The sequence below is a fragment of the Humulus lupulus genome, chromosome 3 (genome assembly GCF_963169125.1).
Source record: "Humulus lupulus chromosome 3, drHumLupu1.1, whole genome shotgun sequence".
In the NCBI taxonomy this organism is placed as follows: Eukaryota; Viridiplantae; Streptophyta; class Magnoliopsida; order Rosales; family Cannabaceae; genus Humulus; species Humulus lupulus.
In genome coordinates, this window is record NC_084795.1 from 62,013,394 (window position 1) to 62,157,572 (window position 144,179).

Below are 144,179 nucleotides of genomic sequence, written 5' to 3' on the forward strand. Positions count from 1 at the left end.
TTAATATTGCTGATCCTAGTAATATATTTATCATAACCTAAGTTTTAGATAGAACCATTAAGAGCATGACACTTGTCATAATCATGTTTATTAAGGATTTAAGAATTTTGATGAATAGTTAAATTATAAAGAAAGATCTAGAAGCTCTAGAACCTTCCAGAAACTGTTAGGATCGTATTATGACTCAGTCAAAGCTGTTTACTCAATTCAAAATATGCTGAAAAATTGCAAATATGTGTTTGATATATAAACGTATGCCAATATCGCAGCTATAGGGGTCGATATATCACCTACGGAAGATATGGAAAACACGTTGAATTTGCATGAACTATCGAATGGGTCTCAAGAATAGTAGGGGAGGCGATATATCACCTAAGGGGGGCGATATATCGGTGCCATGTGAGTTTTTGTTGAAAAGTTTGGTTTTTCAATTTTAAAAATAGCCTTAACCACTTAGACCTGCCTTTGAACGATTTTGACTGAGTTCTGGGCATCTAGTGAATGAAAATTCAAATCTTTTTCATTTTATAATCATTTATTTATTCAAATTAAAAGAGTTAGTTTCACTCCTTGAACTCTATAAATAGGACCTAGTGCTCAGCCATTTTCTTCATTCTTCAAGCATTTGTTGAGAGCCTTCAAGGTACTAGTGTTACTATAGATAAATACACTTGGGTTTGGGATAAAAGCTTTATCATTCTAAGCTTTCTAAACACTTGGGAAGTGAGATATAGTGTGATTTCAGCATTAAGGTTTAGATCAATCCATAAGATCAACCAAGGTATTCTTATTCCTAAGTTCATTCTTTATGGTTCTTTAGTTTTCTTTTATTCAGATCCTAATTTTTGTTTATGATTCTTGATTAGGTATTTATGTTCTTGAAACTTAAGGTTCTTCTTGGTAAGTTTCTTCTCTGGTGGTTTAGTGTTGTTTTCATCTCTATATTCTTTAGAGATACTCACCATTTTATTATTGGTTTATAGGAGTGTTCTAATCCCGTTCTTGTTCCCAAATATCCTGGCTGTTGGTAAGGAAAATATGATAGATTTAATGTGCTTATATGTTATGATATGTATATGTATATGTTTATGTTATGATATGTATATGTATAGTATGTCTCATAGTCCTTGGGAAATTGACTTGTTTAAACAACAAGCCCAAGAATATGTTTTCAGTCACTTGGGCATATGACTTGCTTAGATAAGCAAGCCCCGAGAATTTATGATTGGGCATATGACTTGTTAAGATAACAAGCCCCAAGAATTTATGATTGGGCATATGACTTGCTTAGATAAGGAAGCCCCAAGAAGTTATATTGGGCATATGACTTGCTTAGCTAGCAAGCCCCACAAATTTATGGGCATATGACTTGCTTAGCTAACAAGCCCCAAGAATTTATGATGGCCCTTATTATTATTATTATTATAGTCCTATATGATATATGTTTTTTTTTAGTCATACGTTTTATAGTATATGATTATGATATAGTCTTATGCTTATGAAATATGATGTATGTTGTTAGTAGATTTTCCTTACCGAGCATTAGGCTCACTCCTTTATTTTTAGTGTGATGCAGGAAAATAAATATGGAAGGCGGAAGGATTCTTGGTAGCTTGGCTTGTGTGTTAAGGAAGAATGGAATGAATGAACTGCGTGTCGATCGAGGACGACGTTATTTTTTTTTTTTAAATTATGTTTTCTTAATGTAATTCCGCAATTAGTATTTAAAGTTATGTTTTATGTTTTGTAAATAATGGGATCCCATACCCTATCACATTTTATTTTATACTGTTATGTTATTGATACAATATAAATTTTGGGTTTTCAATAAAGTTATGATTATTTCTTATGTATGTTTTCTCAAAAATGGTAGCTATGTCTAGTAGTTTTAATGGTCCAAGGTCTTAGAAATAGTTGGGTCATTATAGTGAGAAGGAGCTTGATCTTGTCTTGCCATCTTACAAAGTTTGAGCCATTGAATCTATCTAGTCTCACTAGATCTTGAGACTTGAACTTGAGGGCTGGGATTGAAAAGCTTTCTTCCATAGCTTTGGTTAGTAGACAAAACTTAGAGATAGACAAATTTTTATACAAAACTTAGGTTTAGAGAAAAAGGTTTTTTATTGTTGGGGATTTGAAACTATAACCTTAGTTTTGTATGTTACAACTCAAAGCAATAAACAATGTAATTCTAAACTCTAATGAAAAAAAAATAGAAAGAACATAACACAAATAAACAAGTGGTAGAATTGACATTTGTTGTTGAAGAACCTTGTTACATAAAATCACAAGTCTATGATTTTATGAAACCACAAAATGTAACCAAGGCTTGGCACAAATGAATATTTGTTGTTCAAAAATCTCTATTCCCAGAATCCTCCTTGAGATTGCTTGAATCTATTATAATGAAATGAGATTGGGATTCAAAAGCCTTGAATCTTCCTGCAAGTCAAGCTTTCTTGATGAAGATCTTGGAGAAAACTAGTAATCTTGAAAGCTAGAGAGAGATAAATGGTTTTTAGAGAGAGAGAAAGCAAGAGGTGAGTGATCAATTCACCAATTAATTCAAATGACCCATTTATATAGTATAATAACCCTCATTAGACTCAACCAATGAGATTAGAGTATTTTAATTTGAATTTTGGAGAAAAAAACACGTCATTGTACGGTCCCGTAAAGACGGCACAGGCGATGCGTCGTCTGCACCCAGGCGATGCGTCGCCTGAGTAGTCTTTTCAAAGACAATTGATGCATCGCCTCCTGGAGGCGATGCAACGCCGATCCCTCTAACTTGGCCTTCCAAAACTTGTCTCGAAACATCACAAAATGTTCCCAAACTTTTTGGGTACTCTTATATACTCCAAAGAAACACTTTGGACTAAAAAAAAATGATTTATAAATGCCTATAAGAAAGTTATCTTTCACATGTTGACTTTAGTGAAACCGTTATGGTTTTTGCACCTCTTGGTGCCTAACCAATTTCACCATGTATTTAACCAATCATAACAATACATCTAGGGCATAACATCCAAAACATAACTAACAATTGTCAAGCATTCATAATATTCCTATCCATTCGTAACTGGAACTTCAATATTAACATCTCACTCAAGTGAGAACCTTATATTATCCTTACACTTGGATAACCTTAAACCTTAGTTTATATTCAATAATTAATGTAGTGGGGTAGATCTTTCAAGTCTCTCTACCAAATCCTGTATCAGAGCAAACTGTAACCTCACAATACCAAACCCATCATTGCTGTTTCTTTGTCCTCTGTGACTAATCTACCCAAGTTTACAATAGTAATCTCTTGAAAAATGTAAACTATGTACTTCCTATCAACTTATATATAATCATATGTTTATCACATTCCTCAATTTAGTATGCTTTTTCTTTCTTCTAGGGTTTGATTATATCATTTCAACCCCTTGGAAATTGCATCGTTGATATGAGCATCCAAAATTTCTTCCTAAAATTGTGTATCCTCTTCTAAGCTATATCTTACATGATCATAGGCAAACCTCCCAATGACTGCCTCATACATCTATTCTTCCTTTAAACCAATAACCTTAATATTATCCCAGGCCTTATGCGGACTAAACTTGGCTCTATAATAATGCATACTAATATAAGGGCTCACAACTGATCCTCAAAGTTCTCAGCCCAACCATTTCACTTTAAATCCCCTGTATTTCACTAATTAACTTTTATGACATGTTTGAACAATTGTACAACTCATTACCCTTATGAGAATAATCAATCCTTATTTCTGGATGTTCTTAACTTCTCTTAACATCCTATGCAATAAATCAAGGCATCTTGACTCTACTCAGTTAGACCTATCATAAAGGTTAAACTTGACCCAAAAATACCAAACATAATGAACCAACTTACAATGCGATGTGCTGAGGCCTTCTCGATCTTCATATGCATACTATGAGGGTCTACAAGAGCCTAAATAATGTAAGCTCTGGTACCAAGTTGTAAGGAACCAATTTTCCAACATGTTGACTCATTAGGGATACCACTACAATTCTAATGGTCAACAACCACTAAGAGTAAACTCTATTGAAAAATGAGCCATTCTGCTACAAAAGATACATTAAGATAAAATGACTTTAGAATTTCATAAATAGTCTTTAATGCATGTGGTTGAGATCCCAAATAGTTAAAAACATAAAATACTATGGTACTTGAAAAATGCTTAAAATGAATGTACATAAAACCAAGTCATTAAATGCTGAAAATAAGACTTAGAGTAATATTCTTAAAACAACATAAAAATGATGCGAAAGTTTTGAACCTTTTCTAACTCTACAGGTCGGGTTATTCACAATATGCATACTTCATACAAGATTCCCACCAGCTGCAAACATTGCTCCCAAACTTTGCCCTTATCTACACACACAGAGTAACAAATGAGCTATAAATCCTAGTAAGGAATCTAAGCATAAACTAAAGAATTCAACATAATTCAAACTGGTATAATAACTAATCACATAACACCATAAGCTTTAACCTTAACTAGCAATACATCATAGAAAAATTACACGGTCACAAGTATTGCAAACATATGGCATCAAACCATAGTTTGTGTCATCGGGCTTTACTGTGAGGTGATCAGCCTCGAGACCTCCATGGCCAAGAGAGTGCCATTTATTGTACCCAATAAGCAAACTTCACTTTCCACGTTGACGAACCCTATATAGTGGTTGTCCAAAGTATGACTATAAGGCCCACATCTACAAAATCCCTTAGCAAGCACAATACAAACACAAATTGCATTCACATAATTTGACTTGAATATTGAATTCAACCCCAAAAAATGGGTACTATTATGCATTCTCTTGATTGTATAATCACATATACAATCATACTAAACTGTCTAGCAGCATACAAATCATACTAAAACATATAATTCTACATAACTAAGTTACTCTTGGTGTATACTTCCTTGGACTTCCTTTTTGTGAATGGGATCACTTCTAAGTTCTAGAAATCCAATTGGACATGAAAACTCAGTTTATATCCGTCAAATTATACCAAATTCTTGTTCATGAAACCTTGTCCATACCCGAGCCTTCAGGGTATAATTACCAAAATAGTTTTCCAAGTCCAAATACCATTTTGGATCTTATGCTTAGTTTCTTAAAATATTTTTTACACAGTTGAAAATATTTCCTAAGCCTTAATTTATATTTTCAAGCCTCGGGACCCGTACCATTTTGGATCCCTTGGGCGTGCACAAGCCATATGTGCATGGCTCATGCATGGCCCATGCATCATTTGGCCACAAGGCCTTTGACCTCACTCCCCCATGGCTCACCCAAGCCTTACTCACATCATCATCATCATTATCTCATCATCATCATCATCATCAACTCGGCCAACCACCATCGCCCCGTAACCACTGCCACCGGTGGTTCTCTCTTTAGTACCCAAGCACACACAAAAACCTATAGGGGTTGGTACCTCCCTAACCCAAGCTGACACCACACACATGGCACCTAAATCCCGTTAGTACCACCTCACCGTCGACCATGTCGGCGGTGGTGAATCTTCAAAATGGTAACCACTTCTAGTTTAGTAGCTACCCCAAAGAACATCACAAATTCTTAGATCTAGTCACTATCCTCAAGGATTATCAAACTTAGACTCTAAGATTTACCAACCCAAAGTTATCTTTGAACATCAATAACTACAAAAGGTTATCAATAGGTAGAGAATTCATTATTAAACCTAATATATCATGAAGAATACTTCTTACCTTAAATGTTCGAGAATCAAGAGATATCCCTTCTCTTGGAATTAAAATATATGATCTAATTGAGCCTATAAAAGGAATGCTAAGCGAGAGTTGAAATAACATATTTTAGATAATCAGAACATCTAGTTTTGATGCTCTAAGGTTTCAGACTCTCTCTCTAGCAAAAGTCCTTATCTAAGCCTCAATATTCTCTTCTCTTTGTATCTATCTCATGTGTTGAGAATTTCCCACTCTATTCTAGGTGATTCTAAGGATAATTTGGAAGGTTGTGAAGAAAATTGAAGATCAGTTCAGTTTCTTGGTGATACCCTACAACAGAAAGGATTCAAGGGTTAGAGAAACTGAAGGAATGACTAATACATTCCCCTGCGTATAATGTAAATGTTCTTATCATTATCTCTGTTTAATTCATTTATAGAAACATGTTCTAGGTTGTCTTATATTAATTTGTTTAATATAAAATTTACATGAAAATAATTAAGATCCTGTATAAGTTTCCCAATAGCCCATACTACACTATATTCAATTCACCCCAGGACCACTAAAATGTATCATGGTCTGAAGGCATTATATTGGTGGTCTGGAATGAAGAAAGATGTACTGGATTATGTGATGACATGCCTAACTTGTCAACAAGTCAAGGTAAAACATCAAAGACCAACAATATTGCTACAACCGTTGAAACTTTCAGAGTGGAAATGGGAAGATATACCTATAGATTTTTTAACAGGGTTACCTAAGACGACAAAACAACATGATGTAATTTGGGTAATAATGGATAGGTATGCAAAGTCCACTTATTTTCAACTGGTACGCATGAACTTTTCCATGGATCAATTTGCTTAACTTTATATGAACGAGATAGAATAGTTGCATGGAACATTGTACTCCATTGTATGTGATCAAGATGCTCGGTTTACGTCATAGTTTTGGTAAAGTTTGCAGAGAGCAATGGGAACTTGGTTGAAGTTTAGTACCTCTTATCATCCAGAGATAGATGGACAAATCGAGAGAAAAAAATCAAATTTTAAAGAATATGTTGAACAACGTGTTATAGATTTTCAAGGATCATGGAGCAGATACCTGCCACTGATTGAGTTTTCCTATAACAAAAGTTATCAGTCTACCATCGAGGTAGCAACTTATGAGATGTTGTATGTGCAATGCCCCATATTTTCTCATAGATTGCTAAGAACACAGCGTTGGGTCATAATCGTAAATATTGCTCCTTTATTGAATAAAAACTTGAAAATAAATACATGGATCCATGGTTTTACAAAAATAAAATAATTGCTTTTAACATAAAAATGAGCAACATTTAAATAAAACTTTAAAAGAAAACATTCTTTGATAAGAATAAATAAATAGGCCTGCTTGATCTTCCTCGACTACATGGTCCCCACGAGTACATCGCGAAGCTCTTAGGTCCCCACTCGCCACCGGCCTTTCTATCCTTAATTGCCTAAAATAACAACATCATAAAGCGTGAGCTTCTAAGCCCAGTAAGGAAAATACAAACAAAAGTTAGTCATATAATCAAACATAACATAAATTCACAAGAGTCATTCAAACACAAAATTCTAGGTCATATCATAGCTTAAGTCATAATTCTACATCATAATCTAAGTCATAAATCATTAATCATACTCTAAGTCATAAGTCATAGGTCATAAATCATAGATGATAAATCATAGGGCACAGGTTATAAGTCATAATCATATCTATAGGTCATAAATCATAATCATAACTATAGATCATAATAATAAGTCAGATATAATAAAAAGATAAGTGCTTATATAAGGGAGTGGCAATTAAGCCCGGGACAAAAGTCCGTCATACACCAGACATCACTTAGGTCCGTCATAAAGTTTTGGCAACCGAGCCTACCGGACATAGTCCGTCATACATCATTGGACACCTTAGGTCTAGACACACTTACCCCTTTATTGTACCTGAAATGTTAGGCCATACAAACATAAACTGTATCATAAACTAAGTCATAATACTAAACTATCTAATTTTCCTTACCAAAAACTGAAATATTGGAGACAAGAACAGGATTGAAACTCCTAAAACCAAACACAAAGAAACCATAAGTTTCCTAAAGAAAATAGGATGAAGAGAAGATCTAACCATCAGGATAGAAACTTACTAGAAACTTTATGTTTCAAAGAAATTGAACACCTAATCGAAAGTCACTATCACAAGTTAGGATTTGAATGAATACCTTGGATAGCTTAGAACCTTGATCTATACCTTGAACACCGAAAATCACACAAAAACTTACTTCCCAAGTGTTTATAAAAGCTTTAAATTTGAAAGCTTTAACCCCAAAACCCTAGTGTTTCTCTATAGAACGAACTTAGCAGCTTGGAGGCTCTAAACTGTGCTTGAATGATGAATAGAATGGCTGAGTGAAGGGTCCTATTTATAGAGTTCAAGGAGTGAAACTAAATCCTTTAAAATGAATAAATAAATGATTAAAAATGAATAAATTTGAATTATCTGTTCAACAGATGCCCATAACTCGGTCAAAAACGTTCAGGAACGAGTCAAGGATGTTGAGGGCTGTTTCTAGTTTAGAATTTTACGAACAACTCAAATATGCCATTGGAGCCGATATATCGCCTAGGGTAGGCAATATATCGCCCCTACCATGATCCTGAGGGTCCGTGGTTTCATTCGTGCAAAGTCGACATGTTTTCTGTATCAATTATAGGCGATATATCGACCCTTATAGCTGTGATATATCGGCATATGCTGATATTTCAAACACATTTTTGCACAATTCAGGATAATTTGAAATTGATTAAAACTACTTTGACTGAGTAAAATGTGATCCTAATAGATAATGGAAGGTTCTAGAGCTTCTAGATCTTTCTTTTAATTAAACTATTCATAAAAAAAACACTTAAATCCTTAATAAACATGCTTGTGACAAGTGTCACGCTCTTATTTAATCTATCTAAATCTTATGTTATAATAAATAATATTCTTAGGACTATATTCATTAATAAAACCTTATGATAAAATTAATATGTCTAAACCATAGGTTAAACTTATAAAATCCATAACTATTTCTATGAGTTTCTAACTAAATCCCAGCTTTGACTGATATCCACGAAAACTAAAACTCTACAGCTACTAGTACTATTACTATTACTATCTAGCTAAGTAAAATTCCAGGACGCTACAATTCTCCCCTACTTAAAAGAATTTCGTCCTCAAAATTTACTTACCAAACATCTCGGGATACTGCTCCCTTATATATTCCTCCAATTCCCATGTGGCCTCTCTTTCTGTGTTATTGCTCCACAAGATTTTAAACATAGGGACACTTTTGGAACTTAACTCCTTAGTTCTTCGTTCTAGAACGTGTACTAGCTATTATTCATAACTGAAATCTTGTTTTAACTTCAGAGCATTGTAATCGAGCATATGGGATGGATCTAATATATATTTTCTCAACATTGATACATGAAAAAGGTTATGCATTTCAGCTAATGATGGCAGTAAAGCCAATCGATATGCTACATGCCCTACTTTGTCCGATATCTCAAAAGGACCCATAAACCTCGAGCTTAACTTTCCTTTCTTTTTAAAACGCATAATCCCCTTCATCGGAGAAACTTTGAGAACAACTTGATCACCTATTGAAAATTCAACAGTTCATCTTTTAGCGTCGGCATAGCTCTTCTGGTGACTTTGAGCGACAATCATTCGTTGTCTTATCTTTTCTACTGCCTTAGTTGCTTCTCTTATAGCCTCGGGTCCTAAATATCGTCTTTCACCAACCTCATCCCAATGAAGTTTTAACGCCCTAAACTCCAGGGATCGTTACAGTGTGCATTTTAAATAGTGCGAAACTCGCTAATCGAGTCATTTGGCCATAATCGTGTGACTAAGTATGATTAGCGGTTTAGGGTTAAATTTTTTGGTTAAGATATAACATTTCACAAAAATGTTTACTGTATACATTCGGATCCCAAAAATATAATTTAAAGGTCAATTACAAGAAAATATTTACAACTAGCCGATCTAAGCAGCAAAATAGGGTTTAACCCTAGTTCCTCTTTCAATCCTCGGCCATGGCGGTTGAGCAGCCGCATATGTACACATCGTCACCTAAGCTCTTCAACTCAAGGATGGTCCATCTTTCTTTTGCCTTTACCTGCACCACATAGCACCCGTGAGTCGAAGCCCAACAAGATAACTCAACATGCTCATGAATAGTAATAACATGTCATGAAATCATAATGTGCATGCCTAGCAATATTAGCCTTAATCACGCATGCAAACAAGTTCTGATAATGACGGGGGATTCATGATGAGGAATCCTGCCCTCGTGAATGGATGACTATCAAGTCAATCCTAATCAGATGAGTGATTTAATACTTTGTGGTTCCATTAACCATAATGAGTGACTGATGAGCAAGTCACTACGGGGCTCAGCACCCACAACCATGTGACTGATGATCATTATAATCATACAGAGCTTATAGCCCTGAACAGATGAGTGGATATCACTTCGAGGTTCTGTTTAACCATAATGAGTGACTGACGAGCAAGTCACCACGGGGATCAGCACCTATAGCCAGGTGACAACACAGTGAGTGACTGATGGGTAGTCACTACGGGCTCAGCACCCATATCCATATAATGGAAAAGTCACCTGGGCCTTCTGGCCCTGGCTCTAATCAGATGAGTGACTGATGGGTAAGTCACTACGGGCCCAGCACCCATATCCATGTGATGATGCAGTCACTTGGGCTCTCTGGCCCTGGCTCTAAGTGACTAGCCATAGGCTAGACAAGCACTTTTAGTTTTCATTGAACTTGAGGTCAGTCCGGCATTAATGCTCATTTGAGTCATTCAATGCAGATGTCGATTAGATGTAATCTTTGTCGGCTTGCGCTAAACACGCTAAGACCATTCTTGACTTATTAGTCAATACCAGGTGACCAGTGCTCAGTACTACTGCCGAACTTGACTAGTGAGTCACAACTTCACATTTAATACTAACACCATTGCCAATTCTGACTATTTAGTCAGTGCCACACACAAGTAAGTAGTGCTACCAGACATATATCATATGTCAAATATCCAAATGTAGGGCATTCAACATGCTTACTTACAGTTGCTAGCATAATTATGATCATGCACAAACACAAAGACTCAAGCTCTGATCGATCTCATATTCAACATTCATGGCATGCCCTAATCACATGTTTCTCGTGTATCACATGCATCACATACTGGGTGCAGTTTCCTTACCTCTGGTTCGAGCGAGAAATAAAAAATGAGCGACCCTTGAGAATGATCGATCCTTTGATTCTTTAACGGTCACCTCAAGCTCAAGATTAAACCCTCTTCAATGGCTGAACACAAACCTAGAACCTCAAGCCTTGATTCCCACACTTGAATCCTCAAAATTAGCTTCAAAATTCCAAAAGGAAGGAAGAGGAAGAGATGATCGAGAAGAGAGAGAGAGAGAGGATGATGATAATGCTCTGTTTCTAAGGTTACCTTCAGCTGAGGGAAAAGGTGACTAAGCCACTGATTTTGGTCCAAAATGACCGTTATGCCCCCTAGGGTCAAAACACTCTCCCAAAGCCCATTAAGAGAAAAATAGTCCTTTCACCACTTTCCCGCTAATCATAATTAACGTCCTCCAATTCTTGTTATTCTCATTATTCCCAAATGCTAATAAATCATATCCCATTACCCTTTAATTCCCGGCAATGTTCTAATCCTCAAATCACCCCGAGCCTCGAAATTGATCCCGTTATGACCAGATCGAAAACTTGCATTCAAAGATTGTCTCATGTAGAATGGATCGAACAAATCCACATATAATGTGGTATTAATCATAATTCACCCACATGCATAAAAATGCACAATTATGCCCTCTACGGGCCAAATGACCAAAATGCCTTATAATTAAAAATGGACCCATATGCATGCATTTCATCATATAATAATATAATTCACATAAACATGCATATAATCATTTAATAATATAATAAATCAATTATGGCCCTCCCGACCTCCTAATCAAGGTCCTAAACCTTATTAGGGATTTTGGGGCATTACAGAAGTGGTGATCACCATTTCCGTCCATATAGCATCTCATAAGGTGCCATGCCTATCGTTTCCTGATAACTATTGTTGTAAGAGAATTCTATCAATGGAAGATACTTTCCCCATGATCTTGAAAAGTCTAACGCACATGCCCTCAGCATATCTTCTAATATTTGTATGATGCGTTCTAACTGACCATCGGTTTGAGGGTGGAATGTCGTACTTAGTTTTAACTTAGTGCCCATTGCACGTTGTAGACCTTCCTAGAACTTTGATGTGAAAACCAATCCTCTATCAAAGACTATCATCTTTGGAACTCCATGTAGTCTCACTATCTCCGCCACGTAAAGTTCTGCGTACTGCTCAACGTTATAAATTGTTCTTACTGGAAGAAGTGAGCAGATTTTGTGAGTCTATCTACTATCACCCAAATAGAGTCATGCTGCTTAGTGGTCCTTGGTAATCTTATCATGAAGTCCATCGCTATATCTTCCCATTTCCATTTGGGAATCTCTAATTGTTGCAAAGTTCCAGTGGGTCTCTGATGTTTGGCCTTAACTTGTTGACATGTAAGGCATTTTGTTACAAATTTTGCTATGTCTTTCTTCATCCCCGACCACCAGTACACTGTCTTGACATCACTATACATCTTGGTCGATCCCGGGTGAAGTTTATATGGAGTAGTGTGCGCTTCCTTCATAATACTTTCTCATAATTTACCACTTTAGGGCACACATACTCGGTTTCTATATTGTAACATGCCTTCTTTAGTCAAGGAGAAATCAACATTTTTTGAGCTCTGTAGTGCCGCCTTAATCTTAAGAAGAAACTCATCCTCTTGTTGTTTCTCCTTTATTTCCTCCATTAGTGTTGACTTGATTGTGAGGTTAGCTAGTTGTCCAGTTATTAGCTCAATTCTGGACCTCTTAATATCATCTTGTAAGTGTTGAGCTATCCCCTTAAGTATTGATAAGCTTCCGTAACTCCGCCTACTAAGTGCGTCTACCACGACATTAGCCTTTCTCGGATGATACAAGATCTCAAAATCATAGTCCTTTGCTAACTATAGCCACCTCCGTTGCCTCATATTGAGCTCCTTCTGCGTAAAGAAGTACTTTAGACTTTTGTGGTCTGTATAGATTTTACATTTTCTACGTACAGATAGTGCCTCCAAATCTTTAAAGTGAAAACCACCGCTGCCAATTCTATGTCATGGGTCGGGTACTGCTGCTCATACTCCTTTAGATGTCTTGAGGCATAGGCGACCATTCTTTCGTCTTGCATCAAAATGCATCCAAGTCCCTGCTTCGACGCATCGCAATACACTACAAAATTGCCCTTATCGTTTGGGACGCATAGAACTGGGGCTGATATGAGATTGTTGTAACGCCTTGGTTAGCCAAGACCGTTACAATGTGTGTTTATAAAGTGCCAGACTTGCTAATCAAGTCATTTAAATAAAATCGTGTCATTAAAACTATAAGGGAACTAGGGTTAAAAGCGTTTTGGTCTCAAAAGCCACATTTTCATTAAAAAGTGTCATCTGTTACATGGGATCCCAAAAATACTATGTTTAAAGACCGTTTACAAAAGACTCAAGGTTTATTTACAACAACCGGCCATGCTAAGGCAAAACAAGTAGTTAGGTGATCCCTGTCCTGGTCCTCCCCTCGACCGTGACGGTCGAACCGCTGGCTATGTACATTCCACCTCGGAGCTCTCCACCTCAGGCTTGGTCCAGCTTGCCCTTGCCTTTACCTACACCATGTAGCACCTGTGAGCCAAGGCCCAGCAAGAAAACATAACAACAGCAGAGCATGAACAACTAACAAACAAATCAACATCTCACATAGCGTCACATAAACTCAGATATATCATCAGTCAGTACGATCAAGTATTCCATATACTAGGCATTTCAGTTCACAATATACACAATTCACAAACGATAACCAGGGCTAGCACCCTCAGGCTGCTCCCTCTGCTATCCCTTTGTTCTTGGCTCCCAGTGGTCAATCTGCGCCCTATGCGCTAAATTCATGTACGGCACTCTTAGACCGTTATGACATGTCCCATGGCGTAATACCAACGTTGACGCGATATAACCTTCGGGAGCACTTAGTCCCATCACAACCATACAACCGGGTGCAGTTTTCTTACCTTTCAATACACTAATTTCTGATTCCACGAAGCCGCGAGCACGGTCCACTACCCCGAGCCTCTCCAAAGACCTAATCACAATATAAATGAAACATCCTTTGTCATTAACCAATCCAAAACTACTTTCCGGAACCAATCCCACACTCTCGGAACCCCCAAATCCCTAAAACAATGCACCGAAGGCATTCCTCGAACCCCCGGAGCAAAGGCTCAAAATTGCAAAATCCCATGTCCTAAAATTGGCCTAGCGCCGCGGCGCCCAACAAGTCAGAAAACACACTCTGCCCAGAAACAGCCTTGCGCCGCGGCGCGCAAGAACAGTGCCGCGGCGCTCCTTCGCGAGCCCAAAATTCTGGGTTTTCTCTTACGTTTTTCCCGAACCCAAACCATTCCAAATCATTCCAAACTCATACCTAAGCCCCAAAACTAACCCAAAACCCCTAATAGACCTCACAACAACCTAGAAACGTCATACCCTAGCTCAATTACACAATCATTCCCAAAATTCACTCTTGAGTTCCATGCCTTAGTAACTAAGACCAGAAAGTTAAAAAAACTTAAACCCAAACCCAAACCACACTTCAAATTCCCTAATCCATAACAGAAATAAGCTTTACAATTACACATAATCCTTACCTTGAATGGAGAGTTCAACCTCCAGCTTCAAACCACCTTCTCTTTTGATTATTCCAACTCTGAATTCATACAAAACCAGCCACCAACTTCTTTCAATTCATGCTTATCCTCTAAAACCAGACTTGAAACTTAGACAAATCATAGATAAATCCTTACCTCTGAGTATTCTTGGCCTAGGCTTGATTACTAACTTCAAACCCCCTTGATTCTCCTTCCAAGAGCCAAATTCAGCTGCCCTCTTCTATCTTTCTTTTGCTCTATTTCTAGGTCTCCAAAATTCAACATTAACTAATTTCCCAAAGTGTTATACGTAATTGTATTTCCCTTCAGCTGAAAATCACCTATTCACTGCCAAAAGACCACTTAATCCCTCCATAAATATCCCTTTCTAACTAAACCTCAAGGGCACACTTGTCCTTTTACTAACAGTACAATTCTACCACTTTTCCAATAAAACCTGTTACTCTCTATGGTTACTAACAGTTACACAAGTTACCAAATCACCAGTTACCATTATCTAGCTTTCTAGGACCGTCTCGGCACGTGCATCACATTGATATCACCACACCCACGTGGTACAAATCACATAGCATAATTATCACATAACATAATACACATAGTCATATAACATGCTTTAAATCATAATCATGCATCTTAATCATTAAAATCACACATAATCTCCATTATGCCCTCCAGGCACACTAATCAAGGCCCTTAAGCCTAATTAGTGAATTTGGGTCATTACATTGTCCTTTAACATTTGGAAGCTTTCTTCGCATTTCTCCGTCCATAAAAATTTTTGTTGCTTCCGTGTCAAATTTTTTAAGGGTGTAGCTATTCTGGAGAACCCTTCAACAAATCGTCTATAGTATCCTGCCAATCCCAGAAAACTTCCCACCTCCGTGGCACTCTTGGGTTTGGGCCAGTCCTTCACAGCTTTGATCTTGGTTGGATCTAATTTCACGCCATTTTTAGACACAATGTTTCCTAGAAATGCCACCTTCTCTAACCAAAATTCACATTTCTTAAACTTAGCGTATAATTGATGACTTTTGAGTCGTCCCAGCATCAGTCACAGGTGCTCTTGATGCTCGGCTTTCGTCTTTGAGTAGATTAATATGTCATCTATAAACACCACAATGAACTTATCCAGGTAGTCCTTAAATACTCTGTTCATAAGATCCATGAACGCTGCTGGTGCATTCGTTAATCCAAAAGACATTACTAGAAATTTGTAATGTCCATATCTAGTCCGAAAAGCTATCTTTGGAATATCTTCTTCTCGTACTCTTAGCTGATGACACCCTGACCGTAAATCTATCTTTGAGAATACTGTAGATCCTTGTAGTTGATCAAAAAGATCGTCTATTCGAGGCAAAGGGTTTTTGTTCTTGATCGTCACTTTATTTAATTCTCGGTAGTCGATGCACATCCTCAAACTCCCGTCCTTCTTTTTTACAAAAAGCACTGGTGCTCCCCAAGGTGAATAACTCGGTCGGATGAAACCCCTTGTCTAAAAGCTCCTGCAGTTGGATCTTTAACTCCTTTAACTCGGTAGGTGCCATTCTATAGGGAGCTTTCGAGATTGGTGCCGTCTCTGGTGCCAATTTTATTTCAAACTCAATTTCCCTATTCGGAGGTAATCCCAGTAGATCTTTTAGAAACACCTCGGGAAATTCACATACAATAGCTACATCCTTTGGTTCGAGATGCGTCTCTCGTGTTTTGTCCACCACACAGGCTAGAAATGTTTGCAACCACTGTTGATTAACTGTTGAGCTTTGAGAGCTGAGACTATCGGTATGCAAGTTTGGGAAACTTCTCATTTGAAGGTGAACTGCTCTCCGCCTTCTGTTTGAAAGTTGACTGGCTTAACCTTATAGTCTATCGTTGCCCCATATTTGGCTAACCAGTCCATGCCTAAAATTACATCATAATCTTTAAGGTCTAACCCGATCAAATCTACTGGTAATTCTCTTCCTTCGATTCTAACTACAACACTATCCACCCCTCTACTAGATAGCATTCCTTCCCCCGAGGGTAACTCCATGACAAACTTATCTCTAAAAAGTTCGCATGGTTTGTCTAAGCTATCAATCATATTCATAGAGACAAAAGAATGCGTAGCTTATGAATCGAATAATACATTGTATAGTTTACTAGAGATAGTGACTTGACCTGTTATCATTGTATTACTAGTTTCTGCTTCACCTCTAGTAAGAGCAAAAACTCTGGTTGGCACAAGCTTGTCATCTTTCTTTTGATCCTTCAACTTTGGGCAATCCTTTTTAATGTGTCCTTCATCTCCACAATTGAAACAACCCCTCGTCTTATATCATCATTCCCATGAATGCTTCCTCTTGCAGATAGGGCACTGAGGATATTCCACATAGGGCTTCTTATTCCCGTTACTTTCTGATGCAGTCTTATTCTTATTGTCGGCCTTTTGATTTTGACTACCGTCATATTTTCGTTTGTGGTCATTTTGGTCATAGTTATTCCTTTTGGCGTCCCTTCTGGCCGCACCTTCCTTCCAGATTCTTTCTTCAGCTTGCTCAACTTCCAAGGCTACCTCTAATGTTTTTGCATAAGTGGATATCCCCCGAATCAACTTCACGTCACGAGCTATCATAGGTTTCAGTCCCTTCAAGAATCTTTGAATTGTTAGCATCTTGGTGGGTACCATGTTCGCCGCGAACTTAGCCAGCCTCTCAAACTTCCTAGCATACTCCGTCACAGTTGAATTCCCTCAAGTAAGCGCGATGAATTCATCCACACTTGTGGCTAGAATCACAGGACTGTAATACTTCTTGTTGAACACTTGAGTAAACTCTTCCCATGTCATAACATTCACATCTCTAGTCTGCTTTACTTTATCCCACCAGATGCGGGCGTCTTTCTTTAGCAAGCTTGAAGCGCAAGAGACTCGATCTTCGTTTCTCAATCGCATGTGTTCTAATATGGACTCCACCGATCAAAGCCATTCTTCTACTTTCATTGGGTCAGACCTGCCATCGAAGTTCAGTGGTTGCTGCTTTTGAAAGAATTCATACACTGCCTCGTAGGGAGGTTCTGCCAACTATAGTAATTGTGCTAGAGGAATGACTTGCTGCGCCACTTGTTATTGTTGCCCTGAATTTATTTGGAATTCTTCTTCCCTTCTCCTTAGCTCTGCCCTAAGACGGTCATTTTCTCTTTCCAAATTTATTCGAGCAACATCAGCTGTTGGCTCCTCCACTACATTAGGTTCCTCTAGCACTCCTGGGGCTACTGGAATTTCTTCATATGTGGAGGTGGTAGCTACTCCTCTTCCTCGCCCCCTTCCTCTTCCTCAGCCTCTGCCTTGGCCTCTACCTTGGCCATTTAGTCTTTCAGATCTTCTTGGTTCCTGCTCCATGTGTCTTTTTTGTATCCCCAAAAGAGAAAATTTGAAAAAACTAAGACAAACAAAACAAGTAGAGGTTACAACTTAGCCTATTGTACTACTATCTATTAGGTCCATCTATCTATTTAAAACTACCCTATTACAATTAAGTCTAACTTGGGTAAATGGGCCTTAACAATTGAATCTTCCATGGAGGAGGGCTAAGTTCAATATATCGTACTCACTACTAAGGCCCCCTAACTTCCACTTGGACCCAAAAGACATGAATTTGAACCCTTGCTTTATTAATTGTTATTCGTTTAAATTGGACCCAATATAATAATGCAAAGCAAATGGGCCTTCACAAATGGGCTAACCCATAAGAGATGAATTTAAACTTTACACTTTTAATTGAATCCAAAAATTCTTAACACTTACTAAACAATAAAATAATAATAAAAGCAAATAACATGTATTAAAAAAAATTATGAACAAGTGAAAATTTCAAAAACATCATAAAATAAAATTTAACGATGTGTTCTTATATGCGTCTAATCCTCCACACTGGATCCATTATCATACTCAGGGTCTGGTATTCTTCTTATAGATTTAACCTTTCTAACCACACTTGAGTCCATTGGGCTAATTTCTGAAAAAATAACACAAGAAAGACATTACAAACATATTTGAAAACAATGTGTATACTTACTTGGTAACGAGTAGGTCCTTTGTAGCTATCGTGTGTATTTCGTGGGAATGTTTAGGCCCAATATAGCCGTGGGCTCTGATACCACCTGCAACACCCCATATTTTCTCATAGATAAATATTGCTCCTTTATTGATTAAAAACTTGAAAATAAATACATGGATCCATGGTTTTACAAAAATAAAATAATTGTCTTTAACATAAAAATGAGCAACATTTAAATAAAACTTTAAAAGAAAACATTCTTTGATAAAAAAAAAAATAGGCCCGCTTGATCTTCCTCGACTATATGGTCCCCACGAGTACATCACGAAGCTCTTAGGTCCGCACCCGCCATCGGCCTTTCTATCCTTAATTGCCTAAAATAACAACATCATAAGGAGTGTGCTTCAAACCAAGTAAGGAAAATACAAACAAAAGTTAGTCATATAATCAAACATAACATAAATTCACAAGAGTCATTCAAACACAAAATTCTAGGTCATATCATAGCTTAAGTCATAATTCTACATCATAGTCTAAGTCATAAATCATAAATCATACTCTAAGTCATAAGTCATAGGTCATAAGTCATAGATGATAAATCTTAGGTCACAGGTCATAAGTCATAATCATATCTATAGGTCATAAATCATAATCATAACTATAGATCATAATAACAAGTCAGATATAATAAAAAGATAAGTGCTTATACAAGGGGGTGGCAATTAAGCCCCGGACAAAAGTCTGTCCTACACCGGACATCACTTAGGTCCGTCATAAAGTTTTGGCAACCGAGCCTACCGGACATAGTCTGTCATACATCATTGGACACCTTAGGTCCAGACACACTTACACCTTTATTGTACCTGAAATGTTAGGTCATACAAACATAAACTATATCATAAACTACATAAACTAAGTCATATATAATTTTCCTTACCAAAAACTGGAATATTGGAGACAAGAACAGGATTGAAACTCCTAAAACCAAACATAAAGAAACCATAAGTTTCCTAAAGAAAATAAGATGAAGAGAAGATCTAAACCATTGGGATAGAAACTTACCGGAAACTTTATGTTTCAAAGAAATTGAACACCTAACCAAAAGTCACTATCACAAGATATGATTTGAATGAATACCTTAGATAGCTTAGAACCTCGATCTATACCTTGAACACCAAAAATCACACAAAAACTTACTTCTCAAGTGTTTATAAAAACTTTAAATTTGAAAGCTTCAACCCCAAAACCCTAGTGTTTCTATCTAGAACGCACTTAGCAGCTTGGAGGCTCTGAACTGTGCTTGAATGATGAATAGAATGGCTGAGTGAAGGGTCCTATTTATAGAGTTCAAGGAGTGAAACTAACTCCTTTAAAATGAATAAATAAATGATTAAAAATGAATAAATTTGAATTATCTGTTCAACAGATGCCCAGAACTCGGTAAAAAATGTTAAGGAACTAGTCAAGGTTGTTGAGGGCTGTTTCTAGTTTAGAATTTTACGAACAACTCAAATATGGCCACTGGAGCCGATATATCGCCTAGGGTAGGCAATATATCGCCCCTACCATGATCCCGAGGGTCCGTAGTTTCGTTCGTGCGAAGTCGATGTGTTTTCTGTATCAATTATAGGCGATATATCGACCCTTATAGCTGTGATATATTGGCATACGCTGATATTTCAAACACATTTTTGCACAATTCAGGATAATTTGAAATTGATTAAAACTACCTTGACTGAGTAAAACATGATCCTAACAGATAATGGAAGGTTCTAGAGCTTCTAGATCTTTCATTTAATTAAACTATTCATAAAAAAATACTTAAATTCTTAATAAACATGCTTGTGACAACGCTCTTATTTAATCTATCTAAACCTTATGTTATATTAAATAATATTCTTAGAACTATATTCATTAATCAAACCTTCTGATAAAATTAATATTTCTAAACCATAGGATAAACTTATAAAATTCATAACTATTTCTACGAGTTTCTAACTAAATCTCGGCTTTGACCAATATCCACGAAAACTTAAACTCTACAACTACTACTACTATTACTTCTATTATCTAGCTATGTAAAACTCCAATACGCTACAGTATGGATGAAAGTGCAGATCCCCACTTCATTGGGATTAGCTAGGAGAAAGCAAGCTTCTTGGGCCAGATACTGTTCAGCATACCAATGAGGCTATTCAAACGATCAATGATAGAATGATCACATCTCAGAGAAGACTAAAATCTTATGCAAACCTAAAATGTAGACATGTTAAGTTTGAAGTAAGTGACCATGTATATCTTTGTGTGATACCACAGAAAGGAATCTCTGTGAAGAGGCATGGTAAGAAAGGGAAATTAAGTCCAAGATATGTTGGTCCTTTTGAGATATTGGACAGAGTAGGCAGTGTGGCTTACAAGGTAGATTTACCACCATCCTTGTTCGAGGTGCACAATGTGTTTCATGTGTCACAACTTCGATAATATGTGTCACATCCATTGCATGTTCTAAGTTATGAGAAATAGGGTTGCAGGAGGATTTATCTTTCGATGAGAGTCTGGTGAAGATTCTTGATCGAAAGGATAAGGTTCTAAGGAATAAGATTATTTCCTTGGTGAAGGTGTTGTGGAGGAACAATGCTGTTGAGGAAGCAACTTGGGAGCTTGAGTCAGATTTGCAATGGCAGTATCCTGAATTGTTTGAGTGAAATTTCGGTTACGGGGGGATAACTGTAATATCTGTTTTTCAGAATGGTAGTTTCGTAATTTTACCGCTGAGGGTATTCTTGTTTTTTTTATTATTATTTTGTAAGTTTGTTTATGAATGGGATTCCTACGACATTAAGAAATTATGATTCTTATGTTGAATTTTAATAGTTATCGAAATAAAATCCCAGCATGTGCATAATGCCTAATAAATAATTAATTATGTGGGTAAATTTAAATATTTATTTATGTTGTTGTTATTATTATTATTATTATGAGCATAATAATAATAATAATAATAATAATAATATAATTGATTTATTTTTATTATATTATATGGTTTATTACATTATTATTTAAATAGATTAAATAATGGTAAGTGCATGTAATTGTTAAATGATCATAATGTCCCTATGTTTGTATTTGATTGAGGGGTTTTTAGAGGACATTAGAACGTGATTTACAATTTAAATTAACTAAGTAAATTCGAAATTTGGTTTAGTTATGGTAAGGTCATTGTTTCTTTATTTTATTTTAAAATAAAGAAATTAATGAATTCATTCGCAATAGGCTTTGAAGAGTGAGTTTCTCAACAAAGTAATGGGTTGTTGGTTTTCTTTAGATTAAATACGTTTTATGGGCATTTTATAGGGTGATTAAATCGTGCGAAGAGAGAAAGAGTCACACACGTTGAAGAAAGAGAGTGTTCTTGAATTTTCTAGAGAGAGAAAGGGAATTTTTGGGATTGAGAACTCTAAGAAATTTTTGGGTGGTTTTGAGTGTTTGAAATATTTTTCCTATGATCTAAGGAACGTTTTTGACTTGACAAAAGGGGCTAGAAATTTTGTTTTCAAAAATCACCATTTTCACCATTAAAGTTAAGGTTCTTGGGTGGACCTTGGATTTGAGTGGGTTTGGATTAATTATGGGTTCATGGAGGCATGTGTACAAGTTTTAGGGGACCCCAACAATCAATTTTGACTTAAAGAATCAGAGCTTAAATGCCTAGAACGCAAAGTGTATTTTTTGCTCCATTTTTGGCAGCACACCAGAGTTGGAGAAGAAGACATCGTTCTGAGGGGATATAGGAAAGTTCTTGGGTTGGGGATCAATGTTTTGAGGTGCTGGACATAAGAGGGTCATTTTCCAAGCAAAAGAAGAGTCAGATGCCAGCAAAACTTAGCCCTAGAGTCGCCAGTGCTGGAGAAGATGCCAACTCTGGCGAAGTGAAGCACGATTTGGATAAGTGTGAAGGTCTTTTTCTCATTTTTTTTTTCTGTTTTGGATTCTATATGAATTTTAGGGATGAATGGTGAAGTTTCAGAATTTTTTTTAAATTTTCTTGAATTATTGTGAATTATTTGGTGTTTTTCTATGAATAATTATGTAAAATACTTAGACTAGTGTAAAATGCTTGAAATAAGTTTTGATGGGTTATTATGTGTTAGGAAACAGTTTTGGGCAGTTGGTTTGAGTTTTTGATTGTTTGTGTATTTATTTGTAATTATTTTATTCAACTCATTGCTTAATTATGAAAATTACCTAGGACATACTTGAGTCCTTGTTTACATTTTTGTGATGCTAAATACTGATTATAAAGTGATTTGGAACTGTGTTTTAAGCATAGTTACTAAATAATAATGATTTTTAAAATTTAATTGTTTATAATTATAACATAAATGAGTTTAAATTAAAATAAATGGTATAAATTATTATTTACTGTTTGGGAACTGTTCTTATGATGTTAATATGTTATTATAGTATCTGGAATCAATTTAGAAACATGGTTAGGATGTTGGATAATTACTTGATAATTTCTTGGTATTTTCATGTAATTTTAAATGGAAATTTGGTATAATAATTATGGTAATTATAATGTACGTTTACTGTAATTTTTAAAGATGTCTAATCTGATTATAAATGATCAGGAAGCATTTTGGGAACTGAATTTGGTAATTATGGTGAATTTTGGTTATTTGTTGAATTATTATGAATAAAGGGTAAATAAGCAAATAATAGTAAATAATTAATTTTATTTGGAAGTTCTAAATTAAATCTGAGTTATTAGTGATAGTTAAACTTAGGGTCTATTTTATTTGAATTAAGTGCTTGTGTGAATTTAATTGGTTATTAAAGGGGTAGCTTTGATTATATGAGTATTTTCGTAAATTTTCTATGTAAAAAGTGTTTGTATGAATTCATGCGTTACATGGAATATGTTTGTACATGTGAATGTAAGATAATGGTATGATTTGATTGGTGAAATAATTATTTTTGGTGTGTCATACTTAGTGAAACTAAATTGGTGTATGTTTTGAATTAGGGTTTCTAGATTAGAGTTTCTATGTTAGAAACCGTAGCTTTCTTGTTTGAGTATTTTCTGAGTTGTCGCTGTATTGTTGAGTGTCTAGGGTTTTGTCCTCAACAAGGAATCTCAGCAAGGCTTTCTAGAGAGAACACGACGATTCACATAAAAAAGAGGTAAGAAGAGTGGACATCTGTGCACAAGGTGTATGTTTAAGCATACAACCTAGTTGTGGTTTGTTATTTTATGCACTTATGTTCTGTGGCTGGTTATTTTATGGTAGTGTTGTTATCGAGAGAATAGTGCGAGGACAACTAGATAGTTGACATGCTTGAATGATACAATATAGGCATATCCTAGGTAACTGCTGCTTGTGTGAGCACAACACTAGCATGTATTATCATGGGTGAGTATAATTCATGGTAATGAGATGCCCCGTGGGAATGCCTTGTGTGAGTATTGCACAAGGCATGGAAAATTACATTTCATGTCTGATCAACATGGATGTGAGTTGATTATCGTATGTGAGTACAATGTGGGATATGAGACTATGTATGTGTTTGACTACAACACGCATTGGATGTTTACCATGGTATTGTGTTTATATCGCATGTGGTTAATTGTGAAATTGTTATTTATGCTTATGTTATCTGGTTGGGGGGATTATGTACTATCTCTCCATTTAACCGACCTAGTTTAAATGTCCCTTCTTGTAGGATTTCCAAGATCTGGTATGACCCTTCCCAGTTTTGTCCAATTACACCATCCTTGGGATCTTTATTTGCCAAAACACCCTTCGAAGTACTAAATCATCGAGTTTGATTCTGCGACCTTTCACCATCGAGTTGAAGTAACGAGTGATTCTCTGCTAATATTGGGTGAGTTGTAATTGTGACTTTTCTCATTTTTCCTCAATTAGATCCAGGGGTGCGCTAAGTAGCTCGTGGTTTTGATATTGAACAAAGGTTTTCTGTCTATGTGTCATCACTAGTGCCTCAATCGGGAGCATCACCTCACTTCCAAAAGTCAGAGAGAAGGGAGTGTGCCCTGTGTAGGTGCAATGTGAGGTTATATAGGCCCAAAGTACTTGTGGGAGCTACTCGTGCCATTATCCCTTGGCTTCATCTAATTATTTTCTTAAGCTCGCCTTTAGGGTTTCGCTTACAGCCTCAACCTGCCCATTATCTTGCGGGTACACTACTGACGAGAAGCTCTTGGTTATATCATGTTTCTCACAAAAGTTTATGAAGAGATCGCTATCGAACTGAGTTCCGTTATCAGACACGATCTTCTTTGGGAGGCCAAAGCAACATATGATGTTCTTTACGACAAAATCCAGGACTCTCTTTGAGGTTATGGTTGCTAGAGGCTCGGGCTCGACCAACTTCGTGAAGTAGTCGAGGGCAACAACTGCATAACGAACTCCTCCTTCACCTGTTGGTAAAGTACCAATCAAATCGATTCCCCATGCTGCAAATGGCCAGTGGATGAGATCATGGTTAACTCGATGGGTGCTACCTGAGCAATGGTGGCGAAATGTTGGCTCTTATTGCATTTCTGCATGTATAAGGCTAAATCCTTTTTCAGCGTAGGCCAAAAATAGCCCTATCTCAATATCTTTAGGACCAAGTTTTGCCCCCCAGCATGGTTTCCGCAGAAGCCTTCGTGTATCCCTTGCAAGATATTCTGCGCTTCCTAGAGCAAAACACATCGCAGGAGAGGTAGCGAATGCCCACATCGATATAGAGTCCATTCAACCATAACATACCACAGAGCTTGATATAGCAATTTTCTTGTGTCCTTTCAATTGCTTGTGTAACGCCCTAGATAACCAAGACTGTTACGCTGCGTATTTTAAAATAGTGCAAGACTTGCTAATCAATTCGTTTGATCAATAATGTGATCCAAAGGTTAACTATCAGGTCAGGGTTAAAATATTTTGGTCATAAACAGTTAATTTTCATTAAAACAGAGGTTTGATACATGGGATCCCAAAAATAGTGTATAAGTGGTAATTTACAATCCCAAAAAGTAAATACAACAAAAAGCCACTCTAATGCCAAAATACAAGTTTTAGGGCTCTGTCCCTGTACTTTCCCTCGGCCGTGGCGGACGAGCAGCTGACTATGTACACTCCACCACCAGAGCTCTCCAACTCATGGTTGGTCCAGTTTCCCTTTGCCTTTACCTGCACCACGTAGCACTCGTGAGCCAAGGCCTAGCAAGAAAACCATAAACAGCAAAAACATATAGCAACAATAGTATTTAATCAATCTTAACACAAGTCATTCAGAAATTCAACAAAATATAAGTATCAAGCTAATAATGGTAAACAGGTATTCTCAAGCATATATTTTAATCAGTAATAAAAATTCTCAGGGTCGACACCCTTAGGCCAAGCCCTCTGTTTATTAAGCTGACCTCAGCTCGCTTAGGCTGATTCCACTGTTTATTTAACTAACCCCGAATCACATTGGCCGAGCAGCGTCCAATGTGCTAATCGTCAGCCCCGACTCTCTTAGGCCGTACTTTCACATTTCGCATAATAACAATGCAGTTACACACCACATATATTTAGATACATGGAACCTTAGTCCCAAACACAAACACATGGGTGCATTTTTCTTACCTCAGTCCTGAGTGGAGGATTAAAAACGGTCCCGAGCACGATCCTCAGTCCCGAGCCTTAGCGATAAACATAGTCACAGTGCAATGGGTAACCATCAAATTCCTAATCCAAATAAATATTTAGGAAACAAAAACTAGCCTCTGAGTCCTCGAATTCTACTAAACTGGGTAGAAGAATTCATCCCAAGCCCCTAGGTTTAAATCCCCGAGCCTCCCCGGGCCTAAAGCCCCATTTCCCCTTAATTTCCCATTTAGGGCCGCGACATGCCCTAAAGGGTCGCAGCCCGCCCCTTGATGCAAGGATCCTGGAACCTTTACAATTCCTTGTATGATTGGGAATAAAAGGATTGAGTGGTGTATGATAGATTTAGGAGCATCGATTAATGTCATGTCATATTCATCATATACTTCTTTTAATCTTGGGCAACTAAACGAGACATGAGTTATTGTTCAGCTGGTAGATCACACTAATGTTTATCCTTTAGGGGTAGTTGAAGATGTGTTGGTAAAGGTTGATGGACTTGTCTTTCCAGCAGATTTCTATATACTTGAAATAGGGGATGCATCAATACCCAATCCAACACCAGTTTTATTTGGGAGGCCATTCTTGATGACAACAAATACAAAGCTGGATGTTAGAGCAGGAATGCTGACAATGGAATTTGATGGTGAAGTTATCAAATTCAATGTGTTTGATTCTCCTGGTAAGATCAAAGGGAAGGAGACTTCATTGAAATACCCAACATAAAGATCTTGAGAGTAGCATTCAGTCGAGCTAATGACGTTAAACAAAGCGTACTTGAGGGAGTTTTCTTTTCCTTATCTTTCATTTTATTGTCATTGAGGACAATGTACTATTTAAGTGTGGGGGAAGGGAACAATTTCATTTTGTTTGTTGTTGGGTTTATTTTTTTTGTTATTTTTTCTGTTTTCGTTTTTTTTTTGTTTTCTTGTGTTAGTCTTGTTGAAAGCATTGGTCGATGATGAAACTTTGAATTGTGCATAAAGTGATGTTAGACAATGAGGAATTTTGTATGATTTGTGTGCTTGACTCCTATGTGAATTGCTATTTTTGATTTATGCTGTTTTTCACTCTATGCACGATTGAATTCACCACTTAAATATATTGGAAAAGATTTATGCTTGTTTGAAAAAAAAAATATTTGAAGTCCCAACCACTCTAGAAATCATTGGTCAATTGTTTGAGGCGAAATTATAAGTACACATGATTAGGAAGATGATTAAGGCAGCTCTTTGGATCGTTTGAGCTGTTCAAGCCAACCTATTTTATGATAATCCCTAGTTTCCCACGTTTGAGCCATGACGACTGTTACTTTTCTTCTATGAACCGAAATTTTTGACCCTATACCTCATTACAAAAATTATTTTTTGTAACCCATTTCACCATGGTTATATGTATGATTTTTGATTTTGTGGGATGGTTTGTAAAAAGAATGAAATACTTATGGGTTATTTTTTTGGTTATAATTTGTGTATGTTCTCTATTTCTCTCGTTTAAATATTATTAAAAAAAAGAAGGAAAAAAAACAAAAGAAAAAAAATGATAAAAAAATGCATATATGCAAATTTTGCAAAAGTATAAGTGTGGGGGATATAGTGAAATCATTATGGAAAGAAGAGTAAGAAAAAATAGGTATTTCTTGAATTGTATGGGAAAGTTTGGGGAATGTTCAAAGAATAGAATTGATGTATGCTATGGTGTGATTTGAGCTTAAATGTATCTTTCTCAACTACGCTTAACCTTAGCCTTATATTACAAGCCTATAAAGACCTTTTGATTTTTGATCATTGTGTGTTTATATTAGTGGAGAATGATTGGTTAATGTCTATGGAGTGGATGCTTTTCATTGAAAAACATTTTGGTATATAGGGACTGATTTGGCAAGTATGGATTAAATTTGATGCATTAGAGTTGGTGTTGTGATTAAGTGCTTAGTAAATTATTTTTGAAAATCAAATGGTGAATTACATATGGAGTTAAAATTCTAAAGAGTATGAAAATCTGATTTGTTTTGGCATTACTTATTTGTGTGATTCTTAGAGACATTCAAGCTTTTGACAAGACCTTTGTTTAGTGAGTCTAGATTAGTTTGTATTATTTTTATATTTAGTTTTGTTATTTTATTGTTTTGCTAAGGGACTAGCAAAATTCAAGTGTGGGAGAATTTGATAAGGTCATTTTTGCATTAATATTTGTTAATTTTTTCTATGCTTGGATGGTGTTATGATAACATTTTTAGTAGTTTTAACATAGTTTCGTGATTCTACAACATATTTTCTACATTGGATTTTATGATAATAAATCTGACATTTTGATGGCAAGTGTTGTTTATGAATCATAGGTTGAAAAAGACTCGCTGAGATAAGGTTAAAATGAAGTTTTAGGAGCATTCTAGGCTTTTGGGATTGAAATGTTGAAGTGGCGGCAGTGTACAAGCCTTCTAAGGTCGAGAAATGAAGAAATTGAAGATAGGCCGCGACCCTTTAATTGGAATTGATGTTTCAGATTTTCTGTTCCAGACAAGCCGCTGCCTGCATGACTAATTTCTGCACATATTTTGTTTTGGGCCGCGGCACGCATTTTCCAGGCCCCGGCCTACGATGTTGTTTTCAAATTTTTAATTACATTTTAATTAGAATTTAAAGGAGACTATAAAAGATTTATTAGGGTTAATTTGGGAGAAGTTTTATTACGGTTTAGGAGAGAAAAAGACTCAGAAAGGGCTAGAGAGAAGACTACAACACTTCAACGCTATTGTTCATCAATCTAGTTTCTCTTCTTCCCTTAATCTCTTTAATCTTAATTATAATTATGTTTATGATTATGATTACTATTATGGAGTAGGTTCTTTTTAGGTTAAAGGTTAATTCAAAACCCAAGACATGAATTCTTGATTGTTGATAATGATTATTATTCTTTAATTTCTCTCAATATTAAATTGTTTCTATTTTTCCAATTGAATGTTATGAATTTTGTGATTTCTATTTAGGTGGCCAACTAATTAAGGTTTTACATTGTTCATTTGTCATCTTAGAATTACTACTCACCTAATAGTTTATGATTCTAAGTGTATGTGATAAATTGCAATTGATAGTGATGTTAAAAAAATTGTTGATTGTGATGAAAAATAGAACCTAGGTTAAATGAATTATATGCTTCATTTATTTATTGCCTAGATTAACTTGTCTCCATAGGACTTAATGCTTTATCTAAGTTAAATAGATTGTATGCTTCATAGATTTATTGCTTAGCTAAAAGAGTTAATTATTGAGCGCTTCGCCTTGATTACTTATAATAGGGAGACTGGGATAATTGTCTACTTCAGCATTATCTGCGGGGTTAATAGTTTAATTGAGAAATGAGAATAATATTTATTATTAGTGATTAGGAATGATTGTTGAGGGTGGAGATTAACCTTTAACTGTTTCTTAATATCGTAATATCAATTTTTATTTGCTTTTTAGTTTATGCTATTTAATTTTGAGTTCAAAATCTAAATCCCCTTTTAAGTTTTAGTGTTAATTATTGAATAATAAAGTGAACGATAATCCTCGTGGGTTCGACCTGTGCTTGTTGTTATTCTAAAATAATTGGAAGTATTGAAAGAAAAATCATTGTTAAAATTGTTGTGGTATACGACAGCCATCATCTAACCTACCTCGATTAGTAGATAGAGGACCTAGATGGTTTTATCACATACCATGTTAATGAGTTAATGGCTATTAATATTGTAGTCCTATATGATATATGTTTTTATAGTCATATGTTTCATATTATATGTATATGATATAATCTTATGTTTATGATTTATGTTGTTAGTAGATTTTCCTTGCTGGGCATTAGGCTCATTCCTTTATTTTTAGCTTGATGCAGGAAAATGAACATGAAAGGCGGGAAAGATTTGTGGTAGCTTTGCATGTGTGTTGAGGATGAATGGATTGCTGAATGATCAAGGATCACATTTTTTTTTAGTCTTTTTATGTTTTGATGTATTTCCGCATTTAGAATTTAAACAATCAAAGTTTATGTTTTATGTTGTATTACAATGGGATCCCATACCATATTTTATATTCCATATCACATTTTATATTTTTACCTTATTTTGTATTTGGTACAATATTTTGGGTTTTAAATAAAGTTATGTTATTTCTTATGTATGTATTCAAATTAGTAGCTATGTCATAGTAGTTTTTAATGGTCTGAGGTCTTAGAAATAGTCGGGTCATTACAGTAAAATAGTATTTTCCCGATTCTCGCTAATTCCTCAAGTGTTCCTATTATTAACCAACTAACCCCGTCACTTTCAATTAATTACCAAATACTTATTCATTATCTAATAAATCCCAAAATATTCTATAAATTCCCAAAATATCCCCAGGCTCCCCCCGAGCTGGGTATTAAACCCTCTGTGACTATTTCTCTTATCCGCTTACTAGGACTGTCTCAAACCATATATTGCAAATATATCCGCATAATATCGTGGTCTCAACCATTTATCACATATAATCACATTTATGCCCTCAAGGGGCCAAAATTACAAATATGCCCTTATGAACAATAAAGGGCTCATGTGCATATTTAATACTCATAAATATGCATATAATATACTTACATAATCATATTAATCATGCATGCCACATAGTCATAAATTTAATCAATTAAACACATATATAAACCAATTATGCCCTCTCGACATGCTAATCAAGGCACTAAGCCCTATTAGCAATTTTGGGTCGTTACAACTATCCCCTCATACTAAGAATTTTTTCCTCGAAATTTACCTGAATAACTCGGGATACTGATCCTGCATAGCTGACTCAAGCTCCTAGGTTGCTTCCTCGACCTTGCTATTCCTCCATAATACTTTGACCAGAGGAATCGTCTTGTTCCTCAGAACTTTATCTTTCCTGTCTAGGACCTGAACCAATCACTCCTCAGATGAAAAATCTTTCTGTAACTCTAAATCCTCATACCCCAACATATGAGTCGTATCTAAGAAGTACTTCCGAAGCATAGATATGTGGAATACGTCGTGAAGCCCTGATAACGATGGTGGCAGAGCCAATCTGTAGGCTACTTGCCCGATCCTCTCCAGGATCTCAAAAGGTCCTATGAATCTAGGGCTCAGCTTGCCCTTTTCCCCAAACCTCCTCACTCCTTGTAGTGGTGACACTCGTAGAAACACATGGTCCCCTACCTGGAACTCCACGTCCCTATGCTTAGGATCAGTGTAGCTTTTCTGTCTGCTCTGCAAAGCGAGCATTCAAGCTCGAATCTTTTCAATAGCTTCATTAGTCTTCTGAACCAACTACGGTCCCAAATACATCCTCTCAGCCATCTCATCCCAATGAATGGGCGATCTACATCTCCTTCCGTACAACATCTCATATGGAGCTACTCCAATCGTTGATTGATAACTGTTGTTGTATGAAAACTCAATCAACGGAAGGTTATTACAAGACCCCTCGAAGTCTAATACACATGCCCTAAGCATGTCTTCCAATACCTGAATTGTCCTCTCAGACTGTCCATCTGTCTGAGGATGAAAGGCTGTACTGAACTTCAACTGAATCCCCATGGCCTTCTACAAACCACCCCAAAACTTGGAGTTATATATGGGATCCTAGTTTGATACTATAGGTTTGGGAACCCCATGGAGACGTAAAATCTTCCTCATGTACAACTCCACCTACTGATCCACAATATAGGTCATTCTCACTGGTAGAAAGTGAGCTGACTTGGTGTATCTATCTACTATCACCCATACCAAGTCATGCCGCCCCATTGTCCTGGGTAAACCTCCCACAAAATCCATAGTAATGTCTTCCCACTTCCATTCGGGAATACCTAAGGGTTGTAGCAACCCCGCTGGTCGCTGATGCACAACCTTCACCTGCAGACAGGTTAGACACTTGGCCACGTACTCTACTACGTCCTTCTTCATCCTAAGCCCAATATAAAGTCCGTAGATCCTGGTACATCTTTGTGGTGCCTAGATGGAGTGAATATGGTGTAGTATGGGATTCATCAAGTATCTCCCATTTAATACCCACACCCATCGGAACACAAATCTGACCCTTGTATCATAGTAATCTTGTCTCTGAAATAGAATAATCCTTAGCTACCCCAACTAGGACATTCACTCTAGCCTCCTGCAACTGTGCATCATCCATCTGACCCTCTTTTATCCTCTCTAGAAGGGTCGACTATAAGGTAATATTGGCCAACTGGCCAACTAGCCCACAACTAGCTCTATCCTTGCCCTAGCCATCTCCTCTACCAACTCCTTTGATATCTATGTAGAGCTAAATAACTGTTTCGGGCCCCTTCGGCTCAACGCATCTGCCACTAAATTGGCTTTCCCTGGGTGGTAAAGGATATCACAATCATAGTCCTTCACCAACTTATGATCGATGTATATCTCACACTTTTCTCCATACAAGTAGTGTTGCCAAACTTTTAGTGCGAATACCACCGCTGCCAATTCTAGATCATGGGTAGGATACCGCTGCTCATACTTCTTTAGCTGCCGTGATGCATAAGCAATAACCTTCTCATTTTGCATCAACACACATCCTAATCCCAATCTTAATGCGTCACAATATACCACAAACTTCCCTCCCTCCAAAGGAAGACTCAACATAGGAGCAGTAATCAGCTGTCGCTTAAGTTCCTGGAAGCTATTCTCACACTTGTCTGAGCAGATGAACTTCAGATTCTTCTGTGTAAATTCTGTCATCAGTGCAACAATCTTCGAAAACCCCTCCTATGAATCATCTGTAATATCCTGCTAACCTAAGGAAGCTCCTAATTTTTGAGACATTCCTTGACCTCAACCAATCTATCACTGCCTTTACCTTAGCTGGATCTACCTTAATCCTTTCTCCACCAACAATGTGTCCAAGGAATATCAATTATGGTAGCCAGAACTCACACTTCTTAAACTTTCCATACAAACAATGCTCTCTCAATCTCTACAATACCTGTCAAAGATGCTATTCATGCTCTGCCTCTGACCTAGAGTAAACTAAGATTCTGTCGATGAAGACAATTACAAACTAGTCTAGGAAGTCCTTGAACACCCTGTTCATCAAGTCCAGGAATGCTGCTAGGGCATTGGTTAAACCAAAAAACATGACCAGAAACTCATAATTTCCATACCTCATTCGGAAGGCCGTCTTCAGAATATCCTCGTCCTTGATCCTCAGCTGGTGATAACCAGATCGAAGATCAATCTTTGAGAATACCGTCTTTTCCTGCAGCTGATTGAACAAGCCATCGATCCTTGGTAAGGGATATCTGTTCTTGATGGTCAATTTATTTAACTCCCTGTAGTCTATACACATTCTCAGAGTTCCATCCTTCTTCTTCTTCTTCTTCTTTAAAAAAAAAAAACCAGAGCACCCTATGGCGAAAAGCTAGGTCTGATAAACCCCAAATCTAGACGCTCTTGCAACTGTATCTTCAACTCTTTCAGTTCCATCCGAGCCATCCTATATGGTTCCCTCGACATTGGCTCTGTACCCGACACTAACTCGATAACGAACTGAACCTTCCTGTGCGGCGGCAGTCTTGGTAAATCATCAGGAAACACATCCAAGAACTCACATACCAATCTGGTCTCACTCGAACCTACTGGCATAAATCTGGTGGTGTCTACCATGCTTGCTAGAAAACCTATACAAACTCCCTGTAATAGGTCCTTAGCCCTCAATGCTGATATCATAGGTGCGCAGGGTCCATGCACAACACCCATAAAAATTAAGGGATCCTTACTATCTACCATCACTGGTAGTGCTCTAATCCATCTCCTAGATACTACGAGTTCCCCTGTAGGCAGTATAGTCCCAAACCCCGCAGTATAATACTCACTAGGTTTACACAATCTATCAATTACCTTACGAGAAACAAATGAATGTGTAGCACCATAGTCAATTAATACAGTATAAAAAGAGCCAGTGCTAGAAAGCTGACCTGTCACTACCGAGGGACTAGCCTCGGCCTCTGCCTGGGTCAAGGTGAACACTCGAGTTGGAGTCAAGCTGTCCACCTTCCCTGCTTCCTCTTTCTTCGCTGTTGGGCAGTCCTTCTTGAGGTGTCCCACCACCCCTCACAGATAACAAGCCTTTGCCCGACATTCGCCTGGATGGTGCTTTCTGCATCTCGTGCACTCTGGATAACTTCTCCATGTCTCACCACTTCCTTGCCGGCCACCCTAAATATCCCGCCCCTCCTATCAGGACCAACAGTGGTCGAAGTGTCAGGGGTCTTCCTCTTTAGATTATTGGGGCCTCCGCCCCTACCAGACCCTGTGTATGGAGGCACTGCCCTGCGAACATCCAGTCTCCCAGCGTTCTCCCTCCAGATCTTATTCTCTACCTCCTCAGCGGTAAGAGCCTTCCCAACAGCCTGGGCATGGGTCATTTCCCCAGGTACTGATGTGATCCTTACATCTCGGGCTATCATAGCATTAAGCCCTAGAATAAACCTGTTCCGTCTAGCTGCATCAATAGGCACTAAATCTAGTGCAACTTTGCAAGCCTGTCAAACTTCAGGGCATACTTAGTAATTGTCATGCTGCCCTGCACCAACCCAACAAACTCACTCACCTTTGCTTCCCTGATGACAACATTATAATATTTCTGGCCAAACAGGTCTCTGAACCTATCCCAAATCAAGGTAGAAATATCCCGAGTCTGTGATGCCACCTGCCACCAAACAGGCATCCTCTCTAAACATATAGGTGGTACATGCCACCCTATCATTACCTTCCACCCTCATGAAATCTAGGATGGGGGTGATTATACTCATCCACTGTTCAGCCTTTAGTTGATCTGGTCCTCCCTCAAAGGTTGGAGGATGTTGTCTCCTAAATCATTCATAAAGTGGCTCCCACCTGTTCCCAACCTCAGGTGGCTGTACAACTGATGCCACAACAAGTGACACAATAAGCGCAACACTCCCTGATGGAGCCTAAGAGACGAATCTTCTCTTCCTGGATTTGTAGCCGGGCTTGCACATAAGCAAGTATCTGCTACTAGTTCTCAGGGATTGGTGGAGGGTACTAGCCTTGCTCATCATCTCTAGCCTTGAGGCCTGTGCCAACTAGTCGTATTGATCGCATTGGACGCATAGCTATCCAAGTTTATCTGCAATCATTGAATCATCATTCAGGCAATGATGATAAGTTAACAGTCTTTCCATAGTCCACCATTGAAACTCAACCAACAATATGCAATAGAGATGCAAACAAGCATTTAACCATTCATCACATGCAGTAGCAATGCTAATAAGTACGTCTCATCGTAATCATATAGTAGTCAAGGGCTAGGCCCTATCAGTATCTCATGCTCCCTATTAATCATACAGATTAAATATTTGTATTCCATTTAAGCATGCAATCACATATATATAGTTACCAAACCCTGAGTCGAGCTTGTCTTTAGTGGCGAGTGTACATGCCCAGCTAGTCTTCAGGAACCCTTTAACCTAGACCACTTTGATACCAAGTTGTAACGCCCTGGATAACCAAGACCATTACACTATGTATTTTAAAATAGTGGAAGACTTGCTAATCAAGTCGTTTGATCAATAATGTGATCCTAAGGTCAAATATCAGGTTAGGGTTAAAATATTTTGGTCCTAAACGGTTAATTTTCATTAAAACAGAGGTTTGATACATAGGATCCCAAAATAGGGGTATAAGTGATAATTTACAATCCCAAAAAGTAAATACAACAAAAAGCCACTCTAATGGAAAAATACAAGTTTTAGGGCTCTGTCCCTATACTTTCCCTCAGCCGTGGCAGACGAGCAGCTGACTATGTACACTCCACCACCAGAGCTCTCCAACTCATGGTTGGTCCAGTTTCCCTTTGCCTCAACTTGCACCACGTAGCACCCATGAGCCAAGGCCCAGCAAGAAAACCATAAACAACAACAACATATAGCAACCGTAGTATTTAATCAATCTTAACATAAGTCATTTAGAAATTCAACAGAATATAAGTATTAAGCTAATAATGTTAAACAAGTATTCTCAAGCATATATTTTAATCAGTAATACAAATGCTCAGGATCGATGCTCTTAGGTCAAGCCCACTGTTTATTAAGCTGACCCCGACTTTCATAGGCCAAGTCCACTGTTTATTTAGCTGACCTTGGCTCACATTGGCTGAGCCGAGTCCAATGCACTAATCGTCAGCCCTGGCTCTCTTAGGCCCTCTTTCACATTTTGCATAATAACAATACAGTTACACAACACATATATCCAGATACAAGGAACCTTAGTCCCAAACACAACCACATGTGTGTAGTTTTCTTACCTTGAGTCTCAAGCGGAGGGTTAAGAATGGTCCCGAGCACGATCCTCAGTCCTGAGCCTTAACGATAAACCTAGTCATATTGTCAATGGATAACCATCAAATTGCTAATCCAAATAAATATTTAGGAAACAAAAACTAGCCTATGGGACCTCGAATTCTACTAAACCGGGTAGTATAATTCATCCCGAGCGCCTAGGTTTGAATCCCTGAGCCTCCCCGAGCCTAAAACCTCATTTCCACTTAATTTCCCATTTAGGGCCACAACCCGCCCCTTAAACAGAGGCCCATTCCTCCCTGATGGAGAACATGGGCCGCAACTTGCACCCCTCTGTGTCGTGGTGCACCAGAAAAACCAACTTCTCTCAGCGTTTCTCCATGAGCCTAACCTCAAATTTCCATCTCAAACTAGCAGCCAAACTCAAATTCAAGCTCAGAATCCCCATCCTTATATCTTAGCGATCACTACTAACCTATAATCATTTTCTTACACCATTTCATACCCAAAACCAGCTAACAAACTAAAACTCATGCAAACTCAAACCTTTAACATAGTTTCAACAGAATTTAGAGAAACTAACTTGAATTCTTACCTCAGATTGTACCATAATTCCTTAGTAATGACTTTGTATGATCCTAGCTTGATCCCCTAGGTTCCCACAGCTGAATTCCCAGCCTCACTTTTTGAGTTTTTTATTTTTTCTAGCTTCAAGGTACAAAGAGAGTGAGAGAGGGAGAGAGAATACATGTATGAGGGAGAGAGATAAGGCCGACAGTTCAGAACACTCGGGGTAGTTTTTGGCTGAGTCTAGACTTACCCCTGAGTTAATCTTTTAACTCAAAAAGACTAAACTACCCCCTCCCCCCCCCCCCCCCCCCCCCCCCCCCCCCCCCCCCCTTGAATTACTTAGCCCTTTAATTTGTTCTAAGGGTAAATGTAGTGTCTCAGAATTTTTACTTAGCTAGATAGTAGTAGTAGTTAGTAGTAGTTTATAGTATGTTAGTTTCCGTGAATTTTGGTTCAAGCCGGACTTAGTTGGAAACTCATAGCAACAATTATGGATTTTATAAGTTTAACCTATAGTTTAGAAATATTAATTATAACATAAGGTTATAATAAATAATATTTCTAGGACCAGCAATATTGGTTTAGATAGAATTTATAAGAGCATGACACTTGGCATAATCATGTTTATTAAGGATTTAAGTATTTTTGATGAATAGTTTAATTAAAAGAAAGATCTAGAAGCTCTAGAACCTTCCAGCAGCTGTTAGGATCACGATTTGACTCAGTCAAAGCTGTTTAATCAATTCAAAATATGTTGAAAAAGTGCAAATACGCGATATATCGCAGCTATAAGGGCCAATATATCGCCTACGAAAGATACGAAAAACACGATGACTTCGCATGAATGAAAGGACAGGGATCGAGAAAATGGTCTAGGCGATATATCGCCCAGTGTAGGTGATATATCACCCCTGATGCATATATTTTTTGAAAGTTTGTGGTTTTAAATTTAAAAACAGCCTTAACCACTTAGACCTGCCTTTGAACAATTTTGACTGAGTTTCTGGCATTCGTTGAACAAAAATTCAAATCTTTTTCATTTTGTATTCATTTATTTATTCAAATTAAAAGGGGTTAGTTTCACTCCTTGAACTCTATAAATAGGACCTAGTACTCATCAATTTCCTTCATTCATTCAAGCATTGTTCAGAGCCTCAAAGCTACTAAGATTACTATAGAGAGAAACACTTGGGTTTTGGGATAAAATCTTTTCCAATCTAAGCTTTTCTAAACACTTGGGAAGTAAGATATAGGGTTATTTCGGTATCGAGGTATAGATCAAGTCATAAGACCATTCAAGGTATTCTTATCCTTAAGTTTAGTTTTTCATAGTTCTTTAGTTTTCTTTGTTTTCTTTCAGATCCTAACTCTTGTTTATGATTCTTGATTATGTGTTTAAGTTTCTTGAAACTTAAGGTTCTTTTCGGTAAGTTTCTTCTTTGATGGTTTAGTTCTCTTATTCATCCCTTTTCTTTAGAAACTCATGGTTCTACTGTTGGTTTTAGGAGTGTTCCAAATCCCGTTCTTGTTCCCAAATATCTCGGTTTTTGGTAAGGAAAATAGGTTAGATTATATGTGTTTATATATTTATGTTATGATATGTTTTATGCTATGATATGTATAAATATGTTGTAGTCCTTGGGCATATGACTTGCTTAGATAGCAAGCCCCAAGAATTTTTATCATTTTCATGGTTTAGAGTTATGATTTACCCTACCTCGATTAGTAGACAGAGGACCTAGATGGGTTATCATATACTATAGTTGTGATCTAACCTACCTCAATTAGTAGACGGAGAACCTAGATGGTTTTATCACATACCGTGTTAATGAGTTAATGGCCATTAATATTGTAGTCCTATATGATATACGTTTTTATAGTCATATGTTCTATAGTATATGTATATGATATAGTCTTATGTTTATGATTTATGTTGTTAGTAGATTTTCCTTGCTCGGAATTAGGCTCATTCCTTTATTTTTAGCTTGATGCAGGAAAATGAACATGGAAGGCGGGAAAGATTCGTGGTAGCTTGACATGTGTGTTGAGGATGAATGGACTGAATGGATTGCTGGACGATCAAGGATGCTGTTTTTTTTAGTCTTTTAAATTATGTTTTGATGTATTTTTGCATTTAGAATTTAAACAATCAAAGTTTATGTTTTATGTTATATAACAATGGGATCCCATACCATATTTTATATTCCATATTATATTTTATATTTTTACCTTATTTTTTATTTGGTACAATATTTTTGGTTTTAAATAAAGTTATGTTATTTCTTATGTATGCATTGAAATTAGTAGCTATGTCATAGTAGTTTTTAATGGTCCGATGTCTTAGAAATAGTCGGGTCATTACAGTAAAATAGTCTTTTCCCGATTCCCGCTAATTCCTCAAGTTTTCCTATTCTTAACCAACTAACCCTGTCACTTCCAATTAATTACCAAATACTTATTCATTATCTAATAAATCCCAAAATATTCTATAAATTCCCAAAATATACCAAGGCTCCCCCCGAGCTGGGTATTAAACCCTGCTGTGACTATTTCGCTTATTCGCTTACTAGGACTGTCTCGAACCATATATCACATTAATGCCCTCAGCGGGCCAAAATTACAAATATGCCCTTATGAACAATAAAGGACCCACGTGCATATTTAATACTCATAAACATGCATATAATATACTCACATAATCTTATTAAGCATGCCACAGTCATACATTTTATCAATTAAACACACATAGAAACCAATTATGCCCTCCCGACATGCTAATCAAGGCACTAAGCCCTATTAACAATTTTGGGTCGTTACAGCTTGGTAGTTTACTAGTTGTGAGGTACTCCACTATGTGGGTCATCCAAGTCAGTTTTATGTCAATCATTTCAACCTCAAGCGATTCTGCTCTTATGCTTGGTTCTTCCAAGAACTCCATAAGGACTACGTTTAGTGTGTCTGCCTCTTTGGTGGTGGCAAGTCAAGCTAAAGCATCTGCGTTTGAATTCTTTTCGCGGGGTACTTGTTCAACGAAAATGAACTCAAATTCAGACAACTCCCCTTTAACCTTAGCTAAGTAAGCCGCCATTTTGATCCCGCGAGCTTGATACTCCCCCAATATTTGATTAACCATGAGCTGGGAATCAATATAACATTGGATTGCCTTCGCCTTTAGTTCTTTCGTCACCCTTATTCCTGCCAATAGAGCTTCGTACTTTACCTGGTTGTTGGATGCTTCGAACCCAAACCTGAGAGCTGTATAGAATCAATGCCCTTTAGGTGAGATCAGAATTATCCCAGCTTTGATCCATTCTTGTTAGAGGATCCATCAACGAAGATTTTCCACAACTCTTGCACTGGTTCCTTAATTGGCTCGTCTTGGAAACCTGTGCATTCGGCCACAAAATCAGCAAGTGCTTGACTCTTGATTGTCGTATGTGGCATATACAATATCTTAAACTGGCTGAGTTTGATGGCTCACTTTAGTAGACGTCTCGATGTTTCAAACTTTTGCAAGACATGCCTTAAAGGTTGATCGGTTAAGATGTGGATGGTGCGAGACTGAAAGTACGGTCTGAGTTTTCTTGAAGCCAAAATCAGACATAACACAAGTTTTTCAATTAAAGGATATCGAGACTTAGCTCCTAGGAGTCTTTTACTCACATAGTATACCAGCTTTTGTGCCCGATTCTCCTCTTGAACTAATATGGCACTGACTGCATTTTCTGTCACAACCAGATATAGAAGCAAACATTCTCCAGTTGCAGGTTTCAATAATATGGGAGGTTTAGGTAGGTGAGCTTTTAGGTCGCAAAATTCCTGTTCACATTCTTCAGTCCACTCAAACTTCTTGTTCCCCCTGAGCAAGTTGTAAAATGAGAGACACTTGTCAGTGGATTTTGAAACGAAGTGGTTTAGGGTTGCCACTTTTCCAGTTAAGCTTTGTACTTCTTTACGCGACCTAGGCGAAGGCATTTCCAGTTCCGAATTGATTTTCTCTGGGTTCGCCTCTATCCCCCTTGTGTTGACTATAAGCCCATAAATTTTCCCAACAAAACTCCAAAAGTGCATTTCTGGGGGTTTAGCTTCATGTCTTATCTCCTTAGCACGCCAAAACACTTTTCCAGGTCAGATACATGGTTAATGGCAGTCTTTGATTCAACGAGCATATCATCGACATACATTTCCATGTTTCTCCCAATCTGATTAACGAACATTTTGTTGAGTAACCTTTGGTATGTTGCACTGACATTCTTTAACTCAAATGGAAAAACCATTGGTACGTTATGCTCAGTCATGAAGCTAGTATGCTTTTGGTCTATAGGGTTCATTGCAATTTGGTTATATCCAGAATACGCGTCCATGAAAGACATGAACTCATGGCCGACTGTTGTGTCTACCAACTGATTGATTTTAGGTAGTGGGAAACAATCCTTTAGACATGCCTTATTGAGATCGGAGAAGTCAATGCAAGTTTTTCACTTCCCATTGGGTTTCGGGACCAGAACAAGGTTAGCTACCCAAGTTGGGTATTTTGCCTCCCTGATAAATCCGTACTTAAGTAGGCGAGCCACTTCTTATTTTAAAGCTTTCGATCGTTTTCTCCCCAAAAGCCTTCGTTTTTGGTACTTTGCAGGTCAAACAACCCAAAAAAGCTCGTCTAGATCAGGAGCTCGATGAGGAGCTGGGAATTAAGTCGTCCACCCTAGAACAAGAAAAATCCCCAATCCTTGTTTGTAAGTTTTTGGGAGATGGGGTAAGTCTTGAGCATGTTTGGGCTTCTCCCTCGCTTCTCTGGTGTGGCCTCACCTCAGATTGTCAGTGGACTTGGGAGGAGTACCAAGAATACCAGGACTTAATCGATTGCTACCTTCACCACCCGTGATGACTACCTCCTCGGGGCTTCATGCCTCTTGATGATGTGACATCCTTCCAAGCAGGGTGGTTTTGCCAATACAAAATGAATACCACTTAGGAGATGAGGAGGCTCATGTAGGTCTTTGCGCATTCAATGCTTCACCCAGAAGAGCCTTCAAGTGGTGGGGCTTCTCGAGAAGCTCATGTGCTCTTAACTTATTTTTCTTTTGTTTTTTTACAAGTATTTATTCTCTTGTTCTTACAAGCACTGATACTAGATTTTTCTCCTTGCAGATTAGAAAAGGTTGGGTGACCTAGCTTGCACAGCTAAACTACTGGTTGTGGGAGCAAGTGGATCTATAGCTGGGGGATCCCAGAGGTCCCTCGAGGGGGTGGAATCTTCTCCACCCTCTAAGAGATAGAAGGTTTTGACGACTCCAGGTGAGGAGCCTCGAGAGGTTGTGGATATTCCTGTCCTCGAAGTGTCTTCTTGTGAGTCATTCCCCACAGGTTGAGTAAAAATATATAGGGTCATTGAGGTCCCTAGGGATCACAGAGGTCCTAATCGTTGAGGTTCCGGAGTAGGAAGTTCCTCAACCATCGGTGGCGATGACTCCTCCTTGCCTACTGGTGTACCCAGAGCACTATGAGAGGGCGTTTCTCGAGAGGTGCAAGGAAATGGAGGAGCATTTCACTGCTCACTTTGAGGAGGGAAACCAGTCTCTCTGTGTCATAGTTGATTATCTCCATCAGCTCAAGCCACCGAGGGAGAGTCCTTCGGAGGCACTGATAGGTCGGGCTCAGGTGGAGAGCCTTTTCGTTGAAAAGCTCAACAATGTTGTTGTTACGCTGGGCAGAGAGCTTCTCCAAGTGGTGATCTCCACAAAAATTCACCCAGTTGGGTAATGAAAATGAGGCCTTCCTCATTTCTATGCGCCACTATGCTACAGTCAAGGAAAGTTCTTTTTCCATAATCCGAGAATTTTTCTTCTTTAGTAATTTTTTACACTGGCTAACTTAATTTTATTCATTTTCAGTCAGCTCTGGTGGGCCAAAGGCTTGGGTATATAATGATGGATAAGTACTTTGAGCTCTAGTGGGCTAAGGTCAAGCTAACCACTTTGAAAGCATAGGCTAGCGTGCCAGCGAATAAGCTAGCCCAACTTAGGGCAACCTTGGAAGAGGAGAAGGCCCATTCTTAGGCACTCAAGAAGGCATCCACAAAGGCAGCTGACGAGGCCAAAATAGCTGTAGAGGAGGCCAAGAGGGCCAAGGTAGAGACTAGCAAGGCCCAACAGGAAGTTGCCAATGCCTCAGAGGAAGTCACTCAAGCCCTGGAAGAAGTTACCAAAGCCTGTGGGGAGGCTGCTTGGGGGGCTAAGAAGGCTCGATTGGTCGAGGAGGATGCCAAATTGGCTATGGGCAAGGCCTCGAAGGTTCATGAGGTAGCTTCTTGGGTTATAAGGGAGGCCGACTCTCTCTAGAAGGAACACCAGATCGTGTGTTCCGAGGTTGAGTTCGAAAGTATTACTAAGAATGCCTTCTATTTGACTTAGCTCCACAACTAAGACATTGACCTCAACTTCACTGGAGATGTCGACGCTACTCGGGTGCTTTTTTGAAGATTGCCTCTAGACGAAGACTGCTTCTGTTGCCGGCCAAGTTCCTAAGGCCGACCCCATAGTTGACCTTATCGAGGAGGTTTCCCCGAGGCAAGATTAGGCTGTTTCCTTTTTTGTTGTGATTTTTTTTTTTTTTTTTTTTGTATTTTAGGCATGCGAGCCACCTCTTTGGGATAGAGACCAATTGATTACTCCAGCCCCCGAGCAACATTGTAAATGTTCCTTTTTATCAGTGGATTTTATTTTGTATATTTTTGCCTTTTTCTTGCTTTTACTTTTTTACACTTGCATAGTGTAGTAATAATGCAATTTGGACTTACAAAATACAAGGCTTTATCAACTCTTACTTTAACCTTTTTATCCACTATGATCGTGGGCCCAAGTTTTAGTCAACTCGGGACTTCTGTTCCCAAATCTAGGCAACTCAAAACTTGTATGTCAAAGTTTAGGTAACTCGAGACTTGTATGCCAAGTTTAGGCAACTCAGGACTTGTGAGCCCTTCCCATTTCAGTCATTAAGAACTTAATGTTGCTTCTCGCGCACTTGGTCCTCGAGAAGTAAGTTGAGTTATTGGGCTTACTTTTGTAATTTAGGGCTTTAGATTTTTCGACGCTAGATAAACTCCAAGGTACTCTATATTGGTTCCTGTTGATGAGGTTTTTTGGCTCGTTGACTCTCGCAAGCTTTGTGACACTAGGTTTTGTAGTGCACCAAAATTTTTTTTAGATTATTTAAATTTTGTGCTTTATTTGATTTAAATGTTAAGTGTGATGAATTGTTTTATTTAAGTGTTGTTATTTTATTTAATTTTTTATTTGTTTTATTTGATTGTTTGTTATTTTATTTAATTGTTAGAAATGTTTTGGTTAATTAATTTAATAAGTGAATAATTGTGTAACATGTTATTTTACTACTAGTGTTACATTTTATTTAAGTGTGACAAATGAGGTAATTATGTGAGCTATGGTGGAATGCACTAAGGTGCATGATAGATAGTAATGCACCCTAGTGATTTAGTGTGTGCTAGTGCATGGTAGCATGGTGCACATGTGTAGATTTTCTACACATTTTATGTTTCCTTATTTTAGATTTTATTTAGGTTAATTTATTTATAAAAAAAAAAAGAAAAAAAGAAAGGGGAAATGGGAAGAGGGCGTGTGACCTAGTGGGAATGGAATATTTCCTTAAGATGGTAAAAAAAAATCAAGACTTGAAGACCATGATCATTTGGGGATAGGCATGATCATATCTTATCCCTTTGTATCTTTTTGAAATAAAGAGAAATCAAAGAAAATAAAAGAGAAATGGAAACTTACCTTAATATTGTTGGGGAGACTTTATGAGAGGATTTGTGATAAAGGGGCTAAGAAAGGAGAGAAGAGCCATTGCTCTTGTGTGTGTGTGTGTGGCTGCCGTGACCTAGAGAGAGAGAGAGAGAGAGTGGCGTGTAGAGAGAGAGAGAGAGAGAGAGAGAGAGAGGAAGAAAGAAAGAAAGGAAGAAGGAAGAAGAAAGTGAAGAGGAACCCCCTAGAGTATGTCTTCTTGTTTTCTCTTTGTTTAATCTCTTTATTTGATAATATGATATTGATTTGTGTTATGTTTTGTGTGTGTTTGGATTCTTCTTTCTCCTCATGGTGGCTTTCCCATAAAAACCCTAGGCTTGAACAAGGGTGTGGAGTTTGGGGTATTGATCTTTTGTGTTCTTGATTTTTACAATCAAGAGAGGTAATGGTCTTTTCCTTAGCCTTATATTGTTTTTGGTTGGGTTGTATATGAGGTTTTGCTAATGGTGCTAATGGTTGATTTTGGTAGGATTGATGTATAGGATTTGGATTTTGTGAGAGTATGATTTGTGTTTAAGGGTTGTGATGTTGATTTTGCTATGCATAAAAAAATTGTAATAATCTATGAATACTTGTATGGTGATTTCGGCCTAGGTGCACCCAAGGGTGTTCTTGATATGTTGTGTGATTCACAATATGTTTGATCCATGTTTTAGGATCTATGATATATGGGTAAGAGAATAAGTGGTAATCTTGATATTTTGATCATGAAATCTTGTTAGATGCATGTTATATTTTGAATGATTAAATTATAAGATGCATGAAAATAATGATAGAAATATGCTAGGTTAATATAAGGCATATGTGAATATGGTGCTTATAAATTTACTATATGCTATTTTTATTGTTAATGTTTTGTTGGTTTTCATGGAATTGCAACAAATGATTTTAAAAGGATTCATGTGATTATGTTAGTAGAATCATGCATATTATAAGAGCATAATGAGATTTTAGGCATGAATGATTTTATGTAATTTTTGAGACAAAAGTTGAGTTTTACAAAGAATTAAGCTTGCTGTTTTTTTTTCAAATAATTGGGTAAAAGTTGATAAAAAGATGAGGTGCATGCATAAATAATGTTCTTGATGAATATGTTAATTTTTTTATGAAATTAAAAGATGATTTTAAGTCTCATGTTATGATATTTTACTCAATTAACTTCCTACAGGATTTTTATTGAATTTTGAGAAAAAATGAGTTTATAAAATTGAATATGGTGATTTTAATGATAAAAAAATGGTTGCTGGAATTTTGTAATAAAATGTGAAGTAAGTTTCACTAAAAATGAATTTGATTAATTTTTGGAATAAATTATTTTTCCTAAGTTATGGTAATATTGAAAAATGATATTTTAATGGTATTCTTTTATAAGCTATGTTATGCGAATATTTTGTAAGTATTAGTCTAGGGCGTTCTTTATAAATGGTATCAGAGACGGTCGTCCATGTTTTCAAAGGACCCCCCCCCCCCCCCCCCCCCCATACACACTAAAGATGGGAAAATCTCACTTCACCGCGTCGTAAGTATTTGCTTATGTGTTATTACTTGTTTCTATTTTATTTAATGTTTCTATTTGTTAACTGCTGTAGTAAATATGCCTCCTGTATTAAGAACAACAAAGAAACAATTGATTAAGGAGATTCGTGCAATTCCTAAAGTTGAGCTTGACGAAGACTACTACGATTGGAAGGTAGCGGTCTTAAAGACGACGAAAGAGGTTTGCGAACGTATACAAAGAATGATGAATAAGAGAGGAGCCTTGCTTTGGCCCATAGAACAATACTGGGTAATGTGTGAGGCGTTGTCAATGTACCCAGAGGCTCTTTTACAGTTAAATCAGTCATGGAATAGCGTTGTGATAGATGACATGGAGTTTAGCACTATGGAGTTCACGATTCGCGACTTTCTGGTAAGTTACGAACTAGATCATCAGGAGCTGGTATTAGTAATGACGGATGATGGCGAGATAGAGGAATGTTTAGAGTCGATATATGACGTGGAGGAAGTAATGCGTGCTATACCGCGTCCGACCCCGAGGATGGAAATTATGGCAAGCGCGCCTGACTATTACCACATTCCGGAGGACATATTCAACTATGATTCAGGGGACGAGTCCACCATCGAGGACTAGAGTCCACTTCGTGATCGTCGCATGGGGATGCCAATAAATAAGATGGATTAGTAATAATTTCCTAAGACTTTAAGGAAACATGTTTTGGTTAATTAAACACTTTTTTTGGGATTGTTTAATTTTGGAATATTTTAAATGCTATGGATATTTTGTTTCAAATTTAATGGTGTGATGTGAATGCATGATTTACAAATATCCATCGATATGCAAGTTCCTTCCTTACGATTTTTCCTGTGATTGCCTTAGAACATCATCATGTCAACCAGAGGAAGATGAGGAAGGGGAAGAGGTAGAGGCAGAGGAAAGGGTGCCTCCACAAGGTCTGAAACCATGACCATCCCTGATGTTGAAGTGCCAACTGTTCAACCTGCAGCTCCAGCAGCGCCAACTGTGGACCTGGCTGCAGAGGTGGCAAGGCTAAGAGAAGAGTTGAGACTAAGAGATGAGGAGCTAGCGCAAGCTAGACAAGCACCACAGACATCTCAAACGCACCCTATACCCCAAGTACCAGTGGCACAACCGCAGCCGCCAGTACCACCACCTGCACCACAACCTGTAGCCTATGGGTTTGAACCAGTATATGAACGCTTCAGGAAACAAGCCCCACCGACGTTTGAGGGGAAAGCTGATCCAATGGTGGCAGAAGATTGGCTAAGGTCTGTCGAGGCTATTTTTGATCATATGGAGTTAGATGATCGCCAAAGGGTTTCCTGCGCAGCTTATCTACTTAAGATGGATGCACGTATTTGGTGGGACGTGACTAAACAGACCCATGACCCAAATACCATGACTTGGGCGCAGTTTGTCCAGGCATTCAGTAAGAAGTATTATAGTCCAGCGGTGCTAGCAACTAAGGTTGATGAATTTATAACTCTGGTTCAAGGGAGCCTTTCGGTCACCGACTATGCACAGAAGTTCAATCGATTGGCCAAGTTTGCCCCTGAAGTGGTGCCGACTGATGCAATGCGAGTTCAGAGGTTTGTAAAGGGACTCAAACCAATGATAGCAAGGGATGTTAGGATGACCAGCGCTGAGGTGGCCAGTTATGCAGAAGTATTGGATAGAGCTCTTGAGGCTGAATATTTGGAGGATCGAATATGGAAGGATAATGTCGCTAGAAGAGAGAGCCACCGTAACAAGAACTTCCATGAGAACAACAAGAGAAAGGCTATCGAAGGGTAGAATAGTGGGGTTGATAAAAGGCCTAGACCTCCAGTCCCGAACAGTAGCAACCACAACTCTCAGAACCATAGCAACCGCAATAACCGCTTCAATGACCGGAACCGTGGGAACCAACAGGGCAATTGAGTTGAGCATCCTACCTGCCCTAAATGCACAAGGAAACACCCAGGAGAGTGTCAGGCCGGTACCAACAAATGCTTCAAGTGCGGCCAGGCAGGACACTTGTGGAAGAATTGCCCACAATGGAAGGCGGGACAGAATACCAATAACAATCTGGTGCCAGCAAGAGTCTTCGCCTTAACTCAGAACGAAGCGACCAATAGCAATACCGTGGTTATAGGTCAGCTCCCTATATCTGGTACAATGTGTAGAGTCTTAATTGATTATGGAGCAACTCATTCCTATGTTTCCATGAATGTGATTGATAGACTGAATATTCCTTGTAAGATGTTTGCACATAACTTTAGTACATTGTTGCCATCGGGAGATATGATGTTGTCAAATAAGTGGTTACCATCAACACCTGTAACGGTAGAAGGTAGAGAGTGCCCAGCAGATCTCATAGAACTGAGTATACTGGATTATGATGTCATACTCGGCATGGATTGGTTATCCAAGCATGGGGCTACGATAGACTGTCGAAAGAAGATCGTAGAGTTCAGGCCAAAGGAAGGAGAGGTTTTCTCCTTTAAAGGTGATGTAGCAGGCCTTCGAACACCCATAATATCTGCACTGGAAGCGCGGAATATGATGCAACATGGATGTTCGGCATTCCTTGCCAGTGTAGTGGATAAGACCAAGGAGTCAGAACTAAAGCCAGAAAATGTTCACATTGTTTGTGAGTTCCCGGAGGTGTTTCCCGAGGAATTACCAAGACTACCCCCAGACAGAGAGATCGAGTTTGTAATCGAGCTTGCACCTGAAACTGCACCGATATCTAAGGCACCCTATCGAATGGCGCCAGTAGAGTTAAAGGAACTTAAGAACCAACTACAGGAGTTGTTGGACAAAGGGTTCATAAGACCTAGCCATTCGCCATGGGGAGCACCAGTCCTATTTGTGAAGAAGAAGGACGGGAGTATGAGGATGTGCATTGATTATCGAGAGCTCAATAAGATCACCATTAAGAATAAGTATCCTTTGCCTAGGATAGACGACCTTTTTGATCAACTACAAGGGGCTTCAGTGTTCTCAAAGATTGATCTGCGGTCTGGGTACCATCAGTTGAAAGTGAAAGAGGGAGACATACCGAAAACAACCTTCAGAACTTGCTATGGACACTACGAATTCTTAGTGATGTCTTTTGGACTCACCAATGCCCCAGCAGCCTTTATGGATATGATGAATAGGGTATTTAAGGATTTCTTGGACAAGTTCGTAGTAGTGTTCATTGATGATATCCTCATTTACTCAAAGACCAAGGAGGAGCACGAAGAGCACTTGAGATTGACTCTAAACAGATTACGGGAACATCGGTTGTACGCCAAGTTCTCTAAATGCGAATTTTGGCTGGAACAGGTAACCTTCTTAGGGCATATAGTCTCCAAGGATGGGATTGCAGTAGACCCATCAAAGATCGAGGCCATTAGAGACTGGCCCCAGCCAAAGAATGCCTCAGAAGTTCGGAGTTTCTTAGGGTTGGCAGGTTATTACAGAAAGTTTGTCGAGGGTTTCTCGAAGATCGCTACCCCGTTGACCAACTTAACCCGGAAACATCAGAAGTTCGCATGGACAGAAAAATGTGAAGAGAGTTTTCAGACCATGAAGGATAAGTTGATTTCCGCGCCTATCCTTTGTGTTCCCACTGAGGGCGGAAAATTTGTGGTATACTGTGATGCGTCAAAGAACGGTTTGGGATGCGTGTTGATGCAAGAAGGGAAGGTGGTAGCTTATGCTTCCAGACAACTCAAGGATTATGAGCAGCGGTATCCCACTCATGACCTTGAATTGGCAGCTGTAGTATTCGCACTCAAGATATGGAGACATCACCTGTACGGAGATAGGTGTGAGATATACACCGACCACAAAAGTCTAAAATACTTTTTCACACAAAAGGAACTAAACATGAGACAGCGGAGGTGGTTGGAATTAGTAAAGGATTACGATTGCGAGATTCTATACCACCCAGGCAAGGCAAACGTAGTTGCCGATGCTTTGAGCAGGCGGGGACATGGGAGTGTCTCAGCACTGCATGCGATAGAGATGCCTCTTCAGAAAGAGATCATAAATGCCAGGATTGAAATGGTGACAGGAAGTTTGGCAAACCTCACATTGCAATCCTCTTTACTAGAGCAAATCTGAGAAGGACAGAAATTGGATGAAGCCTTGGTGAAGCAAGAGGCTTTGGTACAAGAAGGTGGTAACAACGATTTCATGGTGTCTGATGGTGGATTGCTAAGATTCAAGGGTAGGATTTGTGTACCTGACAGTGCTGAAATTAAGGAAAGTATCATGAAAGAAGCGCACACAACTCCTTATTCCTTGCACCCAGGATCCACGAAAATGTACCAAGACCTCAAGGCACTATATTGGTGGCATGGAATGAAGAGGGACATTGCTGAGTTTGTGGCAAGATGTTTGACATGCCAGCAAGTCAAAGCGGAACACCAGAGACCAGCAGGGTTACTTCAACCGCTCTATATTCCTGAATGGAAATGGGAGGATATCACAATGGATTTTGTGGTAGGGTTGCCTAGAACCACCAAGCAGCACGACTCAGTGTGGGTGATAGTAGATAGACCCACTAAGTCTGCTCATTTTCTGCCTGTTAAGACCACATACTCGGCGGATCAATATGCTGAGTTGTATGTTAGTGAAATAGTGAGACTTCATGGGGTGCCAAAGTCGATAATTTCTGATCGAGGGTCAGTTTTCACATCGAACTTTTGGAAAGGGCTACAGAGAGCTATGGGATCAAGACTGAAGTTCAGCACTGCTTTTCATCCTCAGACTGATGGCCAGTCTGAGCGGACTATACAGATATTAGATGACATGTTGAGGTGCTGTGCGTTGGACTTTTCAGAGTCTTGGAACCGATATCTACCTCTAATGGAGTTCTCGTATAACAACAGTTACCAATCTACCATAGGGATGGCTTCCTAGGAGATGCTTTATGGGCGTAAATGTAGATCTCCTTTGCACTGGGATGAAGTTGGGAAGAAACGGATTTTAGGGCCTGAAGCAGTTAGTGAGGCCAGTGAGGCAATTGAGAAGATACGCCAAAGGATGCTTACTGCGCAGACTAGGCAAAAGAGCTACGCTGACCTCAAGAGGAGGGACATTGAGTTTGCTGTAGGCGAGTTTGTTTTCTTGAAAATCTCGCCGATGAAAGGTGTGATGCGTTTTGGAAAGAAAGGGAAGTTAAGCCCTAGATATATCGGTCCATTTGAGATATTGGACAGGATAGGGCAAGTTGCGTACCGTTTGGCACTGCCCCCAGCATTAGCTGAAACGCATAAAGTCTTTCACATCTCGATGTTGCGTAAGTATGTGTCAGACCCCTCTCATGTGTTGAGTTACGAGCCGTTACAGCTGAAGCAGGACTTGAGTTATGATGAACAGCCTGAGCGCATTTTAGAAAAGGGAATCAAGGAACTGAGATCCAAAAGGATTCCACTAGTCAAGGTCCTGTGGAAGAATAGTACGGAACGAGAAGCAACATGGGAGTTGGAGGATGACATGAAAGCAAGATACCCTGAGTTATTTGGTAAGAAAGAATTTCGGGACGAAATTCCTTTTAAGGAGGGTATATTGTAGTGCACCAAAATTTTTTTTAGATTATTTAAATTTTGTGCTTTATTTGATTTAAATGTTAAGTGTGATGAATTGTTTTATTTAAGTGTTGTTATTTTATTTAATTGTTTATTTGTTTTATTTGATTGTTTGTTATTTTATTTAATTGTTAGAAATGTTTTGGTTAATTAATTTAATAAGTGAATAATTGTGTAACATGTTATTTTACTACTAGTGTTACATTTTATTTAAGTGTGACAAATGAGGTAATTATGTGAGCTATGGTGGAATGCATAAGGTGCATGATAGATAGTAATACACCCTAGTGATTTAGTGTGTGCTAGTGCATGGTAGCATGGTGCACATGTGTAGATTTTCTACACATTTTATGTTTCCTTATTTTAGATTTTATTTAGGTTAATTTATTTATAAAAAAAAAAGAAAAGAAAGGGGAAATGGGAAGAGGGCGTGTGACCTAGTGGGAATGGAATATTTCCTTAAGATGGTAAAAAAAAATCAAGACTTGAAGACCATGATCATTTGGGGATAGGCATGATCATATCTTATCCCTTTGTATCTTTTTGAAATAAAGAGAAATCAAAGAAAATAAAAGAGAAATGGAAACTTACCTTAATATTGTTGGGGAGACTTTATGAGAGGATTTGTGATAAAGGGGCTAAGAAAGGAGAGAAGAGCCATTGCTCTTGTGTGTGTGTGTGTGGCTGCCGTGACCTAGAGAGAGAGAGAGAGAGAGTGGCGTGTAGAGAGAGAGAGAGAGAGAGAGAGAGAGAGAGGAAGAAAGAAAGAAAGGAAGAAGGAAGAAGAAAGTGAAGAGGAACCCCCTAGAGTATGTCTTCTTGTTTTCTCTTTGTTTAATCTCTTTATTTGATAATATGATATTGATTTGTGTTATGTTTTGTGTGTGTTTGGATTCTTCTTTCTCCTCATGGTGGCTTTCCCATAAAAACCCTAGGCTTGAACAAGGGTGTGGAGTTTGGGGTATTGATCTTTTGTGTTCTTGATTTTTACAATCAAGAGAGGTAATGGTCTTTTCCTTAGCCTTATATTGTTTTTGGTTGGGTTGTATATGAGGTTTTGCTAATGGTGCTAATGGTTGATTTTGGTAGGATTGATGTATAGGATTTGGATTTTGTGAGAGTATGATTTGTGTTTAAGGGTTGTGATGTTGATTTTGCTATGCATAAAAAAATTGTAATAATCTATGAATACTTGTATGGTGATTTCGGCCTAGGTGCACCCAAGGGTGTTCTTGATATGTTGTGTGATTTACAATATGTTTGATCCATGTTTTAGGATCTATGATATATGGGTAAGAGAATAAGTGGTAATCTTGATATTTTGATCATGAAATCTTGTTAGATGCATGTTATATTTTGAATGATTAAATTATAAGATGCATGAAAATAATGATAGAAATATGCTAGGTTAATATAAGGCATATGTGAATATGGTGCTTATAAATTTACTATATGCTATTTTTATTGTTAATGTTTTGTTGGTTTTCATGGAATTGCAACAAATGATTTTAAAAGGATTCATGTGATTATGTTAGTAGAATCATGCATATTATAAGAGCATAATGAGATTTTAGGCATGAATGATTTTATGTAATTTTTGAGACAAAAGTTGAGTTTTACAAAGAATTAAGCTTGCTGTTTTTTTTTCAAATAATTGGGTAAAAGTTGATAAAAAGATGAGGTGCATGCATAAATAATGTTCTTGATGAATATGTTAATTTTTTTATGAAATTAAAAGAGGATTTTAAGTCTCATGTTATGATATTTTACTCAATTAACTTCCTACAGGATTTTTATTGAATTTTGAGAAAAAATGAGTTTATAAAATTGAATATGGTGATTTTAATGATAAAAAAATGGTTGCTGGAATTTTGTAATAAAATGTGAAGTAAGTTTCACTAAAAATGAATTTGATTAATTTTTGGAATAAATTATTTTTCCTAAGTTATGGTAATATTGAAAAATGATATTTTAATAGTATTCTTTTATAAGCTATGTTATGCGAATATTTTGTAAGTATTAGTCTAGGGCGTTCTTTACAGGTTTACTCTAAGGTACCCCATATAGGTTCCTCATATTGAGTTCCCTAGGTCTTAGTTTGCGAGCATTCATTTTACTAGGGTGACTTAATGCTTATTCCCCCCAAGTGGTCAGAGAGTAAGGTTTGTGTTCACTTATCCGGGTCTGTGAGTACATCCTCAAGTAGTAAACTTAAAAATAAATAAAACAAAAAATATAAGCATTTTTTCTGAATTTCATCTATCGTGTTTTGTGCACACCATTTTCATTAAGTGCCTGTAGGTTACATATGAGTAATAAAATGAAAAAACATAATTGCTTGCATCATTGGTAATACTGGCAAAGTTACTTGGCATTCCCAAACAAATAGAGCTCTCGACTTGGTAAGGACCTTCCTAGTTTGGGCCCAGTACTCAAACACTTGGATCTCAGTTTGCCAAGAAAACTCCCCGCAACTCCAAGTCTCTGACCTTAAACTTCATATCCTTCGCTTTAGAATTGAAATATTTGGAAACCTTTTATTGGTAAGAAGCTACTCGGAGTTGTGTAGCTTCTCGGAGCTCTTTGACTAGGTCCAATGATTCTTGAAGCAATGTGTGATTGGAAGTTGGGTCATAGGTTGTTCGTTGGTGCATGGAGATGGCAGCCTCAACTGGAAGCATGGCTTCATACTCATAGGCCGTGGAGAATGGTGAATGGCCGATAGACGTCCTAGCAGTGGTACGATAACTCCATAGTACTCTAGGCAGTTCCTCGAGACAATCACATTTTGCTTGCTCTGGCCTTTTCTTTAAAATGGCTTTAAGCATCTTGTTGACAACCTCCACTTGTCCATTTCCTTGAGGATGAGCTACGGAGGAGAAGCTCTTGATGACTCTGTGTCTTTCATAAAAACCATTGAACAGATCATTTTCGAATTGTAGGCCATTATTGAAGACTATCTTCCTCAAGAGCTCGTAGCGGCAAACAATATTTTTAATGATGGAGTCCATCACTTTCTTGGAGGTGATTGTAGCAAGAGGTTCGACTTAAACCCACTTCGTGAAGTAGTCGACTGCCACGATAACGTATTTTACTCATCCCTTTCCAGTGGGGAAAAGCCTATTAGGTTAATGCCCTAGACTACATAGGGCCATGAACTTGTCATCTGAGTGAGCGCATTAGAACGAGCTCGGGGAAGTTAGTGTATCATTGGAATTTTGTCGCATCTCTAGACTTAATCCATCAAATCACTATTCATCATGAGCAAGAAATACCCTTGTCGCAAAATCTTCTTGGAAAGACTTTGCCCCCCAGTGTGGTCACCGCAGAAACCTTCATGCACTTCTCGGAGGATGATTTTGGCTTCTTGCTTGGACACACATCAGAGTAGTGGCAGTGAATATCCTCACCTGTATAATTTGATGTCCATGATTACATACCAAGTAGCCTAAAAGTGCAGCTTCTGAGCAGCTTTTTTGTCATGCAGTAGTTCTCCAAAGACAAGATATTTCGTTATTGGCACCATCCAACTATCCTGAGGTTGGACTCTTTCCACTTCCTTAGGAGCCATGATGTTTGGAGGATCCCAATAGTCAATTGGGACCACGTTGAGCATCTCCACGCCCTTAGTGGTGGCTAGCTTGGCTAGAGCATCAGCGTTGGAGTTCTATTCCTGTGAAATTTGTTCAATGGTGAATCTTTTGAAGTTGTATAACATTTCTTGGGCTTTGTCAAGGTAAGCATACATCTTGGTTCCTTGAGCCTGATACTCTCAAGAGATCTAATTCATGACCAACTGAGAATTGCTGTAGATTTCGAGTTCCTCGACTTTGAGCTTTTGGACAACTCGTAATCTGGCAAGAAAGGCTTCATATTCAACTTCGTTATTCAAGGCGTCAAATCCAAATCTCAGGGCACTGTGGATCCTGTGTCCCTCCGTGGATACCAGCTTGCTTCAGCCCCATTTTTGTTGGATGACCCATCCGCATATAGCTTTCATATAGGCCCAATAGGTAGGGCCTTCTTGGGCCCTTAGTTTTTTCCAGTGCATTCCGTGATGATCGCCAATGCATGTTCCTTAATGGCAGTCCTCGGGTGGTACGTTATGTTGAATTGGCTAAGCTTGACTGCCCATTTGAGGAGTCTCCCAGATGACTCCGACTTCTGGAGGACTTTCTTGAGAGGCTGGTTGGTGAGCACGTTAATGGGATGGCCTGGAAATAGGGCCTGAGCTTCCTAGAATCTATCATCAAACAAAAAGTTAGCTTCTCCATGAGAGGATACCTAGACTCAACTCCAAGGAGTCTCTTGCTGACATAATAGACTGGATGTTGAGAGCGACCTTCCTCACATACTAATGTTGCACTGAGTGCATGCTCTGTGATGGCCATGTAGAGGAGTAGGGGTTCTCCTTCTACCGTCTTTGATAATATCAGAGCCATGTATGCTTTGAGCTGCTGGAAAGCTTGCTAACATTCTTTTGTCCACTCAAATCTTTGTCCTCATCGGAGGGTGTTGAAGAAGGGTATGCACTTTTCAGTCACCTTCTATACAAAGCAGGTGAGAGACGCTATCCAACTAGTCAAACTTTGCACATCTTTGTGCTTTCTAGGGGATGGCATCTCGATCAGTGCTATGATCTTCTTTGGGGTTTGTTCAAATCCTCGGGCGCTCACGATGAATCCTAAGAACTTCTTGAAGGCTACTCCAAATGTGTATTTTTGGGGATTTAACTTCATCCCAAACTTGCGAAGGACTAAGAAAGCTTCTGCCAAGTTTCTTACATGCCCCAGGGCTGTTTTTGTTTTGACCAACATATTGTCTACATACACCTCCATGTTTTGACCAAGTTGGTTTTTGAACATCATGTTCACTAGGCTTTGATAAGTGGCCCCTGCATTTTTCAGGCCAAATTGCATTACCTTGTAACAATATATGCCCTTGTCTATTCAGAACTTGGTCTGCTCTTGGTCCGTGACATGCATGGAGTTTTGATCGAACCCCAAGTAGGCATCCATGAATGTCAAAAGCTTGTACCCGAAAGTAGCGTCCACCATTTTGTCAACCCTCAGCAAGGGGAAGCAGTCCTTGGGGCAGGCCTTATTGAGGTCAGTGAAATCAATGCAGGTTCTCCAGGTTCTATTAGGCTTTGAGACAAGCATCAGATTTGCTAACCATTTGGGGTATTGAGCCTCTCGTATGAACCTAATCTTGAGAAGCTTGTCAACCTTCACTTTCATGGCCTCCGCCCTTGTTGGGTCAAGTAGCCTTCTCTTTTGCTGCTCTAGGGAAACATTGGGGTCTACATTCAAACCGTGGAAAATAATGTTGGGGTCGATACCCATCATATCTGCATGAGACCAGGTGAAGACATCTTGGTTTTCACGGAGAAAGCTCACCACAGCTTCTCAGACTTCCGCCTTAAGGTTCCTCCCAACCTCTGTTTTCTTATTTGGGTTGGATTCATCGAGGATAACCTATTCGATATCTTCCAAGGGTTCTATCACCCTATCATCTCCAACCCTGGGATCCAACTCAATGGACTCCTGATCCTCGAGAATAGCTTGGACTTCCTTCTCATATGATGAGGCTGCTCGAGAACTGCTTCCACAATCACCATTATCAAGTGCTTGAGGGACATATTGCAGCACAGGTGAGCCTATTTTTGGTCCCCACAAATTGTGCCAATCCCCAAGTCTGTGGGGAACTTCATGCACAAGTGCCTGATGGAGGTGGCTGCTCCAAACGCCACCAAGGCTGGTCCATCCAAGATGGCGTTGTAGGCAGAGGAGCAGTCCACCACCATAAAAGTTCAGTACTTGAAGGCCTGTCTAGGCACTTCTCCATGTGTCACTGGTAGGTTGATCTGCCCCATTGAGATTAAGCATTCGCCCGAGAAACCATATAGGGTTGAAGTGCACAGGGTGAGGTCACTTGTTGTTAGCCCAATCTTCTTGAAGGCTTGTTTGAAAAGGATGTTCATCGAGCTCTCATTGTCCACCAGGATCTATGCAACCATCTTATTTGAAATTTGGGCTTAATTAGCAAAGGGTCGTGGTGGAGGAAGTTCACCCTCTGAGCATCTTCCTCGCTGAAGGTAATTAATTGGTCCGTCATCTGAGGCATTTGTGCCAAGAGTTGGACCAGTGTGCAAACTTCATCAACGTGATTGGGGCCTCACGTATATCTGTTTTGTGAGCTCCTCGATGTTCCCTCTAAGTGGGGTCCTCTTGAGATTGTCCCTACTCGTCCATTCACTGGAGGTCCTGGGCCATCGATTGTGGGGCACCTGGTGCTTGGCCTTGAATTTGTGAAGGTGCCCCCAACTGATTGGCTAGTGGAGCTCCTAGGGGAGCTGGCGCAGGGTGTGTTCCACCCCCGGTGTATTGGTGAAGATGCCCCAACTTTATGATATTTTCTATCTCACCACACAACCGTCTGCATTCATTGGTGCTGAGACCAATGTTGTTGTGGTATTTGCAGAATTCATTGGCATCTCTTTTCTCCTTCTATCTCCGGATGGGTTGTGGCCTCCGATAGTGGTCTTGCTGCTCTGTGGTGACATATATATTCTCTCCCGAGTATCGACTAGATTAGTCTACTTAGAGTATTGGGTGGAGTATATCTCTTCGAGAGCTATTTTTGCTTTCTTGCTCCCTTTACCTTTACCCCCACATTCGCTCACACTCGGGCCTTCACTAAGCATTTTTTACTGGGAGGGAGCAGCTGCTCCTATATTGAAAGTAGGTTGGTAAGCACTGAATCCAGTGGGGGAGCTGCTCCGTACCTGGTGGGTATGTCGTTGTAGCTGGCTTGTGGAGCAATGGGGTTGTATTGCGGAGCACTCATTACACTCATCTGTGCAGGGGTGTATGGCGAGAAGTGAGAGTTGGACGTTGTAACCTCTAGGATTGTAGGATCTACAATGGAGATTGGTCCTCCAAAAGCTCCAATCTGAGCATTTTCCTAATGCATGTACTCTTGGGCCCGACGAATGAAATCATCTAGCCTGTGGTATGTGTGTCTCTACAAGTCATCCCATAGTGGGGACCCTGGTCAGGTATCATCTTGTAGGTCCATGAGCTGCTAACCATCATCGACCCTATTGGTCCTCGCACCTTCCTCCTCAAAGTGCTTAATGTACGCTTTGAGGGTATTGAATGGCTCTTGTTTAGTGTTAGATAAGGCATTGACCTTGAAGCTAACCTTTCGGGATGCTGTGAATTGTCTCCAGAACTTGGAGGACAGTTGGGACCAAGAATGGATGGAACCTGGTCAGTGCTTCTTAAACCATTCGTCAGCTGGTCACGTCAAGGTTAACGGGAAGCAGTGACATCTAGTGTCTTCAGAGACATGGTGCATGGACATCAACTAGTTGAACTTGGACAGGTGGGTGGAATGGTCCATCGTCCCGCTGTATGGGGTAATGTTTGGAATTTTGAAGCCTCTGGGAAACGAGGCTTCAACTATGTGCTAGGCACATGGCTTTTTGTTGAGTCTAGTTTTTGTCATGTTTAGGTGATGTTTTTAGTAGTCTTTTATTTTGTTTTTCTTTCATTTAGTGCGGGTTTATGCTTTGTTTGTTTGTCTTTGTGAATATCAGGAAGAATTGAGCACTTGGAAGAAAATGTCAAAGAAAGGGAAGAAATAACCAAGTTTTTCATCATATTTCGAGAAAGAATGGTTCTCAACATAATTTGGAAGTGTTGGTGAATTTTTGGGTTGAAAACTTGAAAAATTGAGAAATCCCTTAAGAGCCACGACATGAGCAAAGTATAGCCGCGGCTAGGTGGGAAACAGAACCAATGTTTTGAAGGAAATCCTCGGGCTGCGGCATGGCTAGAGAGGGCCGCGGCATAGATGGGCATCAACCCAGAATTCGGCAACACGGGCCGCGGCATGGCTGATCAGGGCCGCAGCATGAAGAGACCAAATTGCCCAGAATTTTTGACACGGGCCGCGGCATAGTGTATGTAGAGCCGCGGCCCGCCTCTCTTAAAATTTGATTCCTAGGTTTTAATATGGCGAAAAAGAGGAGAGAAGAGGGACGTACGGATTGTGGATGAATGCTGGTTTTGAAGGCTGAAGACCTAGAGTATTTTTACATGTTTTTCTTCTTCTTCCTGATGTTATCTTTAATTTTTATTGTGATTAGCATTATGATTATGAACTAATTTTCTGTTTAGGATGTTTAATTGAATCACTTGAATCCCTGTTATGAACTAATGCAATTTCAATTTTCTTCTTCTTCAATCTTCTTCAATTCCATATAACCTGTTTTTATAGATTGATTATTGATTGGCCATCTATAGTCAAATACATATGTTTTTAAGTCAAAATCTGAGAAGTGAGATTTAAATCTGCTGTGGTTATATTGGACATAATTCTAATTTAGAACGAAAGTATCTGAATTAATTGTGTAACTGTTTATTAAGTTGTCGAGATTAATGCTACCTGTGTGGTTCAATTTACCATAGAAATATAGGAAATTGTCACCTAGGTTGAGTTTATAATTCATAGTATGATTATAGGCTGCTGTATCAACTTGTTAATTGAATTAGGTAAAAAGAAGAAGAATTCACACTTTGCATTAGGGAATAATAGGGAGGATAGTTGATGAGATTAAATATCCTAATTGTTTCTTCAGTGATTAAATTAAAAGTTTTACTGTTAGTTGTTATTCCATTTAATTTTCAATTATTGTTTCTGCACTTTATAGTTTCTTTTGCTGTGTTTACAAAAAAATCAAGAATTTCAATTCATCAAATAGAACAAGAAATTAATTGACTGGTAATTGATAAATCAGTCCTTGAGGACGATACTTGGTTTTACCATTTTATTACGAATTGCGACTGTGTGCACTTGCATAACAAAAATATCGCAACACTTTCCATCTTTGTCCTTTGAGTCTGAGTCATGGCCCTGCTTTTTAGCCATCTTTAGCACTATCTTCTTTAAACTCTCCAACTGTGCCTAGAGAGGATTGTTGTTGGCACTGTGTGCCGGGTATGGCCATTGTTAAGTATTGCTTTTTTCCTCTGACCATTCAGGTTGTCTCGGAGGTCCAGTTAAGGGTATCTCCCATGGAGGTCCTCAAGCCCAACCCTATTCTTGCGAGCATTGAGATTTTCTCGCAAGTCAGGCTTTGCGCGTCCAAGGCAACCATTCTCAAGGAATCCTACTTTTGTTTCTCCATTAGATCGACATAATCGTTATTCCCCAAAATGCTAATTTGATGTCCTCGGTTCATGGAGACTTCTCTCCTGTTGGCTCCCAACCTTGGGTTTCCCCGAGGTTGTTAGGGCATAAAGGGCTATATTTCACGAGGCTTGGCATGATTTGTTGTGGCGCACCTGAGCGAAAAGCCCTGGGCTCCTTGGACATTATGGGCATGGGGGTTTCCTCAGACTTTGGGGACTTCTTCGGGGTCACACACCCTTCTCAGAAGGTCAAGCAGCTTGGAAGCTTGTCGAGCTCTCTCCTATTTTTAGGGAGCCTTATTTCTTTCCCCCACGTGAGCTAGGTGCACCGAGGGTACATCTAGTTCTTGTGGCACATCAGTAGGTTGTGCATGTGGCACGCCAGCTGGTAGCACAAGTGATATCTCAACTTTGGGGTCCACTTGGAGTCCTTGGGCTGCCAGCGTGGCCCTCATGGCATTTATAATTTCTTTCAAGGTGGAAATATTGCCTTTTTGTGCCTTAATTTCATGTTTATGGGAGGCAATTTGATCCTTCAATGCCACCAATTCTAGTGGCTCTACGGATTGAGATGACATCGAGTATTCAGTGTCTCCACCATCTCCATCGCAACCTTCGTTGTTGGCCACCTTTGGAACATTTGTATAAGGTGGGCAGACTTGCTCTCCTCCCACTGCAATGGGGAGGTCTTCTTCAAGGAGTGGTCTACGAGTGTTCACCATTACTAAAATTCTTGCTTTCTTCAAGCTCTCAATAAAAGCACCAAAATGTTGATTAGTTTTTTTGCTAACAACTTAATAAACAAAAGCTTAAAGAAAATGAGAATGGAACACAAATTTTTACGTGGTTTAGGTTATTGATTAACCCTAGTCTACGAGTCACTTGTATTAGGATGCTTAAGAACTTGCACATCTCAAGTTCTCTTGGTTTTCAGGCAGCGTATAGGCTCACTCTGAAAATAGGAATCAGATCCTTTACAATGTGTGCCCTAGCCTTATTTATAGGCTGCTGGAAAAATTAAGCTCATTAATTGGAGCTGATTATAATTATCTCCCTTAATGGGGATTTGTTACATAATAAATACACATTCTATAACTGAATGAGTCGGTGGGCTCCAACGTTTCTTGGTGGGCCTAGAATGAAGAATGTCAGCCCATTATTTTGATAAGGAAACGCCTTAGACACTGTTAGAGTGGTAGTTACACGTTTTCCTATGTTAGGCGACGTCGTGGGACATCCGTTTTGCCGCTTGTATGGAGGACACCACGATCCATGTGACAGTAGGTGTCGGAAAGTTGTCTATGGTCCAAGGTCATTATGCTTGACACCTGGCTACTGTTCTCATGGTCCGGAGGAAGGTCGCCGCGGACTTGGAGGAGATGGTCTTATAGTGAGACTTGGAGCACCACCCTGTGAAAGGGTCCTCCGGGAGTGATGCTTCTAGGAGGATGTGCACCACTCTTAAACAGGCTCCGGGGAACTTTATCATCTTATATGGAACCCTAATCACTCTTAATTTTTGCCCTGTTACACTCGAAGAAAACACGGACAACAATATGCTTTATTATATTAGGTTTATAATTTACTTAAAAAACTAAAAATGTTGAAAAATGAACTAATTAAAAAGTTGAATCATTTTTCGAGCAAACTAATATAAACAAAAAAAAAAGTGTTGTTCATCTTGTTCCCAAATATTTTTTTAAATCATTTTTTCGTGCTAGAAACTAACAAAATAATAACATGGAAATAAAATCAAGAAAATTAGAAAAAAAAAAATATAGCATAGTTTCGATAGAATATTAAAGAAAAAAAAATCTTTTTTGAGAAATAATTTGGAGGAACCTTGTCGAAGAAGATGAGTATTACCGCTTGAAGTTAGTTGAAATAGATAAAATATTGTGTATATAGCAATACCAGATGTGCACGGTAGTTGAAGAAACAGGATGAAAGAAACGAATTATATTTCTACTAGGAACAAAACGTATGAACAATAAAGAAAATTAAATCAAGAAAATATCCAATAAGTTTCATGAATAAAAAGAGACCAGAGGACATATTTTGGTTAGTCCCGTGTTATGTCTGGGGTTTTGCATTTCCCTGATCAACATCTTGTTTTTCTTGCAATCACCGTTCACGATCCAAAATTTTATGGTGGTTTGATTAGAGTGACTACCATCAGGACAAACATTATGGAACATTAAAATAACCACTAACAATTAATAAATAACCAATAACTATTAATAAGATCTCTTTGATGCACCAATGAAAGACCAAATTGATTAATAAACATTATGGGAACACAACTCTCCTTATTGGCGTTATTGGAATGCATCTTTTGTTCTCGTTTGTTGATATGCCTTGGACAGTGAGATGGTGGTAGAGAATGAAGGAGACGACGAGAGACATTGTAGCAGAGTGAAGGAGACCACTGTTATGTTTCTTTTGTATTATTACTATCATTTCTTTAATATTGTTGTATATAACTAAAAAAGTTCTTTAATTTATTCTATTAAGTAATATTTTAGTAACATTAATAAGTCGGTGACAGCACAGTATGTTTTTTTTTTGGATCAAGTCATATACAGATTCTTTATATTTGCTTTGCGGCAGTTAGAGCAGTTTTTTTTTTTTTCCAGTTTCTTCAATCTTCAACATATCTACCTTCTTTGATGATCTTGATAGAGTTCATTCTCAATTATATTTGATCAGATTCTAAAGGCTTTAAAAAATTAAAGGATTCGTTTTTCTACTCCTTGATTTCATTCTCTGTATATGGGTTTCTTTATTCCTTTTCAATACATAGGTATGCTTTCTTTTGATTAGTACTTGTATATTGAGAATAGATTTTTATTTATGAACGATTAATTCACTATGCATGTTTGCCCTTTCATTGTTGGGTGGTTGAAATTCAGTTATGTGATGTTCTATTTTATATTTATTTCTTTATTCCTACAAAATTATTCAAAACTAGAGTTATTCTGTGTACAAAATTTTGTTTGTGGAATCATTCAAAAATCTCTATGCTAAAAGTTTAAGAAGTGATTTGAATTAACAATTATTTTAATGTCATTGACGTTGTTTTTTGTCAACTAAGAGAAAGAGCAATTAAACATGTACTTTAATTTGAATGAACAAAAAGAACGACAAAGATTTTTTACGTGGTTCAGTAGTAGTTAATTTTACCTAGTCCACGAGTTACTTTTATTGATATGATAAGTGTTTCAAGCTAAAAGTAATTTTACAGAGTTTCAATACATTATTTGTGCATGTCCAACAAATGACTATGGTTATATTATTTACAGTCCCTGTTACAGATACTCACCTCCACGTTTTTATATTTGAATTTTGAAATACATCAATTCAGTCAATACAATATCTAAACCAATCCCTGAAAAATAGGGATAATTTACTGGAATACTATTCTCTGACTCTTTTAATCGCAGTATCCAGCTGACATTGATATTCTTTGAGTTGTCATACATCTACTACCTTTTCGAGCTAGCTTCCCTCCTTCGAGTTGAAATAATTCTTTATTTCGTAATTGTAGAAATATTTTTAATGTAATAATATTAAAATCCGTGCTTAATAAGTTATCTATGAGGTCACTCTCCGAGCATTAAATATTATGTTCTTGGAAACAGGGTATAATATTTGCCCCCCAGTAGGAGAGACTTTTGAATTTTCATCATCAAAAAATGTGCCCACCTACCACACTCGAGTGTGTACATGTGTCATGCTCGGATGGGTTACACAGTTGTACTTGATGTACTGTTGTTTGGCATTCCCATGCACCTTTTTTGTTGCCATTTCCCTTAAACCCCATCCGTTAGATTATAATCCTACGGTCGAGATCACTCTTGCTTTTCTTTATAGATATACCCCATTCCTCTCTCCACTCATTCACTTTATCATCTTCTAAAAAATTTGAAGCCTTCTCTCTCAAGAACGAGAGAACCCGAAGCTCCAGATCTCTTAAAAAACCATTGTTTTTCAATATTTTTTTGTTTCTGTACCTGACCACCTTTGTACACACTTATAAATCAACTTCTCAATTAAGTTTGTTGAATTTCTCAATGTATACTATTTCCATACATGCATTTTTTTATTGGTTTCTTGATCTTGATGCTCTTGAGATTTTTTTGGAAAAAAGTGTGAGTTTTGATCTTCTTTGGGGTATTAATATATACAAAATCTTGTTTTCTTTGGGTATAAAACTTATGGGCATACGCTCAATTCAATAGCGTATTGGATTAGACTAGGTTTTATAGAGAAGTTCAATAGCATACAATTTGGGAAATCGTGCCTAGATTTCTAGGGATCTATAGCTTAATTGAAACTATACTCTAGTTCTACTCTAAGTCTTAGGCCAATATAAGCTCGAAAAACGAGTTGTTTAACCTTCTCACACCACTTTCAATTTCGAGCTGTATTCTTACCTGATAGGACCTTCACCTATACACTTTCTCTTGGTAGATGTCACATCCTGATTCCAAGAAGGAAAGGTGGGGGTTCATAAAATCAAAGATTAATACACGAATACAATGAGAAGGTTGAGAGAGAAAATATTAGCAATTCATTTAGTCTTCAAATTAGAGAAATCAAAGAAAGCAAAAGAAAAAGACTTCACCTTGCTGCTTATCCCGAGCTTTTACCTATTAGAAAAATTCCTTTGGCTCACTCTCTTGACCTCAAACTAACAGTTTCTATCGCCTTTCTCCTAGGTGAGCTCAAATTCGAGATGATGGATGCCGAGTCTTCATCCTTTATAGGAAAATCCAAGCTGTTTAACTAAAAAATGGACATGATGATGTGGAATTTGAAGAGGATACGTGGCATTGAGCGACATCAAAAATCCCAAGAGCTGGCCAAGATAAGTCAATTGCTCGAGTAGGCTTCATCAGCATGAAGGCAGCAATTTTCTTTGAAAAATATTAAAGACCCACCAAACTGGCTGCTTGAGGGGAAGGAGGCTGGTCGAAGGCACAACTACCTTATGAAGTTGCTTGAAGGAAGGCTTGCTCGAAGAACAAGTCATTCAAACAAAATGATCCAGATTTTACGAGATATCACGAAATATCACAAGATATTTATGTAACTGTTCTTTGAATGTATTTTTCTAGTATTATTTGAATATGTAATAAGTTGTAACAATTTCACACTACACGTGTATGGCCTAGGTCATTTTGTACGACTCATAGCCCACTAAGAGACTCTATAAATAGGGATCTCTCACAGTCATTATTTTTATAAGCCGAATACGCACTTTACATACAAAATCCTATTGAATTGTATACTCTCTCAGGTGGAAACTCAGTTGAACCTTGTTCATCCTGATCTTGAGTCTGGGATATTCTTGATTAATATAAGTGTAAGTGAACGTAGGTCATTACCAACTCTTGCGATCGAACAACTATAAACTCCCTGTGTTGTTTTACTTGATTTTAGCTCTTCAAATTATTTACTATCATTCATATTGGCTCAGTGTTGTTGACCAAAACACTGGTCAACATTTCAGTGCTTTCATTGAGAGCTGAAATCAAGGATAACAATCTACCAGATTCATTTGAATCTATGGCTATCATTACTAGAAGCCAAAGTCGGGAACCACAAGGGGGGAACCTTATCACTGGAAAATATGACCACCCTTCGAGCAGTCAAATTCCTCCTTTACACCCTGGTTAACAGGTTCCTCCACGTGGAGACCTGCTTGCACGAGGAACATTTGGGCATGATGAGCCCCACGTGGATTTGGGGGAAGACCTTAGCCCTGATATCGAATAGCTAAAGGAAGTTGTGGGACAGATGCAAGAGCAGTTTGTTGCTATGCATGAAATTCAGGCAAGAGCCCAAGAAGGTGTATTTGAGGCCCTGAACAAGCAGAAACAAGACTTTTAGTCTTGGATGGATAAAAAAAAGTGAGCCCTTAAAGCTCATCAAGAAGAAGCTGACCTTTGCAATATCGAAGCAGCAAGGCTTTTTGAAGTCGTCTTGTAACAGACTTAAGCTGGAAGAGCTCGACTAATGAATCCTCAACCTAAGAATGTTGGCTGAGCGAATGCTGAAGTTCAAAAGCCAGCCGGTTGAGTCGCAGATCCTGCTCAACCAGCTTGGTTCCCAAACCAAGTGCTCCCCCTTGGCAAACTCAAAGTCATCACATGAACAGGGGAGCTCAACAAGGAGTACAACGTCACCTCCATTAAGAAGAACAAGTGCTACCCAATCGTGACCAAGGACAAAGCTGTGGTAGACAAGTGTCTAGAGTTGGAAGGCCTGCTGAGGGGCAACCGAGGTGTACAACCTTGAAAGGGGGGCACCCTCCTAATCTACAAAATCTAGGACCTAGTCAGCAGTTCTGACAACCAAGGAACAAACGACCAACAAGTCAAAATAGTGGCCAACAACCTTGATGTTATCATTAAGCTAGGTGCAGTCATGGTCATCCTCCAAGGAGAAATGACCTAGAAGCAAGTAGTAGCTATCAAGCATCCTACCAACCCCACACCAATTAATACTATGATGATCGTCATAATAACAAGCACCCAAAAAGGAAAATTTGTTTCACCATGGCCACTTAGGTCTCAAAACATAATTGCTAGGGAAAACGTGTAGCCTGAAGGACTGTTTGTCTCACCAAGGCAGCATGAGCCATCAAATTGTTTGGCTAGACCACCCCTTGGTGCTCCCTGGGTGGATAGCCAAAATGTCGAGGGGCAGCCTAGGGAAGGCAATGTCTTCAACAGACTTGGGAACCGGGGATGTGACTTGCGATATGTCCTTAACCAGCCCCATGAAATGAAGCTGCAACACTCCCAGGTGTTGCTGTAATATTCACTTTTACTAGTAAGGGTATTATGGTAAATAGTATGACATTATGTGTTTAATTATATGAATTATGATATGCATGATTTATGACGTATGTTTATTTATGTGTTCGGTCAAGTAATCCACACACATTAGTTCTTTAGATAATAGGGGCCGAAGTGTAATAAAAGTTTTGTATTGGGGGTCAAAGTAGAATTATGGATTTTATGATAGAACGCGTAATTATCAAAAGTTAAAACTATTAATTTTGGTTGGAAATTACAATAAGGGTCTTAAGTGATTATTACGGATAAATTTGAGATTGAGGATAGAAGTGTAATTTGATTTTTACACGAATTAAGTCATATTAAATAATCAATTAATATGAAAAATAGGTTTAGATGTCGTACGATTTTCAGACTCTGGTTTTGGGCGATAGACTGAAGGGGAAACAAACCAAGAACAATCTCTCATTCTTGATATGATTTTTTGAAAGATTGAGGTTTGAAGGAGATCACCAATCTGGGCTATTGAAGGGCTAGGAATCTCATAGGTGCCAAGGGTCTGAGTTTTGGTAGCTGGATCTTGATTTGTAAGTGTTCAACTTCTATTTAAAGTTTTTGTCAATCTAAGTTTTTGAAATTCTGAGACTGTTTTTATTGATTCTGGATTGATGAATATCTAATATAGGTCTAGAGATGTTAATATCTAGATTCATGGAGTTAGAAACATCTTAGGATACTTGATTTGGGGGTTTGGGGTCGAGATGTTATGATTTGGCTTGAGTTTTAGGTTTAGAATTGCGATCTCTAAAAGTAGAGACCCAGCACGACCACGTTACTCGTCTAGTTTGGCCTGGCCCTCTGTGAGCACAATAGTGCCTAGGCATTGGCGCGACCGCACCAGTTGCCCAGAAATGTGACATTTTGAAGACTTTTAGATATAATTTTGTAAATTTTGGGGATTTATGCAGAGGGGTTCTAAGACTTTCTTAAGGATGATATGAGGATGAATTAATCATAGAAAGAATACTAGTGGGTATATGTAATGCCCTAAACTCCAGGGACCGTTGTGGTGCGCATTTTAAACAGTGCTAAACTCGCTAATCGAGTCATTTGGCCATAATCGTGTAACTAAGTATGATTAGTGGTTTAGGGATTAAAAATTTTGGTTAAGATATAACATTTCATTAGAAAATTTACTGTATACATTGGGATCCCAAAAATATAATTTAAAGGTCTATTACAAGAAAATATTTACAACCAGCCGTTCTAAGCGGCAAAACAGGGTTTAACCCTAGTTCCTCCTTCAACCCTTAGCCGTGGTGGTCGAGCAGCCGCATATGTACACATTGTCACCTAAGCTCTCCAACTCAAGGATGGTCCACCTTTCTTTTGCCTTTACCTGCACCACAGAGCACCCGTGAGCCGAAGCCCAGGAAGAAAACTTAATATGCTCATGAACAGTAATAACATGTCATCAAATCATAACGTGTATGCCTAGCAATAATAGCCTTCATCATGCATGCAAGCAAGTGCAAATAAATGATTATGGGGTCCTACATCTGAATAGATGACTAATGAGTCAATCTCTGGGGACCTGCTTCTTGAATAGATTACTAGTAAGTCAATCTTGGAGTGGGTGACTAATGAGTCACACCCTGCATAGGTGACTAATGAGTCACACTCTGTACAGATGACTAATGAGTCCCACTATTTATATAAGACTAATGAGTCTATCTCTGTGTAGATGACTAATGAGTCCATCTTTGTCTAGGTGACTAATGAGTCACACTCTGTATAAAAGACTAATGAGTCTCACTCTGTGTAGAAGACTAATGAGTTTATCTCTATGTAGGTGACTATTGAGTCACACTCTGGAGGTCCCATACCCTCATAGCCATGTAACATGTAGGTCACCTTTGCCTTTCTGGCTCTGGCTCTAAATAACTAGCCTTTAGACTAGACAAGCGCTTTTAGTTTTCATCGAACTTGAGGTCGGTCTGGCATTAATGCTCATTTGAGTCATTCAATGCAGATGTTGATTAGATCTAATCTTTTATCGGCTTGTGCTAAACACGCTAAGACCGTTCTTGACTTATGAGTCAATACCAAGTGACCAGTGCTCAGTACCACTGCCAAACTTGATTAATGAGTCATAGCTTCACAGTTAATACTGACACCATTGCCAAATCTGACTAGTTAGTCAATGCCACGCACAAGTAAGCAATGCTATCAGGCATATATCGTATGTTAAATATCCAAATGTAGGGCATTCAACATGCTTACTTGATAGTTTCTAGCATAATTATGATCATGCACAAACACAGAGACTCAAGCTCTGATCAATCTCATATTCAACATTCATGGCATGCCCTAATCACATGTTTCTCATGCATCACATTTAAACACTTGACATACCTCAATAATAACCATGCATGCCACATATGGGGTGCAGTTTTCTTACCTCTGGTCCAAGCACAGGTTACCAATAAATGAGTCACAAGCACGATCATGATTCCAAGCCTCTAGTGATAACCTAGTCACAACCATAAACAGTGGTCCAATGAGTTCAAGTTCTAAAACCAATCCCGGAACCAAGACCTAGCCTTCGAGACATCTATTCCCACTAAACCGGGTAGTAGGAACGATTCTGAGGCCTAAGGTTCGAGTTCCCCTAAACAAAACATCAATTTGGCCATAAATGGCACCAAGCGCCGCGGCCCCCTATCCAAGCGCCGTGGCCCCCAGCCCTTTCAACAGCCTCCACCTGCTTCTTTGAGCTTGGGCTGCGGCCCAACCTCGAACCAGCCATTTTCCCCCAATTTTCCACTTTCAAAACCTTCCAAAAACCTATCCAAACATCTCCAAACTCAAAAATCAAAGTTCCTAAACATCCGCATGACCCAAAACCAACAAAACCCAAGTCTCAAATCTAACAAAAACTCATCAAAACACAAAGTCCAATTCAAGCTTAAAAACTTTAAAAAACTTAAAAATTAAAACTTGAATTACCTTCAATTGAGTTGTTCCCAACTAAATCCTCTGGCTAATAAGCTTCTAATCTTTCCTAGGATCGCTATGCCTCGATCTTCGCTTGAATCCGAGTCCTAGAACTCAAGTTTCCTTTGAAAATGCGATCGAGAGACAAAAGTGGAACTTAGAGGGAGAGAAAACTTATTGAATGTTCTTTTTATTTCTTAAAAGGTTACTTCAAGCTTAAGTAGCCTCAAATAAATCCTAATGCTTGGGGTCCCAAAAACGTCCTCGGGGACAAAATAGTCAAAACCTCCAGAATTTCCCCCTAATCTTACTAACTCCCAATTTATCATCAAATACTTATTCCCATTACCCAATATCCCGGTAATGTTCTAAATACCCCTTGACTCACTCTGAGTCAAGAATAAATCTTGTTGTGACTTTCCCACTAGCTTACCTCCTAGGATCATCTCGTGCTGAGTAACTCTGACATAACCAAATAATAATATAGAACCACACACACACATGCCACATATATGCCAAATATGCCCGAAATGGCCAGAATATGAAAATTACCCAACTATTCAGAAATGGGTTCACATGCATATTTAATACACCTAAACATGCATATTATCATTTAATAGCATAATAAATCAATTATGGCTCTCCCGGCCTCCTAATCAAGGTCTTAACCTTATTAGGAAATTTGGGACAATACAATATAATTATGATTTTGTTTGGTTGAGATTTTTAAAATGTTGATGTTATATGTTATTTATAGGCTCACTGAGGATACTTAAAAAGACGCGTTAGGGTGTGTGGATCGCTACTGCTTTTGGAGGTAAAAAGAGTGGACACCTACACGCCGGGTGTACACTTGACTTACTCTATGGTAGAAACTGTTTATGTAATATGTTTATGTTAATGCATGATTGTGCTAGTGAATGTTTATGTTTAATGAGCTTATATGAAATTATGGTTCTGTGTTGTGTATGTGTATGTTATAACTCTTTGGCATGCTTGCGTTTAAAATTCATGTCTATGTTACGAAAATGCATGCTTATGATATATTGAAATTGCATGCTTACGTTATACGATACTTGTCCAACTCAACTTGGACTACGTCTTTTCATGAGTTATATTTTGTGTTATATTATTATTACTGTTATTAATTTAAATTCCCGGCTAAGGTTATGGGGTTGTGTCCGACATAACTCTTCTTGCTGGGCTTTGGCTCATGGGTACTCTATTTTGCAGGTAAGGGTAAATATGTGGTTACTACGCAATAAGTTGGAGAGCTTTGGCGAAGGGCATACATGTCGAGGATTTAACGGTCATAGGGGATTGGGCCTACATTGGAAATTTACTAAGTATTTTTAAGAATGATATTTTAGTTTTATGGATTAGATTTTTAAGTTGTTTATTTTATTTAATTATAAAAACTACAAAACTCCAAAGTTTCATTCTTTTAAATGTTTGAGATGTGTTTACGATTGATTTTATAAATAAAAGAGTACTTTTATTTTAAACCTTAGTTACGGTAATTGTCAAATTAACGCTTCAAGAAATTGGGGCGTTACAATTGGTATCAGAGAAATGGTTTTGTTTCTTGTAGACTATCCTGACATGTACTCTCGCCGCTGAAGACAAGCTCGACTTATTGCACTGTAAGCTTTATTTAAGTTTGTTTTGGTTATGTGACTATTCGCCTTACATGTTTTAGTGCCTTATCTGCATGTATAGAGTAGCTAGCATGGTTTATGTGCTTAGAGTCCCTAAGGGTCGTTTGAACAAGACTCAACGAAGGAGGCTAGCAAGAAGAATAAGAAAGGTACGAAGGATAAGGATGCAACATCTATCGAAAAGTTAGTGGACCAATGTGTGATGGTCAATAAGCGCATTCAAGACGTGGTCTGGGAATGAGGACTATTAAGTTGCAAGAAGAAGTACAAAGTATTCAAAGATATGATTTCCTCAAGAAGGATGCAGGAAGAACTTCAGGCAGTGTGGAAGCACGTACAAGATAGAGCTCGGGAAGGTGCTAAGTACAAGTGTACACTTAAGGCCTTCGTAAGACAACAAGGGTTCGCAATGTCTAACGAACCATCTGATCAAAGAATTTCAGTAGAGTTGTTAGACAAGCTCAAAATTTCTTTTCCTGTGCATAAGATGTGGTTGTGGACATTTCGTTGTAAACGAATCGGTTTTAGTTTATTTGATCTTAATTTTTTTGGGTTATGAACTTTTGTGAATAATGGATGTTTCAAGATATTTTTGGCTTTATGAATAAATGGAGATTAGTTTTTTGATGGATTTAAAAGTACGTTTTGGTTCCTTATTTGAAAGAGTTACACTAAGATACACTGTTGGTTTCAGGAACGAATTGAAACCATGGTTCCTAGGAGGTCAATACAAAGGAACGCTTGGGTGAATCGCAGTCTTGACGACCAACATGTTGTGAGACCCAGTACGCGAGCTGACCATAATGGCAGCCCTCCACCAGGTTATGGGGGAAGTAAGCATGAGGAAGATCCTCATATTGCCTACCAAAGGTTGGAGGCGCAATTTATGGCTATGAAAGAAGACATGAGAAAACAAGCTGAGGAATTAAGAGAACTGAGATAGCTGAGGGAGCAGCAAGCTCAACCAATACCATTAATCAGAGATGTTCAACAACCTACCGATTGTAGCAATTCATGAAGTTGGCAATCATATGGAGCCATCATATGAAAGGTTCCGGAAGCAACATCCTCCAGTGTTTGAGGGAAGTGCTGATCCATGGAAGCTAGAGCAATGGATGAGCATGATGGGCTCAATTCTGGACATCATGCGAGTTGAAAGAAATGACAGAGTAGCCTATGCAACTCACATGTTGAGGGGCAACGCAAGAATTTGGTAGGAAGTGATCTCCTAGGCAAAAGATGTTACTATAATGTCTTGGGAAGAGTTTCAGCAAGCATTTAATGAAAAGTACTACAATGCTACAATACGGGCATCAAAGGTGGATGAGTTTGCTACCTTGACCTAGGGGAATATGACGGTGACGGAGTATGCATTAAAGTTTGACAAACTTTCCTAGTTCGCAGCAGACTTAGTGGAACCAACGCAACCAGAGTATACCAGTTCATTTAAGGCTTGAAGCCCATGATAGCGAGAGACATGGAGATTGTGTCAGTAGGGGGCAAAAATACATATGCTCAGGTTCTGGAAAGGGCCCTCACTGCTGAGAGGATGGACGACATTTTATCTGGAAGGAAGGTGTTGCTAAAAGAGAGGCAAGAAAAAATGCCTCCCATGGTCATAACTCTAATGACCAGAAAATGAAGGGAAGTGATCAGGCAGGGCAGTCAAGCCAGTATAAGAGGGCCAAAGATAATAAGGGATACAATTTCACTGCTAGCAAGGAATGGGTACGGTACCCAGAGTGCGAAAAGTGTAAGAAACGCCACCAAGGCAAATTCCTGACAAACGCGTGTTATGGTTATGGTAAGGAAGGACACATCAAGAGGAACTACCCACAAAAGACTCAGGAAGGGATCAAAGAGCAGCATAAGAATGATGATAACTTGGTTCCAGCATGTGTGTTCACTCTCACCAAACCTCAGGTAGAAGCAAGCACTTTCGTGGTCTCAAGTCAGATTTTTATTGCTGGAATTGATTGTCATGTTTTAATTGATTCTGGAGCCACTCATTCATTTGTTGCTAAGAGAATAATGGATAGATTTAATAGACCTTATGAGATGCATGCTAAGGGGTTTGGGACCATGTTACCAACTGGGGAGGTGGTAATATCTAGGAAGTGGTTTAGACCCTTGCCTTTGAGGACTATGGATTCCAATCATTTCAGCATTAGAAGCTAGGAAAATGTTACAACATGGATGCATGGGATTTTAGGCTAGCGTGATTATTACAGCAGAAATGGGGACACAAAGACTGGAAGACACAAGGATAGTACGTGATTAGTTGGATGTATTTCTGGATGATTTACTAGGATTTCCACCACAATGAGAAATGTAGTTAACGATCGAGCGAGCACCAGAAACATCGCCAATCTTGAAAGCACCATATAGAATGGCACCCACTGAATTGAAGGAGTTGAAGGTTCAACAACAAGAATTACTTGACCTCGGTTTAATTAGGCCAAGTTACTCACCATGGGGAGCACTGGTGCTATTCGTAAAGAAGAAGGATGGGATCAATGCGGATGTGCATTGATTATAGGGAACTTAACAAGGTCACCATCAAGAACAAATACCCTTTGCCAAGGATAGACAATATTTTTGATGAACTCCAAGGAAAGGCAGTGTTCTCAAAGATAGACTTGAGGTCGGGATACCACCAGTTAAGGGTGAAGGAAGGGGACATTCTGAAGACAGCATTTCGTACTAGGTACGACCATTATGAATTTTTGGTGATGTCTTTTGGACTTACCAATGCCCCTGCAACATTTATGGACCTCATGAACAGAGTCTTCAAGGACTACTTGGACAAGTTCGTGATAGTATTTATAGATGACATTCTTATCTATTCACGAACTGAAGAACACCTACGACTGAAATTGCCAAGGTTAAGGGAACATCAGTTGTACGCGAAATTCAAGAAGTGTGAATTTTGGCTAACTCAAGTGGCATTCTTAAGACACATTGTTAGTAAGGATCGCATTAAGGTGGATCTAGTAAAGATCGAAGCCGTAAAAAATTGGCCACAACCAAAGAATTCTTTGGAGGTGAGAAGTTTTCTTGGGTTGGTAGGGTATTATTGAAAGTTCGTAGAAGGGTTTTCAAAGATCGCCACGCTATTGAAAGTTTTGACAAGAAAGGGCATCAGGTTTGTATGGACAAAGGATTGTGAGCAGAGCTTTCAGGAATTGAAGAATAGACTTATCACGACACCTGTATCACGTCTACCAATAGATAATGAGAAATTTGTGGTATATTGTGATGCGTCAAAGTAGGAACTAGGGTGCGTATTGATGCAAGCGGAGAAGGTGATAGCTTATGCATCTAGGGAGTTGAAATAGTATGAACAACGCTACCCGACACACAACTTTGAATTGGCAGCAGTAGTGTTCGCACTAATGGCATGGCAGCACTACTTTTATGAGGAGAAATATGAGATTTATACGGATCATAAAAGCCTGAAATACTTCTTTACTCAAAATAAGTTAAACATGAGGCAATGACGGTGGTTAGAATTAGTCAAGGACTATGACTATGAAATATTGTATCACCCAGGGAAGGCAAATGTGGTAGCCGACGCCTTATGTCGTAGAAGCTAAGGGAAAGTAGTGGCTATACGAAATATACCTGTCAAGTTGATGGAAGAAGTAGAACAAGCAGATATAGAGTTTATCGTAAGGGGTTTAGCAAACTTGACTCTACATTTAACTTTGTTAGATAGAATTACAACAGGACAGGATAAAGATCCGCAAATACAAAAGTATAAACAAGGAATCCAAGATGGAAGTAGAAAATATTTTACTCTCAGTAACTGTGGACCAGTGAGATATAAGGAACGAATATGTGTGCCAACTGATTTAGAAATTAAAAAGGAGATTCTTGAAGAGGCACATATTACTCCTTATTCTTTACACCTAGGGACTACGAAGATGTACCAAGATTTGAAGATGCTATATTGGTTGCCTGGGATGAAGAATGACGTAGTGGAGTATGTCACAAGGTGTCTCACGTGCTAGCAAGTTAAAGCGGAGCACCAAAGACCGTCTGGTTTGTTACAACCGTTAAGCATACCAGAATGGAAGTGGGAAGAGATTGCTATGGACTTTGTGGTGGGGTTTGATAGGATATATTTTTAATACTTTTTAGCCTTAACTTTTTAGTTGTATCATTATTATTTTATATTTTTAGTTCTTTTTATGTGTGGTTCTTGTATTTTTCAGGTTGTCATTTGTTACATGAATATTTGAGAAATATTTCAAAATTTATTTGAAATAATATCTTAAATCATGAGAAAAACAATATAAGATATTTATTTGAATTGATTGGAGAAGATAAAAGAGAATTCAAACTTAAATTGTTGCAAAAATCTGAGATATTTTGAATCTGAGGCAGTTTCAGTATTTTGACCATATCTCCTATTCACATATCCAATTTATGTGTTCTTGTTGGTGTTGGAAAGTTTTCAAAGACCTGTGAAAGCTTGTTTTACAAGAAAAGTCAAATTCGGACGTGTACTTGGTGATATTTGAGCTATAAGATTATGCAAGCTAGAGTTACGGGATTTGAAATTCAAATAAAGATATTTTGGAGCATTATCAAGTAACAAGTGGAAACATCTAGAAAATTATTTTCACAACCTTATCACTATAAAAACAATGCTTTAGACTATTTTAGATCTCTCTCTCTCTTCCTCTCTCTTCTTTCTTAGTTCTCCCTCAACTCTTTCTTCTCTTTCTATTCTTTTCTATGAACTAATTTTCTTTTCTAGGGTTTTAATGTACTCTTTTGATACTCTATTATTATTCAATGAAAGTTTTATGATTTCTTCTCGATACTTGTGATCTATTCAATCTGTGTTTAATGATTGCGAATGTTTGATCACCATATGCATGGTTTATATGATTTTGATTCAAAATCAGAAAAAGTGAGAGTTAAATATGCTATAGTTGTTTAGATACAAATTTCGATATTGGACGAGAGTACCTGTATGGTTTGTGTAATTCGTAGGTTTCTGTGTTTAATATCTGTTGTATGTTGAAACTTATCATAGAGATGTAGAAAGTTTGCATATAGGTTGAGATTTATATATCCTAATAAGAATATAGATTGATTTAGTAAACCTACTATCACAAGGAGAGAAATAATAATAAAAATTGTATTGATGATTTAATAGAGTGGATAAATGATGAAATTAAATACCTAGATTTTTCATCCATTGAATTATTTGTTATTTGTTTCTTTTAATTTTCAATTGTCAATTTAGTTATTTTTTTCTTTTTATTTTTATTCTTGAAATCAAATTTTTAATAACCAAATAGAACTAAGAAATTAATTCATTTGTAATTAATTTACAATCGTCGTAGGAACGATACTCTATTTATCACTTTATTACTTGTTTACGATTGTGTATACTTGCGTAGTACATAATTTTCACAACAAGATTTTGGCACCGTTACTAGGGATTGAAAATTAATAATATCAAAATAATTAATTTCTATTCTAATTTGTTTGTTTTTCTTTCATAATCCTAACTTTGTTTGTGTCTTAATTTTCTAATTTTAGTTAGTATTAGTTTATACAAAGCAAAGAAGTTGATAGTTTGAACAAAAACGAGGTAAGTGTCTGGCTGATGATGTAAAACAAAACGCTTTTGGGGGGCAACCCAATTTATTTCATGTTTAAATTTTGTTTTCTTGTTTTCGTGAAAGTTTACAACCTAAGGAGGACAACAATAAAAGTCACTACAATGGAGCAATGCATTGGATTACAGGAAACTTTTCTATTCTTTTTCTTTGATTTAAACATTGGGGACAATGTTTAGATTAATTTTGGGAGAAGGGATTTGAGTTTTATTGCTATGCTCATTATAGATATCTTAGTTTGTTTAAGTTTTGTTAGGTTTATATATATATTTTATGTTTTGTTTAGTTTTTGTTTAGGGTGTTAGTGTGAATCATGTTGACAATGATTAGCCAATGATAATATGATTGAATGATGTGCTGTATAAATTGAATGAGAATGAAGCTATAAAAATCTGTGTGCTTGGCCACTTAAATAATTGAGCGCTTAATCATGATTTTTAATAAATTTTATGTGATTGAATATTATTTATGCTTGCTAAATTTTAAAATAAAAATAAAATACAAAAATGTTGTTATTTTATAACTTGTTTGCTTGCTTTTTGAGATGAAATCCAAGATTATGCATACTTAGGAAGATGATTTAGGAAATTCTTTGGAACGATTGAGCCTTTCAAGCCAATCTTGATGTATCAAATCCTTAGTTACCCATTTTTGAGCTTAGTGTGATTTTTTTTGACACTTATTTTGAGCCTATTTGAATCTTTGTTATTATTTTTTTTCTTCCCTTTGATGTATACCATGACCATATGAAAAGTGATTGAGGGTGATTTGTAATGAGGGTTCTATTTAGAAATTTATGTCAATAGAAGAAGAAAAAATGAGACAGAAAGAAAACAAATATTGAAAATAAACTACACTCCAATTGAAAATACAAAGAAATAAGTTTGGGGGAGTGTAGTATCAATAGAAAACAGTGAAAAAAAAATCAAGTTTCTGAATTCTCTCTCAATGCAAGAAAAATTGAGAAATTTGGGATTGTTTTGGGTTTGTAAGTTTGTCACAAGATTGGAGGGAATAGTTGTAACGGCCCAAATTTACTAATAGGGCTTAAGGGCCTTGATTAGTGTGCCGGGAGGGCATAATTGGAATATATGTGATTTAATGATTTAAAGCATGTTATATGACTATTTGAATACTTGTGATGCATGACTATGTGTATTAGTATGCATGTAGGCCCTGATTAGGTTAGAAGGGCATAATCGTAATTTTGGCCCGTTGCGGGCATAATTGTATATATATGTGATAATTGTTGAGACCACATTATTATGTGGATATATTTATAACTGGTGAATCAAGACGATCCTTGTGAGCGAGTTAGCGAAAAGTCACGGCGGGGATTTATACCCGGCTCAGGGCGAGCCTAGGGGTATAAATAGGAATTTAGAGAATATATTGAGGTTAATTTTGATAATGAGGAATATAATTGGTGATTAATTAGGTATCGAGAAGTAAGCGGAAAATGTTAGAGACACTCGGGGAATTAGCGGGAATTGGGTAAAATGACTAAAATGCCCCTAAGTGGATTAAAGGATTTAGAATTAAAGGGGTGGGAATTATGGTCATTTTTTTTTAGAGATAGGTATTACTGAGGCTTTATGCTCAGCGGAGTTTGTAGAATATAATAGATGTCTGAAAAGAAAGAAAAGAAGGAAAGAAAAGAAAGAGAAGGAAGGGAAAGAAGGCAGGGTCGGTTAGGCTTTCTCCACCATTTTTCTTGAGGGTTCTTGGAGCAAAGCTCAGAGAGGAGCTAGATCAAGTTGAGCCATAAGGTTTCTGAGTTAGACTTGGAAAGTTGGCAAGGGATTAGCAAGAACACATGAATATTTAAGGTAAGACTTTGAAGTTTCTTCAGTTCTGGTTTTGACTTTTTTTTAACTAAGGTATCTAAGCTGAATTGATGGGGAATTCTAGGGAAGTTGGAGCCAAGGATTGAGGAAGAGCAAGCTAAGGAGGTCTAGAGGCAACTTAAGGTCGAATTCCCATCAAAGGTATAAAATTCTGAGCTTTAAACTTTGAAGGTTTGATTGTCTTTGCTGAGTTTCTGAAGTCTATGAGCAACTATGGTGAATTTTGAGATTTGGGATGCATGTGATTGGGTTTTGAGTATTTGGGATGCTTGGGATGAGTGGAGTCTGTTAATAAGCTTGTTTTTAATTTTGGTGAAGGTTTGGAGAAGTTTTGGTTGAGTTTGGCTTAGGGAAATCGCAGGAAGGGAAAATATGGTGTTGGCTGTCTGTGACTAGCGCTAGCCTTTGGGTGCTGTAGCGCTAAGCCAAGCTTGCTGAGGGCATTTTGGTTCTGTTTGTAGCGCTGTAGCGCCCTCCAATGAGCGCTGTAGCGCTACCCTGTGTTCAGAAAGGGATTTTAGGGTTATTTTCAAGGGTTTTTGACCAAGGGTTCGGGGTTCGATTCCACCACCTCGTTTGGTGAAATTAGAGCTTCCCAAGGGCTCGGGATTGGTCCCGAGGGTAAGTTTTGGACTTGAGGTTTGGTGATGACTTTGAACTATGGTTGTGATTAGGTGCTAGGGCTCGAGAGGGATCGTGCTCAAGGAGTCAAGTGATAAAAGCTACCAAATCTAAAGGTAAGAAAACTGCACCCGGTTATATGTTTGTGATGGGACTAAGAGCTCCCGATATCTGTATAATGTCAATGATGGTATTATGCCCTTGGACATGTAATAGCGGCCTAAGGGTGCCGTACACAATATTTGCGCACAGGGCACGGCTTGGCCACTGGTAGCCGAGGACAGCTTAATATTCACTGAGCTTGGTTTAAGCGGACCGGAGTCAGTGGGATAACGGAGGGTGTGGCCTGAGGGCGCTAACCCTAGTTATCATTTGTGAAATAGTGTATGATATGAATTGATATGTTTAGTATATCAAATACTTGGTTAATCTAAATGTTTATATGATTGAGAACATGTCTATGCAATATGAAATATTGGATTGTCTGTTGATTGCTTATGCTCTATTATTGTGTTTTCTTGCTGGGACTTGGCTCACGAGTGCTACATGGTGCAGGTAAAGGCAAAGGAAAGTTAGACCAGTCCTAAGATGGAGAGCTGCGGGGCTGAATGTACATAGCCAGCTATTCTGTAATGACCCAACTACTCTAGACTTTTGGACCATTAACGAAAACTATACATAAACACTAATCCTTAATAAAACTTACAAGAGAAAATACCATAACTTTATTAAGAAACTTGTAAAAATAAAAGTTAAACCTTACATAAAATATCAAGTAGGATATGGGATCCCATTGTTTTAAAATCAAAACATGACATAATTAAAAAGAGATTTACATAATAAAATGCGGAAAAATACATGTAAAAACCATAAGAAACAAAACTACATCCTCGAATCGAAACGCTCGGCTCTTGAATCCATTCCGCCTCAATACACATTTTCCAAGCTTCCAAGAACCTTTCCCACCACTAAGACTATTTTCCTGCACATATAAACAAAAAGGAGTGAGCCTAATGCCCAGCAAGGAAAATCTAACACATAATCCATATACATAAATTTCATAAAAACATAACATAACACTTATATCACATACATACTATAATGGCCATTATTACTTGGGGTCCCATAGACTAAACAAGTCATATGCCCATTAGATTAGTGGGGTCTTGCTAGCTAAGCAAGTCATATGCCCACAATCTATATGGGGCTTGTTAGTCATATGGGTCATATGCCCAAGCCTACAAACATACTTAACATAACACATTTCATAACATAAAAATCATAAGATAACATATAAAAACATATAACATATAAATTCTATCCTATTTTCCTTACCAAAGTTACCGGGATATGAGGACTGAGTTGGGACTTTGGAACACTCCTTAAAACCATTTATGAAAGGGTAGGTCTATTGAAGAAAAAGAGATGAAAGAGATGAAGGAACTATACTATAAAATATACTTACCAAAACCTTGTGCTCAAGAACTTAGATTTCCTAACCAAAATAAGAATAAGGTTAGAAGGCTGAGTAGAAGACTATGAGAACTTAAATAAAATAATACCAATGAACTAGAGTGTGGAAATACCTTGGAGACTTGTAAGACCAATCTAAACCTTGAACCGAAATGCTATAAAACCTTACTTCCCAAGTGTTTGATAAGCTTATGATGATCAAGCTTATGATTCCCAACCCAAGTGTTTACACTCTCACACTCACCTAGCAACTTGCAGCCTCTGAACTTAGAGTAAAAGATGAATAATGGCTGGGTACTAGGTCCTATTTATAGAGTTTAGGAATGAAGAGATCTTCATTTAACTTGAATACAAATAATGGCTTTTAAAGTGAAAATAATTTGAATTATCGTTCAGCAGAGGCTGAAGACTCGTTCAAAAAGATGCTGGACTTATCAAGAGGTTGAAGGTTTGAATGGGAAATGATTTCAAAAAGTTTCAAAATGTGCTAAGAGGGGCGATATATCGCCCCCTGTAGGTGATATATCGCCTGGGCCAGTATGCCCGAGGCAATCGTGCAACGTTTCGTGTTTTCCGTATCTTCGTGCTGCGATATATCGCCCCCTATAGATGAGATTATTTAAACACGAAATTACACATTTTTAGCTTAATTTAAATTGAGTAAACAGCCTTGACTAAGCCTTCCAACGTTTTCAAAGCTGCCGACTGACCTTAGAGCATTCAAATTTTACCCTTAATAAATTTAATCCTCAAAATACTTAATCATTAATAAACCCATACATAACATGTGCTATAATCCTATTGGTTCTTATTTAAACCTTATAGTATATTAAATATTATCCTCAATATCAGTCATATTAATCAAACCTTTGGTTAAAATTAATATTCTTAAACTATAGGTTAAACTTAGAAAATCTACAAGTACTACTATGAGTGTCCAAATAAATCCCGGTCTGAACCAAAAATCCATAGTCATAAAGATAATACTATTTTTACTATTATACTACTATCTAACTTAGCTAAGTAAAGTTCTTGGACTCTACATGTTCGGTCGCCTTGGCCGAGGAGTGGATCAGGACAGGGATCGTTGAACTGTCTATTTTGCCTTAGTATGGCTAATATTGTATTTAGATCGTAAATCTTTTGTAAACAGTTTTAATTCCATTGTTTTTGGGATTCCATGTAAACAGGAAATGTTATTTATAAGAAATGTGACTTTTAAGACCAAAATCTTTTAACCCTAGTTCCATTATAGTTTCAGTAACACGGTTTTTAACTAAATGACTTGATTAGAAAGTCTAGCACTTTTATAAACACCCAGTGTAACAGTCTTGGCTATCCAGGGCATTACATTTGGTTTGTATGCTTATGGTATAGTTGAGCCTAAATGACTTTTTCTTCTACCTTTACCTTATCCATTCAATTATAAACCATATGAAAGTCATATTGATTTTTGAGCATATGTTGTCTACATTAGTGGAGGTTAGTAAGTATAGCAAGTTTATGGGATAATAATTGATTAATTGACTGTGATGAAAAAAAAATTGGTGGGCATGAATTGATTCAAATGCATTTTATTTTTAATCATGATTAGGAGTGTTTTTATTGTTGTGTGGACTTAAGTGAATTGGAAATTTTTTTAACTGAATTATGGATTATTGGTTGATTTTCCTGAAGAATATATAAGCATGTTATTCATAATAGTTTGAGGCTTAAATTGTTGCTGTTGGCTTGATTAATTTGTGTTGGTTGTTTTAGGATTTTGTTTGTCTATTGTGTTCTTTACTCGAGGGCGAGTAAATGTTTAATTTGGGAGAATTTGATAGGATAGATTATATTACTTTTTAGTCTTATTATTATTATTTTATATTTTTAGTTCTTTTTATGTGTGGTTCTTGTATTTTTCAAGTTGTCATTTGTTACATGGATATTTGAGAAATATTTCAAAATTTATTTGAAATAATATCTTCAATCAAGAGAAAAACAATAGAAGATATTTATTTGAATTGATTGGAGAAGATAAAGGAGAATTCAAACTTAAATTGTTGCAAAAATATGAGATATTTTGAATCTGAGACAATTTTGGTATTTTGACTATATCTCCTTCCTCACATATTTGATTTTTGTGTTCTTGTTATTTTTGGAAAGATTTTTCAAAGAGCTATGAAAGCTTGTTTCACAAGAAAAGTCAAATTCGGATGTTTACTTGGCGATATTTGAGCTACAATATTATGCAAGCTAGAGTTACGGGATTTGAAATTCAAATAAAGAGATTTTGGAGTATTATCAAGTAACAAGTGGAAACATGTAGAAAATTCTTTTCACAACTTTATCAATATAAAAAGAATGTTTTAGATTATTTTAGATCTCTCTCTCTTCTCTCTTACTTCTGTCTCCTCTCTTTCTATTCTATTCTATGATCTAATTTTCTTTTCTAGGGTTTTAATGTAGTCTTTTGATACTCTATTATTATTCAATGCATGTTTTATGATTTCTTCTCCATACTTGTGATCTATTCAATTTGCATTTAATGTTAGTGAATTCTTGATCACCAATTGCCTGATTTATATGATTTTGATTCAAAATCTGAAAAGTGAGAGTTAAATATGCTATAGTTATTTTGACACAAATTTCGATATTAGACGAGAGTACTTGTATGGTTTGTGTAGTTCTTAGGATACTATGTTTAATGTCTGTTGTAAGTTGAAACTTATCACAGAGATGTAGAAAGTTTGCATATAGGTTGCGATTTATATATCCTAATAAGAATATAGATTGCTTTAGTAAACCTCCTATCACAAGGAGAGGAAGAATACTAAAAATTGTATTGATGATATAATAAAGTGGATAAATGATGAAATTAAATACCTATATTTTTCATCCATTGAATTATTTGTTATTTGTTTCTTTTAATTTTGAATTGTTAATTTAGTTATTTTGATCTTTTTCTTTTTATTCTTGAAATCAAATTTTTAGTAACCAAATAGAACTAAGAAATGATTTCATTGGTAATTGATATACAATCCTCTCGGGAACGATACTCTATTTATCACTTTATTACTTGTTTACGATTGTGCATACTTGTGTAGTACATAATTTTCAAAATAGGATTACCTAAGACCACAAAGTAACATGATTCAGTATGGGTGATCGTTGATAGGTTTACGAAATCAACACTCTTTATACCTGTCAGAACAGTATTCACAGCAGAACAATATGCAGAGATTTATGTGTAAGAAATTGTGAGACTTCATGAAGTATTGAAGTCAATCATTTCGGATAGAGACCCAAAATTCACATGTAAGTTCTGGGAAGGGTTACAGAAAGCAATGGGTACCAAGTTTAAATTCAGTACAACATTCCACCCCCAGATAGATGGGCTGACAAAGAGACCAATAAAGATTTTGGAAGACATGCTTAGAGCATGTGTGTTGCATTTCAGTGGATCATGGAGCAAGTACCTTCCATTGATAGAGTTCTCGTATAATAATAGTTATCAGTCGACTATTGGAGTAGCACCATACGAGATGCTCTACGGAAGAAAATGTAGGTCACCGATTCATTGGAATGAGACGGGTGAAAGCAAGTATTTAGGCTCGAATTTGGTACGAGAAACAAATGAAGCTATTGCTAAGACAAGAGTGCGCATGATCACCTCACAGAATCGACAAAAGAGCTATTCTGATCCTAAGCGTAAACACGTTAAGTTTCAAGTGGGAAATCATGTATTCCTCCATGTTTCACCTATGAAAGGAATTAAGAGATTTGGCAAGAAAGGAAAGTTAAGTCCTCGATTTGTTGGACCATTCGAGATTTTAGAAGAATTGGGGAAGTGGCTTATAGGTTAGCCATTCCTCCAGCTTTGTTAGGAGTGCACAACGCTTTTCATGTGTCCATGTTACCCAAGTATGTTTCAGACCCATCTCACATTCTTAGTTAGGAGGTCTTGGACATGCAAGCAGACCTATCATATGAAGAAAAGTCAATAAGAATTCTTGATAAGAAGGAAAAAGCATTAATGAATAAGAAGATCGGGTTAGTCAAGGTCCTTTGGAAAAATGGCTTTACCGAAGACGCAACATGGGAGTTGGAAACCGATATGAAGGAACAATACCTAGAATTGTTTAGGTAAATTTTGAGGACGAAATTTCTTTTTAGGATGGGATAGTTGTAATATCCCCTTTTACTTGTATAGGGTATTATGGTAAATAGTATGACATTATGTGTTTAATTATATGAATTATGATATGCATGATTTTGATGTATGTTTATTTATGTGTTCTGTAAGCAATCCACACACATTAGTTTCTTTAGGTATTAGGTGCCAAAGTGTAATAGAAGTTGTGTATTGGGGTTAAAGTAGAATTATGGATTTTATGATAGAAAGCGTAATTATCAAAAGTTAAAACTATTAGAAATTACAATAAGGGTCTTAAGTGATTATTAGGGATAAATTAGAGAATGAGGATAAAAGTGTAATTTGGTTTTTACATGAATTAAGTCAGATTAAATAATCAATTAATAAGAAAAATAGGTTTAGATGTCGTATAATTTTCAAACTCTGGTTTTGGGTGATAGACTGAAGGCGAGACAGACCAAGAAAAATCTCTTGTTCTTGTTCTGAGTTTTTTAAAGATTGAGGTTTGAAGGAGATCACCAATCTAGGATATTGAAGGGCTAGGAATCTCATAGGTGGTAAGGGTCTGAGTTTTGGTGGCTGGATCTTGATCTGTAAGTGTTCAACTTTGGTTTAAAGTTTTTGTCGATCTAAGTTTTTGAAATTCTGAGACTGTTGTTATTGTTTCTGGGTTGATGAATGTCTAATATAGGTTTAGAGATGTTAATATCTGGATTCATGGGTTAGAAACATGTTAGGATACCTGTTTTGGGGGTTTGGGGTCGAGGTTTTACGATTTGGCTCGAGTTTCAGGTTTAGCAATGGCAACTGCGATCTCTGAAAGTAGAGACCTAGCGCGACCGCGCTACTCGTCTAGTTTGGCCTGGTGCTCTTTGAGCGCGTCTGCGCCTAGGCACTGTTGCGACCGCGCTGGTTGCCCATAGATGTGACTTTTTGTGGACTTTTAGATATAAGTTTGTAAATTTTGGGGCTTTATGCGGAGGGCTTCTAAGAATTTCTTAAGGATGATATGAGGATCAATTAATCACAAAAAGAATACTAGTGGGTATAATTATTGTTTTGTTTGGTAGAGGTTTTTTAAACATTGATGTTATATGTTATGTATAGGCTCACTAAGGATACTTAAAGAGATGCGTTAGGGTGTGTGGATCGTTGTTGCTTTTGGAGGTAAGAATAGTGGAAACCTGCACGCAGGGTGTACGCTTGACGTACTCTAAGGTAGAAACTGTTTATGTGATATGTTTATGTTAATGCATGATTGTGCTAGTGAATGTTTATGTTTAATGAGCTTATATGAAATTATGGTTATATGTTGTGTATGTGTATGTGATAACTGTTTGGCATTCTTAAATTTAAAATGCATGTCTACGTTATGAAAATGCATGCTTATGATAAGTTGAAATCACATGCTTATGTTATATGATACTTGTCCAACTCAACTTGGACTACGTCCTTTCATGAGTTATAATTTATGTTATATTATTGTTACTGTTATTGATTTAAATTCCCGGTTAAGGTTATGGGGTTATGTAATACACAGCTCTTCTTGCTGGGCTTTAGCTCATGGGTACCCTATGCTGCAGGTAAGGGGAAAGATGTGGTTACTACGCAATAAGTTTGAGCACTTTGGCTGATGGCGTACATGTCGAGGATTTAACGGTCATAGGGGATCGGGCCTACATTGGAAATTTACTAAGTATTTTCATGAATGATAGTTTAGTTTTATGGATTGGATTTTTTTAAGTTATTTATTTTATTTATTTATAAAAACTATGAAACTCTAGAGTTTCTTTCTTTTAAACATTTGAGTTGTGTTTACGATTGATTTTATATATAAAAAAGACTTTTATTTTAAACCTTAATTACAATAATTTTCAAATTAATGCTTCACGAAATTGAGGCGTTACATTTTCCTGACAATTGTACCACTGGTCGGTACAACAATGCAAGCACAACTAGATGCCTTTACTCAAATGGTTCAGGAATCGATAACCCCGAAACTAACTAACATTGATTTAGAGAGAAGGAAAGGCTCCACCTTCTCTGTTCAAATCAATGCACTTACCATTCAACCCAAGTTCAAGATGCCAACTTGAAGATGTACACTAGCAAGGAAAATCCAATGTCTCATGTGAATAACTTTGAAAAACAAACAGATCTTCAAAGTGTGTGCGATGATGTCTGGTGCAAGATCATTGTGCTACCCTTGTTGACTCTGCACAACAATGGTTCTTCAAACTAGAGTCTGGAACCATTAACTCTTGGGATGCATTTGTGAGACTCTTCTACTCACAATTCTTCGCTTTTCAGACTCTACCAGCCGAGCTCAATGACCTTGTCAAAATTAAACAAGGACCCAACGAGCCTCTCAAAGATTATGTGAAGCATTTTATGCAAGAACCTGCTCACTCAAAGACGGTCAACGATGATGGAAAGCTGATGGCCATCATGGCTGGGATCTAAGTCAAAGGTCCACTTTGGACCGACCTTAGAAGAAAAACATTTACTCGACTATAGAGTTCCTCGATCAAGCAGCCGAGTTTATTTAACAAGAAGAAGCTATACAGAAAGCTGAACAAGCTAACCAAGCTGGAACCAGTACTGCACCAGCAAAAAACTCTATTGCTAGTAACCGGTTGTAGACAACCAATGGTAATTGTAACAAGAATAACCAGAATAGTTGACAATGAAATAATAATTCTAGTAGTAGCAACAATAATGACAATCAATAAGCAAAGACTAATGATAAGCCACAAGAATACATTCCTCATTTCACCACCTATTTTACGCTCTTAGGGTCACAAGCAGAAGTCTTTCATGCTACACAAGTTGAAGTGCCTTATAGGAAGCCAAATCATATTAGGAAAGATATAAGTAAGAGAGACACCAATAAATTTTTCTATTTCCATAATGACTATGGACATGACACTAATGAGTGTAATCAGCTCAAGGACGAAATTGAATTTCTTATCCACCAAAATCATCATTCCATGAGAAGATACATTCGTCATCCTGCCAAACAAAATCAGGCTACTGCAGGAACTCTTGATGCACAAGCCTAATCATTACAACTAGCCTCTGTAGCTGGTCGACTATATATGATTTGTGGAGGACCACACTTGACTGGCATAAGTAGAAAGGCCCTAGAGCGATATGCCTGAACAATATGCCATGAACCAGGAGAAGAGGTGTTGTCCATCAAGGAGTATACTCCCAAGACACCTAGGTACGAATGTAAACCTATTACATTCACCGAGGACGATGGCACACATGTCAGGTTCCCCCATAACAATCCCTTGGTAATAAAAGCGCAAATTGCCAATATGATTGTTGCACGAACTATGGTGGATCATGGTTCTTCAGTTGACATCCTTTTCCAGACCACACTTGAAAGGATGAAACTCTTTGTATGAGACCTTGAGTCCTGCACACAGACCTTGCATGATTTTACTAGAGAATGAATGACTCCAGCAGGGACAATCAGGCTAGCAATAACCATTGGAGCTACACAGTCATGGCCACTTTTGTCATGGTATACTTTCCCTCACCTTTCAATGCCTTACTTGGAAGGCCAATACTCATTGATATGAGAGTTGTCACATCCATATTCCACTCAACAATGAAATTCCCAACCAATGCTAGAATTGGATGTGTTAAATCAGCGGGAAGCTCGAGAATGTTACAACTTTTCCATTACAACTACTAAGAAAGTGTTGGCAACGAACAATATGATTTTTGCTGGACCAGCAGAAAGTAAGCCAACAATAGTTTTGGAGACGAGCACATTAGAAGAGCAAAAGCAAGCTTCCCCGAACGAGCAAAGTACCTCTAAATAGTGTGCCGCCCAAAGCGAGGGAGTGGATTTTGATCCTCGCTTTGAGGATTATGACACTAGAGTGGGATAAACTGAAGAACTTGAAGAGGTACCACTCGACCAGGAAGAGCCAACCAAAATGGTAAAATTTGGAAAAAAAAACCTAGCTGAGGAAGTCAAGTCTGAACTTATAAGTTTTTTCAGAAACAACCAAGATGTGTTCGCCTGTTCACATAAGGACATGGTGCGTATCAACCCTACTGTGATTATCCATGCCTTAAATATTGACAAGGAAAACTTCATGCACGTGCAGTAGAAAAGGAGGGTGCTTGACAAAGAAAGGTCTAAAACCTTAAAATAAGAAATTGAGAGACTGAAGGAAAACAAGTTTATACGAGAAGCCTCTTACCCTGAGTGGGTTTCAAACTTTGTTCTAGTGCCAAAGCCTAATGGAAAATGGAGGACCTATGTTGATTTCACGGACTTGAACAAAGCATGCCCCAAAGATTGCTTCCCTTTACCAAGGACCGACTAGCTAGTTGATGCTACTACAGGGCATGAGGTCCTTAAATTTATGGTCGCTTACTCAGGATACCATCAGATCAGCATGCACCCTCCCAATGAGGAGCATACCAGCTTTAGAATCGATAAAGGCTCGTAGTATTACAAATTAATGCCTTTTGGACTCAAAAACGTTGGCGCAACGTACCAGCAACTGGTTAAAATGATGTTCATGTAATGCCCTGACTAATTATAAGACCTCAGACCATTAAAAACTACTATGACATAGCTACTATTTTGGAATACATATAGACATAAAATATTAGAACTTTATTAAAAATCCAAAATACGGTACGAAATACAAAATATGGTATGGGATCCCATTGTTAAAAAAACATAATCATGAACTTTAATTGTTTAAAAACTAAGTGCAGAAATACATAAGAACATAAATTAAAAGACTTGAAACAACGTCATCCTCGATCTTCCAGTAGTCCATTCAATCAATCCATCCCCAATACAGATGCCAAGCTGCCACGAATCCATCCCGCCTTCCATGCTCAATTTCCTGCACCATCTATGTAGAGTCCTAAAATTTTACTTAGCTAGTTCGAGAGTAGTAGTAGTAATAGCTATTAGTAGTTATAGTATGTTTATTACTGTGGATTTTGGTTCAAGTCGGGACTAAGTTGAACACTCGTAGAAACACTTATAGATTTTATAACTTTAACCTATAGTTTAAGAATATTAATTATAACATAAGGTTTGATTAATATAGCTGATTATAGAGATGTCATTTATTATACTATAAGGTTTAGATAGAACTAATAAGATCATGACACTTGTCGTGTGCATGTTTATTAAGGAATTAAGTATTTTTTATGAATAGTTTTATAAAAGAAATATTTAAAAACTCTAGGGCCTGTCAGCAGCTTTAAAACCGTATTATGACTCAGTCAAAGCTGTTTATCCAATTCAAATTAAGCTGAAAAAGTGAAATGACTTGTCTAATATTTCAACGTATACCGATATATCGCAGCTATAGGGGCGATATATCGCCACACGAGGAATATGAAAAATACATCAACTTCACACAAATGAAACAACGAGCACTCGGGACATAAGCCCAGACGATATATCGCCTATGATGGGCGATATATCGTCCCTAGGGCCATAATTTCAAACATTGTTAAAACCGAGCTTAATTCATTCCTTAACCTCTTCACTAGCCTCTGTACATTTTGACCGATTCTTAAGCACTTGTTGAATGAATATTCAAATATGTTTCAATTAATACTCATTATTTTTATTCAAGCTAAAAGGAGGTAGTTCACTCCTTGAACTCTATAAATAGGACCTAGTACCCAATGATTTTTCTCATCCTTCAAGTTGTTAGGGTTACTATAGAGTGATAAACACTTGGGGTTGAGATATAAGCTTTATCATCTTAAGCTTTATAAACACTTAGGAAGTAAGATAAATAGTGTGTTTTTCAATATCAAGGTGTAGTTTGATTCTAGTACATCTAAAGGTATTCCTAATCTTAAGTTCAGTTCTGTATGTTTCTTTAGTTTCCTTTACTCAAATCCTAACTCGTTGTTTTCCATTCTTGGTTAGGAATTTAAGTTCTCTGAACTTAAGGTTTCTTTTCAGTAAGCTTCTTCTTGGTGGTTTAGTTCTCTTGTTTATCATCTCTTATCTTTAGAAATACTCACCATCGTTATTGTTGGTTTTAGGAGTGTTCCAAATCCCGTCCTTATTTTCGTATCCCGGTTTTGGTAAGGAAAATAGGATAGATTATGTATGCTTTTATGTTTTGATATGTTTATGCTAAGATATAAGTATGATATATTTTTTTTGTTTTTAGCATATAATTGTTTAGATAACAATCACATAATTTGTTTAGATAACAAATATATATATAACTTGTTTAGATAACAAGTCCTAATAATGTATTCCTTGGGCATATGATTGTTTAGATAATGAGCCCCATAAATTTGTATGACTTGTTTAGATAACTAAGCCCCATAAATTTATGGGCATATGATTGCTTATCTAGCAAGCCCCAAGAAGTATGATGGCCATTATAATGCATGTTTTATAGTCATATGTTTTCTAGTCCTATGTTTATGTTTTATGTTATACGCGCTAGTAGATTTTCCTTGCTGGGCATTAGGCTCACTCCTTTATTTTTTTTATGTATGCAGGAAAATAGATATGGGCGGAAGGATTCGTAGTAGCTTGGTTTGTGTATTAAGGATGTAGGGATTCGATGGACTGCATGATGATTTGAGGACGTCGTTATTTTTTTTAGTCTCTTTAAATTATGTTTTTATGTATTTTTCTGCACTTAGCTTTGTAAAAAATTTCCTTTAGTTTAAAGTGATGTTTTATTTAAAACAATGGGATCCCATACCCCGTATTTATGTATTTCAATATTTACTTTGGAGTTTTTAATAAAGTGGTGAATATTTCTTATGTATGTTTTCTCAAAAATAGTAGGTATGTCTAGTAGTTTTAATGGTCCAAGGTCTTAGAATTAGTTGGGTCATTACAGTTGGTATCAAAGACACAGTTCATTCGCATAAAGTTCTCCTTGATACACATGCTCAAGCTCCGAATCTAACCACCAATGTAAGTGTTTATGTTGTAGTTATTATGTTTATATGTATAGCTAACGTTTTAGACTTAAGTTTTCAGTTAAGAATGAATGGAGCATTAAATTATGAGGATATCTGAGCCATTAAAGCCTTGAAAAGAATTAGAGAACCAAGAAACACTGTAGGAGTGCTAGAAAGAATCACTCGGAGACTTATTCCACAGGGAGATAGGTCACCTCTAAGAAACTAAACAAATCATGATGAGAGCAACGGAGCCATATGTTTTAGTAATTAGACTTTTTAAAGATTATCCTACTGTAATTGCAACTTTAGAAGATATATGGGAGACGATAGATGATGAAGATGAATTACCGGTAGCTATGAGATATTATTTTCTCATACTTAGGTTCACCTTTAAGATGGAATTCCAATTCACAAATGAGCAAAAACATAGAATTTTTACGAATCTTCCTCGAGGGAATTTTGAGGCTCAAGATAATGATGACTATGAAGAGATAGATGATAATATGTTAGATGAAGGATCATATGTAGAAGATCCCGATTTTTAGAATAGATTAGTTTCTTATTTATTTTCTTTATTTGCATTTATGATTGTAAATAGTGAAAACCTTTTTCCAAATAAATATCATTGTTATTTTGATGATATGTATGAGTTTGATTTTCCTTTGCAATCATAATAAATAATAAATTTAATGAATAATGACTATGTTCAGTGAGGGTGGATACAAATCAATGGACCGGGTTCCATATTGAGAGTTAGGGGGCCATAGTAGTGGGAACGATTTTACTGATCCCAACCCTCCCCCAAAATGGTTAACTTTGGAACAACGACGAGTTTCGAGCCTGAGAATTTAGTCATATAGGATGATTAGAAACAGACTTAGAAAATAATGAAGATGACTTTTTTTTTTTTTAAGTATAGAAACCCACTCTAATGATAAAGAAGACTTATATCTTTTTCATAAGAAATCATAATTAATAAGTCTGAGTTATGTTTGTTTAGATTAAGTTTTTGCCTTAGAGCCTATTAGGGTAAAGTTCTAACATGTTTTTCTCAACTGTTAGAACTCTGCTGAAGATGTCGCTCAGAAGGTCTGCTCGCACCAATGTCAGTCCCTCCAACGCCGCTCCTGAGAGCAATGAAGCCCCTCCGGTTCGCAGAAGGGGAGTGCATGCTATTACTAACCGAAATGCGCAACCACTGTTGCTGGTTGACAACACTGCAGAAATAACCAGACTATGATAGCAAGTTGAGGAATTATTGCAGCAACAGACTCAGCCTCTGCCTCCACCACAACCACAGCCATAGCAAATGGCTTAAGTACCCCATCAAGAAGGTCCTTATGGGGGATGGCCAATGGTGAACTATGCGCCATACCCAGCTTGGTACATGGAGCCAATTTATGAGCGGTTTCGTAAGCAACATGCTCCAAACTTTGAAGGGACAACAAACCCCTTCGAGGAGGAAGAATGGCTCAGAAATGTAGAGTCGATCCTAGCGCACATGAATCTCGGCAACATAGACCGCATATCCTGCGTTTCGTCTCTGCTCAAGAAAGATGCTAGAATATGGTGGGACTTAGTTTAGCAGACTCACGATGTTTCCACCATGACTTGGACCAGATTTGTGGAGCTGTTCCACAAAAAGTACTACAATTTGGCAGTCATCGCTTCAAGAGTCGAGGAGTTCGCTGGTCTGAAGCAAGAGAGTTTATCAGTAGCAAAATATGCTCGACAGTTTGACCGATTAGCCAAGTTTGCACCAGTAAATGTTCCAACTGACTTTCTGAGGGTGACCAAGTTCGTTAGAGGACTTCGACAAAGATTGAGCTAGGGGTTAAGCTCACAAACTCGGGAAATACTACCTATGCCGATGTTCTAGAAATGGCAATAGAGGTAAAAAGGCTTTAGGCAAATGTTAGTAAAGAGGAGGCCAGTAAGCCTGAGCCTAAATAGCCAAGTCAACCTCAGAATGGTCAGAATAACCACAACAACAAGATCAATCAATCCAACAACAATAACGGTCAGAAAAGAAAGCATCCTGACAACAAGCAGTCCGACAACGATAAAAGGGCATAGAAGATGTAACGACCCAAATTTCCTAATAAGGTTTAGGACCTTGATTAGGAGGCCGGGAGGGCCATAATTGATTTATTGTATTATTATATGATTATATGCATGATTGTGTGGGTCATATTATTATATGATGATAAAGGCATGCATGGGACTATGTATACTCTGCTGTGAGGGTATTATGGTAATTTGGCTCACTGAGAGCGTAATTGTGTATTTGTGTGTATATTGGTAGGTTAATGTTGAGACCACATTATTATGTGGATATATTTGTGATCTGTGACTCGAGACGATCCTAGCGAGCAAAGTGGCGAAAAGTCATGGCGGGGATTTATACCTGGCTCGGGGTGAGCTTAGGGGTATAAATGGGAATTTAGCGAATATACTGGAGTCTATTATGACATTGAGAAATAATATTGATAACTAATTAGGTATCGGGAATTAAGTGGAAAATATTGGAGACACTCGAGGAATTAGCGGAAATTGGGTAAAATGACTAAAATGCCCTTAAGTGGATTAAAGGGTTTAGACTTAATGGGGGAGGGCATACTAGTCATTTAGCTTACAGAAGTTAAATAATACCAGGGCTTTATGTTAGTGGGATTTGTAGAATATTGGAGAAGTCTGAAAAGAAAGAAAAGGAAGGGAAAAGAAAGAAGGGAAAACAGAGAGAGTTCTCAAAGTCGGTTTATGTTTTCTTCACCAATTTCTTGAGGATTTCTGGAGCAAAACTCAGAGGGAAGTTAGTCCAATTAAGCCACAAGGTTACTGAGCAAAGACTGAGGATTTGGCAAGGGTTTAGCAGGATTAGGCCATCACTTGAGGTAAGGTTCTGTAATCTCTTCAGTTGCTGGTTTGGTTTTGTTTCTGGTTTTTTTAAGCTATGGTGCTTAAGTTGAATTGGATGGAACTTTAGGAATTCAGGCTTAAGACTGAGGAGAGGCAAGCCAAGAAGGTTTAGAGACAGCTTGTGGTCGAAATTCTATCAAAGGTATAAAGCCTAAACTCTAACTTTGTAGTTCAGCTGGTTTTGACTGAGTTTTAGAGCTTAGGAGTGGCCATGGTGAATTCTGAGGTTGTGGATGCATGTGCTTAAGTTCTAGATGTTTGGGGTGTTTGGGATGAGTGGAGTATGCTCATGAGGTTGTTTTTGAGTTTGGGAAAGAGTTGGAAGAGTTTTGGTTCGAGTTGGTTTGAGAAAAATCGCAGAAGAGAAAAATGGTGCTGGGCTGTCTGTGACTAGCGCTACAGCGCTAGCCTTTGGGCGCTGTAGTGCTAGGCCATTATGCTGAGGGGATTTTGGCTTCTGTCTGTAGCGCTGTAGCGCCCTCCCAAGAGCGCTGTAGCGCTACCCTGCCTTCTGAAGGGGATTTTTGGGTTGTTTGCAAGGGTTTTTGACCTAGGGTTTGGGGTTTGGTTCCACCACCTTGTTTGGTGGAACTAGGACTTCCCGGGGGCTCGGGATTGGCCCCGGGGCTAGGTTTTAAACTTGGGGATTTATAATGACTTTGGCCATGATTGTGATTAGGTAAGCGCTAGGGCTCGGGTGGGATCGTGCTGAAGGAGTCGAGGGATCAAAGCTAGTGAATTGAAAGGTAAGAAAGCTGCACCTGAGTATGTGGTTAGGTTGGGACTAAGTGTTCCCTATGTTTGTATGCATTATTACGTGAATGTGATTAACCATGTGGTCACGATGGGACTAAGAGTTCCCAATATTTGTATATCGTGTCATGAGATGGTGTTATTACGCCATGGGACATGCGATTACCGGCCTAAGGGTGTCGGAATCATTATTTGCGCACTGGGGCGCAGCTCAGCCACTGGGAGCTGAGGCAGCTTATTTATCACTGAGCTCGGTTAAGCTGGCCGGAGTCAGTGAGTATTACACTGGGGGCGGCCCTATTGGGCCGAAGACAGTGTGTTAAATAGAGGGTGCGACTAAGGGCACCAACCCTGAATGTTATTTGATGGATATGACAATCTGTTAGTTATGAACGTGAATATTGTGCTATGTATATAGTTGATTGACTGTCTGGGTGACAATTGTTATCACTACGTGGATAGGTGTTATGAACTGATGAACTTCTGATTATGCACTGTGGAATATTTGATTATCGATGTTAATCTTGCTATGTTATTATGCTTTCTTGCTGGGCCCTGGCTCACGGGTGCTACGTGGCGCAGGTAAAGGCAAGGGTAGGCTGAATCAACCATGAGTTGGAGAGCTCTGGGGGCGAGGTGTACATTGTCAGCTGCTCGGCCGCCACGGTCGACAAATTGTACAGGAACGGAAACCTAAAATGTATATTTTGCCATTAGAGTGGCTTGAACTACTTGTAACTTCTAGAATTTGTTGTAACTAAGACACCTAAACCCTGTTTTGAGTCTCCATGTATTCAACCGTCATTTTTAATGGAAATAGCCTGTTTGTGACCAAAATCTTTTTATTCTTACTCTGATAATGGTATAGAGTTTACACTTTGTCTGAATGACTTGGTTAGCAAGTCTTGCACTCTTTTAAACACACAGTGTAACGGTCTTGGTTATCCAGGGCGTTACAGAAGAATAATGGAAGTAATAGACCGGGTTATGTAGAATACCTGCAATGTGCTAAGTGCCAAAAGAAACATCCTGGTGAGTGCTGTGCAAACACCAAGGGATGCTACAACTATGGTCAGGAAGGTCACCAAAAGAGGCAGTGTCCCCAGCTCAAGCCAGAGGGGAAAAGGGAAGACTAGATGATTCCTACCAAGGTATTTGCCTTAACCCAAGGAGAAGCGGATTCTAGCAATAAAGTGGTCATAGGTCAGGTTTCTATCCTCAATAGTGTATGTTCTGTATTATTTGATTTGGGAGCCATTCACTCGTATATCTCGTTAGGAATGATAGAGAAATTAGACAAACCTTGTCAAATATTTAGAACTAGGTTTGTAACTGAGTTGCCTTCAGGCGAAGTAGTCCTATCATCATGGATAGTACGAGGCGTACCAATCAAGATTGAGGACATAGCACTAGAAGGAGACCGATAGAACTAGAGATCAAAGACTTCGACGTAATTCTAGGCATGGACTGGCTAGCAAGGCATGGCGCAACCATCGACTGCAAACGCAAGAAAGTGACGTTCGAGACACCTGACGGCCAAAAATTGTGCTTTATGGGACAAGTTTCAGCACTGCGCACACCGCTAATATCATCTCTCAAAGCCCAGAGGATGATAGAAAAAGGATGTCAAGCATACTTAGCCAGTGTCACGGATGTGGTAAAGGAAACACCACTAAAAGTCAGAGACGTGCGCATTGTAAAAGAATTCCCAGAAGTATTTCTGGATGACTTAACAGGGTTGCCGCCGACTCGGGAAATTGACTTCACCATCGAATTAGTACCGGGCACCGATTCTATCTCCAAGGCACCATACCGAATGGCACCTACCGAACTCAAGGAGTTAAAGATGCAGCTACAAGAACTCCTAGACTTGGGTTTCATTAGACCGAGCCATTTGCCATGGGGAGCATCAGTTCTATTTGTGAAGGAAAAGGATGGAAGCATGCAGATGTGTATAGATTACCGTGAGCTGAATAAGGTGACGAATAAGAATAAGTACCCGCTACCTCGGATTGACAATTTGTTTGATCAATTCTAAGGTGCGACCGTGTTTTCAAAGATTGATCTACGATTTGGGTATCACTAGCTCAAGATACGGGAAGAGGACATTCCTAAGACAGCTTTTAGAACTCATTTTGGGCATTACAAGTTTTTAGTTATGTCTTTCGGTCTTACCAATGCTCCAGTCGCATTTATGGATTTAATGAATAGGGTCTTTAAGGACTACTTGGATAAATTCGTCGTAGTATTCATCGACGACATCTTGGTGTACTCAAAGGATGAAGACGAGCACGAGGAGCATTTAAGGTTGATCTTGTTGCGACTAAAGGAGCATCAACTTTAGGCCAAGTTCAAGAAGTGCAAGTTTTGGCTTTCATAAGTTGTGTTCCTCGGCCACATTGTATCCAAAGATGGAATTGCAGTAGACCCATCCAAGGTAGAGGCTGTGAAGGATTGGCCAAGACCAAAGAACGCATTAGAGGTAAGAAGCTTTCTGGGATTAGCAGGTTATTATCGAAGGTTTGTAGAAAGCTTTTCTAAGATAGCCACTCCATTTACCAACCTGACCCAGAATCAGCAAATGTTCAACTGGACTGATAAGTGTGAAGAAAGCTTCTCGTTGCTTAAGGATAAGCTATGCTCAGCACCAATACTTTTTGTATCGACACCGAACGACAAGTTTGTAGTCTACTATGATGCGTCAAAGCAAGGGTTGGGTTGTGTGCTGATGCAGAATGATAAGGTGATAGCCTACGCCTCAAGGCAGCTGAAGGAGTACAAGCAACGCTATCCAACACACGATATGGAGTTGGCAGCGGTGGTCTTTGCATTGAAAAATTGGCGCCATTATCTTTACAGGGAACAGTGCGAGATTTATACGGATCACAAAAGCTTAAAGTATTTCTTCACTCAGAAGGAGCTCAACATGAGGCAGCACGGGTGGTTAGAACTAGTGAAGGATTATGACTGCGAAATCCTATACCACCTGGGAAACGCAAATGTAGTTGTTGATGCGCTCAGTAGGTAGAATTTTGGAAGTCTAGCAGCATTAGCTGGAATAGAAAAGTCGCTACAACAGGAGCTAATCAGTGCCGGAATAGAAGTAGTCATTAGTAAGCTGGCTAACTTTTCCATCCAGTCCAGTCTGTTGGAAGAAATACGAATTGGGCAAGGGCATGATGACACATTAGTAGTACATATGGATGCAGTTAAAGAAGGCAAGGCCACAGATTTCTCAATATCAGGATCGGGGTTATTAAGATATAAGGAACGTGTATGCGTGCTAAATGATCAAGGGACTAAGATGAATATCTTAGAAGAAGCGCACAATACCCCATACGCAGTTCATCTAGGGCCGACCAAGATGACTCACGAAATTAAGGCAATATATTGGTGGCTAGGAATGAAGAAGGATATAGTAGAATTTGTGTCTAAATGTTTAGTATGCCAGTAAGTGAAAGCAGAACATCAGCGACCTGTAGGCTTATTGCAACCACTTAGCATACCAGAATGGAAATGAGACGATATAGCCATGGATTTCATGACGGGTTTGCCACGAATAAATAAGCAGCGTGATGCAGCTTGGGTAGTAATAGATAGACTAACCAAGTCAACTTGTTTCCTGCCTATTAAGACTTCATACATAGCAGATCAATACGAAGAAATTTATGTCCAAGAAATAGTAGGGTTGCATGGAATCCCTAAGACAATAATATCCGATAGAGGATCGGTGTTTACATCGAGATTTTGGGGAAGTTTATAGAAAGCCATGGGTACTAAGTGCAACTTTTCATCCTCAGACAGACGGTCAGTCCGAGCGTACCATACAGATTTTAGAAGATATGTTGCGCGCTTATGTACTTGATTTCGGAGGATCATGGAGTAAGTACTTGCCACTGATAGAATTCTCCTACAACAATAGTTACCAGTCAACGATCGGGATGGCATCTTATGAGTTACTTTATGGAAGAAGGTGTCGATCGTCGTTACATTGGGACGAGTTAGGAGAAAGGTAGCTTCTTGGTCCCAAAGCTATTAGAAAAGCTCAGGAAGCAGTAGCACTGATTAGAAAGTGTATGCTCGCTGCTCAAAGTCGTCAGAAAAGTTATGTGGATGCCAAGCGGCGTGATGTGGAATTCAAAGTCGAAGATCAAGTCTTCCTAAAGATATCTCCTATGAAGGGTGTGAAGTGGTTTGGGAAGAAAGGCAAGCTTAGTCCCTGGTTTATAGGTCCTTTTGAGATATTGGACAAAGTGGGAGCAGTTGCATATAGATTAGCCCTACCGCCAGCTTTAGCAGATAGCCACAATGTGTTCCACATCTCGATGCTGCGTAAATATGTGTTAGACCCATCTCACATCCTCAAGTACAATATGATATCACTCCAGAAAGACTTAAGTTACGAGGAATGACTGGTTAGCATCCTAGATAGAGGGATGAAGGAGTTACGGTCGAAGAGTATTCTGATAGTCAAATTCCTATGGAGTAATAGTTCTGAATGGGAGGCAACGTGGGAGTTGGAGGAGGACATGTTAGCCTGGTATCCAGATTGTTTGGTAAGTAAATTTCTAGGACGAAATTCTTTTTAGTAGGGGAGAATTGTAGAGTCCCAAAATTTTACTTAGCTAGTTAGATAGTAGTAGTAGTAGTAGTAGTAATAGCTAGTAGTAGTTATAGTATGTTTATTACTGTGGATTTTGGTTCAAGCCAGGACTTAGTTGAACACTGGTAGAAAAACTTATAGATTTTATAAGTTTAACCTATTGTTTAAGAATATTAATTATAACATAAGGTTTGATTAATATAGCTGATTATAAAGATGTCATTTATTATACTATAAGGTTTAGATAGAACTAATAAGATCATGACACTTGTTGTGTGCATGTTTATTAAGGATATAAGCTTTATAAACAATTGGGAAGTAAGATATATAGTTTGTTTTTCAATATCGAGCTGTAGTTTGGTTCTAGTACATCCAAAGGTATTCCTAATCTTAAGTTCAGTTCTATATGTTTCTTTAGTTTCCTTTACTCAAATCCTAACTCATTGTTTTCCATCCTTGGTTAGGTATTTAAGTTCTTTGAACTTAAGGTTTCTTTTCAGTAAGCTTCTTCTTGGTGGTTTAGTTCTCTTATTTATCATCTCTTATCTTTAGAAATACTCACCATTCTTATTGTTGGTTTTAAGAGTGTTCCAAATCCCATCCTTGTTCTCATATCCTGGTTTTGGTGAGGAAAATAGGATAGATTATGTATGCTCTTATGTTTTGATATGTTTATGCTAAGATATATGTATGATATGTTTTTTTAGATTTTAGCATATAATTGTTTAGATAACAATCACATAATTTGTTTAGATAACAAATATATATAACTTGTTTAGATAACAAGTCCCAATAATGTATTCCTTGGGCATATGATTGTTTAGATAATGAGCCCCATAAATTTGTATGACTTGTTTAGATAACTAAGCCCCATAAATTTATGGGCATATGATTGCTTATCTAGCAAGCCCCAAGAAGTATGATGGCCATTATAATGCATGTTTTATAGTTATATGTTTTGTAGTCTTATGTTTATGTTTAATGTTATACGTGCTAGTAGATTTTCCTTGCTGGGCATTAGGCTCACTCCTTTATTTTTTTATGTATGCAGGAAAATAGACATGGGCGGAAGGATTCGTAGTAGCTTGGTTTGTGTATTAAGGATGAAGGGATTCGAAGGACTGCGTGACGATTCGAGGACGTCGTTATTTTTTTTAGTCTCTTTAAATTATTTTTTTATGTATTTTTCCGCACTTAGCTTTGTATACAATTTCCTTTAGTTTAAAGTGATGTTTTATTTTAAAACAATGGGATCCCATACCCCGTATTTATGTATTTCAATATTTACTTTGAAGTTTTTAAAAAAGTAGTGAATATTTCTTATGTATGTTTTCTAAAAAATAATAGGTATGTCTAGTAGTTTTAATGGTCCAAGGTCTTAGAATTAGTTGGGTCATTACAATCTAAAATAAAAGGAATGAGCCTAATGCCCAGTAAGGAAAATCTACTAAAAACCTATATCATACATCATATGACTATATTATAAAACATATACTATAAAATATATGATGTAAAAACATATATCATATAGGACTACAATATTAAGGGCCATTAACTCATTACCGTAGCATGTGATAAAACCATCAAGGTCCTCAGTCTACTAATCGAGGTAGGTTAGATCACAAAATAACATATGATAACCCATCTGGGTCCTTAGTCTACTAATCGAGGTAGGGTAAATCATAACTCTAAACCAGGATAATGAAAAAAAATCTTTGGGCTTGCTATCTAAGAAACTATAAGCCCCAAGCAAATAAAAACATATTCATACATATATACATAACACATAACATATCTTAACATATAAACATATCATAACACATATAATCTAACCTATTTTCCTTACCAAAAATCAAGATATTAAATACAAGAACGGGATTGGAAAACTCCTAAAATCAACAGTGAGAATCATGAGTTCTAAAGAAATGGAGATGAATAAGAGAACTGAACCATCAAGATAGAAACTTACCGAAAACCTTAAGTTTCAAGAATCTTAAACACCTAACCAAAATCCATAATAAGGAGTTAGGACCTGAAATAAAATGAAAGAAAATAAGAGAACTATGGTGGATTAAATCTGAGGATAAGAATACCTTGAATGAACTAGAACTTCGACCTACACCTCGATACTGAAATAACACTCTATCTTACTTCCCAAGTGTTTGAAAAGCTTAGATTGAAAAAGCTTTTATCCGAAAACCCTAGTGTTTTCTCTCTAGAATAAACTTACCAACTTGAAGCCTCTGAAGAATGATTGAATGATGAATGAAATGGCTGAGTACTAGGTCCTATTTATAGAGTTCGAGGAGTGAAACTAACCCTTTTTTTTAAAAAAAAAGAATAAATAAATGAATATATTTGAATTTTCAGTTCAACAAATGCCCAGAACTCGGTCAAAAACGTTCAAGAGCAAGTCCAAGTGGTTGAGGGTTGTTTCTAATTTAAATCCACAAAGTTTCAAAAATGGCTCCAAGAGTCGATATATTGCCTACGCTAGGCGATATATCGCCCCTACCTATGCCCCGAGCTTCCGTGGTTTCATTCGTGTGAAGTCGACGTGTTTTCCGTATCATCCGTAGGCGACATATCGTCCTTATAGCTGTGATATATCGGGATACACTAATATTTTTAATGCATTTTTGCTCATTTTCAGCACACTTGAAGTTTGGTAAAACAACTTTGACTGAATAAGCTACTGGAAGGTTCTAGAGCTTCTAGATCTATCTTTTATTAATTTATTCATCTAAAATGCTTAAATCATCAATAAACATACACGTGACAAATGTCACGCTCTTAATTATCCTATCTAAGTCTTAGGATATAATAAATAATATTTCTAGGACCAGTTATATTAATCAAACCTTATGTTATAATTAATATTTCTAAACTATAGGTTAAACTAATAAAATCTATTACTATTTCTATGAGTTTCCAACTAAATCCCAGCTTGAGCCAATAATCAAGAAAACTAAAATACTACACACTACTACTAGCTACTACTAATACTACTATCTAGCTAAGTAAAATTCTGAGACGCTACAGTTCAAGCACTAGATAGGCAATAACATGGAAGTCTATATTGATGATATGCTGGTTAAGTCAAAAAAAGGTTGGGGGCTCGTTCACGATCTAGTAGAATACTTCAATTTCTTGAAGCATTATAATATGAAGTTGAACCCCTTAAAGTGCTCGTTTTGGATAAGGTTGGGAAAATTTCTTGGTTTCATCATAAATTCAAGAGGCATAGAAGGTAATCTAGAAAAATCAACGCTGTAATTGACATGATGTCGCAAACCAAGATAAAGTATGTACATAGTCTCATTGGAAGAATTGTAGCCTATAGCAGGTTCATCTCAAAGTCAACAGATAAGTGTGTTCCATTCTTCAACTTGCTAAGAGGAAATAACAAGTTTTAATGGATGGGAGAATGTGAGAAAGCCTTCCAAACACTAAAAGAGCACCTAGCACATCCATCAGTCTTGTCGAAACCTACCTTTGGTGAAACCCTTTATTTATGTCAGACACTCACTAAACATGTTGTTAGTGCTACACTTATTAGAGAAGCAGACAAAATCTGGCATGCAATGTATTACATCAACAAGAGGCTGGTAGAAGCTAAAACAAGATACCTTTTGATTGAAAAATTGGCGTACAGCCTACTTCTTGCCACACAAAAACTAAGACCATACTTCCAAGCTCGTCCAATTGCAGTCTTAACAGACCAACCCCTCAGGCAAGTATTATAGAAACCTGAGGCATCAAATTGATTGCTTAAATGGACAATAAAGCATGGAGAGTATGAAATCACTTACCAGCCACAAACTACTATCAAAGGACAAGCATTAGCAGACTTAATTGCTGAATGCAAATGAGTATCAGATAAAAACGAACAAAGGGTAGCACCAGAAGTGAATGAAGAGACTTGGTTAACATGGAAGTTGTATGTAGATGGTTCCTCAAACGAGCACAACTCTGGAGCTGGTATAATTTTAGAAACACCTGAGGGGAATTTCATTCATTGCGCATTAAGGTTTGGGTTTAATGCATCAAAAAATGAAGCAGAATATGAGGCCTTGCTCGCCAGACTACGACTTGCTAGAGACGTTAAAGCTCTATCAATAGACATTTACAGTGATCCACAGCTAGTTGTGAACCAAATATTGAGAGAATACCAAGCTCAAGGGACAAAGAAAGCTTCCTATTTAAGCAAAGCAAAAGATCTTCTGGCATAGTTTAAGAATATACTATACAGTAAGTACCACGGGAACTAGAATTCAAATGTTGATGCCTTAGCCAAGCTAGCAAGTACCAAGGATGCAACCACTCTGAACATAATACTAGTTGAGCACCTTGCCCAACCAAGTATTAATGAAACACAGACATCGTTGTTACTAGGCCATTCCCCATCCTAGATGAGCCCTATTGCTACTTACCTGGAGAATGGGGTTTTGCCACAAGACAAAAACGAAGCTCGAAAAATATCAAGGCAAGTTGCTAGATATTTAATCATTGATGGAGTGATGTACAAGCGGGGGTACTCAATGCCTTTACTCTGGTGTGTCACTAGAACAAAAGTTGAACTGTTGATGATCAAGGTACACGAATGATTATGTGGCAATCACGCAAGGGAGCAGAGCCTAGCAAATGAAATACTAAGGCAAGGATATTTTTGGAAAACAATGAATGAAGATGCTGGAGTATGTGCGAAAATGTTACAAGTGCCAAATATTTTATAAGATACCTCGAGCTGCACATAATGAGCTTAAATAAATGCAGAGTCCGTGACCCTTTGCTGTATCAGAATATTACATACAGGAAAAGGAGTCAAGTTTGCAGTTGTTGTAGACAGTAATACACAGTTTGATAGTGATCTTTTTACAGTCTTCTGTGCAAGACATGGTATCATGAAAAGCTTTCTAGTTGTTGCTTATCCTCAAGAAAATGGGCAAGTAGAGGTTGTTAACAAGACTTTGAATGATACAATGAAGAAATGACTCAAGCAAGCTAAAGGCAACTGGTCGGATACATTTCCAAAAGTGTGATGATCATATCGCACGACTGCTCGTACATCAACTGGTCATACTCCAATTTCCCTAGCTTATGGATATGAAGCTATGATACCAATTGAATTAACTTCTCCATCACATCGAAGAAGTACATATGACCAAGCTTAGAATCATTAATTGTTAGCTCGAATAGGCCTGGTCATTTGGCAAGTGACCAAGGACTTACCTCCTCGATCACTTGGGGGCATATAAGGTATACACAATCTCACATAAGCAAAATAGTAAAAAGCACAACTCAGTAGTACTTAGAAATTTTTCAAAATTTATAAACTACTGTGCTTTGTTCTAGAGAACATAGAAATAAAAAACTTTGTTTGCTCACACGAGCAGGAAAGTTGGAAAACTTATATAGCATGCAAATTGTTATATCTCGTAAAAAATATATGAGCATCATATTGTATGTAATAAAATAAACAGATTATAATAATGCCTGAGATTAAAAGTTGCTCGGTCAGCCATTGTCTTTGCACCACAGACCTTATGGACCAAGTGCTAGAATATATGTAAAAAAAAATAAAAAAAGAGAAAAAATGGTAAGGGAATTCCTACTTCACTGGTCGACAACCTCATCCTTGACTGGCTCCAATCTAGTCGCCATCAGGGTTGAGGGAGAACTCAGGACCAAGACTCTCCGAGGAAGCAGCAGCAAAAAATTCAGCCTTCTCACGAGCAATGTACTTAACGATCTCCTTGTCTCGGAGATTGGAAGGCAGATAGTCAAAGTTTGCCTCCTTGTTGTTCTTCCAAAACATGAAAAATAATTAAAGGCAACACTCTTGAACTTGGAAAAATCTGAGGAGTGCTTCTCTTTTTCCTGGCATAGCTCCTCCTTGAGTTTTTTTGAGTCATTCCTCATTGTTCATTTACCTCTTTAGCTCATCCTTGAGCTATTGGATATACTCCTCAAGCTCTTTTGTTTCTTCTCCTGAACTACTTGGAACATTTGGCTCTTCACCTTGATCGTGAGAATCTATCCCTTAGATCCTCCTCGAGCTCCTTGGCCTATTGATGATTGATTCTGTTGGCCTCTTTAAATTGTTTCATAGTGGCCCTTGATTTTGTAAACACATCAGCAAACTTCTTTGCTCAAGGACATGTATGAGTCAGTGTCACATACCATGCAAAAATGATGAGGTTAGATTCAACCATAATACTTGTATAAAAATGTATAGCTTTTTGAAGAATAAAGAGGTGCTTACCAACAAGATCTTCGACATGGCCCAACCAAAGGCTTGGTCAACGAACACTCCCTCAAGGGTGGTGAAGGCCTCATCACTCAGGCGATGCTGGGCGAGCTTCTGAGTGCAAGTGTAGATAGCCTCAGGTGAAGACTTGAGGCTTTCCACTATTTTTGGAGGAGTGTTGTGGTCAATCGATGAGGATACATGGGAAGTGCTCGTAGGAGGAGTTTGGCTAGCTGGTGAAGCCTAACCTGACGGAGGAGTCTGCCCAGAAAAAGTCTAGCTTGGTGCAGCCAGAGAGGCTGAGGCTAGAGGATCTTGCCTGATGTGCTTGGTTGCAGACACTTTGCTTGGACCAACACCAGGAGCAGCCTTTCTTTTAGCTGCCTTCTTGGTCAAGGCATGAGGTGAGGATGAAGTGTACAACTAAAAATTATCTGAGTTTGACATTGCTGCAATCAAAAGTAAACATGTTAGAATTCTTCAGAGGATATAAAAAAATGAGCAATTTACTTATTACAAAAACAGTATAGGTTTTCATACCATTACTCGAACAGTATGAATCAAATAGTTTATGTCTACATTTAACTACAGAAGAATTAAGGCATTTATTAGTATGTGGGAGTTCTTTGTCATCATCAGAAGAGGAGAAGGACATGTCGAGGAGATCTTCATTCTCGACCAACACTTGTTTTCCTTACCCCTTATTTGTGGAAGGTACTGGAGCTCTGGGGCGAGGAGCATCTTCCCGCTCCCTTATAATAATCTCAGTTCCCCTCCTCCTCGTCAAAGTTGGGGTCGCCTAGGGATGTTTGGTATGCCCCATCCCTTCATTGCCTTCCTGTTCAATGGCTCTTCCACCAGTTGCACTTTTAGTAGTGTCGTCATGGTTGGTCTGGTGGGCCTCGAGCAGACCAACCAGTCTACGGTTGGCATTGTTTACAAGCAACCTACAACTCTTATCATTATGAAGAAGGTCTTCTAAGGTTGCTGCTGGAGTGAGCATGCCCCGTGTAGGAGGAGGCCTTTCTCATGGGCCTAAAAAAGCTACGAAAAATAAGCTAAGTACTAGTTTAAAAAGAAAATGAAAAAAAAACACGAGGAATGACTCGTTACCTCCTTGCCGGAAGGAAGATTGTCTGTGACCAGGTCATTCTTTAGGAAGTACTCTTTAAAATAGGCCCCCACGTTGCTCCTAAATGTGGGTTCAGTCAGGAAAACTTGAATTGTTTCTTTGCTTGTGTCTCGATGGTAGAAGTAGAAGAATCCAGTACCATGCTGACCCGAATTGGACTTAAGGTTGAACAGGTAGTGGACCTCGTGTGGAGTGGGAGGATCCCACTTGCAAAAATGATATAGGATATATAATGCTGAAAGCATTAAATATCCATTGGGAGTTATTTGGAACTGAGAAATGCCAAAATATATGGCTATGCCCCTGAAGTAGTTGTGAAGGGGAATAGTAACACCAACCTGGATATGGAAGCGCGACCAGGCGCTGAAGAATCCGCCATGTAAATTGGTGCGCAGGTTGGTCTGAGGAGTTATCATGCTTGTCCTCCTGATTCCATATTTCTTGAAAGAGTGTTAGCTGGGACAACATGCCATGCCACACTCATCCTCTTGCGAGGCTTTTGCTTCACATAGAACGTCATAGTGTCAGTCACTTGCACAGCTGGTGCAGCTGCGACTAGCTTCTCATTGGGCCTCTGTTGTTGTTTTTTGTTGTTGTTATCATTGTTGTCATTGTCAGTGTAACGTCATTGTTGTTGTTGTTGCTACTGTTGCTGCTCATCATTCATTTTAGTTGCTTGCCTTGCAACATAAGGATCTGCAGTTGTTCGATGCTTCGTATTTTGCTTTACTCTGGAAATATCTTAAAAACATAAAGCAACAGTTATAGCCTTTCCAACAAATGTAGACCTGCTCGGTTCCCTCCCACTGGTTGGGATTTCGACTAGGAGTAAATCAACAAAGTTAGGGTATACTACATAAGTCAAATTTTTTGGAAGGAATTTTCTTATTCCTTTGTGTAATTTGTTAACTTTACGACGATATTTCTGGTCAGGGAAAAATTGAAAGTCATGTTGGTAATATTGCTCACCAGGTCGATCAGGAGGTTCAGGATCGTGGTTGAGATCAATGTCTACTCAAGTTTGTTCCACTTCATCAACCAGCATTTGGATTAAATCGGGGTTTATTGAATAATCACTTCCCTAGTGATCGCGTGCATACATCTGGTAGCATGTAAAGGGGAAGTGAGTTATTAGACAAACATGTGTATGCCTAAGTAGTGTGTGTTGCTTAAATAAACACAATGGTATATTCGAGCAAGGTTCAGGATGGATCCAAAAGACAATTAAAATGTGTTCTCACTAACCTTTTTGGGGGAAAGTTCCCACCGTTTTTTCATAAATTACCAAGCAAAATTCTACTCGATTTTTAGATTTTCCTAACATTAACACACGATCAAGCATACTTGATAGAGAAGTTTGTATAGTGTTTTAGAGGGTTGTTTTAGGGAATTTTTGAGCATATTTAGTTATGTTTGTGCAGTATGACATTTTTGTTTTAAGGATTTATGGAAAAATTTATAAATGACCGTGTTTGGCTTCGAAAATATGTGATTTGGTGAAAAAAGAGCATTTGGGCCGCGACTCTGAGAATTAGAGCCGCAACGCTACTATTAGACAGAGACACCGAATCCTGAGAAGTTGAGGGTCACGACACTACCTTTGAAAGTCGCGGTACTACGGATTGGAGAATTAGAGCCACGACGCACCAGCATTAGAGCCATGAGATTGTTGAGGCAGAAACGAGATAGATTACGGTTCCTGGACACGGGCCGTGACATAAATTTATTGGGTTGTAGTGCATGAGGCGGTCAATGTGCATATTAGGGCATTTTAAGTAGGGGCAAAAGTGGAATTTCATGTTCAAAGCACAAACTACTATTTAAGCAACATTATGACGATTTCTAAGGAAAAAACCCTAAGGAGGAACCCTAAGGAGAGACTCAAGGAACACTTTGTCGAGGAAAAAGCTTGGAGATCAACTAGTTCTACCATTTCTTTTCATTTTCTTCTTTTATTTTCTCTTGTAGTGATGTTTATATTTAGTTTGATGGATTTGAGTATGTTTAGCATGAACTAATTTTCTTATTTAGGGTGTTAATGGATTCTCTTAAAACCTTATTATTATCTAATGCAATTTTTATGAATTTCTTATCAATATTGTGAATTATTTGGCTTGTGTTTAATGCTTGTGAATGCTTGATCACCCTTTACATGATTTATATGATTTTAACCTGAGATCTGAGAAGTGAAGGATAAATATGCTATAGTCAAATAATCATATATTTATATTGGATGAGAGTACCTTTATGATTTGTGTAGCTTAGGGATGACGTATTTAATGCTTGCAATATGTTAGTTTACCATAGAGATGTAGGAGATTACTTATTGTTGAGAATTATAAGTTATAGTAAGAATATAATTTACAATTGTAATCCGCTATCACAATAGAGATATAAATTGTTAAATTCACATTAGAGAGGCTTAGGTGGATAGTTGATAAAGTTAATAACCCTAATTCTTATTCCATTAAATTGATATTTAGCATTGAGTTCTCTATTGTTCTATTTTATACTTTTATTGTTTTATTCCTTTAGTTTTACAAATTCAAAATTCATTATTTCTCAATCAATTAAAATTAAAGATTAATTTTTGGTAGTTAATAACAATCTTCGTGGGAACGATACTTGATTTATCATTTTATTACTTTTTACGATTGCGTATACTTGCGTAGTACATAATTTTCACAACAATACTCGAAGCCTAGTATTCATTTTCTTACTTCCCAAACACACATTTCCCCATAAAATCAATAGTTTTTACAAGAAAAAGTGCAAAATTTTCAATGGTTTGCTCAAGATTTCCAGGAACACAAATAGTTGAAGAGTTCAAAATCATCACAAATGCAGAGAAGAAAATTACAAAGAAAAGCAAACACGAGTAAGAGATTAGAAACTTATTGTAGTAGTGATTTTGAAGAAAGATCTTGAGGATGGAGGGGTTTAAAAACTAGAAACTGAAGAGCAAAACTTTGGGTTTAGGAGAGCTTTTGAGAGAGAAATGTTTGAGAAATTGTGAAGACGGTAAAAAATGAAAAGGAAGAGACAAGACTATTTATAGCCTCATGGCTTGCCTCCGAGCAGTTGACGTCATCAAAAAAAATCATCATGAATTTTTGGGATGTGTGACGTTAGCTGCCTTGGTAAATGAAACGTTGCCTCCTTTTTCCAAAAAAAAGTACCATCATTGTTATCTCAAAATGTGGTGTCAGATTGCTTTGAGAACCCAAAATTCGTCAGTTGCCTTACCGAGAAGGTGTAATCATTGCCTAAAAAGATGGTACTACAATTTTTAGTGTGCCAGAATTTGAAAAAGGGCCAGCTTGGTTGAAGCATGCAAGTTTGTCTAGTGCTGGTTTCACTAATATAAACTTAGGGGCAAATGTTTAACCCAAAATTGGACATGATGGCATGGAATTTGAAGAGGACATGTGGCATTGAGCGACATCAAAACTCCTGAGGGCTAGCCGAGATAAGTCAACTGCTCGAGTAGGTTTCATCTATTGGGATTTGTGCCCTTAAAGCAATAGTAGTTGACAATGGTTTTAATGAAATAAATGAATGAATTGAATTATTATATATATGTAGCTTATGTACTATATTATTGTAAATAATATTAAGTAAATATCAGAAAATTCCAAAGTTCATCTATGTGGTCTCAATCTCATATTGGTATGAGAGGATCGAGATTGAGATAATGGACTTAAATAGTTTGTAGTAAAATAAAGTTATGGAATCTTTAGATTAATTACTGCTCCACTAGTATTATGAATACATGTGACCTAGATCCAGGTTATTAGTGTAGTAGGACACTTTAGTGGAGGTACTTTGCATACTGAGAGTATGTAGAACTAGACCAGATGTGAATTAATAACACTTGTTTGAATACCGTTTCGTAGTATTATAAAACACATCAACTGATGATCATATACAAGCTGATCTTAATCTTGAAGTTACTATGAACTCCTATATATGTCATTTGATCTTTTGATTCATGTGTTACGGTTTGTCAAAATGATCAGGCTAAGAACTATTGTTTTGGGGACTCAATGATGTAAATGGCTGGAGACATAGCTTAACACATATGGAATCTATACCTTCTTGTAGATTGAATGATGGCTCCCTATTGGGTTGACTTTTGGAACTGAAAAGGTTATTGACATCAAATTCATAATCAGATTATGAATTAACCTTCACTAGTAAAGTCAATGGTACATTTGGAATCAAGATATAATTGAAAGGGTAAAACGGTAATTTTATTCCCACATAATTATGAATCATCAATAGAGGATTAATTTGTATGTAATGGTTATATCAATGGACATTTTATGGTTACAATAAAGTACTCAGTAAATATATGTCTTTAATTCTCAAGAGTACAGTCTCATATTTATAGTGAAATAATCATAAGATTAATAAATATGATTGTTGAATCAAAGAGTTTTGGTTAATAATCTTGTATATATTGAAGCTTGGAATTATTGGTCTATAGGTCCCCGGGGCAGCTCTATCAACACTATTCAAAGTAAGAGTTGATACAAGGGTCAAACTGTGAATGGGCTATTTGAGAGAATATTTATTCTTCGGGATAAATATGCAATTATGTGAAAATTAAAGTTGCACAATTTATTGTTGCATTTGTGAAATTTTCAAAATTGTGTAGAAATAAAAGAAATTAATTTTAATCAATTATTTTAAGTGTGAAAGGATAAATATGGATAGTCAAAATTAATTTTGATTATTGTATTTATTTAATTAATAAATAAGATGATAATGGAAATTCAAATTTTGAATTTTGAAATTTAAGTTGTTATCTTTTCCTTAAAAGGATGATACCTTATTTGAATTTATAATTATTAATTAATTAAAATAAAAATGCATGAAAAAAATCAAATCTCATTTTTCATGGAAGTGCTAAACGCATAAGGATTCTTGGACTGCCTTATGTGTGTACCACTACTGATGGTGATCAATTATTAGTTTTATTTTATTTTATTTAATTAATTAATAAAACATTTAAAAAAAGATTTTAAAATGGAATGTAAAAATTTGTCTTTAATTATCATTCATTTTATTATTATTATTAAAGATGATCAATTTTATTATTATTATTATTATTATTATTATTATGATAATGCCCATATATTCTATATGATAGAAAATAAACTTTTCCACAAAAGATAAACTTTTTTCTCTAGCCTTAAATTAAGAGTCTCATTTGTTGAGAATGCTTTTTATTCACAAATATTGATTCTTGTTTTCTATGTGCCCACCCATATCTTGAGGTGTAGAGAACGTCTTGGAAGATCTAGGTCGAGTACTCTAACGAGGATAGGAAGATCAAAATATATACGAAAAGATTAAATAATTCTTGATAAGCTACAAGAGGTAAATTATTTCGTATTATTTTTTCATATACATATTATATTGATTAACATATTTCATATTAAATGATCATCATATAAAGTTGTTTATATGAAAAAAAAAATTGTTGTACACAATACTACCATTACTGCAATTTCTGTTGTGCACTAGGAATTGTTCCTAACATCATCAGCATGAAGGCAGCAGTTTGCTTTGCAAAATATTAAAGACCCACCAAACTTGCTACTCAAGGGGAAAGAGGCTGATCCAAGGCACAACTACCTTATGAAGCTGCTCGAAGGCTTGTTCGATGAACAATTCATTCAAATAGAATGATCCAGATTTTACGAGATATCTTAAAATATCACAAGATATTTATGTAACTGTTCTTTGAATGTATTTTTTAGTATTATTTGAATATATAATAAGTTGTAAGAACCCCACACTACACGTGTAGGGCCTAGATCATTTTGTACGGCTCATAGCCCACTAAGAGACTCTATAAACAGAATCTCTCACCATCATTATTTTCATAAGATGAATACACACTTTACATACAAAACCCTATTTAATTGTATTCTCTCTAAGGCTTAGGAAACTTAGCTGAACTTTGTTCTTTTTTATCCTGAGTCTCAGAATTTCTTGATTAATATAAGTGCAAGTGGACGTAGTTCATTACTAACTCTTGGGGTCGAACCACTATATATTCCCTGTGTTGTTTTACTTGATTTTAGCTCTTCAAATTATTTATTGTCGTTCATGTTGACTTAGTGTCATTTACCAAAATTATGGTCAACACAAGCGACCCCAAGAAGAGTCACCCATCCCTGAGTTTGGACTCTCAGTCAACTGAAACACCATTATCCCTAAAGCCACCTACTTTGAGGTCGAGTAATACAAATCATCAATTAAATTTGTCAGACAAGTGTCTAGCATTTTAGCTAGCCATGTACTTAAGTTTTCCTGTACATTCATGTGTTGAGCTCCCCATGAAGACAAGTGGAGCTGCTTCGCACTAGGTGAAAATGATCCTGATGTTCGCGTTATGCTTGGGGTGTGGAGTGACGAACACATGAAGGCGAGAGCTTTCCTTCCCGTCAGTCAATATTTTAAGAGTTTAACTAACTGGATCAAGGTAGCCCCCTTTCAGCTCTAAATCCACTCTTACTGCATCCTTGCGACTCTCAAGTCTCTATACCATGAGATAAAGTGGGAAGAACCATCTCCATTGGTGATTCTTTATTTATACTGCGTCAAGAGAAACCCACCTCAAAAGAAGGGAGGAGATGGGTTCTATTACCTTTTGAGCAATCCTAAAGACGGGAAGCACCCTCCAAACTTCAAAATCCAGTTTTTCTGGACCAATGGCCTCCAAACATGAAGCTTTTAATCCTTCAAACACATTCATAAGTTTTACACTTAGCCATCTTCATAAATTTTTCCTTTCAAATGGTTTTTTTTTTCTAATCCATTCTTCCATTCCCTTTGGTATATAGTTGTCTAAGACTGACTTGATGCGTCTCCCGGGATGCAATAATGTCAGGAAGAGATAGGAAAGCTCCCATATGGGAAAAGGTCTTTTGTGTTACCTTTGACACAAAACTAAGCTCTGAGAATGTGGTCTTCTCAGTGATGGAGAGTCTATGACCAACCTAATGTACCATAAATACGAGTCGTGGACCAAAAAGAGATATGTCATTCATCCCAGCTCCTCATCCAAGAGACATAAAACTACCTCGGACGAAGACAACACTCCTTAGGATGAGTCAATGGCTGAGAAATTAGACGAAACCCTTTCGACCTCGGGTGAAGGTAATTCCATCAGCCTAGCAGGATGGTCTCCAACCCTGCTCGAACATTCCTCTAACTTCTTAGTGTCCTTTCAAGATTTCAACTATAATCTTCTTATTTGGTCGGGGGTAGATCGAATATTCCATAGATATGATAGTGGGCTCATAGATAGTCAAGTAAAATACACCTTAGTAGACATTTTGGAGTGGCCAGGTTTGATAGTCAGAATCCTGTGATCCGCAAGGGGAAAGACCGGGTAAAAGTTGTGCAATCCCACATCACCTGGGGAAGGTCAAGTTTGATGATTCTAAGACTGTGTAGGTATGGGACTACACAGTTGAAGAGGACTTAAATGGATTGATGGGTACTACCTATGCCAACAAGATGCATCTTCTTTTCGGTAGCCCATCACTTGAGAACTCCAAAGTTAAGCGTGCTTAACCTGTAGTAGTCTCATGATGGGTGACCTTCTGGGAAGTTTTCCCATGAAGCGTGCATGTGAGGACAAAGCATGCTAGAAAGACTCATGTTGGTTTGTAGGGGCCAGTCGTTATTCCAGGAAGCAGCTATAGTGATGAGGGGCATTACAAATGGTATCAAAGCCTTGACCCAGCCAGAAGTTTGGCCGACCGGAACGTTGGACCCTTAAGGGGGGTGATTTTGATAGTCAGAATCCTGTGATCCGCATGGGGAAAGACCGAGTAAAAGTTGTGCAATCCCACATCGCACGGGGAAGGTCAAGTGTGATGATTCTAAGACTATGTAGGTATGGGACTACACAGTTGAAGATGGCTTAAATGGATTGATGGGTACTATCTATGCCAACAAGATGCATATTCTTTTCAGTAGCTCATCACTTATGAACTCCAAAGTTAAGCGTGCTTGACCTGGAGTCTCATGATGGGTGACCTTCTGGGAAGTTTTTCCAGGAAGCGTGCGAGTGAGACAAAGCACGCTGGCAAGACTCGTGTTGGTTTGCAGGGGTCAGTCGTCATTCTAGGAAGCAACCATAGTGACGAGGGGAGTTACACCAGTTAAGCAGTTTGGGTTGAATGATTGGAGAGATCTTTTCGAACTCTCTCTTATTAGAATAGAAGAGGAATTAAGTGACTCTAGTATTCCTCCAATGGTCCGAAAACTGAAATCCATTCCCACTATAACCATAAATGTCAATCCGAGCTCTTTTGGCCATGGTAGTCTTTTTAACAATCCCAGAGGTTTTTATTAACAGTATTAATGACTTGTTGAGTTCCCTTCTCTAGCTTAATCATTATTCATTGTGATTGAAGGAGCCAAAATGCAACTGATGGAAACCTATATGGCCAACCTGCTAAAAAATCCTCCTCTAGTTAAAAGTGGAAAATGGGATTGGGCCAAAAAAGATGACCTCGGAAAAATACCCCCTCGAAAGTCTACTAAGGTTGCTACACCCCCTGTCTTTCCTTAACTCCTTCCTGCTCTAGCAACTGTACTCTCATCGGACAAGGGCAAGAGCGTAAGTGTCTCTTCCAAGCCAGCTTCTGAGCCAATTATCCCTGGAATCAAATATGTTACTGCTCCATACACAAAAGAGTTTGTCTTAGACAATAATGCCAGTGTATTTGGTATTGGGCTAGGGTTAAAGTTTCTGACCAGAGTGGGGTAAACAATAGGAGACTTTTTAGTGATCGACTTGAACCTTCTCTGAGGTGATGAATCTTCAAACATGCATGATCGAGCTGAACCAGCTATGATATTTGTAAGTATACACCTATTGTGTTTGATTTGTTATGTATGTATTGCACACAAACATACTTATAACTTCCTATGTTTTTCATCAGGGCATGCTAAGCTACTTGCGTCATTCCCAACAACTCTTTGCCCACCTGACGGGCACTGAGAAAAACTTGATTGATCTGACCAATGCTCGGGATAAAGCAGGGTTGAAAGAGAAAGGTTTGAAGGAAGCTGCTGAAGAGTCCTCTAAATGGACTGCAAAACTCAAAGAGGAGAAGAAACAGGCTTTCGAGATAGTTGAGCAGGAGAGAAAATGCTTTGAAGAAGACAAGAACTAAACTGAAGACTTAATCAAGCAACCCATCTCAAAGCCGAATAATCGGAGTTGGCTGTATATAGGGTACCTTTAACCCAGAAGTTGATTTCTCTTTCTTGGGCCCAGCTCGCGATGCGTTTATCAAAAAATTCAAGGCTATGTTGGATGTATATTAGGCTGCTCAAACTACCACTTTAGATACAAGCGTAGAAGAAGAGCTCGGAGATGAAGCCAACTCGGGGGATGGCAATGCCTGATAACAATCCTTATAATTGTATTCTTACTTTTGTAACTAAGGCCCCTGGAGTTGAAACATTTCTATGCTCGTTTTCTTCGAGCATTTACTTTTTTGACGTAGTGCTATACCCTTTGTGCAAAGGCAATTATATGCTCAAATTTTTTAGCACTTAAGTTCTTAATTATATACCGCTGGCTTTACAATATTATGCTCAAAATATGTTATACATGTATTTTATATGCATAATTATGCTCGAATTGCATACTAATTATGACAATCATGCCAAGCTAAAAAATGACTACTTAAATTTGCCTTGAACAAAAATTTGTTGTACACAAGTGCAAAAATGACTACTTAAATTTTCTTTGAATAAAAATTTATAGTACGCATACCTTCAAAATTAGCTCACTTTGATTTGTGAATACTTTAAATTGATCAACTTTTTTCTTAAAATCTTACACCCAGTTAATGCCTAAGGCACTCTGAGCTAGTGATACAAATTCCTTGCAATATTTTCCATTTATTCTATTTATATTTTGTGGTGCCCATGGTATGGTTATATCCTGTACTGCGTATGCCCCCTATAACTCCTAAGATTGTGATCTTAAGTTGTTTTGTTAATGAGTTGCGAGCAAAAATTAAAGAATATTGAAAAAATGGACAAATTTGATATTATTAACATCAATCTTGTAATACATCACTTGTTTACAATCTAACAAATATCAATCCAAAATTCATTAATAATAAAGTCATAGATGATCACTATTCCAAGCTCGGGGTATCAACTCTCTGTTCAACTGAGCTAATTTGTAGATGCCTGGTCGGATGATTGAGTCAATTAGATATGGCCCTTCCAAATTTGGCCCGAGCACTCTAGCTGATGGGTCTCTTGTTGCCAAAAATACTCGCCTAAGTATCAAATATCCAACTCTGAATTTCCTATCTTTAACTCGCTTGTTAAAGTACCTTGTAGCGCGTTGTTGATACGAGGCGTTCTTTAGTTGGGAGTCTTCTCATTTTTCTTCAAGTAAGTATAAGGCCTTTTTGAGTTGTTTGTGATTTGAGTTCTGATCATAGGCCTCGTATCGTAACGTTGAAACTTCCACCTCGATAGGAAACATTACCTCACATCCATAGGCTAACGAAAAAGGGTGTATCCCATGCTGAAGTCCGAGCTATTGTTCTATATGCCCATAAGATTTAATGTAACATCCCAAATTTGCTAATAAGGCTTAGTGCCTTGGTTAGCATGCCGGGAGGGCAATAATTCAATTAATTATGTTATTGCGTGGATTAATAATTATGTGATTAGAAATGCATGTTTAGGTGAATTAAATATGAATGTGGGCCCATTTTGGTTAATAGAGGCATATTTGAAATTTTGGCCAGTTGAGGGAATAAATGTAAATTATATGTGTGTTATGCCTGGGACCATAAGAATGTGGAGAGTTATTTGTGATGTGTGATTCGAGACGGTCCTAGGGAGCAGAATAGCGAAATAGTCACAACAGGGTCGAATACGCAGCTCGGGGTGAGCCTAGGAGTATTCTGGTAATGTAGCACGTGTTCGGGATTATCGGATAACGGGTAGTAATTTAGCGATTATTTGGGTGTGTCAGGATTAAATGGGGATTTATAGGACTACTCGAGGAATTAGCGAGATATGGCTAATGACGGTTTTACCCTTGGTGGTGTTAGAATGAACTAAGGATTTACTTAGGGGCATTTTGGGTATTCTACAGCTGGGGATAGACTTCGTTTGGCCTAAGACTCTAGAGCTAGTGAGAAACAAAACATAACTCTCAGCCAATCTCGTTCTCTCTCTCTCTCTCTCTTTCTCTCTCTCTCTCTCTCCCATGTTCTCTTGTTCTTTATCTCTTCCCTTTGGTGTATGTGGAAACTTAGAGGAGTTCTTTGGAAAATTGGCTGAAGGTTGGAGGAATTTGAAGCCTGTAGAAGTTGGAATTAGCTCTGGTCAAAATATCAAGTGAGGTAAGGATTCTGGTACTAAATTTTAAAATTTCTACTATGATTTTTTAAGCTTTGCTTAGGTTTAAGCTTTGGTCTGATTTTGAGGTTTTGATGAGATAATGAGATAGTTTTTGAAGTGTTTATACTGACTAAGTTGCCATTACACGAATTCTAGATTTAATTCTAGGTATTGGGGTTGAATTGGGTGTGACTTTGTAAGTTTGGCTGAGGAAAACATAGTGAAAATACATGGAATTTCTGGGTTTTGGGGCTCGAGCTGCAGCCCTGTTCTTCAGGCGCCACGACCCATATGAACAAAGAGGCTTGAGAGCCTTTGAAATCGTCCAGGCACTGCAACACAGGTTGAGGCGCGCTGCGGCCTGTGTCCCCTAGAAGAGAGCCCAAGGCTCTCTGACTTGTAGCGTGCCACAACCCTAATGGGCTGGGTCGCGGCTCAAATAGGGGATTTTGGCAAAAACAGAGTGTTAAGCTCGGGAACCCAAATTTAAGGGCTCGGGAAGGATTCTACTACTGGGTTTAGTAGAATTCGAGGTTCGAAGGCTAGAATATTAATATGAAGTTCTTAATTGGTTAGGGCTTAATAAATGTCTATTTATTGATGCGTTGTGACTAGGTTTTACGTCAAGGCTCAGGTTTAAAGGATCATGCTCGAGATCGCATTAAGCAATCAGCTCAAGACACAGGTAAGAAAATTATTGTACCTGTAGAGCAGGGCATGGCCCTATTATTTGTGTTTAATGTATGTGTGAATACCTGTAAATGTTATGCTATGTTGTTCATGATTATGAATGAACGCCAAAGGCCGAGAACGACGAAGGCCGAGAATGAAAAAAGCATGTTGAATTCAAGCTGCTAGGGCAAGACCCTCTAAGGGTGTTGTACTCACCCGCTCAATGAAAACCGTGGAACCAGTGCCTGGTAAAGCACCTGGGTCGACATAGGCCGCTATATGTTTAATCTGCTATCTGTTTAAGCAATTAGATTGAATTGTGATATGCTATGTGTTGAGTTTTCTTACTGGGCCTCAACTCACGAGTGCATTATGGTGCTGCTTAGGGCAAAGGAAAGGTCGACCAACCATGATTTGGAGAGCGTGGAGCAGTGTGTACATATTCGGCCTATCTGGCAGCCACAACCGAGGTTATTTTGAGGAATATACTGTAAATGGTTAGTTTTGTAGCTTAGGTCGACTGTATCTTAACTCTTGAATTGTAATACATTTTGAGTACAATATTTTGGGATCCCAATGTATAACTTTTATGACTTTAATGAATGTCCAAGTCTTTTGTAATTAACGTTCATCAAATGAGTTTTTACTTCGCTTTAATCACACTTTTCAACCTAAAACCTCAATTAGCGAGCCAACGTAACATTTATAAATCACATGGTAATGACACTAAGGTAGTAGGGCGCTGCACTTGTTGTAATTCTTCAGACCATTTTCCCTTTGCATCTTCAAGTCGTTTCTTAATTAAACTATTCAAAGTTTTGTTCACAACTTCGACATGCCCATTTGCCTGAGGGTGTGCTACGAATGAAATTTTTTATATAATCCCATTTTTTTTGCAAAAGCACATAAACAACTAACTGTCGAATTGAGTTCCATTGTCAGAAACTATTTTTCGTGTGATTCTGTATTGACACACAATATTTTTCGCTATGAAGTCCACATATTTTTTCAAGGTGATTGTATGTACTGGCTCATCCCTAGTCCATTTTATAAAATAATCTACTGCGACCACAATGTATCTGACTCCTCCTCATTCCATTGGTAGTGATCTTATCACGTCAATTCCCCGTACTACAAACGACCATGGAGTGGTTAACATTGTCAACTCGGTTGGTAGATGTAACATCCTAAGTTTGCTAATCAGGCTTAGTGCCTTGATTAGTGTGTCGGGAGGGCATAAACATATATTATGTGCATTTTTATGATTATATGACTTATGTGCATTATATTATGATATGACTATTGTAGCATGTTTAGGTGTATTAAATATGCACGTGGACATGTTTCTTATTAGAAAGGTACTTTCATAATTTTCCCCCGTTGAGTGTATATTTGTAAATATATGTGTTTTGTGATTTATACCACATTATTATGTGGATATATTTGAGTTATTCGACACGAGACTATCCTACTGAGAAAATTAGTGGTTTAGTCACAATGAGGATTTATACCCAGCTCAGGGCGAGCCAAGGGATATTTTAGTAATTTGGTGAGTTACCGGGACTCCTTGGAGTATGAGTTGTAATTTGGGGAAATAGTGATATTATGGGTTTAGTGAAGTTATCTGAGAATTTTGAGTATAGAGCGGGATTAGAGAGTCAAAATGACATTATTGTCGTTCAGGGGCTTTGAGAGGAATTTAGGTGATTTGGGGCGTTTTGGTAATTTGGACCATTTAACTTTATGATTATTGACTGAGCTTATTAACTCAGAAGTTAGAAACACTCCCTCTCTCCTATCTCACTCTCTCTCTCTCTCTCTCTCTCTCTCAAAGTTGCTAGAAGCCTAAGGAAACTCTTGATTCTTTGAGTTTTGAGGTAAGTTATAGTGGGAATTGGAGTTGTAGTTGGGATAGGAAGCTTATAAGCTTAAGGAAGCAGCTAGGAAACGATTTTAACAGAGATAAATTCATGTTTTGAGTTCCTAAAGCTAATTCTGATTTTTGAGTTTCTATGGTGTTTTGATTAAGTTTTGAAGTGGGTTAGTGTATTTCTGAGTTACTGAGACCGTTTTCATGATCAGTTGTGATAAAATCATGTGTTGGAATGATTTTGGGAGGTTGGGCGATTCTTAAAATCGCTGGAATTTTGGGGTCGTGGGGTTGTGCCGCGACATTATTCTTGGAGTGCCGCGACCCACATGAACTTAGAGATGCAGGGTTCTTCTGAACCACCTTGGCACCGCGATGCCTGGTAGGCTACGCCACAGCACGTGTCCTGTGCCTTTGTGGTTTGGGGTTTTCTACCTAAAGGCGTCGCGACCCTTCAAGGGCGGGTTGTGGCTATAATTGGGGAAAATGGCCAAATGACATTTTGAGTTCTAGGGACTCAAACCTAAGGGCTCGGGAAGGATTCAACTATCCGGTTTAGTAGAATTCAAGGTCTCGGAGGCTAGGACTTGGTCTAGAAGCCTTTATTCGCTTGTTAATAATGGTTATTCACTATTATGGTTGTGACTAGGGTTCACCGATTGGCTCAGGAGGAAAGGGTCATGCTCAAGGTAGTGATACGTGTCTTGTTATGGACCTAAGGTAAGAAGACTGCACCTAATTTGTAGTTCAAGCTTGAGCTCGATCATAGAACATAGTTATAACTATGATTGAGATGTTTTATTAAACATGTCTGCTTGTATTGAGCATATCTGTGATAAATGATTCATGCTTGTCTGTGTTATTTAATTGAAAGGCTTGATTTATGAGTCAAGGGCGGCAATAGCGTGCTGAGTGCAGGTTGGTAGGGTTAGGCTCATCCAAGAGCGTGACATACGCTTGAACGACCTTATGTCTGCTTGGAAAACAAAGCGCCAGGTACACTTGACTAGCTCTATGGCTAGTTATCAGTAAATAGGGCTACGGGCCCTGGTGTAACTCTATAGTCACTTAGCTTTGCTAAATGCATACATGAGTAGAGTTATTAGTGCTAGGCATACAATATAAGATTATAAAATCTGCTATTAACTGCTTATAAGCATGTCTATGTTTTCTTAATGAGCCTTGGCTCACGGGTGCTATGTGGTGTAGGTAAGGGAAAGGAGAAGTTGGACCAGCCATGAGTTGGAGAGCTTTGGTGGCGGCGTGTACATATGAAACCTGCTAGACTGCCACAGCTAGGGATTCAAAGAGGAACTAGGGTCAAATCCTAATTTTTACGCTTAGGCCGACATATTTTGTATTCACCCTTTTGAGATGTAAAGAACTTTTTAAATGTTTATTTTGGGATCCTATGTACCAACTTAAACTCTTAATGAACATAAATATTCCCGTTGACCAAAATTTTTAACTCGTTAGTTACTTCTAGTTACACGTTTATGTCCAAATGACTTGATTAGCGAGTCCAACACTATTTGAAATACAAAGTGTAATGATCTTGGCTATCTAGGGTGTTACAGTAGAGCTTGGGGTATTGACATGAATCGTTGCCATTTATCACAATGTTTAACACATATCCACGCATCCACTTTTAGTGTCGGCAAAAGTATCCTTGTCGTATTATCTTCTTAGAAAGGCTATGCCCCCTTGCGTGATGCCAACAAAATCCCTCATAGATTTCTTAAAGGATTTTTCTTACCTCGGGCGATGTCACACACCTTCGATATAGTTTCCCATCCAAGATTGTATATCTTGGGATTTGGTATAACAATTTTCGAGCCTTGTTTCAGACTTTTGGTAGGGTCCCAGTTATGAGGTAATCAATTATGGGAGTCATCCAGGTTGGTTGTGTATCTATCATCTCAACATTAGATGCTTCCAACTCGAAAATACTGGGTAGTGGTAGTGTTTTCTATGGTTTCACCAAGTGACACGTGGCATGCATTAAGAGTAATTAAGCCTTCACGGAAGCTAATTAAATCCCTTGGAGCTCGCCTAGAGCTCCCCAGAAGGAAAGCCTTGCCTTTATTCATTATTCACCACCTTCGGAGGTGTATGTTCTTGTGGAAAGCTTTTTCCTGAGGACTACATGCAGAATGTTACTCCAAGTCACCTCTTCCATTCAAGTCCTCCAAGTCTGTGAGATTCCTCCTCTAGTCTGGAGTAGAAGTTGCCAGGTGTCAAGCATAGCGACCCTGGACCAGAATCAGTCGTCTGACTTTCACTGTTGTATAAATCATGGTGTCGAATCCATACAAGCGACAAGCAGGATGTCTCATGATGCTGTCTGACATGGGGAAACATGCAACTATTATCCTGACAATGTCAGGGACCTGCTACCACCAAAAATTAGTGGGCTAAAACCTCATAATTTGGCCCACTGAGATACGCAGTGGTCCACCAACACATCAACTAATGGAATTTGTCATTTAATGTACATTTAAGACCCCATCAAGGGAGAATAATTGTAATTAATCCTCATTATGAAAAATTAATTGCCCTCTGCCATTTATAAAGAGGGCTAGGGCACACATTATAAATGATCCCCAGATTATTGGTATTCAGAGCATTGCTAAAACGTTGCCTAAAAACCTCGTATAAGCTTGATACCTCCAAGCTTTAATCATCCTAATACAAGTGATCTTGGACTAGGGTTTATTCTTAACCTAAACCATGTAAATCTGTGCATCCCTACTCTAATTTCTTTAAACTTTATTTTGATTATTTGATAGCGAAAAACCTAGTCAAAATTTTGGTTCTTTCATTGAGAGCTTGAGGAAATCTTTGAGTTACAGCCATGGTGAACACTAGAAGAAATATAACTGAAGAAGTTCCTCCCTCCACCACTGTTGTGGGAGAAGAACCAAGTCGACCACATCCACAAGTTGATCTGGAGGTAGCCCATGATGACCGTTATGATGAAAATGATGGCTACGATGACAAGGACGAAGATGACTACTACGAGAGTGAGTACTCCCAATCGTTTCACACGGAGGAGCCATTAGAATGGTTTCCCTTAGAAGCCAAGTTTCTACCCCAAAACAAAAAATAGATGCTCAAAAGGGTAGTATCACCGCCTTACAAGAGGTGGTTAATGCCATGAAGGCCCATTTGGCGGCTTAAGGGCTGCAAGTGAACACTCAAGGAAAAGTACCACCTAGGCAGCCCACATGTGCATCCAGTTGGAATACCACCTGTGCAACCAGCAGGAGTGCCTCCCGCACACCCCACTAATACGTCATGAGAACAGCCAGTTTGCATGCCGCCTGTGCACCCAGTTGGAGCACCACCCCCTCCTCCAACTCATGAGAAAGGAAAGGCTGAGGCCTCCCAGAAACAGAAGAGTACTCATTGGGCTTCCGAGCCCATCGATGTCTTGAGGAGGGCCAACAACCCCGAAGCTCACGTGGTCCGAGGACACCGCCATGCCACTCTTGGGGACTAAATTTTGAGGAATTAAGCACCAACTAAATGGATTAGAGATGCCTATGTTTGCTAGAACCAATTGGGGGGTTGAATTTGCAACAAGGATTGAGGTTAGCTTGGTTTTTCCTTTACTTTTTTAGCTTTGGTGTGTTTTTGATGGATGACTGAATCTTGGGAGTTATAAGTTTGAATTGTTAGTTTAAGTTATTATTGGGAGTGTTTTGTTGTTATGATGTTGTATGCTGGTGGTTTGGTTGGATTGAGATTGAATTTGGACCATTAGAGTTTGTTTTGGGGTCTGAAATCGCAGGGGAAAATCCCACTTCCTGGGATTTTCGAAGTTGTGTTGCGGCGCTTGGGTAGAGCACCGCTGTGCTAATGTGATAATTTTTGGATAGGTGAATGCTCTTTGTTTGTGGGAGTGTCACAGCCCTTTAAAAGGGGCGTCGTGGCTCAAAATGCGCAAATTTTATAAGTGGTTCTCTATTCTTTTAGAGTTGTGGCACTGTAGGGGACGTCGCGGCGATAATATAGTTTTAGGGTGCATTTTTTTAGGGATTTGGGAACTCGCTTGGCAACTCGGGGGATGATTTCATTACCCGGTTGAATGGAATGGGAGGTCACGAGAGCTATGGTTCAGTTTTGAAACTCGTGATTGAGACTTAGTCCTTAATAAGCGTGTCATTTATGCTGTGACTAGGAGTTCTGTGAGGCTTGGGAAATAAGATCACACTCGAGGTTGTCTTGTCATCAGCACAGGACTTTAGGTAAGAAAATTGGCATATACACAGAGTTGATTAGTTGTTATGCATTTTAACATTGATTTATCTGTGGATGATCTATACAATCAACGTGGGGCCAGTCGACAAGCATGTGTAATGGAGGTTGTGAAAGCAAGTTCATTTGAGAGTGCAGTCCCCACTCGCTCTACAAGATTGTTTATCCTAGGCCATGTAAATGATTCATATGATTGAAATAAATGTACTTTTAATTGTGAAACATGTTTATGATGTATATGATTGGAATGAATGCATTTATCATATGTAAAGCATATGTTTATTGCTTATGAATAATTGGATTATTATTATGCCTTGTGGGGGATTTCTTGTTGGGTCTTGCCTCATGGGTGCTCTATGGTGCATGTAAGGGCAAGCTAAGGGTAACCATAAGTTGGAGAGCTTCAGAGCGGCGCATACATATTCGGCATGCTTGACCATCACAGTCAAGGTATTTTGAGGAACTTAGAAGATTAGTATGATTTTTCCACTTAGGTCGCCTATTTTTGTAATATTTAATTTAACTATATTTTGTTTATAAAATTTTGGGATCCCGTGTATTTATTAAAACATTTTAATGAAAAGTGTAATTTTATTAACCCAAATTTTTAGTACCTAAACCATTGTTTAATTTTAATTACACTTGTGAGTCCAAATGACTTGCTTATCAAGTTAAGCACTATTTTAAATACACAGTGTAATCATCCTAGATTAGTAGGATGCTACAATTTCCTTTTTTTTTTAATTGTATACAATATATGTACTTTTAAAGTTTCTTATTAAATAGGGAGTTTACTCATTTGGTACCCTATGTTTTTGCAAAGTATCATTTTGGTACCTTTTGTTTTCATTAATGCTCATATGGTACTATGTATTTTAAAATTATACATATTTGATACCCTAGACTCATATTTGATAGATAAAATTTTGCCAATATGATCAAACTGTCATCAGTTATATGTAATTAAGTAATTAAATTTAAATTTGGAACTTACACAATTGACAGCAGTTTGATTAAATTAGTAAAATTTTATTAATTAAATTTGAGTTTAGGGTACCAAATATGTACGATTTTAAAATACAGGGTACCATATGAGCATTATTAAAAACAGAGGGTACCAAAATGATACTTTGGAAAAACACAGGGTACCAAATGGTTACCTACCCTATTAAATGTATATATGGCTCATTCTTTTTATTAATATAATTTATATTAATCATAAAATATATATGGACATATATGATATATTAAATTATAAAATCTTTATACTATATAATAAATGATTACACAAAATTATAAAAATAATTTAATTAATTCCAGCATTTATATATATTTAGATATGTATAATAACATATAAATTAGATATATAATTATACCTATACACACTATAATAAATGTAATAATCTTTTACTTGTAAAATAATAATATATATGGCAAGAATTCTTACAAAATTGTAGACAATATATATTCGTACATATATGGTGATAATATTTCAATAACTAAAGCTTTATTGGTATATGTTGACTCGTTTTTTCGTTAACTCGTCTAACACCCAAAGAATAATATTGATAAGATTTTTTGGAGCTAAATAAAGTATAAGAAATGTTTCTAGTGCCCAAAAATAATGGATAAAGAGAATTTTATAGTGGTACAGCCTTAAAAAGATGGCCTGCATCCACTTAGTCATTGTTATTAATCTTGCAAGCCATGGATTACATTTGTATTTAGCTTTTTGCTATTTGGCTGCACTAAAGATGGAGAGAGCTCTCTCTGTGAAAAGCTTCTGCCCACTTTTCCTCTCTCCTCTCCTCTTATTTACATTGAAGAGTTAGGGTTACATTTGAGTATGGGCTTAAGTTACTGGGCTTGGCCCAAGAATTATACAATGTTACAATTGACTAGGCTCTAGGCATGATTTGGGATGATGGGTAGTGATACTCCAAAAATGGGTATAACACCCTTTCTTTTCGAAAATGACGTAATAGAGATCCTAGGTTATGGATTAAAGATGGTAAAAATGGGAATTAGGTTTTATAAAACTGTAAATCGAAAAGTATTATCGTTACTGGATAATAAATTGAAAAATATCAAAACACGGTATTTTTGGGTAAATAATGGAAAATGGTAAACTCCATACTTGAGTAGAAAGTGGGTGGTTTTCTAAGATTAAGAGTCATTTAAAACTCCTTTTATAAGTAACCAAAATACGCGTAATATAATTGAGAGAGTCTTCTAGAGATTGAATATTACAATGCACAGCACGGAGAGCATGTTGCGATAAGGACAATTTTTCTTAGGAAACCGATTGATTTAAAGCAGGATCTAGTCTTATACACTCTAAAGTGTATAAGAGAAACGTCAGTATGGAGTCTCTAAAAGAAATTTATTGAATGTAGCTATCATAGAATATTAGCTATACGAGTATGTCATAGTTTAATCCAAGTACACTGTATTAATTACAATAATCGCAAAAAGGGAAAACGAATAGCGGTGTTAAAGATCCAGCTAGGAACTGAGGACTCCAAGTAAGTTAGCCATTCTCTTTCTTGACTACAACATGAATATACTAGTGTATGCTTGTAGTAGTAGATTACACTAGTTTTGTTTGGGTTGTTAAGACTAGGGTATTATTAATGCCTACCTTTGCAATGCGTATGCATTTTGCGGCTTAATGGTAAGTGAATTCGGGTTGGAGTCAGAACCTTATTATAATACTATCTGGGTTGGAGCTAGGACATGGTGAAATTATAGTCCAGGTTAGAGCTAGGACATGGTGAAATTATATTCCAGGATGGAGCAAGGACATGGTGAAATTATAGTCTGGGTTGGAACTAGAACATGGTAAAATTTTAGTCCGGGTTGGAGCCAGGACATGGTAAGATAAAGTCCAATTTGGAGACAGAACATGGTAATATAGTCCAGGTTGGAGTCAGGACGCTAAGAGTGAATCCGGGTTAGAGCCAAGATCCTTTGTGTTTGTTTGAATTGATTAAATTTTATAATTATATATCTTGAATGTTCTAGGATTTTCTGAGTGCAAGTTGATATGATATGTATGAAATGGGATGTTGGGCGCAACCAATGTGCTTGATTTCTGTATGGATATTATTAAGAATTGTATGATAGGGTTGGAATTTTATCCAATACCCTAGTGATCGTTAGTGATATCTACCTTAGGGCGACTTGTTACTGGGTTTATTATATTTGTGTGCAAGACTATTCTTACTAAGATTTTTTGCTTACCTAGTTGTTTCATGTTGTAGGTAAGTGCAAAAGCAAAGTGGAGCAATAAGTGCCGGAGTCTGCTTGTGGATATGTACATGTGGCCCAACCTGAGGAGGTTTTTGATGGAACACCATTTTAGAAAAGAAATGTTGGGAGCATGTTATTTCTTCTATGACATTTATTTTGCTTTAACTCTGAAAAAGAGAAGTTGTAATTCCATTTGCTAAAACTAAAAGTGTGGGCACACAATTTTTTTAAAAGTTTTTTTATATGGATTTTCAGTACAATGAATTAAAGTAAAAGTTTAGATTTCCACATGTTTTGTTCATGTATATTTTGAGGGTCGTTATAGTCTTGTAGTTGATCTTCCCCTCACAAGTGAATTCTCCTCTCTTTTGTTGTCTTTCTCAATGACCAGCTCCAAATCTTTAGAACAAAGTGCTCTAAGAACATCTTCTAAGGTTAAAACATCTCGACCATACTTTATAATTTCTTTCAATTGTCTGAAACATTCTGGCAGGGAGTTCAATAAGATCACTGCTTGGCTCTCATCATCAACTTCAAATTCTGCATTAGAAAAACCAATAATAATTTTGTTAAACTCATCTATATTCTAATCTAAAGTAAGAGAAGAATTCATTTTACAGCCATATAGTTTTTCATTGAGATAAATCTTGTTAGACAAAGTAGGAGTCATATAAAGTTGTTCTAATTTTTTCCAAACTCCGGCTGTTGTAGTTTTTGTATTGACTTTTCGAATAACATTATCTGACAGATGCATTATTATTGAGTAGTATGCTGATTCTTGCATATCAGCAATTTCATCTTCATCAAATTTTCCAGCTAGTTTCTTTGGATCAGTTAAAATCTTGGAAATATTTGATGAACCAACAAGCCCATCATCATCTTTCTCCATAAGCCAAAGTCTCCGGTTCCGTCGAACTTTTCAAGATCGTACTTTGTCAAAGCCATTTCAGTCACAAGTAAATTTTCTTGAACTTGATTCTATCAGAGTTGTGCCTTAGTCTTCCTCTTCTTTGAACCTGACTTTGATACCACTTTTGTAAATCTCATACAAGACAAGACTTAGGTACACATGCAAATCATCAAACAATTAGAGAGCATAACTAATGAATCAAATGTAAATAACAACAAGGAAATTATACTTGTTCGGCAAAAAGATTGTGCCTACATCCAGTTTGCTTCTCTTGAAGCTAATCCACAATAAGATGAAATGAATACAATCACCAATTGCCAACAACAATCAGAGGAAAACTTCCTTAGTACAATATTTGGTAACTCAAGAACACAAACATATAACTTCTTAGACAATCCCCGGCCAAGATCAACCTCCTTTCACTCTTGCCTTAAGTTGTACCTAGTACTAAGAACCAATTATCCCCAACTCTCACTCTCAGATTTTCTCACTCCCATACTGGTCTTCATGATCTGTTTGTTACAAATGAAATAACACATAAAGGTACTATATACACATATGAAAAAGAAGAGAATGCTAACATATGTATTTAAGTGAAACGACTCAGTGAGATATCGTTTAGGCCTTAAGTTTTGGGAATTAACATTCCAACAATTTGACATTAGCAGGAAAGCCTTTGTGAGTTTTTCAATAGTCACAACCCTTACCATCTTTAAGCAATCTCAAATACAATAATGGCAACCTTGAACTTTGAATGATTCGAGGCTAGTGTGGTTAGGTTAATTGAAGAAAAGCCTCAACAAGTTGCTTTTAGATTCCATGAGATCAGGCCTGAAGGCTCGAGGTGTTTTGTGCCTTTTAGATGCTCAACCCAAAATAGAGAGACTCGCCACATCAAGCCAAAGAACAGTCCCATATTGTGAGGTTGCACAACCGAATAAGTAACTTCATCGAGGTACTTAATATTATTTGTGGTGGGAATCTTTTTGCAAACTTTATTGAGATGGAAACTAAGGCCACCCAAGCTTTAAGGGCTACACTGAGGTAGAGGAAACCTTATAAGTTGTTGTAGAAAATTTAAGACTCGAGGCAGTATCGGCTTCATAAGTCAATATTACAAACCTTAACCCTCTTACAATTGTGGAGAACACGGAGATCAAAAACCTTAGGCTAAACAACTTGAGCTTGATGAATGGAAACATGTAGAAAATTTAAAGTCTTGGCTACTAGTAGAAGGCCTTAGAGAAAATTGCAAATTAAGGTGGAAAGGTCTTAGGTCCAAAGGCATCTCTCAATGCCTCGTGGAGCCCAACAATGAGAAGGGAGAATAATTTAGTTTAGAGTACAAAATTAATAACAAAAATAAAAACTAATAAATGTGAGCTGCCTTCCATTTATAGCTTTTAGCTAGTTCTTCATGCTTTAACCATCCTCCACTAGCTTGATGCTCACTATCTTCTCCACCTCGAGCCCTCTTTAGAGAATGGTGTTGGATATCTCGCCATAGAGTCCTTGTAAAATAATTTTGAATCTAAGTATACCACATCTATTAAGTTACAACTTGGTCGTTCTGTTGGAAAGAACATGGCCCCACTAATTTTTAACTTCACCTTTTCATCATTCACCCTAAATGTCAAGTCACCATCATAGACATCAATTAAAGCTTTGCTAATAGCAAGAAAATGCCAAACCAAAATAGTCATAATTTTTTGGTCCTCCTCCATGTCTAACACTATGAATTCCATTGGAAAAATAGATTTATCAACTTTAACTAAGACATCCTTGATAATACATTTAGGGTACATGAGATAACAATATGCCAATTTTAGATTGACGACGGTAAGTATGATACTCCAAGGTTGAGCTATCAGAAGATAGAGTGAGGCATGAGATTAATTATAACTCCAAAATCACACAAGGCCTTCTCAATGTAAATTTCTCCAATAATGCATAGAATAGTAAAGCTAGCCAGATTTTTCAACTTTTCTAGTTGTTGTAGCTTGATGGTGTCAATGTTGGGATTAGTGCCCTTCAAAGCTTATGTGTTGAACAATGTTTTATGAAATTGCAAGACATGGTTTAGAGAAAAGGTTTAATGAGGCTTTGTCAAAACATGCAATTTGGATCCAATAGTTTAAAATAAAAATATAGTGTCTTTATGCTATCTTAGAAATAAAATAAAAATATAAGTCCTGCTTTGACGTAATGAAAACATAAACCATAACATAAAAGTTCATAAACTTTCTTGGCGTTCAACTAGATTGTTAATCATTCATGGACACCCCGCATCAGAACTCCCCACATCACAGTGTGTGCCAAGAAGAAACCATATTTTCTACCTGAAAGGGAAAGTAAGAATGTGAGCTAAAAGCCCAGTAAAGAAGTACAAACAAAATACAACAATTTACAAGTAATACAAAGAAAACTATGTACATATCGTAAACTCATGACATATCAAAATAAATCATATTCATATCATAATCATACATCATGTGATCATGGCACCCTAATTTTCATGTCACATCATGAGGTAACCAGTAAAAGCATAAACTGGTAAAACCTCCTTTATGAGGTAAACAGAAACTCTGGTCCTCAAATAACCTCGGCGCATCTGCCCTATAAGTTACGTCATATCCTTAGTAACTCATTTGTTGTGTCACATTCAACACACTAACAACCAACTGCTTTTCATACAACATATAAGCAGATATACAACAACTCATATCATAACATAGTAGTTCATACTTTTCATAACACAATAGCTTACCATAGCTCATACTTTTCATAACACATAGCTCTTACAACATATTAGCTCATACTTTTCATAACATAATTCACAAAAAATTCTAGCTAACTTCCTTACCTCAATTCCAAGAAAAAATAAAGTGTGGGGTACTTCACAAAGAGCCTAGAATAACAACTAAATGCTTGTCTTAATATCAAGTAAGATTACATATGCCCAACATACATACCCTATGTGTGCATGGGTCATACACACGTGGCACATGTTACACAACACTATAAACATTCAATAATTTTACAAAAGATTGTAAAAGAATAATCTCAAGCCTACTGGTGAATCCTCAATGTTTGCGAAACAAGAATCATGCACTTAATCAATTGGTGTATATTTGGAAGTAAAACTAAACTTGCATGTGACATGCGTACGTGGGAAAGTCCTTAAAAAGTGTGTGGAAGTTGGTAGATTTTAGTCTCCTTTAACCTTTAGAAATAGTGTAAGAATTTATTAGACAAAAATATTTTACCAACTTTATTTATATTGCAAGGCTATATTAAAATCATACTTAAAATATAGAATAAATAGCATTTTTGTCCCCCTAATTATGACCACTGTATGATAGTACCTCCTGAATGATTCGCGATGTTAAAAATCCCCCCCCCCCCCCCTCGAACTATGCACGTTACTGAAATATGGGACTTCTGTTAGATTTCGTCCTATATGGCTAACAGATTGATGATCTGGCATTTTGTCTGTTGATGTGGTAGCGCCATATGTAGAATAATTATTAATTTTGCCCCCTGAACTTGACCACTACCAAATAATACACCATTTATATAAAGAAAATCTTAAAAATAATAATTAAATCCTTACAAAATTAAAATTTTAATTATCAACAAATAACTCTTTTTTACTATTTCTTTTACAATAATAATTAAAACTATTTTAGAATGAACATTTAAAATAAATACTAAAACAAAGAAAAAACTTTTAATTAAAGAGGATGACGAATGGCTTAAATAAATAAAAAAAATTAATTTAAGCAGAGGAGGACAAAGGGGAAATTTTTTGTTTTAGAATTTATTTTTAATATTATTTTAAGATATATTTATTTTATATTGTAAAAGAAAAAGAAAAAGTAAAAAAAAAAATCTTTGCTATAAATTAGATTTTTTATTTTTTTATTTGAAATTTTATTTAATTAATTTGAAACTTTTAGTATTATTTATTTTCTTAATCTTTTAAAATGATTTATTTTAAATTTTTGAGGATTTAATTATTATTTTTAAAAATAAAAAAAATTAGTTTTAATAAAAAGGGCACTATTTGGTAATGGTCAAAGTTCGGGGAGGGGGGGGGGGGGGGGGGGGGCAAAATTGCTAATTAGTCTACATATGGTACTGCCCCATAAAGAGACAAAATGATACATCATCAATCTGTTAGCCACCTAGGACGAAATCTAACAAAAGTCTCACATGTCAGTAACGTGCATAGTTCGGGGGAAAATTTTAACATTGCAAATTATTCAGGGGCATAATCATACAGTGGTCATAGTTCAGGGAGCAAAAATGTTATTTATTCTAAAATATAACTAAAAGAATTATTTCATTTTAGTTGTCCTTTACCAAGTATTAATCTCATTTACCAATTTAAATTAAAATAAGAGAAAACAAAATTATAGTAACCCTTTTTTCTAATTCTTTTAAAAAATAATTAATTTAGCCAAAATTAAATATCAGTAAATAATTTAACATGTTCATTTGAGATAAACAATCTTTGGTAATTACTCCCTTTGCCAAATGGTTAAATAAAAAAAAATTACCCATTTAACTTTGTTAAAAAAAATAATAGCTCTATGTTACCACATTTTTATAATTACCATAATTTTAATTATGTTTGTTGACCCTCGTTTTGGTCAGCGACACGGAGTCAAGAAAACGACAGAAAAATAATACAAAGCTTGAGAAAACAATCTAATGGGAAATAAAGGACACAAAGAATTATAGTGGTTCGGCCCCACTGATTGGTAATGAACTACGTCCACTTAATACTATTATTAATATTGAGCTTCAAAGGTGTGATCAAAGAACTAGGGTTCCTGAGTTTCACAGACCTTAGAAGGAGAAAACAATACAAATGATGGATAATAGTAATGTAATTCGGAAAAAGATCCAAAGATCTCCTCCTTGAGCTATTTCTTGTATATTTATAGGCTCATGGAGGGTTACATGAGTCAATTAGTCATATCTTTCCTTAATAAACGGATCTTTAGGTCATAATGAAGAGATATTCTCGGATATCATTACAAATGTACAGATTTATTCATAAATAAACGGAGTAAGCGGCCAGTCTGGTCGTATATAAAACTTGAATTTCTCATATGGAGATATCTCTGGTCGATAGGCGAGCAGCATCTCTGCCACGTGTCGAAAATTCTTTCCACGTCGTCAACAGCTGTTTTCTGGATAAACATTTGCCCCCCAAGTTTATTTATTGCGAACAGCAATAAGTAAACTTAGGAAACTAACCTTTCGTATGCCCCACGAAATCTGTCAGAGCCCCTTGTGCATTCTCGAAAACTATGACCTAATCACGTCTAATCACACCTTTTCGGTTTCCAAGTAATCCCTCTGACGGCTATTACACTCCCCCATGCCTTGAAAAAGGTAATTCATGATTACCCCTTTTCAACATATCTCAGACTTTATAAATAATCCTCACATTTACCATTTAACTTTTTACTCGCCATTCTCTTGCCAAGAACCCTCAAGAACTCCATCTCAGAGCTCAAAGCTTCGAAGGTCTTCCATCGCTGTCCTAAGGATCCTTTGTTTGCACGCTCAAAGTCGTTCCATTTTAGAACCTTCAACGTTCATCCAGGTAAATTTCTTCAACTTTTAAGCCCTTTGACATGCCATGCATACTGCTACATGACTGTTTTGAGTTCTGAAACTTTTTTGTGTTCTTGGGTAGAAATGCATGAGGATTGTAGGAATGTGGATTGATGCTTGACAGGGTAGTGTAGTTTTTCTCTATAGGAGTTAGGAGCTAGTTTGATAGTCAAGATCATAAGTTTAGGGCGTAAAATCGAAGTAAAAATTCAATTTTTAGGCTAGCTGAAAAATTGGGTTTTTCCCGCCCCTTCGGAGTCAAAAAAGCTTTTTTCCAAAAACATTTTATTTCCACTTTTCGATCTGTTTTTCAAACTGCTCGCATAGAACTTAGTGTTTCCATTAGAATGCTGCTGGTCGTAGATGCGAGCAACATTATTCCAACTTTCAACATAAGCTCCCAGGCTGTGCGTCTTCTCTCCTCCTTTCTCTGTTCGCAGTTTACATGCAAGATCCATGGGGAGGAGAAAGACCTATAGACGACGATCTATTGGCTCAACTGCACGAGGACGAAGAACAACCATCGTCACTGATACCATAAATTCCATTTTCTCGTGTCAATCCAAACACTTCACCTGTCTTGACTCGAAATATGGCTCGCACCAAAACCAAAGCCCAAAAAAAGAGAACCCCTGATCCTTCTCATTAGCCTGCTCCTAGGGCTGATGCTCCCTCGACCAGTGGTCGAGATGAAAATGCTCCCGAACCCAACATCCAAAGACATGCTCGACCCCGACATGCCATCCAGCCAGATGTTGAGTGGCATTTAGTTTCTGAGAGCAGAGTGACGATCAGAATGATCGCCAATTATATAAGGAAGTACAGTCTCACGGGGGTGACCGTAGTCAGACCTATCCAAGATCAAAGGGCGAACCTGCCCGGAGGCGCCTTCAACGCCTGGAAGAGGTTTCATATCGAGGTAGGGGCTACCTTGCCTCTTCACTCATTTTTCCAAGGGGTGGCCAACTATTTCGGAGTTTCCCCTTGTCAAATAACCCTAAACGGATATAGGATGCTCACTGCACTCTATATCCTGTACAGTCACAAGAAATGGCCCGTGCCAACGCCTCATGAGGTCAACTACCTGTTTGACCTCAAATCTAACCCCAACCAAGAAGGCACGAGGTTTTTTCACTTCTATCATCAGGAAACCTGGCGCACCTTCCTCACTGACACCACCCACATATCAAATATGGGGAGGTACTACTAGGAATACTTCCTCACAAATGACATGGTCGTAGACAACCTGGCCTTCGTACAAGGAGGTAAAACTTTCGTATCACTGGTTGTTACTTCTTCACTTAGTGTTCTCCTTCACCGTCTCTTAAAATTTTAATGCTTTCCAGGCCCATGGCTGCGACCAGACTCAACTCCAGATATGGAGTTGAGATCAGCGCTCCTAGCCAGCATGACTGACGTAGAAAAGAGCGTCAAGCATCTGGTTACTAAGGCTAACCTTAGGTTGGTTGGCCTCCTGGCCCCTCACCAGGACACGAGGGAATCAACTGTAGGGAGTGCCACAGCAGAGGAGGAACCCGAGAAGCAACCTCCAGCGTCGCCTCCACGAAGGAGACCAACTGGGGTCACGATCAAGGAACCTGTTGGCACCCCGCAAGCAGAGAGGCCCTCCGTCCCCCTGGGGAAGGGAAAGAAGAAGGCCGCCGAGCCTGTCGAGCACTAAGACTAGTCCTCGGATGATAATGGTACAGTTACTTCGTTTTTAGATAGCTTGCCAATTCCCTGTCACCTATTCGTCGGGGATGACAATTTTAAACATGCTCTAAATTTAGGTCCAGACTTCATGTCAGAGAGTGAGTATAAGACTAGTAGAGTCTATAGTATAGCGACCAGTAATAATAACTCGGGTATTTGACTTTGCAATCTTTCTTTACTTCTTTTTCTGATGTAATATACTTTGTCATTTATGCTATCTCACTGTTCGATACTTTGCTTCCTTTCAGATATGGACTTCGTCAATGTGTTCGATAATTACAGCACTCCTGAGGTTGCCGTGGCTCCCCCGAGCAAGAAGAAGGGAAGTAAGAGGCACCCTGGGGAAAGCAGTAAGGCGCCCCAGGCTAAGAAGCCTCGCAACGCAGGCCCTCCGGAGGATAGGCCCTCCGTGGCCACAACCCCCACCCTTCTTCGCGAGTAGCAGATTCCTCCTGCTCCAGCCGGATCGACTCCACCTCCCGCGGCCCCGACCGACCAAACTTAGTAGGCCGATCCTGATTCACCTGGGGGCGACATAACTGGTCGCACCTTTATATTGGTCAAGGAGAGGGTCACCAAGATTGTGAAGCACAATCGCTGCTGAGAGGCAATGGCTGCGACAGAGGCCATGGATGTTGACCTGATCCTAAATCGCGCCCTGAACGAGTTCACCAGTGTAAGTCGTCTTTTTCTGTGGAAACATGTCTTCTTTGTTTTATAGTTAGTCTAACTTCTACTCCAACTACAGGCCATGCTGACCCTCACTGCCAGCCGCATCCGCTTGGGTGCTGTAACTGAGCAGGCCAAAACTTTGGATCAACGGCATGAGGATGACCTTAAAGCTGCCAAGGCAAAATACGCCAAACAGCTGGCAGTGGTGCTTGAGGAAAAGGCTAAATTGGCTGAGGAGTTGGAGGGGAAGCAGAGGTCTCTGGAAAAAGTTCGTGAGCAGCAAGACCAATTCAAGGAGTCCAACCGCTTCAATTTCCATGTGGCCCAACAGCTCGAGGTGGACCTAGTTACGAGCAGGACGAAGAAGACTACCCTGGAGGATCAGATCGAGGAGCTAGAGAAAGCCAACGCCAGCAACTTGGAAAGGTACAAGAGTGCAACTCTTCAATGCTTCTATGATTTCTGGAAGCATAATCAGGGTGCCAACTTCGAGTACCTTCCTGAGAATGCGAGAGTTGCCGAGCTTGCTCGCTGCGCTGCTCAGCTGGCTGAGGAAGAAAGATCAAGGGTTCCTGCTTCCCCTGAAATCTCGCTAGCCGCTGGGATGGATGGGGCAGACAACGAGGTTGCAAGAGTTGTCGATCAGAACCTTCCCCAAGACCCTCCGGCTCCTCAGGATCCTTGAGCTCCTTATTCTTTTCTGCTTATATTTTATCTTTTAAACTACACGAGGTCGTGATGTAAAGACAATATAATTTTTTGTTGCTGCATGGGCAGCTTTTACTTTTACTTGAACAATTACATCCGAGCAGTGACTACTCGAGGTGTAAAAGGATTCGTTTTGATATTATAATATATTTGCATATTATTATAACATCTGTTCGCATGACCGAACATAGCATAGCACTTTGGTTTGATTTAACAAAATAACAAAATTTTGAAAAATACTCTAAGTGCCCTAGCATTCTTTCACTTATTTTGCTCATGTGTTTACATACATTGTAACGGTATGCTTTGCTTACTTGTACCTTATATGCCCCCCAAGTGATCGAGGAGCTTTAGGTCCTTGGTCACTTGCCTTGACCAGAACCTTCTCGAACATTACTGCTCGTAGCAATATGATTAGAATTATAATACAGCAAAACAACACACGTAATGAGCAAATACTTGTAATAAATACAATAGTTGGCAAGAAATGACTAGCTGAGCACAGTCCCTTTTATTTCTCGTAATAAATGGACTAAACATGTCTGTATGAGTGATCAATAAGATCTTACATTTGTTCAAAACTTGTAAAAAATAAAATTTTTAAAAGCCAATTCTTTAAGAAGAATTGTTCATTGGTAATACTTGTGCATGCGTTCTCCATTCCAATAGCGAGGAACGAGCTCTCCGTCTAAGCGTGCAAGTTTATTAGTGCCTGGGTGAAGGACCTCATCAATATGGTAAGGCCCTTCCCAATTTGGCCCGAGTACTCTAGCAGCTTGGTCGCGAGTGTTAAGGAAAACTCTTCGAAGTACAAGATCTCCGACATTGAATTTTCTTTCTCGTACTTTAGAGTTGAAATACTGGGCGACCTTCTGCTGGTACGCAGCTACTCGGAACTAGGCTTGTTCACGCCTTTCATCAATTGAGTCCAGGGATTCCACCAATAGCTGGGTGTTAGAGTCTTGATCGTATGTTAATCTACGGTGCGAGGGTGGATCTAACTTGATAGGCAAGATAACTTCATACATGTATGCCAAGGAAAATGGGGTATGACTTGTTGTTGCTCGGTGGGAAGTTCTGTACGACCAAAGAACTTCCGGAAAATGCTCTGGTCATGCTCCCTTAGCTTCATCAAGTATTTTCTTCAGGATATCCTTTAGCGTTTTGTTAACTGCTTCGACTTGCCCATTCACTTGGGGATGAGCGACTGAAGAAAAGCTTTTGATAATATCATGCCATTTGCAGAAGTCCATGAATAGATCACTGTCAAACTGTGTGCCATTGTCTGAGACTATCTTCCATGGTAATCCATAGCGACAAATGATGTTCTTGACTATGAAGTCAAGAACTTTCTTGGTCGTTATGGTTGCGAGTGGCTCAGCCTCGGCCCATTTGGTGAAGTAGTCGACGGCAACCACTGCGTACTTTACACCTCCTTTTCCTGTAGGCAAGGATCCGATTAGATCTATTCCCCAAACTACGAAGGGCCATGGACTCTGCATCTGCTTTAACTCGTTGGGAGCTGCTCGTGGGATTTTAGAAAATCTCTTACACTTGTCACATCTCCGCACGAACTCCATTGAGTCTTCATTCATGGTTGGCCAGAACTAGCCCTGCCTTAGGATCTTTTTCGACAGACTTTGCCCCCCAGCGTGGTCCCCGCAAAAGCCTTCGTGGACCTCTTTCATTAACTCTTTGGTTTTCTCCTTTGTAATACATCTGAGGAGTGGCATGGAGTATCCCCTTCGGTACAAGATCCCATCGACCAGGATATACCTAGCAGCTTGACGCTGAAGGGTCTTGACTTTGTTTCTATCTGTCGGTAGTAGGCCACTTGACAGATACTCTACATATGGTGTCATCCATGTATCTGCCATCTGGATGACCAGAGTGGTTTCCACTGCTTGGATGCTTGTTACTGATAGTCACTTAACTGGCACTATGTTCAGAATATCAGCATCCTTTGCACTTGCCAACTTTGCCAAAGCGTCCGCGTTGAAATTTTGATTGCGAGGTACTTGCTAGAGACTGTATGTATCGAACTGGGCTAACAAATCCAATCCTTTGCTTTGTTCAGATAGGCAACCATCTTCAAACCTCACGCCTGGTACTCTCCCAAGACTTAATTCACCACCAGCAAAGAATCACTATAGATGTGAAGCGCTTTTATGTTCATATCCTTGCCTAACTGCAGTCTAGCGAGTAACGCTTCATATTCAACCTCATTATTAGAAGCAGTGAAGTCAAATCTAATTGCACAGTGAAATCGATGCCCTTCCGGCGTTATCAATATCACTCATACTCCTGTGTGGGATTCGTTGGATGAACCGTTTGTAAACAATTTCCACAAGGGTGCTTGGATTTGACACTCAGGCTCACTGGGCTCTTCAGTCTACTAGCCACTCACGAGCTCTGTGAATTCGGCGATGAAGTCAGCTAAGGCTTGTCCTTTTATCGCTGCCCGCGGCAAGTAAGATATGTCAAACTGCCCAAGTTCGACTGCCCACTTTAGTAATCTTCCTGCAGCCTTCTGCTTTTGCAGGACTTGTCGAAGAGGCTGGTCGGTTAAGACCGTAATTGGATGGGCTTGGAAGTAAGGCCGCAGCTTCCTAGAGGCCAAAACCAAACAATAGGCTAACCTTTCAATGGGGGGATACCTCAACTCTACTCCGATCAGCCTTTTGCTTACATAATAGACAACCTTCTGCACACCTTCTTCTTCTCTTACCAGAACAGCACTAGCAGCGTAATCCGTGATTTCCAGGTAAATGAACAAAGTCTCTTTATCGACTGGTTTTGACAGGATAGGTGGTTGCGCCATATGCATTTTTAGTGCTTAAAAGGCCTGTTCGCACTCATCTGTCCATTCAAACTTCTTATTGCCTCTGAGTAGATTAAAAAATGGGACGCACTTGTCTGTTGATTTCGAAATGAATCTACTAAGAGCAACAATCCTCCCGGTCAGGCTTTGGACATTTTTAATCTTCACTGGCGACTTCATCTCGATCAGGGCTTTTATTTTCTTGGGATTAGCTTTAATTCCTCTTGAGTTAACAATAAACCCCAAGAACTTCCCTGATCCTACACCGAAGGAGCATTTAAGGGGATTTAGCTTCATCCGATATTTATTCAGGACGTTGAAGCATTCCTGCAAATCCCTTACATGCCCTTCTACTTTCTTCGGCTTAACCAGCATGTCGTCTACGTAAACCTCCATATTTGTGCCCATCAGCTCCTTAAACATGTGGTTGACGAGTCTCTGGTAAGTCGCACCAGCGTTTTTCAAACCGAAGGGCATTACCTTGTAATAGTAGAGCCCTGTATCAGTTCAAAAGCTAGTGTGATCCTCATCAGAGGGATGCATACTGATTTGATTATACCCGGAGTATGCATCCATGAATGAGAGGATATCATGCCCTGCAGTTGCATCGACCAGTTGGTCGATCCTCGGGAGTGGGAAACAGTCTTTGGGGCAGGCTTTATTTAGGTCTGTAAAATCCATGCGCGTACGCCACTTGCCATTCAGCTTGGGCACGAGTACGGGATTAGAGATCCACGATGGATAAAATGCCACCCTGATGAACCCATTCTCCTTCAGCTTCTCGACTTCCTCTTTCAAGGCCTTTGATCTTGTTTAGTAGCCTTCTTTTTTGTTGCACTGGTGGAAAGCTTTTGTTGATGTTCAGGACATGGATGATGACTGCAGGATCTATCCCGACCATGTCTTTATGCAACCAGGCAAAGACATCCTAGTTCCTCCTTAAGAACTCCACCAGTGCTTGTGTTTGTTGTTGTATCTAAGTTTTTACCGACTTTCACAAGTCTGGTCAGATTTTCCTCATCGAGTTGGACCTCTTCAAGGTCCTCGATGGGGCCCACTTCTTCTTCAAAATCCCCAAAGTGAGGATCTAAGTCTCTATCCTCACTTTGGGCAACGCCCTATTTGGTGAG

General features: G+C 38.0%; 1 protein-coding gene across 1 annotated transcript; it reads left to right on the top strand.

Annotated features, from left to right (window-relative positions):
- The first annotated feature begins 20,913 nt into the window (after positions 1–20,913).
- LOC133824232 (uncharacterized) lies at positions 20,914–21,404 on the top strand. The gene is made up of 2 exons (XM_062257099.1): positions 20,914–21,117; positions 21,231–21,404. Exons 1-2 carry the CDS (start codon positions 20,914–20,916, stop codon positions 21,402–21,404), a joined length of 378 nt encoding a protein of 125 aa, XP_062113083.1.
- The last annotated feature ends 122,775 nt before the right edge of the window (positions 21,405–144,179 follow it).

Excerpts from the sequence above, each read along its gene's own strand:
- LOC133824232 (XM_062257099.1), top strand. The coding sequence starts at position 20,914 with ATGATCACATCTCAGAGAAGACTAAAATCTTATGCAAACCTAAAATGT. Across the intron at positions 21,118-21,230 it reads TAGGCAGTGTGGCTTACAAG|GAGGATTTATCTTTCGATGA; the intron begins GTAGATTTACCA and ends ATAGGGTTGCAG.